General features: G+C 51.3%; 4 protein-coding genes and 2 long non-coding RNA genes across 10 annotated transcripts in view; 1 reads left to right on the top strand and 5 right to left on the bottom strand.

Moving 5' to 3' along the window:
• Window positions 1-6,933: 6,933 nt before the first annotated feature.
• CFAP299 (cilia and flagella associated protein 299) lies at window positions 6,934-53,750 on the bottom strand. Its single transcript, XM_075750678.1, has 3 exons — window positions 53,655-53,750; window positions 51,612-51,733; window positions 6,934-7,036 (listed from the first exon to the last, which is right to left on the bottom strand). The coding sequence occupies exons 1-3, from the start codon at window positions 53,748-53,750 to the stop codon at window positions 6,934-6,936; spliced, it is 321 nt and encodes a 106-aa protein (XP_075606793.1).
• A 5,565-nt stretch (window positions 53,751-59,315) lies between these two features.
• Window positions 59,316-67,200, bottom strand: FGF5 (fibroblast growth factor 5). Its single transcript, XM_075750692.1, has 3 exons — window positions 66,900-67,200; window positions 64,129-64,232; window positions 59,316-59,786 (listed from the first exon to the last, which is right to left on the bottom strand). The coding sequence occupies exons 1-3, from the start codon at window positions 67,186-67,188 to the stop codon at window positions 59,442-59,444; spliced, it is 738 nt and encodes a 245-aa protein (XP_075606807.1). The 5' UTR covers window positions 67,189-67,200; the 3' UTR covers window positions 59,316-59,441.
• A 9,170-nt stretch (window positions 67,201-76,370) lies between these two features.
• On the bottom strand, window positions 76,371-86,822 carry PRDM8 (PR/SET domain 8). 4 transcript variants are annotated; one of them, XM_075750783.1, is made up of 5 exons: window positions 86,803-86,822; window positions 85,665-85,817; window positions 78,693-78,913; window positions 78,170-78,401; window positions 76,371-77,923 (listed from the first exon to the last, which is right to left on the bottom strand). In XM_075750783.1, the coding sequence occupies exons 3-5, from the start codon at window positions 78,909-78,911 to the stop codon at window positions 76,515-76,517; spliced, it is 1,860 nt and encodes a 619-aa protein (XP_075606898.1). In that variant the 5' UTR covers window positions 78,912-78,913; window positions 85,665-85,817; window positions 86,803-86,822; the 3' UTR covers window positions 76,371-76,514. The 4 variants fall into 4 exon arrangements, with proteins under 4 accessions (XP_075606898.1, XP_075606897.1, XP_075606896.1 ...); XM_075750782.1 differs by lacking the exon at window positions 86,803-86,822 and adding an exon at window positions 86,400-86,487; XM_075750781.1 differs by lacking the exons at window positions 85,665-85,817; window positions 86,803-86,822 and adding an exon at window positions 80,502-80,718.
• Window positions 86,823-110,843: 24,021 nt separating this feature from the next.
• Window positions 110,844-141,167, top strand: part of ANTXR2 (ANTXR cell adhesion molecule 2) — a 116,669-nt gene continuing 86,345 nt past the window's right edge. Inside the window, exons 1-7 of one of the 2 annotated variants that reach the window (XM_075750786.1) lie at window positions 110,844-111,527; window positions 112,416-112,487; window positions 116,069-116,140; window positions 124,048-124,129; window positions 125,159-125,266; window positions 125,364-125,432; window positions 126,275-126,355. In XM_075750786.1, the coding sequence (XP_075606901.1) occupies window positions 111,382-111,527; window positions 112,416-112,487; window positions 116,069-116,140; window positions 124,048-124,129; window positions 125,159-125,266; window positions 125,364-125,432; window positions 126,275-126,355 (630 nt within the window). In that variant the 5' untranslated portion in view covers window positions 110,844-111,381. The remainder of the gene's footprint in view (window positions 111,528-112,415; window positions 112,488-116,068; window positions 116,141-124,047; window positions 124,130-125,158; window positions 125,267-125,363; window positions 125,433-126,274; window positions 126,356-141,167) is intronic. The other variant, XM_075750785.1, reaches the window with a different exon arrangement.
• On the bottom strand, window positions 116,134-120,770 carry LOC142601600 (uncharacterized). Its single transcript, XR_012835103.1, has 3 exons — window positions 120,494-120,770; window positions 119,081-119,920; window positions 116,134-116,314 (listed from the first exon to the last, which is right to left on the bottom strand). It is a non-coding gene; the product is annotated as an uncharacterized LOC142601600 (long non-coding RNA).
• Window positions 126,323-141,167, bottom strand: part of LOC142601602 (uncharacterized) — an 18,743-nt gene continuing 3,898 nt past the window's right edge. Inside the window, exons 2-4 of the long non-coding RNA XR_012835105.1 lie at window positions 127,637-127,746; window positions 127,169-127,312; window positions 126,323-126,441 (exon numbers count right to left, since the gene is read on the bottom strand). This is a non-coding gene — a long non-coding RNA (uncharacterized LOC142601602). The remainder of the gene's footprint in view (window positions 126,442-127,168; window positions 127,313-127,636; window positions 127,747-141,167) is intronic.

A 141,167-nucleotide genomic window follows, 5' to 3' on the forward strand; every position in this document is an offset into this window, starting at 1 on the left:
TAAGAAACTCACGCGAGCGTGACACAAAAACCAAAAGAGCGAGCGTACGGAAGTAAAAGGTTAAGGCGCGATCGACCCTTCGGACGCCAATCGTAAAACCGACGCGCGTCTCCGCGGTAAGAATAGGAGGACACGATTGCAACCGACAGAAGCTTTAGGCGAGCGAAATACCGGAATTGCTATTTCAACTTCAGTCGCGTTATTTCTCTACCGGCGAGAAACGAGAATTTTTTAAAAACCCAAACCAACCAAACAAAAAAAACCCTTCACAATGACGCGCCGCAACTCCAAATAAAATAAGAGTAATCAAATCCTCTTCTAAACCTACGCCGCCAAGTAACAGCCCATAAGAATGCCACGTTTTGCATATCTTCCAAATTGTCGCCTAACTCTCGATATCGGATCGCTTTAAATTGAGAATGACGTCCACTTTAAAAAAAAAAAAAGGCAAACCAAAAACCACCCAGAGACGGCAACGCACCTAATGCCATACCCGACAAGACAAAGGAGGATTAAATAAGAACAAACAAGTTTAACGTGGGAACTCAAGCACCCTATTGCTGAACTCTTATGCAAACTCTTTTAAGCGTCAGCAGAAAGTCAATGCAAAACTAATTCATAATTCAGCTCCCAGAGCCTCACCGCACCGCTCGATGGCGGTCGCCCAAGTTAAGCATCGAACAAACCGAACGCCCGGGCCAAAGGAGCGCATGAGGGGTCCCGCCGCCGGCGGGCGACTTAGCCCGTCACCCCGCCCGACGTACCGAACGACCTCGCTTCCGTCTCCGGGAAAATCACGGAGCCCGTCCACTCGGGACACATTTCTGGAGGCGCAAGGGAGAAAAAAAGCGCCCGGAAACGGTCGGCGCGGAATCGCCCCAACGTAGCGGCTCAAAGGCATCGTCGCCAAAGCAAGCGCAGAATAACAGACCTTACCCGCCTTTCCCGTGCTGCTTAAAACGAGGCAAACGTTTCAGGACGACGTGCCGAGAGGCCTCGCGTCCTCCTCCCCCGACATCGTCCGACTTCCTACATCGCTTTTTTGGAACATCCATATAAACTCATCGGCCTTTCCGCGCGGCATACGAATCGTTTCGGTACGAACACGCAAACGGAGTCTCGGTCGGTCCCGAGGGCACGCCCGGTAACTTCACGTTACTACTTCCCTCCGCGCAAGCATTCGCAGGAAGTCCCGGAGAAGAAAAAACCGGAAACGGTCCTTCTAGGAGAAACAAAAAAATTACAGGTTTGCATAACAAAGCACCATTAGCAAAGTCCGGTCGGCACACAAAGTCCCGTCCCGCGCCGGCGCTTACCCGTCCACCGGTTTTTGAGCTTTCCAGAATTTACTCGCAAAAGCGACCTCCGCCGCCGCGGCTCCTACCTCGGGCTCTCCTCCCCGTCGTCCGGCAAACGCCGGCCAGCCATCTCAGACGCGACTCCTGCGGCAGTGCTCGCGGCGGCATGTCTCCTACCCCGCAAGATCCCCCCCGCCCTTACTAGAGTCCTGCCGCCTCTGGCTCGGGCGCGTCTTCCCGCCCGCCCATAAGCCACCGCACCAGAGAAAGCGGGCACAGAGACGCGGACGCGCAAAACAGAGACGTGCACGAGCTACTGAAACAAATTGTTCTAGCACAATTCAAAATCTCCTCCGCTAACCGCATTACGGACAGCTCCAACTACATTTCTCCGCACAAAATTAGGCAAAAGCTATGGGTTAAAATCCTAACCTTGATAAAAACCAAGCACTTGAACACGCTATTTGAGAACAGGCGTTACGCGCAGTACTGCTAAGACTTTAAAAATTCTTTGAAGACAAAGAGGTAAGCTTTCAGAAAGAGCAGCGGTCCCTCGAAGCACACCGAAACGATACGGACAGGTCTGACAGATAGAGACCGAAAAGTAAAAAATGATGCGGATACTAGCTTGGAAACCGCAATACCGGCGAGCATCGAGGCAACTCAGAGCCATCGTGGAGAAGCGTAACACAGAAGGAAACGAGGACCGCTAAAATAATATGGCAAGAGGCAAAACTACAGCAAGTTGCCGAGACCGTCGGCGCGTTTAAAACTTGGCTCACCGTAGCTCTGCCGCTGCCCTTTTCTAAGTAATTGCGCTGACGATGGGAAAACCTAGCTAAATAAAAACCGGTTTGATTTTCGGAGCATCGCCCGTCTTCCAAAACGAGAAACCGTTTTGCGCGCATACGAGCGGAGCCAGAGGCGCTCCTCATCCGAAACGACTTCCGCGCTCAGTGGCCAAATCAAGAGAGGGTGAGACTAAATACACAGAACAAAGCGTCCCCGAGGTGCTTTCCGAGGCTGCGTCAGTCTCGCTGCCAGAACTCGCCTTTAACGCAGCTTTATATCGGCTCGCTTAGGAAACTAAGGCCTGAGTCCTATCCACATATAAGATGTAAAGGGGAGGCAGAAAGCAAGCAGGGAAGAAAAAGAGAGGAAAACAAGAGAGGAAAACAAGAGAGGAAAACAAGAGAGGAAAACAAGAGAGGAAAACAAGAGAGGAAAACAAGAGAGGAAAACAAGAGAGGAAAACAAGAGAGGAAAACAAGAGAGGAAAACAAGAGAGGAAAACAAGAGAGGAAAACAAGAGAGGAAAACAAGAGAGGAAAACAAGAGAGGAAAACAAGAGAGGAAAACAAGAGAGGAAAACAAGAGAGGAAAACAAGAGAGGAAAACAGAGAGGAAAACAGAGAGGAAAACAGAGAGGAAAACAGAGAGGAAAACAGAGAGGAAAACAGAGAGGAAAACAGAGAGGAAAAAAGAGAGGAAAAAGATTCTCTGGCTTAAGAGGCAGGGACCTTATATCTTTCAGCACGTTCCTTCACCAGACCCCAAAGCAAAGGCCATCGAGACTACGCCTCGCTCTGGCAAAAAAGGCCGATAAACGACGATTTACTTCGGATGACGCAGCACCGCCCAACTCCCAGACCCGCACGGTGAGCTTGCGCGCATAAATATTAGGATGAGCTTTTAAGCGTGCCCCGGCACCTACAGCTCGGCAATTTCTATTCCTTGATTAGCGCTCCTCTCCCAACATTTTGGGTTTTTTCTCGTCAGATCTCCGCTTCACGGAACACCCGCGTCGGCGACGCGTCGCAGGCTAACGTAAACTCACGTACGTACTCCGTTAACCGTTTTCGCCGCTCCATCCCCCTCCTCCCTGTGAAAATCGGCGTACGGTTATTACGCCGCAGGGACTACGTATCCTCCCGACGCAGACTTCCCGCCCGGGGAAGCGAGAGTCCTCTGCCCCACGACCGACCGTTACAGACACGCCCAAAAACCCGTCGGCCCGTCCTTCAGTCATGCGTGACCACGGACCTGACCGACACCGGTGCAGACCTCAAGGTAAAAGCGACGCGTTTTTTTACGTGTTCTTTGCAGGTTTCGCACTGCAGCTTCTCCGCAGATTTTTGGGGGAAATGGGTACTTCCATGAGGAATCTCATCAGGTTTTTTTGGCTTCATTTTGCCAGTAAACCGAAAAGAGTATTGAGAACGCTCTATTAACATCGCTCTCTTTCGGTCAACCGCACACACAAGCGTGTACTAAGAGATCGTTACAAGTACAGTAACATAAGTTATCGGGACTATTAATTTATGGAGAATGAAACAAATACATAGCTACACGAGAACTTCAGGAACGATTCTCTCAAGTCGGGCTTTTGCTTTACTCAAAAACTATCGGATATCTGTTTCCTTTTTCATTTTGGAGCGCCAGCGCTCCATCTCGCGCCCGGTTCGCTTCCCACGTGCGACAACCACGCGGCAGCTGACGTTTACCACCATTCGAAGTACGGATGCTACATTTCCATTCAGAAAACGGCCTATAAATACACATTTCCAGGAACTTCCCCTAACGGCGATCACAACGCAGGCGTGCCGGGTCTGCAGATTTCGTTCAACTCTACTCACGCACGCCCAGTTCGTAAACCAACCCAAAAGCCACGTTACACGAGTCCATTAAACGGACGCTCGTAAGTTCAGATCGGGTTTCCCGCGTTCTCCGTTCTACCTCGGCAACGCGGTTTATTAAAGCGAACGCTTTGGAATAGGGCGAGCGCTTCGGACGCATCGGTGCCGACCGAGACGTTTTTGCAGCCTCCCGACAACGAGGGCTCGACTCGGTCGGTCCCCGTACCGCCGAGCGTCACCCTTCAGACTCACGGCGGGGCTGAGGTCTCCCAAAGCCTGCACTCCCACAGGCCAGCAGGTGAAAGAGAGGGAAGACAAAGAGCCATCCCAAAGCGGACCCTGCGCGGCTTCCGGCCGGTGCCGGGCTCTCGGGCTGCCGCCCTCCCGCTGCGCCGTCCCGAACCTCGACCATCTTCCTCAGTCCCAGCGCAAGTGCGGACCGCACCCGGTAAAGCGTTAACTTCGATCTCCGCGTTAACAAAACCGGCCGCGCGGCTGCACCCGTTTGCGCGAGGTTACCGGCGCCCCGAGGCTATCGGAGTACGTCCGAGACAAAGGCCAACTACGCTATGGGGCAAATTCGCGGCGGGCAAGGCAGTCCAGTGAAATAATAGAGAGCGCAATTTCCTCACGTCAATTAGCCTTCGTTGCGGTGGATTTCTTCTCACGACACCGGAGGTCTCTCGCTCAGTTCAATTTGCAGTCCCTGACGTAAAGTCTCATCTATCAGACTTTAACAATTAATTTTTCTACTCCTTTTGAGGCTTAAACTTTTCCGGGTTTTGTCTAACGTCCTCTTATACGCAAACGGCGGCCCCATCTCCCGTGCATTCTCGAGTCCTCAGAAATCGATCTCCTCTTCGGCACGCCGCCGCCTCCTCTCAGACAGCCAGAAGTTACCTGACGGCTACCTACCCGTTCTTCGCCGAAGCAAAGAATATACGCCGCGTATAGTTCGGCTCGAGACCGAAACAAGTCTGAACAACCGGCGTAAAGCAGGGACTCGGGTCAAAAAAAACCAAAAAAGGTGACCGTTCCTTCTAGCGTCGTCTACGGCCTCTCCGTCACGACCCGGGGCGGGAGACAGATCCGCCCAGCACACGGCCAAACAGTAGCGGCAGGCAGAGGCAGAACGCGACGGCGAGGTATCGCCGACAACGTAGTTCCGCCACGCGACCGCGCGGACGACGCACCCGTCCGGGCGCGGGAGCGGGTTTACTACTGCACGGAGATGCGATTAATCGTTCCCGCAAACCAGATCCGAAGGGGGAATCAACAACTCCCATCTCAAGCGCTGCAATTTCTGCTTCTCGTTATCACGCGGACGAATAAAGGATAGTTCAGAAAGATTCTAAAGAAATGCTATAGAAGATGTCCCTGCTCCGTCGCAGGGGCTTTGACTCAATGACCTTCAAAGGTCACCTCCAACCCAAACTGTTCTATGACGTACGATCCTCTAGACTTCGCTCGTATCGTCCAGAATAAAAATAATTCCGTTCCTGTAAATAGATATCTCGATAGGGCAAACTACAAAAACTTCAACCCAAACGTTACTTACGCCTTAAACCGTAGAGAGATAACCCACGGAAATCTGTCAAAGATGCAAGCGCTTCAGACGAAATCTAACCTTGTCTATTCAATCGACGCACAGTACAAATTCAGCATCGTCCAGGAAAAAAGCCGCAAATATTCCCAGCCTACGGTAAGAACAAAGCCACATCCTCGGAAAGAGCTCTCCTAGGCGATCGGCGGGATGGATTTGAAACAAAAAACCCCCAAACCAAACACGTAGGCGTTTACATCCCATGCTCTTCAAAAGGAGAACGCTACAGAGTTTGACGGATGCCAAAAACGAGCAAAGAAGGGTCCGGGACCGACGGGAACGGCATAGCCTCGCTCGCGCCTTAAATCGCGTCCGGCAAAAAACCCTTAGCGTTAAGCCTAATGAACTTCCTAAGCAAGCAGAAGCGGGAAATAAGATCACTCGCTTTGGACTTCCAGAACGCCCGTCGCTGCCTTTGCCATAGCTTTTATTATTTTTCTTTAACCCGAGAGGCAACTTAACAGACCGAAATCGAGGGGCTCCGGCAACCCCACAAAGAAGGTCTGAAACAACACCGTTCGATCTAAAGACAGCAGAAAAACCAAGATGACCGTTCCGGGCTCATTCGCAGTCGTATCGCGAGGTCAAAACGGAAGCAGATGGAACTTCAGTCGCCAAACTCAAACCGTCCCTCCTCGTACAGCGCGCGGGCACAAACTCTTCCTCGTGCAAAACTAAAGCTATTAAAAAGCCAAGGACGTAGGACCACCCACCCTTTAAATTGAAGGGTATTAACATAGCTACATTTACAAGCGGCAAATTTGACTTCAGCAATGCCGTTCCCCCGAGCCCACCTAGGTGAACGCAGGGGGAGCGATACGCAAAGCGGGAGAGATTCCCAAGCGACCTCCGCCGGGATTATCCCGGTCGATCGAAGCGGCGTGCGGACGGCTTCGCTAGCGCGTCCGAGCCGGGAGACGCACGGTCTCATTTGTAACGCTTTTCTACGTTAGGCCCCGCATATCAAGCGCCCCCCCAAAACTCGGCAGGGAAACTCCGACAGTGCTGACCCGAATGAGTTTCAAAGAGAATCTCCCGACAATCGGGCTGCATCTTCCTCTATTTAAAGCACACGTGGGAACGTATCTCGCAAGGCGGGAATCTACGACTCGTTATGAAATAAAAATACAGTTCGCTAGGTGTTTTTCCTCTTGTATCCTTCCGCTCATCGCTTACCTTTCGCAGACTCCCGGGCAACGTTTTTGCATGCTTTGCTTATTTAAGTAAAAAAAAAAAAAAAAAAAAAAAATCAACATCCACAAACTCGCAGGTTTCAAGAAATCTCTCCCGAACCAAATCATCTTTTGCAAATGCTCCACCTGAAGTTTTCCTGTCCAATACCTCGTTTTCCTATTCAGATTCATTTTTAAGCTGTCGTTAAGAAAAGCGTGGTCTCTCAGGTACTCACAGAAACTTTTCCAGCACCACCGGCTTCCGCTCTCTCTGCCAGAGCCCGCGAAAAGTTATTCTTCAGTTCTTTTCCCACGCTTGCTAGCGACCTAGGAAAAAAATGGTACTATTCTTACTATTAATTATCGCCACAGACTTTGGGTTCGCTGTCGGTTTAAGCGTTCCGTAAGTATAAGGAGACGGTCCTCACCTGAGCGTAGGTCATTCGTCTATTGCCTGTTCTGCATTTACAAACCCTTAAAACGCTCTTCAAAATTCATCGCCGCTGCAGACGTACGATACGATACCAGTTCCTCAAAAGGCGTCTTCTACTAACACGCATTTTCAGTTACGCACCCAGAGCCATCTAAGCGCTTATTTTATATCTCCAGAATTACGGCCAAAGTCACGTTCGCATAACACGGCCAAATCTTCACAGTGTGCCGAGATCGACTTAAACCTTCTTCTTCAACCAGCAACTAATCGAATGAACTACTACATGCTTTGACCGCTCGCCGCAGGATGTTCAATATAGTTTCCGTATCCTCGAGGACAAAACATAACAAGAGAAACCAATTTTGCTCCACCTAAGGCAGGGGTGGGGGAGAAGCACAAGAAAGGAAGGATACCGTACGCTATAAATTACTCGTAAGCCGTTCAACACGGGGCCCTAGACCTCAAGCAGTCATTAAAAAGAGAAAACGCGCATCAGATAAACAAAAGCGCTGAATATCGGACAAATCCTTCAACCAAAACGCAATTGCTGAAAACGGTTTCCGCGAGTCTCTTAGCCTAATCTAAAGCTCCCGTCCGTGCGCGGGGGTCATCGCGCTCGCTCCGGTCTACTCGGCCCCAAGCGGGGGCTTCCTAAATCCTGCACTAAAGCGGCTTCGCTGGGAGCTTTTCTCCTTTTTCTCTCGTGTAAAGTAGCGAACGCCGACCGGAAACCGTGCTCTCGGGCGACCCAAGGCAAACGAGCGCCTCCGAGTTCAGCACAGATCTACCTGAAAGGGGAACGAGTATTACATCCCCCCACTTTCTCGACGTAAATATTTCAATAAAAAGCAGTACCCTTTGTCAGTCCAAGTAGACAGAATACAGCATCAATAAAGATCTTTCAATCGAGTACCTAACGTATCGAATTTCAAATAAAACAGCGCCACAAAAACAGAAAATATTTGCCTCCGCAAGTTTTTAACTATAAACGGGCACAGTAACGTCTTTAAACCGACTGAAAAGCCCGCACGGAAGCTTCAAAACTCCCACGTAGAGCTACCAGGTCGACCTCCCGGCGCTTTACCCGCCGTCATCCAGAAGCACGTTAACGCGAAGCCGTGTCGGAAGCGCGTCCGCCGCACCATACAAACAAAGAAATAAAACGCTAATATATGGCTTAAAACGCCTCAATTAACTAGATGCAAGATATAAGAAACGGAGCATCGATTTTTCCTTTTCCTTTCCAGTTAAGAATTCTAGAGCGACAAGTTGAGAGAAAAAGTTACGGATATCTGCAATCCGCCAAGCGGGAAAAGCACAGACATCCTCAGCACGCGGACATAACGGCATACCAGTAAAACAGAGCGGTTATTTCAGATAGCGGGCCGAATCCTGACCCCACGTACAAATAATTCCACGATACATTCACATTTTAGGGCTACAGGAGCAACAGGAGATTTTTCAAGCAGTGCATCAGTTAACAGCCAAAGAAAAAAACAAACAGGAAAAAAAAACCCCAACAACACCCACCCCACCCCCCCCCCAAAAAAAAAAAGGAAAAAAAATTTAAAAAAACGCTCGAGACCTTTTCTGCCGGGAGAACGGACCGAGAAGGAATCGCAAATTGCAAGCTACGACTCGATAGCATCGCCACCGCTACTCGAGGCTCACAACTGCTGCCTAAAACGTTCCAGAAATTTCTGAAAGCTTTGAGACTGCTGCCAAAACAAATGCCATACGCTGCAAGGCTCCAGAGCGGACTTCTAGGCAGGATACCTATCATTACAAGGCAATTCAGAGCAGCTCGAGGTTTTTTGGTTCATCTTTTTGCTTAGATCCGAATTCCAAGGCACAACAGAAAAAGCTTTTGGCACAAAATGACCGAAGAAAATAGTTCCGCGCGCATATTTGAGACGGTAAGTTCTCGGCCAATTACAGCTACTCGGCTATCGCGGAAAAAGTTTCGCCCCGATGGCCAGAGAACGCTTTGCTTAGACTAAAGTAAGGCTTTGTATTTTCTCTTTAGCTGAGCTATCCAATCGCTCCTTCCGGTTAAGTCCGCCACGTTCCCAAGGCATAAAAATCTCGTCACTCGAAAAGCATTCTGAAGTTAGACCGAGTCAGAAACGTCGCGCTAAAGCTTCGTACGACCTACGGACCCGTCCAAGCAAACAAACGAGCGGGCGTCCTACCTGTACGAGAGCCTGCGGGCGTTATCTTTCTCGAGATACAAAAGCCATTGAATTCTCCGTTGATTTTAAGTTTTCAGCGTGAAGAAAGATTTTTTTTTTTTTACTCGCTGGAAAACTGGATTTAAAGGTAAAAAAATAAATATACATTAGCTGAACTGACGAGGTAGGAAGACAAGGCATCACTACGGCCGTATCTGAAGAAATACGGATGAACCGTTTCGGAAAACACGTCCGCACGTATCGAAGATCCGTAGTAGCTAACGGAGGAGCATGGAGAGCGTGAGTATAATAGTTTCAAAAAACTACCGGTGTGCTCTTAAATAAGGGAACGTCTTTATCCCCGGATAATCAACTCCTTAACCTTTGGCACTAGAGTTTATTTAACTCAAGATACTATAATCGTTTCATTAACAGAAGACCCTTGCGTTGTGACTTACGATTATTGAAATGCTTTTAGTCCTAACCGCACGCACGGGGAAGAAGGTGAGCTGCGCTTATGCGGGGGGGGGGAGCGTGGGGGGAAAGCGAACCGCATTTCCAGCTCACACGCACACATAGAGAGACAGACACGTCACACAGCTCGGTAGAGCTTCGTTACCTTCAGCAGAGCTACTCGCTACACAGATGACAACAGTTGTGGGTCTGGCCCAACATCTTAAATAAATAACCACAAAAAAAACGACATTGAACTGAAATTCTATTATTAGGAGTTAACGTGCCGCGACGTGCGCGCTTGCAAGTATAAAATAGTCGGTTTATCACGTTCAATGAAAGGTAGCACAGCACTCGGCTTCCGTACATATCCCCAGAGAAGCTCGCTTGCAATTGGTTAATCCAGGAAAACCTGAAATTTTGCCAAGAAGTAAATCTTGCTCTAATATAATACCTCATACCTCATCCATCTTATTATGGCCATAGTTCTGAATTACTAAATAGTAGTAACGAGCGCTCTGTAATTTAGAAAACCTGCGGCATTTTTTAAAAGGAAAATAAAAGTTGTAAGCTACGGTTTTGCAGCATACGATTCCTGTTTACATTTCTTCGGCCTTCCCGGACCCATTTACGAGAACCATAACGAGGCTAAAAAGTTTAAGCAGAAAACAAACAAGCCAGCATCGCCCGGACGAGAGGCGCCGTTCTGCTTAGGTTAACTCTTAGGTTACCCTTTCCTTCAAAACCTAACCCGATATTAGGAATTGCACAGTTTTATCACGAAATCAGGGAAATTCACGCTCCGGGAGCCGCACGCCACCGTCCGTTCATTCGTTCGCGCAATTTCAACGAGCTTCTCGAAGGGCTGCTTGAAAAGACAAGACAGGTTTTCACCGCGACGGAACTAAAGGAGGCACCGAGGAGACAGTTACGCTCATACAGCCTCGCCGATCGTCGCGAAGCACGAGACGGGTTCTCCCGGCACGACGCAACTCCTGCGGGACATCCGTAGCACGAGGCGTACGCCAACGTCTCCTCGTCGTACCCGGGCAAGACGCGAGGATTTTTAAAAAGACGGGTTTAAGCATCGCAGCCCAAAAAACAGCAGCCGGAAGTAAGATCCGGGGTTAGGAACGACAGCTTCGGCTGAGCCCACGAGAGGACGAGTCGAACGATGGCTTTACGCCTCTCCGTGTTCGTCCGTAAGGGCTAGCTAAAAAAACCAGTTCCGTACGCCAGCTACTCGTAACCGTCCGATCAATTAGCCCTTCAAAGCAGGTTACCGACCCACGCGTCAGAACTCGACGTTGACAAATAAATTAATTACAGGATTACCCATTGAAAACAGACCGGCATCCCGCCCGTTTCTTTCTCAAATGCCTGAACGCTAAGAGTCCTACAACCTGTAACCTCGGAAGCAGGAAACGTCGTCTACCCTGCAAATTCCAGAGATGAGAACGGCGTCCGATTATTTCTTCTCCACGAAAAATAAAGTGAAAACATAGACGTAAGCTCGTCATTTTACAGGGGGTCTGACCTCGAAAGCGTCACGCAAGCTCTCAACATATCTTAGAAACTCTCATTCCCTTTTAAGCGGAAAAACCGTCCGCAAAAATCACCCAAATGAAAGATGTAATTTGAAGGCAACAAAGTCCTTTCTCGCATCTCGCCGGTATCACGGCGTGCGGTTTGTGTTTCCTAAACTACTTTTGAAAATTATATCAAAATCAACTCAATTACTTTGTTTACTTTCATTATGTCATCATTTATGAGAAAAAGATGAAGGATCTTTGAAGCTTCCGAGTAACGCGGTTAACGTTTTCCTTCGTATGGCTTTTGAAATAAGCCTCTTTTATTCGTTTTTGCTAAGCGTTTAAACGTTTTGGTAACGCGTCTATTTTAAAGTAAGTTCACGTTAAAACGAGCAACACCGTAACCGGCGTCGCAAAGTCGTATCCATTAATGCATTTAGTTACGCGAGAGTTAAGGCCGCACAGACGCGCGCCTATTTTATTAATAAAACGTGCGATACGGCCAGAAGCGCGCGACTACAAAGAGCCCACGTTTGAACGGGAGTCGCTACCGTAATTCAAGCGGTGAACCTTGACCCTCGAGCGTGAGTATCGGTTCAGAAAAGGGTTCATCGGGTCATAACTAATTGGAGGGACATTGAATTCTACGTGGAATAACGTTAATTGCGTTCTTTCGAGAAGTACTGTTGCAGATGTTAATATCAGCAAATCGGTGACAGAGGACTCTCAACGTTTTGAGGGAAATTAAATGAAAAATCTGCCAGTTCTAGCACGTACGGTTCGTTTACCACAGAAGCCGACTCAAAATCAGAATTAGAACGAAACCCCCACAAATTCCAGGACGTTCCAAAGTTCAGTTAACTTGCCTAATAAATTACGAGCCAGGTGTACATTTGGATTTTAATATCGCCCCGACGCAGAACGTCAAGGAGCGACAGTATCCGAGTTTACGTTTCTGTAGGCCGTCTCTAGCTTTCACGCTCAGCCCCGTAAGAGCTTACACCGCAGAAAGGACCCGTTCGCGCGCAAACTTCGGTACGAGGGCGTTTGTGCACTTAATCGCCCCTCTCCGCCCCTGTTTGTTTTGGGTTTTTTTTCCTTTAAATCGTGGGAGCTATACCTCGCACGATTAAAAAAAGCATTAAAAGAGTAAGATCTCTTGAACTGTACAGCATCCTTAGATGCGTAATTCAAACTTTACAAATCTAAATAAAAATCCTAAGTAGTAACAATAATAATATTTCCCAATAGCTCCTAATATTTTCATCCTTTCAGATATTTTAAGGTGCCGTAGCGCACGCTTAGAGTACTTAGTTACGCCCAGCACTTCCTAACGCGTGCCTTCTTTTCGGGAGCGTAAACGTTTCACGAACGACATCGATAGCTGTATATGTTTTTTCCCTCGAGATTATTTTTTCAGCGTGCCTGATGTGAAGAGCTTCAGTTGTTTTCAGGAGAGCAGCAAGCAAAACAGACGAAAGCCTTTCCCGGTCGGGGTTTTGCTCACGGAAAACAAACGCACACAGAGAGGGTCCCAGGGAGGGGCAAACGCTATCAGATAATAGCTTTGTACAGCATTCGGATAATTACTATGAGACATACTGCACTTACAGGACTATGAGATGCCCTACAGTAAGCTTCTGAAAGAGAACTTCAGGCCTAAGCCCTTCAATCCTCGCAATTTCACACAAACCGACAAACGCTCGCTCGTCAAAAAGCCGCACCGGAAAAAGAAAAGAGGGAGCGATCGCCGCCGCGAAACACACACGTAGGCGGCCTTCACGTATCTCGAACGGAAAAAAGAGTTTGAAACGCGCCTAGATTACGCAGACCCGGGCGTTCGGTTAGAGAGAGGGCTGCCTCCCCTCCTTACCATTGCTTATGGTCGTCAGAAGCTCCGTCTTCTAATCGAATAAGCAAAAAAAGAGGCGCTCGACCTTAACATAGCCCCCAAACGCCGGACCTGACAATTCGTCATTGCTACCGAGAACCTGTTTTCTTCCCGCCGGTCGCTTCCCCCCCGCAGCACGGGCGCCGACTCCGAACGTCCGGCTGCGTCTTACGATAAGCCGGAGCCTCGCATCAGTGAAGGAGCGGGGCACGGCAGCAAACCCTCCCCGACGAGGAAGAGGGAGTCTGTTTAACACAGGGCGTTCCCCAGCTCCGCAAGAAGGTGCCCGCGTTATCCTTCCTTCCAGTTACACAACCCTCAGGGTCACTCCCCGTGCGGAGTTTTACACGAGGAAGCGCGAAACGGACCGCAGGAGCCAGAAGCGACACGAGGAAATTTTCAATCCAAATCGCAATACGCAGCAAGCCCAGCACGGATCGCCGCGACGTCAACGGGCTCGCCGGCGGCCTCCACGCTAACTTGCAAAACCCTCACCTCATCTAGAGGTGAAAAACGGCTCGCCTCACGCCAGAGCTCCGTCGAGCGCCTCTATCAAATAGATGGCGCCAGTCGTATTGAACCGTGCCGAGCCACAAGCGACGGCTTTGGCACAGCTTCTAGAGATGGTTAAGACCGAGCACGGGATGCCAGACTTGTCCAGGCTTGTCGGTGCCGAATACAGGGCCATTACGATCCAGCAGAAGGGGCCCTGGGGGAGTCCAGCTCGGGGGAGAGCAGGGATTGAGCAAGTTGCTTGTCTCGCACCGATAAGCACTGGAACCTGAACAGGGGCAGGAGATGAGCAATTTGTTCATCTTGACAACATGCGGCGCCTGACGGGTCTGCTCCTTAATCAACTAAGTGACGCCTGGGGTGAGGGGGAGCCTTCGCAGCTCGACGTTCCTTTGGTAAAACTAAACAGACCACCGCTCCTCTGTACTGAACGCCTTTGTTCTCTGCCGCTTCCCCCCCCCCAGCCCCGATCAAGTGCACAACAAGCCTTGTTAAGGGCCGATTGACACACAATACCTGACTTAGTCCCACCTCGCCAAAAGTGTAAATCTGGCATTTAGAATCCTCTTTTCTGAGGACGAGAACTCCAACTATCCGGAGGGGTCGATGGGCCTGGACCTCTCTCCTCCCCAAGCAGGGACGCCTCTGTGGTAAGACTTCCGCCTCCGATTATATCGGATGTTACCCCGGGAAAACTATCGTTAACAAAAGCGCTGAACTATTAACTTGAGCTCAAAATTGTCGCCGTTAGTGCATTTATCAACGGCAGTTCCGAACTTTTATATCTGTCGCTTCGATACATTACCTATTTTTCTTTTCAACTTTGCCAAACTGTTTCAGCGAAAGTCCTTAGCGGGGCTCTGACAGGCAAACGTTGACTCTGATAAGTGGCTACACACATAACCTTTTAGACATAAACCGTTGACCGAGTCTGGGACTAAGACTGGACCTAGCCGCACCTAGGCTCCTCTCCGAGAAGGAGTTTAGAAAGCAAGGGGGTCCTTTCTGAACCTCGTGACTCAACGGGAGGGCCTCCGTCAGCCACATACCATACTCGTACCCTTTCACGCGACACCAAGTCCTGGCAGAACTATATTTACAGTAAAATTGCAGCAATTTTGTTCTGCATCGCATTCCAAAATTTCACATTATGAGATGTTTAAAACAGAAAGACTGAAAACCATGGAGAAACTAATCAGATTTTGATCCCGAGACTACTATCGGAAACCCAGCTCAGGCAAGTATTTAGATCGAAGCGCACGCTAAATTAACTGTTTTCCTAAAGCGAAACCGCAGCGCTAGAAATGCCATAATAGAGCAAATGGCAGCACACAGTTCTGGCGGGGAAGAGCACCATGCAGTTTCTATTTTGCTCGCTTGACCAAAAAGCAGCATCTCTGGACCGGATTCACTCAGCCGGGCTGAACACGCTCAATTCCCCTGCAAGCGCTCGCTCTTCCCTGCTTTTTAACACCACATTTTCTACATAAAACTATTTGGAACAGTCACCTTACAAGAGAAAGCCTTTTTCCAAAAACAAAAAAAACCCACCAAAACAAAACAAAAAACCAGTTCTCCCACAAATAGGTACCGGATCCAAAATCTCTTACGTTTTCAGTACTCGAAACGTTTTCTAACGCGGAGCGGGAGTCCAAAAGCCCCCTAAAACACCCACAACAGAAAAGCACAAAACGAGGCAGAAATCCTCTTCCCCTCCTCTCCGCTCAATATCCTCACTCACTAAGTCGAGAGAACTCGACAGTTCCGAGGGCGAAAAACCAGACATAGGTTTAGCTAGCGTATAGGAATAGCTTTTTCTTCCCATTTTTTGGAAAACACCGTCTAAACAGTAGATGCGCTACGTCGGCCAAATCACCTTAATTTACGCCGTCGCAGTTTTCTCCGAACGACTCCGACAGAAGCGCGCGGCAGGGCTTCCCGGTGCAAACGCCGCGCTTGCCGTTCCTCGGCACGCCGCGCTTATCCGTGCCCGCTAATTCCATTCTTCGTTACCATTTCTAACCAGATGCCTCGCACAGTTGTCACAGCCTTACTAGCGAATAGCTTAGCGACTCTCCCCTGGAAAACGTTTTTAAAACCGTTGTCGTGTTTCACGCTGCGGAGTCCTCGGGTACTAAGGCAGTTTAAGCAAAAACGTTCCCAGCAATATAAGGAAGCTAACGGTACCGTTAACCGTTTCCTTGAACATGTAACCGTAGGATAGGGGGCCGTAGATTGTAACCAAAGTAATAGGTAATGAAGCTAACTAACCATGGCAAGTGGCAAGATGACCGTGTCAAGATACAATGCTGCTATGTTTTTTTGTACAGTCCCTACCCAACCGGACAATAGGCCCGGGAATATCAATCTTATAAAGTAAGGACAGGTGCAGATGTACCTGCACAACAAGGGTACTGCGCATGCCTGCACGAAGGGGGTCATCCAGCGGACACGGGTGCAAGACCACTGACGACCACCAGAGACCCCTGAGGACCACCGACTCAAATCACTGAGCATGCGTGACGGGGAGGAGAATATGGAAATGAATTCTAAGAAATGATTATCATAGGACTGCCTTTTCTGAGAAAAATGATGAATATGTATGTTTTGATCCTACATAACCTGTGTGTTGGCGATCACCTGGCATGCACGTTGGGTGGAGCTATCCCCCGTGCATCCAGCGCTGCAATAAAGAATGCCTGCCTTTTAACACTACATTGGTGTTACGAGGTTTATTCCCGGATTTCGGTGACAAACAACTCTGAGAGATTATCATTTTCAACCGCTTATCACACAAAACCAAAAACCAAACGCAGCCTCTTTGGGAAATCCAGCAACAGCCATCGCTAAAACTACATCGGAAGTACCATTTAGGCTGAGCCCGAATCATTCGTGACCTCGCGGAGTAAAAAGAAAAAGAAATCAAACCGAACCAAAAAAATCCCTATCTCTAATGACAAAACGAGAACAAAGACAGACAAGATGGCATCGACTGGCAAATATTTGCGGTAGCGCACGTCTCAAGTCACAGCACTCCAAACCCAATTTACTTTAGGATTAAACTATAAGCCCCCAAGGAGAATTTTTATCCGAAACTTAGAGAAGAAACGACCGCGGCAGCCTCGAACGCGCCGGAAGGAAACAAACACACACGACAGCGTGCAACCAGGCAAATGGAGGAAAGCTGCTCCGGTCCCTGATTTTACCTAATCTTTGAGCAGCAGGTGAGATTGATCTCTGAATCACGAGGGTTGCTAGGGGGCAAACGTGTTCACCTGTGCCCAGCAGGTGACCAGGGAAGTGCTACAGACTTAAGGAACCCTGTTGTTACCTTCAGAGGATTTTGAACAAGACCCACCCTTTTAATAACAAATCTAGCATCCTACTTAGCACACGTAATAATAAATTACTCCCACATACGGCATCAGTGGCTTACTGCAAGTTCACGTACCACTAAGACAGCCAGGCTCGATTTAAATCGTGGACATTAACCACGTATACTGCATTATTAAGCCACTAAAAGGTCAACTATCCTCGCTAAAAACTTGTCAGGGTTAAAATAAATTCCTTCCCTAGTCTAGTCACCAAGATACAACACTCAGAATCCTATCGATAACAGCTGCATATAACGTGCGTTATCTAAGCATACTATCATCTACCATTTCTATTGAACTGAACTTTTAGTAAACCTCTTTGATCTGTCCCACACAGCAGGGAATTCACGGAAACCGTCCTATTTTTCAGCAGCTCAAGAAGCAGCAAAACTCCAAAGGGCGTTTTCCGCTGTCGCCGTTTACCTTCTCCTCGCCCTTTTCCCAGCGGTCTGACCATCGCACACGGCTACGTCTTACACGTAGTCACGGGGCTAAAAAGTCAAGGCCGACAAGTCCGATAAAGCTGTCATAGAGCAGCTAAAAATAAAAACAGACCCCAGGGGCCATATTCCCCCTCCCCCCCACACACACCGTACACACGCACCCGACTTAAGGCGTAACCACGGGCGGGGGTCGACACGGCCGCGTCCCGCTCGCAGGGGACTCGGGGGGACAGACGGCGACGCGGTAGCCAAGGGCCGTCTGGAACAGTGACCCCGGCATCTCGCTGGTAGGCAAACACGACTCCAAGTCAATCATCTCACTCTCTAAAGAGCAAACACCCCGGAAGCCGTCGAGCTTTCCCGCACCGCGCCGCACGCCGGGCTCTCCCCTTGAGCGGAGACGTCCCTCGACGTCGCTCCTCGAGGCCGAGAGATTCCTCACCGCCACAGATTCTCACTGAGCGACTAATAGCCTGCTAAACTTGGCAATCTTAGCTAAGCGACGTAAAGGATTGACCGCGCGCATAAAATCCTTCAGATGTAAACCGTTGACCGAGTCCGGGACTAGGAGCGGACCCAGCCACGCCTAGACCCCTCTCTCTGTGAAGGAGCTTAGAAATTAAAGGGGTCCTCTCTGAACCCCGTGACTCCACGGGAGGGTCCCCCCAACAGATTTGTCTGACCCCGTGCTCTACGCAGTTAATAATCCAGCGTGCCTCGCCGTCAAATCTCATTAAACCGCTGCCGCATTTACTATCGACCTTCGTAAAATTGCTCTTTTACATCAATAAGCATAGTTTCGCTTCTCTCACCCTACTCCATCCGCGACAGGAAAGGCTGCGAAGCTCCCGTCTTACGTTAGCTACAGACGCAGTCGCGGCTTCTATAAGGAACTAGTCGCGACAACTACCGCCACGTCAATAGTCGGGCTCCAATCGCAGGGATCTGTGAATTCCAGGCCTATTAAAAAAGTGAGTGAAGTAGGGTCCGGTGCATGTAAGTTACGGCGGGGGGGGGGGGGGGGGGGGGGGAACCAAACACAAATACAATAAAGCTTTCGCGCTTGAAACGTCCTGAGAATATCAACATACATATCTTTTCACTGAGGCGTCTCTGAGCAGAAACCTGGAAGAAAATTCTGGGGCAGGAATCTCACAAATTAAGAGCCGAGGGTTACGAGAGACCATCTGACTCGATGAACCGGCTAAAGAGACCAAAACAAGTCGGGGCCGTGGCGGTCACCAAGCAGCCGTCACCCCTCGGTCGCGGTGGCACGCCAAGCTGCAGAACGCTCCCCGGCGCTCCTCTGTCAGGCGGCAGTCGGTCTCCGTCTAAGAAGCCCATCTCGCCTTTGGGCGGCAGGTGGAGGATGACGACGCCGTCTCTCCAGTTCCCCACCGCTAAAAAGGGTCAGGGAATTAGATAACACGAACCATCGGTAACCCCCGAGAGCCGGCAGCGCGGGGCCAAACAATTGCATTCTCGTAGAACTCTATCGCTGCCGTTTCCAAAAGCGAGCGATGCAGTAAAACCTGCGCAAATAGGGGCGGTAGCTTCAAGGACGTCGGCTACTGAAAGTTACAGATAATCGCCTTCACAGAGCAAACATAAAGAACCAAGATACAAAAAAAACGGATCGAACAAGGACCAGCAAAGGCGCGTCCTCAGGAAATACCTCCTCCAAGTTTAACCACCAAGTCGCTGCCTCAGAGGAAGGAGGGCGTGACTACCCGTCTAACACCAGGATCGTCAGCGAGAGGCTAGGTACCGTCAAAAAAACGACGCTTACAAACCAAGCGAGGATAACGTGGCAACCTCACGAGCAATACCGCGGTGAAATCCAGCATCCCTAAAACGGTTTGGGGACTCGGGGCCGGACACGCTAGCGAACCGCCTTTCGTCTCCTCCCATCCCTTCAAAGGCAGGCTGAGAATCGGATCGAGCCTTCACCGCACATCAACCGCTCCGCTCGCGAGCGATCGGCGCCGGGTTATTCACACGCCGCCCTATCTAAGCCAGGCCCGGAGCACGAGTCGGACACGCGTTCACGGACGCGGCCGGCGCAACCAGAGGAGAACCCGTAGTGCTTATTCGCATTAACGACCAAGAATTACACGAGCGGAAGGAAATGACTTTAAATCAGCATCCCGAAAAGAAACAAGGGGCTTAACAAAACTAACGCCCTCGCAGAAAGCAAGCGGCTTTGATCATACCGCACAAAATTTCCGTACAGGCCCAGAGCTTTTGGGGGTTAAAATGTTAAATAAGGAACCCAAGTCCCCACAATAATACATAAAAACTTACCATCCCCTCTCAAAAACGAGGACCGAGGAAGCAAACCTCGTCTTACGGGTAATTCTCTGCCAGACGCTATTCAAGTCCCCAACTTTAAGTTTCACAGAAGCTTTACTCCCTCATTTATAAAGGGAGCCACATTATCGACAAAGTACAAAACACCGATTCGCGTTTTTCACCGCGCCTTACGGAACCAATTTTGTCAGCTCGTTTTCCCAAAAACATAGTGAAAATTTACACTGCGTTTTCAAAGTTGCGCACCGAGACAAAGGAAGGAGCCAAGCTGCTTTGTATTTCAGCCTACCGCAGCTAAAGGAATTCCCGCCCAAGCGACCTTAAATTCAGGGAACTCTATTTATTTGCCGAAGAAGACCATCCAGGAGAAAGCAGCCGATCGTCCAAGCGCGTATAAAACGCGTAGCCACCGGCTGCCCGCACGCCGTAAGATTACGACGGTTTGAAGCGCGACAAAACAATTCGCAATTCCCAAAAGCTGCCTCTACTTCCCCTCCGCCGCTCTCAAGGACCGGATACCGACTCGCGTGGAAATTCTACGACCGAGCGCGTTGCGTAAATCGGCCGAGAACATAAACCTCAGCGGGGGATCTTTCCCGCTATTTTTGCGAGTTAAAGGTTAACAAATAGCGTCGGCATAAAGCACGGGCCGGCCGCTTTGCGACGTCGTTCGCCCGGCTCTTCGGCTCAACGAAATACACGGTTCCAATACGACTTACTCTGCGATTACCGACAGCTAAAAACTTACCACGTAAATATTTTTACTCACACAAAATTTATTAGTATCTCTATCGGAGTATTTGTGCATATATATTTGAGCCTACACGGTGAGAATACAAAATTCCTTTTGAGTACGTGAAATGATTACTGAAAGGTATCTAGTTTTATCACAAATATACGAAACGAATCCCTTCTAGAATCTGTCCAGCTGACAGTCAGTTCCACATTTTGACTAGCAAAGCTCCGAGGCTTCGCGAGGCTTAGTTTCTTCAGTAAGGAAGGACGCCACAGGTGGCCTCGCACCGTTGAACTATCGACTCGGGGATCTTAACGCTCAAGAACCACACGCACGACACGCCGTAGCCCGCTCGACTAAATAAAGGCTAACGCTCGCTAAAGCGCCGCAAATCGAAACCAAGGTTTATAAATTATTTTACCACGAGAACTACGTCACAGAACGCAACAAATGTCTCCAAAGTGCGGATTCCGAGTTTAATAACACCTCCGTTCTTACCCGGAACTACAAACCACCCATCCTTCACCTAGGCGGTTCCACGCTCGGGCCGTCGCTCGTCACCGCAACGCGCGAATACTTCGCGCGTCAGGCTTTTCGTAACCGCAGAAGCTCCGGCGGACCCCACGGTCTCGGACCGCCTCGCTGTCCCGCCGTGTCACAGTTTGAAATTTGATCATACCTAGACACAGGCATACGGCGGCATTCCAGATACTCAGGAGCCTTTAACGGCCGCGCGGCGGCAAGATAGGACGCGATTCTCCCAGAAACTTTAAGGCGTCCGGAGCAGGACCTCGAATCCGCAATCCAGGCGGGGACTACTCCGTTAGCAGGCACGGCTGTGGGAACTTGCTCCATCACAGGACTCTGCCTATCAACCGCCTTCAAAACGGCGGGCAAAAAACCGCCTATTTGCTTCACGGAGCAATCCAAATATTTGTATAAACTAAGAAAAAAAATTAACATTTAACGTGCGTGAATTACGCAAAACCGCTGGAGCCCCGGGAAGTTCCGAGCATCCCTTTGACAGCGAGGAGCTCGCAGGCGAAGCGGCGCTTCGCTTGTCACAAACCGGGAGCGGGCCCGGATTAGCTCGTAAAAAACAAGCTTCTCCGCTGCCTTCACCTTAGAAGCATGTCCTAGAGTTATTATTATTATTACTATTACTATTATTATTACTATTACTACTACGCGATAACTAAGACAACCTATCAACTACAAAAACAACAGAAAACCCTCGCAGAATACCACTGCGGACACACTGGAGTTCTGCCTTCTGTCTACCTGACCGACGTCCTTAGAGAGGCCATTCCAGGCCCAACAAAGAAAAGCGTCGACTAAAAAAAACGGTCCGATCTTAAGAAATAAGTCGTTATTTATTTAAGCTGCAGCGATGATCGCTATATGGGCCGCTAACATTTTTGTACAACTGCTGTAAACCACTTACTCTACGCTCTAACAACCCTCGAGAGCCTTTCCTTCCAACGTACGCTGCAGATCCTCGGCCGCGCGGAGAGGGTCGGATCGTCCTCAGGACCGAGGGGCTCGCCACCAAGCAGTCGGTCCGAGGAGAGCAGAGGACCCAGCAGACCCACGAGCGGTCGGGGAACGCGGTCCTCCAGAGCAGAGCCGCACCGAGACGGTCGGCACGCTCCCCGCGGGCGTGGAGATCGGCAGGAGCGCACCAGGAGATCTCGGGGGCCAGGTTTCTCCGAAGCCACGGCCGCACGCTCACGCTGCGTTCCCTCGAGGGGCCAAATCTGCTAGCTCTCTAGTTAACTCTGCTGCCGCTCCGAGCCCTTTGCCTCCGCTTTCCATATTTCTGCGGGCTCAACGCCTACATTTTTTGGGCAGACCATTTTCAATACTCCCACGTGTACCGTAAACAGAACGGGACAGCTGCAGTATCATTAGCAATTTTCCCATTTTCTTTAAAGTCACCACGATTCCTTTTCATTCAGTTTTTCATGAAAATTAAAGGCGGCTTTAAAAGGAGCTCCAAAACCTAACGTGTCACAACGAGCACGTGGGTGGCGAGGTAGGAAAAATAAAAGGGGGCAAGGAGGGGGCTCAATCGCTTCCCGTGGTGAAAATGTTAAAAATCCATTCCAAAAGAGCCCGGCTCGATACCGGGCGTTTCTCCGGTATCTGATTTACGAACATTGGAAATCAACTCGCACGCGTGCCCCGCTTTCGGTAGTAAGCAGGCGTTAAACAGATGGAACTCGGTTACGGTTCCATCAAATACAGTCGAAGACTCACATTGAGGATGCGGCCAGGTGCCGCAAAAACTAAACCGTTAGCAGAAGAACAGAATTTGCTGTCGTAGCGACAGCACTTTCCAACAAAATAACAGGCTGCGCCAACAAACCGAAGGAATTCAGCTTATCCGCAGATGTATTTCTCTTACTCAAATCATTTGTAACTTTTTACCATCAGACATCCGTTTATTCCAACTAATTTAGGGCAGATACGTCACTAACGGGGTATACAGTAAGTCAGATTTAAGGCTTCTTTAAACGCTTCCGCAAACGCTTTCTCAAAGAGCAGTCAGAAAGAGAACGCAAACTCGGACGGTCCGACGTTCACGCCGACTCCGCGCCGCATCGTACGCCCGTTATCCGGGCGCACGTCGACCGGCGTTACCGTCAGAGTCGGGTATTTCGCGTCTGGCCTTACGATGCAATAAACACCTTGATCTCGGGGGGTTTTATTTCTCGTTCTCGATCAGACACAGTCTCGTCTTTCTGTACGTTGCTCGTATCTTTCCGCATTCGCAGTACCCGGCGCCGACGAAAGCGATCAAATATAACGCGATTCGCGCTCAAAGGGAAGATCGTAGCGATTTCTTATAAGTACAAGCGGAATAAAATCAACTCCCCGGGAAAGGAGCTGGAGAAACTCAAGGTCTTTCCTCGATTATAAACGCTTGACGTGATAAAATGCAATGCGATATTAATAAGAGCGTGGGGAAAAAAAAAAAAAAAAGAAAAAGACGGTAAACCGAACTTTTTCGGCGGCACCAACGTAAGTCCACAGCACAAAAATCACGTCGCCGCAGAGGAAAAAAAAAAAAAAAACCAACCACGCCTACAGGTCGTGAGGGAAAAAAAGCACATTCTTCCGCGTTCCCGCGTAACCACACGCGGGTATCTCGTCAGGTCACCGTTCTCCTCGCCGAGGCGCCCGGGCAGAGGAAAAGCCTGACTTAAGGGCACCCGGCTCGCGGCAAGGGAGGCCCTGCCGGCAGCGTCTTCCGAGCAGAAGCGTCCTCACCCGCCAGAGCCCGACCGTCTAAACGTACCGTACGCAGCGCTTTGTTCGGGTTTTTGACGGGGAGGGAGACGGACGGAGGGTACAGCCGGAGACGAGAATCAAACGCCACGATATGAGGAGTCGTCGTTTAGCGTTACAATGGGCAGATACTACTGTATATAACGGGACTAGCCTTTTACGCCACATCTTGTAAATATTCTATTCTACTACTACTTAAGACTATAAAAACACCTGGACCGAGGGAGCCGAGCTGACCTTCATAAGCGTACGAAACGGCACGGGAATGCGTTATTCGTTACGCAGCCCTACCGAGTACCGGACGAGCGCCGAAGGAGCCCAATAGCCTCCATGCTTCCTCCCTCCGTATAACTGAGCGACGGTCAAGCGTATTTCACCGCGCCGCCAAACGCCTCAAAGATGTACTTCAAAGCCCAGGTACGTGGCTACGGTTGGAACCGCTTAACAAAAAGATGAAGAGGTGACAGAGTTATAAATATCTTCATGCGGAAAAAATACCGGATATTACCAAGCTTATTAAGTCAGCACGGAAGGACCGGCCAAAACCAACGGCTAGCAGCGGAAGCCAAAGCCAACAGAGCTTCAACAGCACAGCGCAACATCTCCCCAAAGCCCCTCGAGTCGCTTCCATTTACCAATTTAGATGCAGAGTCAGTTGTTCTAGCGCAGCGTAGTTAGCTACGTTTTTGAAAAGGTAAATCAACAACGTCCCATCAAAAAACCTCAAATTTTCTTCTACGAAAGACAGGGTTCAAATGCCCCGAGACAGCGGACGACCGATCCTCGGAACGCTCAGAGTGTTTTTCAACGACACAGAAAAGAATTCCTGAACTTATCAGGTAGAAAGCGATGCAACTTCTCCAGGCTTAACGAAAACGTCAGACCGTTGCAGTCACCAGTAGCGAGTTCAGACTGCGTTTGGTGCAACAATAACCGAAACTCTTCGTGAGAGAGACAGCACAGAACAGCATCGATACTGAACGACGAACTACTCGGGCTGACGAAACAATCCAAATTTATGTCGTTCGGCCGTTAAGATACTAGTACCCTCCAGGCTGCGAATCCAACCGAAAAGTTGAAAAAGCGACTCGCGGAATCGCCGAAAAAACAAAACGCATTCCTAACGCGACAACAGGTAAACACGGAAACTCCACGCGTCCAAACATCCCTCGGGTTTACATCTCGTCCATAAATCAGTCCTTCCTATTCCGCTAGAGCGACGTACCACGTGCTCTGCCGAACCGGACAGAAAGAAATCACGTATCAAGTCAAATTATCAAAACAACAAGTTTACGGCCAGGAAGTCTACCTGGTTACTTTGTTGCCGTTTTGCTTACGATTCCAGCTGAAACGTTTCAGGAAAAAAGAAAAAGCTCCCTCAACGTATTTTCAGCAGGACTCTTTTTTCCCGTGCAGAAAGAGCGGCAAAAGGCCCGTATTTCCTTCACGATCGCTTTTGTTTCTTTTACCTAATTATTTCCTCCTAGCAAAAAAAAATGGCAAAAAGTTAAAAAGGCAAAGTAATGCTTCATCGAGTGGTATTTTTCGCTTCTTAAAAGTAACTTTGCACCTTTGAGCGCTAACCAAACGCTCGAAAGCTAAACGAAGACCTTCCCCCCCCACGCACTTGCGGCGCAACAAAGCGGACCGCTGTTAAAAAAGCGTGACTCCTGTGGCAAAGTCACAAAAGAAAAGCAGCCGCCTCGAGTAACCGGAACGGTACATTGCGAAATCCTCACAGGTAGGGCACGGTACTCGAGCGAGGACTTTTCCTGGGCTTACGAGGGTAAAAATTGAAATCCAAACCACCGTAACTTGGAAACGCTGAAAGCCTTGCTGCAAAATTCAAGATGATGTTTACGGAGACAGCTAATTCAGAATCAGAGAGAGATTTATCGCAACCTGAAAGCGGACGATCCAGTCATCTGCTCTTATCAGATTAAGCCACCGGGGTCAGGGAAACACTAGACTCTAACGGTAACACGGCTCGTTAGGCGTTTTCACCTTTCATCTTGCCGCAAGCTATCTCGTCTTCCATCTTATATGCGTCTCACGGACGTATCTCCCAAAACGACGACTCCAGAAGGAGCGCGCTCAGAGGAACCTCCAGGCCCGGCCCTCACGAGGGAGCACGCCGAGAGCGCTCGGTTTCGGAAAGCTCGCGCGCAAGGACGCCGACCGGCACCCCGGGCCCCTAAAGGCCGAGTCGTTAACGTGCGCGAACCAGAGCGCGAAAGCCCGCAAAGCGCGTAGGCGGTCCGAGGCCTCGAGCCCCGAGACGCTCTCTGTAATTACGATAGGCTCATCATCGCGTTGCCTGTTCCTAGATTTAATAGCGGCCCTCGGTCTGGAAGATCACGTTATTTCCCAGGACGGCAAGCCTAGCGCAACGCGTACCTTCGCGGCTATCGTTCCGCCGCTAAAACCGAACTCAGAAAAAGCGCGCGGCACGTCTGAATTTAGCTTTACATACAAATCGTCTCATGCGTTTTGTTATAGCCCGCTTAAAAAAAATGAGCCAAACCCAGTAACGTAAATGCTTTAAACAAGGCGTCAGGTGTCACGGTCACGAAATAAGATGTGTCAGCAGAGAGGAAGCGGGGCTTTTGATCAGAGCCGAAACCTAGCAAAAGCGAACGTTAGAACGCAAATAAAAATTTAGTATTTTTGCATCGCCTTTAAGCTTCTGCGACGGAAAGAGCAAAACCTCCGACTTAGCGAAGCCGTTCGGGGGATCGCACCGCAACGCCGAGCGGCCGTAGTTACACGCGGTATACCGTTATCTATGCAGTTTTGGACGTTTGACACCGCAAGAATTCAAATCCAAGCCACCTGCCTGTAAAGTGCAAGTGCAAACCTCTTGAAATTCAAATATTTAGCCTTTGTCTCCTAACAAATGCAACACAAATGCCGAGGGAATGCGCAACCATCGTTTCGTCTCTTATCGTCGCCGTGAAATCTTCGGATCAACTTGCTTTTCTGATGTCGTCCGATGGCGCGCTCAGTTACTTGTCTCCCGACTCCCCGCCACCACGTAGCTATACGCACGACGCGACGTAACTGAAAACTGAGAAAGGGACGTTCTAGGGATAAGCTGAAACAAAAAATTGTTCACCAGTTCCCTAGAACTAAGCAGCAAAAGGGAAGACTGACCATTATGACCAAGACAGTTGTATATCTGATATTACCAGACAACAGGAGATGAGACCTAAGAGCAAACTGACAAATGCTGACCCTTCACAGACAAGTCAAGGACAGGAGACAAACACGACCTTAGCGAAGGAAAATCCTTCACCTTCACCAACGGTGAAACACGTTGCTGACCGTATGATTTGCACAAGAAAAAACAGAATATACTTCTGATGTCTGTGGCCAGCTCGGACACACACACACACAAAAAAAAAAAACCCACCAACCAACCACACGACACCAAAACAAAACCAACCGCACAGTAATCACAAGTTCGCACGAGCAGCGCTCGCAGACTTGGAATTTCACCAGTTCATTTGTACGACACTGGTCTCTCACAGTTGACAAAGTAAAATGATGCACGTATATATTTCACGGCTATACCATATCTCCTTTGCATTAATACAGATGACCGAGGGCCAGGAGGCAAAAGTGGGACAGGACATTTGCTGGCAAATTTCCGCCTCCAGAAGCTTAGGGCGCGGTACCGGAGCGGCGCGTGCACGTCGGTACCTGTTCTCCCCGTCGGCAGTAAGCGACAAACGCTCCAAATGCGGCAAGGAATTCCCGAATCAGTAACCAGGAGGGTCCTGACTTTTAACCTGGCAGGCAGCTACAACAATCGATACCTTCGACCCGCGGGCACCGGCCGCGCCAGACACGCCAGCCGCGAGCTCCGGATGCCGCATGCCGCAATCCAACAGCACGCGCCGTCGCTCCTGCCCTGAGAGACTGTTACGACAGGCGGAGCCCACAGTCACGGATTGAATGAACTCAACAGACAGTTTAGAGGAATGGTCCATAGACTAAAGGAACAATATCTACCTGCCTGCCTGCCTGTCTATCTGCACGTTCCCGTCTCAAAGACGGGAAGAATGGCGGCAACGAATCGGAAAGCGTAGGATCCGGGCGTGACGTAGACGGTACAGAACACGGGGCAGATAATGTCGCGGTTTTCGGATGGGATAGAGTTAATTTTCACAAGAGGGCGGGAGGGACGCAGCCAGGGCAGGCAACCCAAACTAGCGAAGGGCGTACGCCACGCGGTACGGCATCGCGCTCAGTATACCAAGGGGGCCGGCCGGGGCGGAGTGGCCGCCGCTCAAGTAGCGGCAGGGCGCCGGGTCGGGTGAGCAAATTGCATTGTCTATCACCCGCTTTGTATAGTTTGTCAGAAGTATCGTTGCCGTTATTTCCCTTTCCCTTCGCCGTCCCAGTAAACCGCCCTTATCCCAGCCCACGAGTTTTACCTTTTTCTTCTCATTCTCCTCCCCATCCCACCGGAGGGAAGGGGGGGGGGGAGGGGCACGAGCGAGCTGCCACACGGTACTGAGCTGCCAGCCGGGGCTAAACCGCAACACCTCTAAAACCCCGCCAAAGTTCGAGTACAATCCGCTCAGGCCGCCTCACGGCCGCTTACTGGTTTGCAGCTTACGCTGGTTTTTTTAGTACTTCTGGATGGTGGCTGAAAGCTTTAAAGCTAATGATTTCTAAATGCACGTTGGTCGATTTTTCAAAAGAAAAAAAAAACAAAGCCTGATGTCATCTTTAAAGATGCAAAGGTAGGAACTTTTGTGATAGGCTGAACATTAATATAAGGATTTATGCCACCGAAACCAAGGCAATCGCAAAAGCGAACAATCCCCAGTAATATCAGAAATACAGAGGGGGAAAAAAATAAAACAACGTATATATTTGCACCCACCCACAAAACACGGGACGGACTTCGCATGGCTTAGTCGCTCCGTCTCGCCCGCTCAGCTGCGAGCTCTTCAAAGCAGCTACCGACTCGCGCTACATTTGATTATGGCATCTAGCCCATCTAGCTTAACCGCTTTGTCGCGATAACCGGAGCACCGGTTTTAGAGCCCCCGCTGTAACAAAGCGCTGCGGGTACGCAGTCGCTCAGTACCGCCCTAGGACACCAAAAGCTACAGAAACCACGCTCGGCCCGAATTCACCTAACGCGTCTGATGAAAATTGCCATCGGAAGCAACCGCGACAGGCCAAAGAGCATCGTCTCCGTCCAAGATGCAAAGGCAAGAACGGTTAGTTCCACGCCAGGTAAAACAGCGTTCAGAAAAAGGGTTAATGAAACGAACGAGACACTCGAACAAACAGAAGATACTACATGTTTATGTTTTCTTCGCTTGTTGACTGTACCGTATGGGTTACTCGTACAGTATCGGTTACTTCAAACAGAACAATAAAAACACATCTGAGAAGCATTACAGAGTCCTGGCGCCCCACACAATTATCTCCGCAGCAAAACTCGGGGCTAATGCGTTGCAATATGCTGTTCAAACACCAAACGCTTCCTCTCCTACGAAAGGAGATAATCCAGGAATTTAATTTGTGAACTCCCAGGTGGCCGTCTTCCACATGGCGCGTGCCCGAGGGCGATGAACCCTTTAATACTTTTTGCACCCTCGGGTGAACGTTCCAGACGCGGTCCAAGAGGAGCTCCCCTTCACGCAACCACATCACGCAATAACGAGCGAGAATTCCTCCCGTAGCCAAACTAAGCTTATATTAAGCATTACCTAAATGCGTTATTGTTTCAATATCACAGGTGCATTTACTAGCCTTCCAATTTCTTGCGAGTACGTTTGAAAAAATAAAACGGGTCAATTCTGCAATCCGGTCCTACAAAAAGGATGCTACCGCCAACAGCAAAGCAGCACTTGAAAAACTCGACGGGAACCACTGCTCGGCGCCGGGGAGCAAACCGCTCAGCGGAACAAAATATCTCGATCCGCGTAACCGTACACAGCTGGGACAACGGTTTTGTATTCCCGTCCGGACTTTGTACACCCACGAGAGCTACGTTTAGCGGACGCCACAGGATGCGATTATGCCCTTGGCCGACTGCATTCACCCACAGGCGTACGCCTGGGACGGTTCAGCAGTAGCAAGTTAACTAGTTGCAGCTTCAATTCGCTGCAGACCGGTGCAGACTCACCACCCGTGCAGCAGCTCAACACACGTGTTTCTCAGTAGGAAGGGAAGTAAAAGAAAAAAAAAAAAAATCCTTCTCAGCATTACAAGTCCCCCAGAGCCCTTTGAGACACCACAGCAAGACCCGGCTAGCATTAAGCAGAGAGGCCCACGTGCGAGTTCATCTAAAGACTCATTAAATGGCAAGTTGATGAAGAAATAGTTTGCTTCTCTCGAGAATGAGACAAACCTAGAAATCTGTAAGAGAGAACAGGGGAAAAAAAAAACAAAAAACACACGACCATTCTCTGTGCCTTCGTTGTGCCTGTGGCTTGTCCTTAAGTGGCAACATTTAGAAAAAAATCAGCTGGTCGCCATCTGCGCATAGACCGTAAATACAAACAGACTAGCACAGCCGGCTGCAGCCGCGACAGCAAAGAGCCCGGAACGACCGCAGACGGACGGTCGGCAAGGGCCCAGAGCCCACACAGGCTTCCGCTCGCAGGCCGCCCACCGCCGCCCGCGGCCCTTCCCGGTTTACTCGCGTCAACGGCGCGCGTTCCGCTGACGGTCCGACGTCTACGTTCAAAGCGGGCCGATCGAGGGGCCGTTTCTACCGAAACCACAGCTAGGTTCCGCAACCGTGAGCCGCGCGCTTCGATTCTGATCCTTTCTGCCAGAACGCCTGTACAGATCCAGGCTCCCAAACGTCCGTCTCGCCGCCCGCTCACACGACGCCCCGCAGCAACGGCAAACCAGCGCCACGCAAACATCTTCAGGCTCGTTCGTGGCACCGTATCCGAGAGAGAAGGGCGCACATCGGTTATTAAATGCTTAAACCCCTGCTCTGTCGGCGAGCGAGCGAACGAGCTACGCAGCTCACGGAACAGCTATACATCAAAGTAATTTTCACACGGTTTGCCTCACCTATGAAGCTCGATGCGGCAGTAACACAAAAAACAGGGACTCGGATCACGAAAACCTCAGAGCCAGACAGCCAAGTCAAAAAGAGCAACCTGGGCGTCCTGTCCAAAGACCTCGGAATGCCAAAGGAAAAAGACCCTGGAATAGTACAAATAGTTAAGTAAAAACATCGATTACGGAAAACGAGAGCAAATACGGCCACTCCTTGTTTTACCTAAAGCTCGTTTATTTTTTTTGCGTTCTCACCGTACATCTGGCAGGTAGCCGTGCCTCATCCGTGCCGGAGACACAGAGACTTTTCACCCATGCCTTCCAATTGCCCTCCCCGCGGAGTAAAGGAGCCTGCGGAGCGGCCGGAGCCAAAGCAAGCCGCGCTCCTCGGAGCAACTCCACAAGCGAGGAAGCGCAGCTTCCCTTCTTAGAGGGCCTCAGAGCCTACCGGGTCCAAAAACCCTAACGCGGGCCGCTCCCGCGACGAAGCCGGTACCCCCGCAACGCGCGAAAGCAAGGTGAGCGGGGCACCTCGTCCACCGGAGTCCCCCGTTTCAGTTATCCGTTCCTTCATTTATTTCCCACCGGCACACGCCAGCTTCCACCGAAAATAGTGATTTTGACAGATTAACATAAGCAATCTTACTGCCCAGTAAGGAACAGTGCTCCTCAAAAGTACGCTTTAGAGTCCCGTCCCACCCCAAATAATTGTTATTTAATTTCCATAATTGCCATATTCCGGCATCGGATAGCGTACACACAGCCTTCACCCCAAATCCAGAACGGTTTTGCCCGGTCGCTGCCAAAATAAGACTTGAAGTTATATATTGCATAGGCATAGCTGGACAGCACTTTTCAGCCTCGCTCAGATTTGATTTATGGGCACGAGGCTCAAATGCGTTCCGGTTTCCCTTTTGCATTTAACAAAAAAAATCCCGCTGCTTTCCATTACAAGCTCTCAGATTTAAAGACAAAAAATACGTAGTTATTCTCCAGTAGTTCTCCAGTTTTTTTTCTGAAGACGATGCTTTTCTCAGCTCACATATTACACAAACCTACTCGCAAAATAAATATAAAAACACAGCCGCAAAAAAACCCTGCAGACCCGGGAGTTTTCATCAAGTATTACTGCATTTCTTTCCACAAAATTAACCGGTACCGTCCCGCTATAAGGAAGCATACGCTCAGTCCTCCTCTACTATTTTATATTTTTGCTTTTAACCCACAGACTCAGTTGTAAACCTGAAAAACTTAGCATCTTTTCTATACACGTGAATTTCTTTTACCGTTGAAATATTAACTCATCGCTACAGAAATTCTGCACACGCTTCCCGGTCCTGCGTTCCCCCAAAGACTTCCGCTTTTTAAGGTAAGATATACTAATTTTACACCTCCTGCGTCTCATCTCGTCACAAGATCGATTATCGGGGTATCTTCCACAAGACGTCCTCAAGCGGAGAAAAAGAAGGTATTAGATCTACGTACTTCCACCAAAATTCTTTTTAAACGACAGAAAAGTTGCAGCAAGTTTGCCACTTTTTTAACTTCCCCCTAGATACACGCGGGCACAGAAATGCGGCCTCTTAAATTCTACAGGACTTTTTAAAGGGTATCGAAAACATTACCATAACCTATCCAGAGGCAACGGGTCGACAACACGCTCTCCTTCTACGCGCCACGGTGCAAAAATTACGGGTTTTTTTGCCCTACGCCGGGGAGGCAGGGGGAGACAAATCATTTAGGTTCCCGTTCTATCCTGACGGGACCCAGAAACACGCTTGCAACTTTGTTGCTTTTTAAGGGAACCGCTCCCTCAGGAGTCGATTCTAATCCTGTATTTTCAAACGTCAAGTCCTCGAACCCGACGAGGCAATCCAGTCTCTGAACGCGCCTCTCGTGACAAGTCACGCACATTTATAAAGGCAGAAAGCAAGCTGCAAGCGCTAACGCCTCGTGGATACGTTGTCAATACTTCCCAATTGAAGAAAATTTGTCATCCGGGTCTCACAGACTCCTACGCAATCTCACACGCCGTAGCCTCTACATCGTACATCTGAAACTTTCACAGACTCTTCCGCGAGCTTCTCAACTTAGAAGCTGGGAAACCCTGTCCTTTTCCCCCCCTTAATTCTGGGGAAAAGAAAAAAAAAAAGGGGGGGGCAGGGAGGGAGGGAAGCTGCTGAAGTCTCACACGTCGCCCACAATCCTTTTGCATCCGCAGCGACGCCTTCACAGAGAAACAGCCAGCTTCCTGAGGGACTACTGCCTCCTGCAGTCTTTTTTTGCTACCGCACACGCAAACTATCCCACTACTAAAAGCTTTACCCGTCCAGTTGCCCCATCTCTTCGACCGCTTTCACGCTCCTCGTAACAATAAGCGACACATACTTTGCGCACAACTGCACCGAAGGTTCCCGTTAACTCAAGCGCTTCTGCGCGTACCGGCCTGTAATTCAGCGGCCGGGAGTCTTTACGTGCACCGCTAGGGATTTCTGAGATCATTTTTCGTAACAGCGCAGGACCATTAGGTATCACGCGCTCGATTCGCTGCGCACGATGAAAAAAGAAACCAACCAAAAAAAACCACCAAAACCAAAACAAACAAAAAAAAAACCCCCAAAAAGCCCAAACTATTGCTCGAGAGTTCAGCTCACGGGACCTCCAAGTTTTTCCCACAGCTCCGCGCGCCGCTGCGAGCAAACACCAATTTAATTTTTCCACAATTGTATTCCGTAACGGCATTGTTGCCGTACAGAAGAGACAATCAGCCCAAACCGTCGGCGCGTCTTTTCGGCGTATCTGGAGTAGGTCCGTGACGACTTTGAACCGCGACCTCAAGTTTCCGTAACCGCCCGACAACCTCCACCTCGTCAAGTCTCACGATCCCGGGTTATTTCCGCGGCTTTCTGCGTGCTTTCAGGACTAACACAAATCAGTCGTAGGTCTTTTTTTGCAGATCCCCGTTCCTAGGGACCTTCACGGAAATAGTTTCACACCGCTTGCTTCAAAAGCTACGGGAATAACCAAGTCTGCCGCTTGTTTCAATTCAGTTCTAGAAAGGGCACGTACAGTCTTACGCTTCCTTTTAAAACTAACTCCTCCGCCTCGTAACGCGCATCGACGAGCAAGGGCGACACGTTCGGAGATAAGGCAGTTTAAAACTCTAAGCTTGGAGGTGCACAAGCCATTTCACCAAAAGACAGAGGAAGAAGGAGTTCTCAAAAGCACGCAGCTAAAAAGCTCCCCTCGATATACATCAGTTCGCTGCCCGTGGGATTTTCAAAGCCTTTTTTCGCAAGTCCCACAAAGTTTCTGCCTCATTAGACGTTAGGCTGCTTTTAAATCGTAGGGCTCCCGCAGCGTACAAAGCAAAATTCCAATTTGCCCTCTCAACTCGGATTCAAGATGAACAGAAACCATTCCCCCGGCGTATCGCTCCAGAAGCGAGGAGCGCCACAGAAAGGACGCTTCCACGGCCACCGTGAGTTCGTTAACGTGGCAAAGACCGGAACGAGATCGTTTCGTCCCACTAGAAGGAGGCGGCAGCCCTGAGGAACTCAGGTAATCTAGTTATACGGCTCCCTCTGGCTGGAAGCACTGCCAAAGAAATCGGTCACCATTCCTCGGATACGGCTTTATTACGTCCCGCTCTACGGCACTACAGATTGACGTGCGCATCAGGACGCGCCCCTAGGAACTGTCACACCAATATCCTCGAATGCTCCGACTTTAAGGTAAATAAGGCATTAACCTTCTTGATTTCTCTCTGTAGCGCAATGACAAGACAAATCGCTCGACCGCCCGGTATATTTATAAAATAGAGCGCAACGTTTCAAACAAGCCTCCCGGTTTGACCTGCATTTTTTGTCCAAAGAGAGTAACTTTGCAGCCAGGAATCAAAAACAGACGGGCGGACCGTTGTCAAATCGTACCTGCAATTGACCGAATTTCGGGCGCTTTATCACCAATCAAAAAGTCTGGTGCAAATATCTCATCGAAAGAGCGCAATATCTATTTAACGCCGTTTCTAGACGACTTCAATGTCGTTATTTAAAGTCGTGGCTCAAATAAAAAGCAAAACCAATAAAGCCCATAGATTAAAAGCTCGGGGTTTGGTTCCTCGGGTTGGTTTGGGCTTTTTCTTTTTTTGTTTAAAAATACTCAACTATCTGAAATACGTTTCTGTAACTCAGGTGACTTCAATCTACCCACTTCCCTTGAAAATTAACCAAGTAAGTCTACGTTCTACGAGATAAAGAACAAGATATTACGGAGGCGGGCCACAGACAATCTTTTTCGGGATAGGTTTCAGGCAGAAGATCAGCAAAATTTTAAAACAAAACAAAGAAGTCATTCCAAACGTTGCTTAGAAATAACAGCTGACCAGACCCTTCAATCACGTACACACTAAGCACCGGTATAGTAATCGTCAGCCTAGCGGCGTTCGGCCCGACGTGCTAAGAGGGAACACGAAATACAGTATCGCATAGGTCCAAGCGAGCTCTTCGCTTTTACGGTCGCTCCCGCCCTTACCTTTACCGGGTTTCCCTTCTTATTTCCCGGGCCAAGAGTGCACACGATTGTTGTTCGTTTACTTCCAAACCGCGATCCAATCTTTTCATATACATGTATTACAACAACTCTAAGTTAGCTGCTACAGACAGTGTTTTGGTTTTGCGTGGCAAGGTTTTGGTAGCGGGGGGGCTACAGGGGCGGCTTCTGTGAGAAGCTGCTAGAAGCTTCCCCTGTCTCTGATAGAACCAATGCCAGCCGGCTCCAAGACGGACCCGCCGCTGGCCACGGCCAAGCCAATCAGCGCCTCTGTGATAACATATTTAAGAAAGAGAAAACACAGTTAGAGAGCGCTTTTGCAGCCAGAGAGAGGAGGGAGAAGATGTAAGAACATCTGCAGACACCAAGGTCAGTGCAGAAGGAGGGGCAGGAGGTGCTCCAGGCGCCGGAGCAAGATTCCCCTGCAGCCCGTGGTGAAGACCACGGTGAAGCAGGCTGTCCCCCTGCAGCCCATGGAGGGAGGATGAGGGGGTGTAACGATTCCACCTGCAGCCCGTGGAGGACCCCACGCCGGAGCAGGTGGAGACACCTGAAGGAGGCTGTGGCCCCGTGGGAAGCCCGCGCTGGAGCAAGCTCCTGGCAGGACCTGTGGATCCGTGGAGAGAGGAGCCCACGCCAGAGCAGGTTTGCTGACAGGACTTGTGACCCCGTGGGGGACCCACGCTGGAGCAGTTTGCTCCCGAAGGTCTGCACCCCGTGGAGGAGACTCACGTTGGAGAAGGCCGTGAAGGACTGTCTCCCGTGAGAGGGACCCCACGCTGGAGCGGGGGAACGATGAGTCCTCCCCCTGAGGATGAAGAAGCGGCAGAAACACCGTGTGATGACCTGACCGTAACCCCCACTCCCCGTCCCCCTGTGCCGCTGGGGGGGGCGGAGGTTGAAGCCGGGAGTGAAGTTGAGCCCGGGAAGATGGGAGGGGTGGGGGGAGGTGTTTTTAAGACTTGGTTTTATTTCTCATTCCTCTACTCTGTTTTGCTTAATAATAAATAAGATGAATTCCCTCTCTAAGTTCGGTCTGTTTTGCTCGTGATGATAATTAGAGAATGATCTCTCCCTGTCCTTATCTCGACCCGTAAGTTTTCTTTCATTGTACCTTTTCTCCCCTGTCTAATGAAAGAGGGGAGCGATAGAGCGGCTCTGGTGGGCACCTGGCCCTCAGCCAGCGTCAACCCACCACAGGCAGTTAACCTCCCCTTCGTAGAAAAGACCTAACACCGTTCCGCACGCGCTCTTTAGACCCAACTGCGCCCTGGAGGCTTTAAGGTTAATTTCGACACAGGGTAGCAAAACTAACTCGCTTTACAAACAAAGGTTGTAACTTTTGATTATTGTTATTCTCATCATAGTTACTTTCAATCAACAACCTAAAACTTACTCCTTTGAAGGCCACGTAACACATGGCCCATCACGTTACTCCGCAACATGCAAAATCATCATCCTAACGGCACGACGACTCTCCCAAACGACATCTTTTCACTCCCGTCATTGGTGCGACAACAGCGCGTCATTTCTTCATTTCGGTCAGCGCCCGGACGGCCTATTAAGGAACCTAAATCTATAAAAGCCACCCGGACCTCACACAACACAGCGGATCGCGCCATCCAGCGCATCCACTGACAACTCGCTCCTCCGGCAAGGGCTGAGCGATACGCATGGCAATCGAAGGTATCTTTAACACATCTATCCTTCTCCTTTCCTTTTCCTTTCGGGACTCGAGAAATATTTCGGCCGCCGCCCGCAACTCAGCGTTTTTCAGCGCTGAATTTCACCAGTCAGATCCACGTAGTCTAGTTAAATCCCTCAAAAGTATTTTAACCTTCACAGCAATTAAGACGTGTAAATAACACCGATCCGAGGAAGAGAGACCGAGCCCCCGTGCTGTTTATCTTTTGCCAAGACGAACGATTCTTACGCTCCGGGGTTTTTGTAAGCTGGTTTAACGCATACCGAGACAGTCGCTTACTTGACTAACCCGGGCGAGAATTACTGTCAAAGGCATCCGGAAAGTCTAAGCGCGCTCTGTCGGACCGTTTCTCTTCCTTCCCTCAAAGTAACGCGTTCGAAGAGCGGCAAGAGATGAAGGTAACGCAACTTGTCACAGAACCACAGAACGGTTTGGGTCAGAAGGGACGACCTTACATCGAGGTCTAGCCCCCCGCCACAGGCAGGGACGGCCTCCGCGAGACCAGGTCGCCCAAAGCCCCGTACGACCCGGCCTCAAACCCCGCCGGGACGGGGCATCCACAGCTTCCCCGGAGAACCTGTGCCAGTGTCTCACCACCCCCAAAGTCAAGACTTTCTTCCTAATATCTCATCTACATCTACCCTCTTTCAGCCTAAGGCCGTTCCCCCTCGTCCTGTCACTCCCTGCCCTCGTGAACAGTCCCTCTCCAGCTTTCCCATAGGCCCCTTTCGACTGCCACGAGGTCTCCCCGGAGCCTTCCGTTCTCCAGGCTGAACAACCCCAACTCTCTCAGCCTGTCTTCTTAAGAGAGGCGCTCCAGCCCTCTCGTCATCTTTGCGGCCTCCTCCGGACTCGCTCCAACAGGTCCGGGTCCTTTGCCAAAACCAGGTTACCCTGATCTTCCAAGTGTTTTGTTATTTATTCTGTGACCAATTAAACACGTTCCTATGTTAAACGCTCGCTCTGCTGCAATTCTCTGCCTCTCCCTTAAAGTATTATTTCCAGAAAACACAGCATTTACTCTTCCTCCACGGAGGCGGGATAGCAGCAGCTTCTAACGATGGGTGCCGTAAGCTCAATCGCTTCATTACCGACTACTCTCGGACTCCACGGAATGCACGGATTGGACTTCGCGATGCTGCTGGCTAACATTTGTCGCTCGTTTCCAGCGCCTACCGACTACTACAACTAAAGCTTCCGCTCACCGGCTACACGTGCCCAAATTCGGATGATTCTGCCTGTACTGAAATGGTCCTCAGATAACAGAACAAGCCAATTCTGCAGCCGCTTCAAGCCAGCACGCCGTGAGGGGCTTCGACCGAGTCCGGGGTCCTCTCTAGCTGCTGGTACTACTGACAACTCCCTGGATCCCAAAGCGTTTCCAAATATTCCCCAAGCTTCCGTAACTTCTCCTCGCTTTCGAGCGCATTCCAAAGGTAGGTTATTGCCGGTAGGCGGAGCAGTAGATTTCTCCTTAGCAAAAAGGTCAACTGCAAAGCAGATTTTTTCCGACGCCTGCTGCAGCGTAAAGACACATAAAAGCTTAGGTACTCGTTCCTAAGTCTGAGGTTACCATACAAGTTAACTGTACGTGTAAAAAAACACTCAAAAGCCTTCTCATGGCGTTTCATATGAAGATATGTACTCAGGAAGCTCCTGAAATACTTAATTACAAAGCAAAAACTATGAGCTTGCTGCACTGTCAATATACACGGATAATCTATGTTAACCAACTGCCACAACAATACTCCCGCTGTTTAAAAGGAAATATTTCATTATTAATACCAGCGCGTCGACTCTGAGCTCCCAGACCACCGGGAAAGACAGCCGGCACCGCGCGCGGTCCGTTCATACTGTAATTTTTGGGACTCAAAGCTCGATTTCAGGTCTTTGGGTGAAAAAAGAAGGGGGCGGGGGGGGGAGAGGAGAGAAAAAGGAAGGAAAACAAAAAAGGGAGCTACTCCAGCTAGCTAGTCACCGACTAGTTCCCTCGGGCAAACATTTCCAACGCAGCCATTTCGATCACGGCGGAACAGGAGCAACATCACAGAATCGCAAGCAGTACATGAAATTCACCCGACTTCTCATGGACAGCAGATAGCGTTTAGCGATACGTAGGCAGATTGACACATCTCTCAAGAGGTAGCAATCATAAACGGGAATAGATGGGGTTTCCCGACACCGAAACATTAGATCCACGAGCAGGCTTTCACGTAAGTTAGCCACAACGAGACTATCTCGCCCTGACTTTTGCACAGGACCTTCCTTAGTCATTACGCGTAGCTCACGAGATTATCTACCGCTCACAAAGAAATACCATCAAGAGCTGAGAGAGAGAAGGCAAAACGCTTGAAGATACCTACGCGCAACGGAATTCAGGGCACGCGAACACCGAGCTACAGAAAAGACTTCTCGCCAGCGTCCCTGACTCTGCATGGCGGCGGAAAGCGTGGCGAAGTCCGAGCGTGACGCGTATCTGAAAAAGTTACCTGTAGGAAGACGCTTAGCAAAAAGCCCAAAGATGGACGCCCGCTGCTCCATACCGTACACGGCTGCTATTAACAAACCGCTCTCACCAAATAGCAAAACCAAAAAATTAAATATAAAGAGAGGCCTCCTCTAGGCTAAGTAACACTAGAAGTTTCAGGCTAACGAGTACTTCCTCAGGTTTTGAAAACCTGCTACGCAAGTAAAGTACGTGACAAGTGCTTTTCGAAATCGTACTATCTGAAAACCAGGACTGAGCGGACGTCGCCGTAAAGGTGACAGAAAGCCAGTGTTTGCAGCCGGGTGCCACACCACAGAAAAGCGGGCGAACATCTCTGCCTAAAAGTCAGATCGGTACAGACTCCAGTAAAGAGCGTGTGAACGGGCACACAAATAACATCTATTCGAAAGGAGCCAAAGCAGCTTCTGCGAGGGGAATCCTGCCTTACAAGCCTCAGAGTTCTCTGAGGCGGCGGCAAGCGTGCGCATAAAGACGGTCTGAATGACACGGTCCGAATGACACGGTCCGCCAGGATTTTTCAAAGTTCATCAGCGAAGGCTTCTAAGGAAACAAACTAAGAGCGGAGTACAACGAAAGGCCCTTTCTAGGATAAACGTTGCAAAAATCTATCGTTTACTTCTGTCCTCTAATTTCTATTTTTTAGACCAAGGGACAACAGTAGACCGCCGGCCGGAGGTGTGCTGTTAAACCTAGGGAAAAGGGAAAGAGCAATTAAGAGAAAAAAGCTCGAAGACGATCAGAAGTTATCCACCGTAGCAGCGAGTTTGAAACCCTAACAACGAGCTATAGAACAACCTCACGGAGCTATAGAACAACCCCACGAAACTTTGCGACCGGATAATAAAAGGCCGAAGGACAATCAAAGCAGAAAAATACCAACAGACGTCTATGGTGAGGGGACAAAAAACCATTAGTAAAATCCTACCTTCACAGATGAAACGCTAAGCTCAAACAGACTATTAGCATTCAGCTGAGATCTGTCTGTGACAATACACAGTCTGGTCTGTTGCAACTACTTCCAAGTCAGTTCTGTTTGTTTGGGTTTTTTTGTTTTCATACAACTTTTAGACAGTTATTTCAAAGCCAACCTAACACAAAGAACTCGCCGGTCGCTGCGTGCCACATCCCTAAGAGTCCAAAGAACGTGCAACTTGGCTATTTACAAATTTATTACCCCGACGCAACGGGGCCATTCACGCCTCACCCCTTTCCAGTGACCAAACTGAACTGTAACTGAAAAAAATGTACAATTTTAGCCTGCAAATACCGTGACTAAAAAAATATTACAAACACAAAAGAAATAAGCTAGAAGTGTTTTGCAATGTAAGTTGTCTCGCTACAAGAGAAGCGGAGCGTTAACGCTACAGACAGCTTCCCACCTTTAGGAAAAAAAGCAGCAGGGAACGCGGATTTTCTATAGTGATCTTTTGCGACGTGATTCAGAGAAAAAAGTTTAAAGCGTTTGGAAACGCCACATTTATTCCCTAAATCCCAAAGACTTAAATCCCTCAATTACCTCCTGCCTTCCTCAAAAAGGGCACGCCGAGATCTCGGGCTTTTAACACAACACTAGACAGAAACCGTAACACAATCCTCGCCTGGATTCAAAGAGAAAAACAGCAGCAGCAGCGTCAGGACAATCGAAAGCAACGTTGACTAGGCCAGATGCAGTCGGGGCACGCGAACGCCTAAGGAGGAAGAATCCGGCCGTAATAAACGCCCCGCCGCCGAGACCTCTCCCTCGACTCGCGAGGAAGCCGACGGCCATTATCGCCGTTCAGCACGAGACGATAGGTGCGCTAGCGCCCGAACAGCAGCACACGCCCTGCAAGAGCATTACAGAGGATCTAAGCTTCAAGTTAAGAATCCAGACGCTCGCTGCGGAGAACCTCGTGCACAGCTAAATCGCGGGTACGCAGACAAGGATTACCATTTGCCGTTTAGAAACTAACGTACCGAATTCTGTAACTATTCGGGTATTTCAGAGCACAGAGAACAATACTATGTGAAAACAGGGTGCGTTCGTGGGGCACGGAGCGTCTCGAGCTCCTACAGAGACCAATGCAAATACTCTCCGTCTCGATGTTACCGTATAATTTGGTACGGGCATTTTCGACACGCGAGCCAGTCCAAGCCGACAGTTCGCGCCGTTGCCGCCAACTTTGCGATCCTCTACAGAGACGCGAGCCAGAGAAAAATTTGGCCTCGTCAGCACGTCCCTGACGCACGTATGGTTTGTGGAAACGCACCGGAACGTCTCAGAGCAGAATCGGATCCTACAAGACAAACCAGACAAACACATCGCAAACGTTCCCAAAAGCACGCGTACCTGCGTTACGATAGGTTTTCCGCGTCCAGGAGGCACGTGAAAATACGATGCAATTCCTCTTCCAGTAGACAGCGGTAACCAACAGACCGAGTTCTCAGGCGAGGAAGCGCCGTTCAGCCCGAGCGCTACATCCGTTCCGTAGGAGCCAAGCGACGCCAGTCACCGTAACTTTACGAGGACACGCCTCGAGCGGGTGCCGGCTCGCGAACAAGGGCGACGCAAACGTATCGTCAAGCGTTACGTGTCACAACCTCTCAATGCGAAACGCTGCTGTCCCCGCTATCCCGAAGCGGATACGCGCTCCAAAGAAATTCGGGCCTCGCACGGCCAAGACTGCCAGACATTGAAACATTTAAGCAAGCAGCCCCGGCAGATCTTTAGCTTCCGCACGTGTATTTGCGAAAGCCGCTTTCTTACTGCAACAGAGCTCCCGACAAGACCTTTTTCACAACTTGCCATTCACCGCATCAGAAGCGGCCAGGCAGAAAATTCCGTCTCGCCCTCGGCGCGGGCCTGCGGTTCTCGTTTTACTTTGGCGCAGAGAAATATTTCTGCTCAGAACTACTGCTTTGCAAAAAGACCGCAACCCTCGATATCCCTCAGAGGAAGAAAGCTGCTCGGTTTTTCACTTAATATAAAAACAGATGAATTTCAGCGCTTTGCAGACGCACGTTCGCGCGGCGCATCGGCTGGAAGAAGCTGCAAGAACGCGCAGACGTTCGAGCATCCCCGCCTTAGGCAAAGCTATGCCAAAACGAAACAGATATCGAATTCTTTTTAAACCGCTTCTCTTTTCTAGGTATTTAGCTCGTCTTAGCTAGAGTTTGCACTTTTTTAATACCCATCTTGTCCAAAAGAAATCTGAACCGGCAGATTGCAAAGTGCGGGAATCCACAGGCAAATGCATTTCCCGGACTCCGGTTTCATTTGCCTGAAGATTACTAGCAGAACAACAAACCATCCCTCTAAGAAGGAAATACTTTTCAGCACCTACTTAACCACATGTCATTGATTTATTCCAGATCTTTTCCCCAAACTATCCACAATTTATAAAGGGGAAAAAAAAAAAAGTACAAAAATGAGGACCAATCTATTCTTAAGCAAAGAACGTCGATTATTGCGACACACTTCCAGGCAAAAAAACATTCCCGCTAGCGTAACCAATTCACCGCCTAGAGTGCGAAGATACCCAAACGCACTCGGACCTCTTCCAAAAACATTTACTGTCGTATTACGAACATTAAGGACGTAACATTCGGATATATCAAAAACCGCTCAGGTTTGTGCGCTGCTTGGGGGACATCCGTCACGCACAACGAACCGAATGGTCCCAGATATAAATATGTATCCGTCAAAATTTGCATTAGGTATTTGTTGAGCTACTTAGCTTTTTCAGAAGCCCGTGCCATAGTCCGTATTGTCAAGGCTGGAAATCCTTACTTATTCTTTCCACAGCATCTTTCGGTTTGCTGGAAAGCATCTATGTACACCTATTTCTTCGAAATGTCAGTTGGAAATCACGTGACCTATCCACTCGTTCCTGTAACCGTACCACTTCAAAATAAATTAAAAAAAAACAATGGACCAAATGCCACACCAGGGGGAAAAAAAAAATTTTAAAAAAAATCACGAAAACAAGGGCTTACTGCAATCCCACTCTAAAATTCTCCCCAGTGATAGACAGAAAGACGGAGAAAACTCATTCTTCCAGTCTTCCCGGTTCCGAACTAAACAATTAAAAACAGACAACACGCGGTGCTCGGCTGCAGCCATCGAGGCTTCTCTCCTTCCTTCGGCCTCGCCGCCTGACTTCCGAAGGACCACGGCGCTAAGCGACCCAAAACTTTCGGCATTCGCGCGCTCGGCGTCGGTACGCGCGCCTTAACGCTACATCTTTGGCCGAACATATCTGCGTACGTGTTTTTGTTTCCCCGCCGGGTTTAGGAAATTTCATTTACGGTTCTCCAGGCGTACGACTCGTACGCAAGCCGAAGTCTGTCGAGGGTAACAGAAATTCATCATTTTATTCCTCGTGATGACCCAAACGTCTCCTAGGCCCACCCTCCACAAAGAAAGTTAGCGCTTCATCTGTTCAAAAGGCTTATGCCGAAGACGCCGCTCGGCACGCCGATTTCCTACGGTGTCAGGCACGCGAGGGGAAGCAGAAAGAAACCGGTCACGAAACTGATCTCTACGGTCTCAGAATGCCTCCTAGGTCTTTCTCGTTCGAGCAGGTAGCCATCGCAGATTTGAGGAAAGCCCGGAAAGAACGACCGGAGCCAATTTAAGCGTCTACTTATGCCCGCGGAACCCCCGAGCAGCTTTACGGATGCGTGCCCTATCCCACTCGACCTGAGGCTAACTAAACCAAAATAAGGACAGTCAATAAAGCGTCAGCAATTATTTCTTTCCTTAGAAGAACATACAAGAAAAGGAAAAAGCGCCATTAAGGTCACACGACCGTTTACAGATTTTTGAGTCGCTATCGGCACAAAAGCTAAGACCGGAGGTAGGCGAAAGAATTTTTTTTTTTCCTAAAGAGCGACCGAGTCGCTAAGCACGTAGAAAAACACTAACCGAGAGGCAGGCCTAGTGGCAAGATGTAACAGGAAACGCAAAAGAGTTTTAAGTATCCGGAGGGAAAGAGTCCGGGATCGTCAGCACCTAGGCGCTGATGCTACCATCTAGCACAATCCTAAAACTTGACCAACTAATTCATCTCCTAGCGAGACGCAGTTCTCGAGCCCGCTCCTTTCCACGGCCGGATCGCAGCAGTTTCAAATCACGACAGAAGCGGAAAGAGCTACCGGATCTCCGTATCGTCAGCAGGAGACTGTCAAAGAGTCACTCTTCCGACGAGAGCGGGAGTTGCATTTGTCTCCTTTCTTCAGTAATTTGACAAAGCGCCACGCGACACTGAATCGTTGAGAAAAACACGCCGCTATTTTAACAGCGGAACAAGCAGAAATAATTCAGACAGGGGAGAAACCCGGTCTCAAGCCCGCTATTAGATTTGAGGTCAGGAATGGGTCGTGTCCCCCCTTCCCGCTAAGGTACCGGTTTAAAAAACTCCAAGGGAGGGTGTGGAGAGGGAGGAAAGAAACACAGAAAGAACAGGAAGATGTCCAAAAAAACCTATTTTGCTGGGCCAGAAGGGCTACCGTGAAACATTCTCAAGGCTGCTCCAGTTTGCTCCGTTTACCCAATCTGGAATTACCGAAACGCGCGCAAGCTTCAAAAAATTCAGCTCAGAGAAGCCTTCCGACACCAATATCAATCTAAACATTATCTATGCATTATGAGCTTCTAAAAAGGGGGAAGAAAAGAAAAACTCTAAGGTATCGCTGCCGTGGATTTTTCTCGCACATTCTCCAATTCTTACTCACTCTGGTGGAGCCAAAAAACAGATCGTCAACCGCGCGACTCAAGCCGCCCGGCCGCTAGTCCCCGCAAGCGCTACGAGCGCAGAGGCACGTTGATATGAAATATAATTAACCGTGCTTTTTCCATAACATCGCAGAAAAAAAATTCTATCAGAGCTTAGTAATAGCTCCGGGGGAGATTCGGCAGGGGACAAAACCGGGAGCGGCTCCGCCACATCCGCAGGGACTCGGTTCTTCAAAGCCTCGGAAAAAGTTAGCAGGTCAATTCACCTTTCGGCGGTTCAATCTAGGAACAAGTAGGTTCACTCCGCATTGTTAATGCTACCTAATAAGCCGCAAGCCTTTAAAGCGGCTATCCCTCGACCGAACCTCGCCCGTAAGACAGCGCCCCACCCAGCAAACCGAAAGCATCGCACGCTCCCCACATCCTTCCACCGAGGCAGTTTTTTGATGCGCTCGCTAGTACAGGCTGTACCTTTCCCCCTTCTCTCCTTAGGGAAGGAATAGCCCATGCCAAAGAAGCAATTAATTTTTGAGCTAAAATGGGAAAAACGGGGACTAAAATCACGCCGCTTTCCTCCAAGATCCTTAGGCATATTAAAAGAAAGTCGCTTCTTATACTCCTCCTTCGAGATAAAACAGATTCACCCCTTCCTACACCCTCCCGCTGAAGGAGTATCCACGTAATAACTCAGCCACAACTCGATTCATACCAAAAAGTACTCTCAAAGAAACGTCAAGCCATAGGTTATCATTTAACTGTCGAAAGCCTTCCCCGCAGGCACAGTGGAGTCCGTGAGGCCTGCACTCGGTACGGAACCCGGTGAACACACAAGAACCAGAGAGAAGATTCGAAGGCAGAATCAGACTGCAAGTTCAAATCTTAGATACCGAAAAAAAGGGCCACTTTCGGCAGATTCCCTTTTTTCTTTCCGAACACAAGAAAAGCCTTTAGACCGCACGCACACGCGCGACAAACCCTAAGCAACGATTTTGTTTTATTGCAATTCACGTTATAGACGTACAGTTGCTTTGGGATTCGGCGTTCCCCGCATCTCGTATCACTGCAATACGTTAAAAAGAATTGGCTACCGTTAAGCGTCGAGTCCTGAAATTTAATTCTTTCCATTATATTTCAGTGGGATCACTTACAACACCAAAACTCTAAAGCAATACTTAAAAAAAAAAAAAAAAAGAGCTTCAACATTCCCTCCTTCGCTTTTAACGCGTCGTTTCAGCAGCCCGCTTAAGAGCACGTTGAAGAGAGGACAGCTAAAGACCTACTACTGACCCACGTACCAAAACACCTGTTTTCCATACAGGTTTGTAAAAGGCACACATTTTAATTAGACCCGACGGCTTTTCTAAGAGAAACATACGTACACATAAAGACACGTCCGGCAGACGAAAGCCTTTCTGAGCCAACGCCTCCCGGGTAAAGGATCAGAGAAGGAGGAGGAGGAGCACAAAAGGATCTAGTGCCAAAGAGAAACAGGGTAAAGTTAACCGCGTTCAGTAGGACACCGAGGGAACATCTGAAAACCGACTGCTCCGCAACTGCCGCGAGCCTAGAAACGAGCTCCCTCTTCCGCTTAATTTTCTGCCGCCTCCGATAAGGGGGCGGTCCATACGGTACCTCCCGAATCACGTTACGCAAAAGATAAAAGCCAAGATGGTAACGTCTGACAGTGCCTTAACGCACGCTCCCAGAACGGCTGGCACCCGGGCTTCGTTTCCTCCCCTAACCGATGAAACTTCAATCCAGGTGTTCTACCAGTCAGGAGCAAAGCCCAGCTTCGCCAGCAGCCGCTCGGCTCCCGCCCGCGTTCGCGCAGGAGGAAAATTTCCGGGTTCCCGTCCCTGCTTCGAAGGCCAGCACGGCCGTCTTAAGCCACAAAAAAGCGGCCCCTCCGAGCGATGCCGTACACCCTCCCCTTCTCAGGCACGCCTCGCGACCGAAGGGCTAACCGGTCGCCCTCGTGCTCCTCCCAGGCCAAAAAAAAAAAAACAAAAATCCAATGGTTATTTTACACGTTAAATGGACCGATTTCATAGGACAAAGACCGAGCGCTCCATTCCACAGCGGCTCGGATCCGGACACGATTCTTGCATTTCTGGGCCATGGCCGTAAACATCCCCACACAGGGGCAGCTACGCAGCATTTCTAACGCCTGCCCAAGGTATACAGCCCTGATAGTCTGAATGGAAGTAGCAGCCTTTCCTCCGGAGGAAAGCCTTAACAAGGATGGTTCCAGCTCTTTGGGGTTTTTTTTTCCTCCTTATCATAGCCTACTCATACCACTAAGCAATCAGAGGAGAGTGCAAGGGCCATGATTCTTAAGTAGAGGGAGACCTCTCCTGGTTACGTCCGGTAAGGCACCAGGACCCCGAGGCAGAAAAAGGTAATAAGAGCCCTATCCTAAACACACACACACACACACACCCCGCCACACACCCCCGTTTCCGCCACCGCTCTTGTGACCGCAGCCTTTAGCAATTCCCTGCACAGGGGGCACGGACAACTCACAGGCACGGAAACCGTGCCAGTGACCGGAGCAGTACCAAAGACACCCGTTCAACACGGGCAGCAGTAGAGCAGGAGTTGAAATGGCAGTGATTTACAGGGTTAAGGGTGTTGCTTAGTACTACATCCGGTGGGTAGGGAATACTCGTGTGGCGATCAGAAGCCACTTCAAATCCACAGGAAAGTAGGTCCCCGGTAAGCAGCGGCCACAGTAAGCCCACCGTAAAATACAGGCATAAGCATCGTATAGACGTTCGCTAAGTCCACGCGGCTCGGATCCCGGCTTTGAAATACAGAAGCGGTTTCGAACTGCCGCCGCCTCACATGGTTCGAGCAGAAGATGAGCTTAAAGCATCGTAAGGCGATACCGTATTTCCAGCTGAGACAAGCGATAGCAAGGTGTTTCCTGTCCTGAGGTCAGCCAGGATTTTATTTATTTGGTGCACGCTCAGCTGAAAAAACACAGCCGCTCTTAAACATCAACGTATGCAAGTGACAGGACACTTTTGAGGTACTTGCCTCTGTCGCTCCAGACATCGGAAAGAATAAACGATCTCGCACTCATTTAGAGATGATCTAATACCAAAAAAAAAAAAAAAAACCCTCTTTATTTCGATTTTGCTTCTGTTAAAGAAAATAAAACACAACCCTGGGCTCAAACCCCTTCATTTCAGATCCCAAAGAAACACGCGTACATTAGCGTCGCAAGGAACAGACGGCGCGTTGTGCCTCTATCTGCCTCTCCCCGTCCGCGGTTCGCGTTTCTTTGTTCTTACCGGGAAGCACCCGCGCGACTGTCTGACGGCGCCCCTTTTTTGTAGAAAAGCGCAAAGTATTGTAAAAGAACTAGTCTTACTTCCGTTTACTTTCCCCTATCGATTTTCACTTGACTTCCAATGTGACGCTAAGATCAGAAAAGCTTAAGACGGCTTCACAAAGGGAAGAGAAATGAACGCACAGCCTCCGGCCTGCACAAATCCATTTTCTGCAACACGTACTCAAGTTATTTTTAGCGTTTGTAAAGGAAATCCTACCAAGTCTGCTAAGTACGGGCCTTAACTGATAACGCTATTTAACTAAGCGAGAGGCATTCCGAAGGCGGAGCTAAGGATTCAGAGGAAAATCAAAGGCGTACCAAAGGCGTACACCGTTCCTTATGGCTTAGCGCGTTTGTATCAACGCTGCACGTGGGAAGCGCTCCGGCCGCAGGAACCCCGTGGCTACGGCTATCAGCCAGGTGCGGATATTTCCAAAACATTAACCACAAGTTTGTTTCAAAAAGAGAACGGGACGAGTCACTTTGGGGGCTAACTCCTGTGTTTTGATCCAAGCAACCCCTCTCCCTATGAACCTCCCGAGCCATATATCCCAGCTTTGACTTAAGACATCAGTTTTTCTTCCATTGGGGAGATTGTTACGGTGGGGAAGCAGCCCCGTCGATCCTTTTGCGTGGGACAGCGGCAGTTCATGGCAGCAGGTGGGGGATGGAGAGGAGCACCGGAGCAGAAATTCCAAAGGCACCTGCCTAAGGAGTTTGCTCTCGTACGCAAAAATAATCCAGGCAGTCAGAATTAACAGTGACGGTTTCCAAAACGCGTGCAGCCGAGTCCAACTCGAGGACATTTTTTTCCGCTCAGAGAAAACCACAGATATATTTTTGCCAGCAGACAATTCAGAAGCCGTGACAGCAGCGACTCCTGACGCAGACTTTTGGGGATCACCTGCTCAACAAAACGCGGTTAAAATAGGCCACTTAACCCCGTGAGTCAGGCTTGACACGTCCACCTGCAAACTAATGGGAAACTAAACGAAGAATAACCAAACAAAAAAGGACAGTAGGACAGGATACGCACTTGAGACATCAAGGAGACGGACAACTGCACCGAGAGCTCTGGCTTTAGCTCATTTTCACTCATCTCCGCGCACGGAATCACCGAAAGAGTAATTCATGTAATTAATAGCGATCAGCGGTTTAGAAACCTACCTTACAACAACACTACAAGACCGACCGACCGGCCGTTTGAGTTCAGATCTCGCTCCAGCCACGTCCTCAGCACTATCGCCATCAGCTTCGTCCGGCTGCAGAGCACATCCGGACGTGAACCACAGAACGTTACAAATCTAAACGCGTACGATAAGAACCAACCCTTTTTGTCTTTATGGAAATAATTAAGCCTCTGGTTTTGCAAAATTAATTTCTCCACACAGCGAGACGAACAGTTATTTCTTTAAATAAAAAAAAAAAGAAAGAATAGAATTTCGACACAGGATCGTACGTGAAGTATGACAATAGCTAAAGCACACAGCACGCGTTCTCGGCCCGCAAACGCTACGAAAGGCGTACGATACGTGCTGTTAAAGCACTAAATAATTGCACTATAGCACAAAAAGGGAAAAGTACCACAGGAGAATAAGACTGCTCAGCGGCTCTACTATTCACCAACCACGCTGGCAAAATAAGTATCGTAATAATGTTATTTAGCTTCTTGTAGCAAGGCAAAAAAAAATAAAAAAAGTTCACTATTTACCCCGGGGTGCTTCATTTATTTTTCCCAAGAGGCAAAGGAAAGAAGGAGCCAGAAAAATAAACAAATAAACATTCAAAGGTTTTCAGGCCGGTTAAACAGAGCGGAGAAGGCGCAAAAATAAAACAAGCAGGGAGAACCAGCCGCAAGATACGATAAAACTTTATCGCAACGCACCGAATTCTCGGCGCGACGTCGCGTTTTTGCGGAAAGCAGGCGCTGTAGCTACACGCGCCGCGGCAAGCGCGAGACGGCAGAAGTCCAAACAAAAAAAAAAAGCCTCAAAAAAATTGCACGTGCGCTGCTTGAACATCTTTTGTCCGTGACTTTTGGAAAATAAATCAGCTCTCCTCTCAAAGGCTCTTGGAAATGGCAGTAAAATAGTTCACAGAAAACAGCAGACACCTTGTAACAATATCCAAAGAGACCCTCATCCGGTCTGAGCCATTTAAATCTCTTGCCAAGACCTCGTCATCTTAGACCTTTGCGTTATTTGCTTCAGCTACCCCAGGTAAAGGGACCCCTCCCACAGCAATCGCACTCTCCCTGACCCACGGAAAGGCTCCCAAGGAACCAAAACGAGCTTACCCACTGCTGTTGGCGGGAAAGGAACTCTAGACTACCTTACTCAATAAACTCGGTCCTCAAAGCCTAACCAGTGATCAGCAAAGAAAGGATATTTTCCCTCCTCGTATGCCAACCCTTTTCCATCAGTACGCTCCCCGGGAACATTCCCCGCTCTGGGAACCATTAAACCCAGAAGTCTGCAGCGTTACAAAACCCACATTTCTCGGCTACAGCTTTCAAAGGGTGATCCAGGTATTAAAGCGCATTGTTTTGTAACCAAGCGGCAGTATTTAGGTCTATGTCGCGCATTTACAACCTAAGTAACATCATTGTCTCGCGTCTCTTACGCCGGTATTTGACCCTCGGGAAAGGGTGAGAACAAAGAACAGCGCGATCGCGCACAGCCCCCCGAGTCACGAAGCAGCCCCGACAGCCACGACTCAGCTTTTGGGGATGGGTAGCTGGTGTTACACCACCTGTTTGACCGGGGGGGAGGAAATCAGGGGAGGCTGCAAGGTCGCGGTGCGGACACCGTCCGCGTTTCGCAAAGTTGCGGGGCAGGTGCGTAGCGAGGTGCGCCCGAAGGCACGGAGGGCCTCGGGCGGGCAGGCAGGCACTTACTTCTGGAGGGGCGCCGCCGCCAGCCCGGCCGCCACGGGGGCCTCGAACTCCTCCGCCCGCCGCGGCACGTCCCCGGAGCCGCGGAAGCCCAGCTCCACCAGCTGCCGCCCCACCTCCTCGCTCTGCGGGAAGAAAAAGACGGGCAGGGAGCCCGGCTGGCGCCGGTACACCAGAGACGAGTCCGCCGCCGCCCCCGGGCACCGGCAGCCGCCGCCGCCGCGGGCGGAGGGGGCCACTCGGCGGCGCGACGGTCGTGCGCGCGGCTCCCGCGGGTCCGGGGCCGCCCCGCCGGGGCGGGCGACGAACCTCCGCTCCTAGCCGCGGCTACCCGCCTCTCCGCAGGGGCCCGGTCCCGACGCGCCACGGCCAGCGGAGGTGCTCCCGGCTGCGGGGGCGAGCAGGCAGGGCGGCGCTAGCGGGACCCTCCTAGGCTCAGCGACCGGAGAACGTAACTCAGGAAAAGGGAGGCGGTCTGCCTAACACCTCCCTGACATCAGCTGTGCCGAGCAGCCGGGAGCTGCTCATCAGGTCGGGCTGCCAACACCTGCGGGCTCTGCCTTGCTCCGCTCCGGTCTAACAAAGACTCGAGAGTACGGCCGTGCCAAGTGATGAAGGAGCTCTGAGCGCCAGCTCACCCGAGGCGCTCGGGTACTCGGGGCGGTTAACGCTACCGTAGCCTCCGGCATCCCCACAGCATCCCAGGCAGCAGCAAACAAATCTCCGTAGCTGAAACACTGCAGTTTCGCGCCCACCTTCCTCTGCCTGCACCGCACCTAGGCCCCAGGAAAGGAGGTACACTGCTTTATATACCGCCAGCTGGAAAACAATTCACACTTTTAAACTAACATCTCCGCGGGAGAGTCACACCGACAAGTTGAGCACAGAGGCAGGAGGCGGCAGAGCTAGGGGGGAGGGATTTCCTCCTGCCGCAGCTGGGGCACCTGATAAGCCCCGACAGGCAAAACACCCCACAAAATAAGCCCCGATAGGCAAAGCACCCCCGGCAGACTCCCAGGCCGGCTCTGCCCACGCTACAGGCAGGCTGCCAAACCGAGTCCAGATTTCTTAAAGCCAAACGGCGACAGGCAGCTGCTTTCTGGGAGCAAACCCGTAAGCAATACCTACCGCCTTCTAAGCCCGAGTCAGAAAACCATTTGCTACTTTCCCCAAAGCGTTTCCCACCGAGCAGCGTGCACTATCGGTTTTAGAAGTCAAACTTTCAGCAGTTGGCACCCTCCAAATATCACCGTGACACGAGCCGGTCGACCGGACGCATCCCTCGGAACGATTCAGCCTAAAAATCGTGCTTTATAAGCGAGACCTTCTTCCCAGTTTTGGTTAAGAACCGGGCCAGCGCTAGCTTGAAGCTGCCTTTGCACAGCAAAGCCAGTCCCAGTGGCTTCACCTGATCTCACACCTCTAGACAGATGGAACGTTTGTTACGTTTTGTTTCTCTGGGGGGGATATAAAAAAAACAAACGCTACAAAACAAAAAGCTGCTCACATGAAAGGCTTTCTGGTCCAGACCCGCAGTTTGAAACTTGCTTGTGAGCAGTCCCGTTTCGGCTAGTCCCCCTGCACTTCTCAGGCGTACCAAGTCACAAACGCCACCGGCACGCCCCTTCCCCTGCTTCCCAGCCACCCCGCTGCTGACCTACTTCAGCACAGTTTGGGGGCTTTCTCCGCACCCAAGACCTGCGCCACCTCCTCCGCGTCAAGAAACTTTGCACGGGGAGAAGCAGGACGGTTTATTCCCTGAGGATGCGCGTTTTACTCGCGAGACCCTCGCACTTAACGCACACCAAAAGCTTCACCGGCCCACAACGTACCTGGCCCCCCTCAGGAGCTAAGTATTGACCTCCCGCCGCAACTCAGACCTCTCCCGCCGTGGCCGGTACCTCCCACAGCAAAAGCACGGGAACGACAGAGGGGGCTTCCCCACCGCGGGCGAACCGAGGCAGGGCACGCTACCCCGCCTTCCCTGCCCGAAGGCGGCGGGGACCGGGCGGGGAGCCCCGGGGCGGCCTCCCGTCTCCCACTGACCTTCAGACAGTGCAGGTCCCGCGCCGTCACCCGCGACTCCACGTACTCCTCATAGCTGCGGAACGGCAGCGAGCAGGAAGGAGCAGCCGCCGCCATCCCGCGTCTATGGAAACGGCGGGCGGCGGCGCGAGCGATGGCGCAACAGCTGCGGCGGCAGGAGCCGCCCCGTCCCATCCAATCAGCGCGGGCGGGGCGAGAGCGGCGCGCGGCAGCCCCGTGTCCCGCGGGAGCTGCTTGGTTCTTTGCTTTTAGGTTTCCGGGGGGATTACTGGGGGGGGGGGGGGCGAGGGGGAAGGTTGCGGGGACCGCTCATCGCAGCGGTGCAAACCAGCCACCGTGCTGGGCGCCAGAGCGCGCGGCTGGTCCGCAGCCCCCGGTGCGCCGGTGCAGGCGCCCGCAAGTCTGGGAAAGAGGCGCAAATGCCCAGCAGTGCGCTTGTTCAGATGCAGCCAGCGCACGTGCGAAAGCAAACCCAAGCGGGAAAAACAACTTGGCTTGGGCCCCCGTTTACCCCGCGCCGCGTCAACGCGAGCACCTGCAGGCTCCGCAGGAAAACACCACAGGCTCGGCGCACCGCGCCTCATAGGTTGATTTCGTCAGACATGTGGTCGCCTAACTTCTGGCCGCTGTTCCAGTGCGGGTTTCTTTGGCCATCCCACTTGGGAGAAGCAGAAATGAAGTCATAAGGGGGCTCCGCGGGAAGGCAGGGAACAGCAAAGCGTCTGCAGGCGACTGGCCGACAGCTCCTACGTCCTGCCGCAGTCCGGGAACGTAGGACCTAAGCAAATGTTTCTGGGGATTTGGAAAACGATGTACCTCTGCAGGGGGGGTTGTAGAGGTTAAAAACAAGATGCCATGGGTAGAGGGGGAATGTGAGGGCTTTTTTTCACATCGGAATTTTAACAAACGCAACCACCACGCGGAGCCGGGGCACGGCCAGCAGCTCGGCACGCTCCACCGTGCTCCCTGCAGCCCCTTTCTCAGTTGCACGTGGATTTGCGCCTCCTTTGAAGGCAGCAGTGGTTTGGAAAGGAATTTGGGAATCCCCTTTGTTTCGTTTCCAGCTTTTTCTCCCCGACACCACCGCGTTAGGTCAGAGATGGTAGAAGAGAACGAAAACAAGCCGCAAACCACGCAACGATACACCGTGCCAAGGCCCAACTTCTCAAAATATGCGGGGTTTAAGCCAACGTTTTCCCCACGGGGTGCTAAGTTCCGTTCGCGGTTACTCCGTCACGGGGGGAACTCACCAACAGCGCAGCCCACGGCGGCCACCGGCCCGGCCCGCCTCGGGGAGCTGACGGCAAAACGAGCCGGCCGGCCTAGAATGCTAGCTTTGCAGAGCAAAAAGGAAGGTCGAGCGCTCCCAGGAGACTTCACGTTTGTTCCGACACTTGCTAACGTCGTGCTTTGAGCTGAGCTTCCGGAGGCACCGCGTCTCTCCCCGTGCGGTACTTTGCCGAATCCACATCCGAGACTTTTCATATCTGCGAAGCCTGCAGGAAAAGATGACTCAGAAAGCAAACGGGAGAGAAAAAAAGGGCAAATTTTAGGTATCGGTCCACATTGTGCCATCGCGCCGTTTTCAGCCTTGCCGATGAAGAGCTCGGAGGCGTCGTGCCGGTGCCCTAGGACCGTTAACTTCGTACATCCACGTTATCTTCACGCATCCTGGCTCCCTGTGTGCCACTCGCTGCCGGGCTTATACCAGCCCTGGTCTCAGCCCGCTCCACGATTAAAGCCACCCGAGAGGCCACCGGTCCTTCACTGAAGGTCACCCAGCCGGCTTACCCACGATCCTCCTCTCCCTGCTCGCTTCCCGCAGCCTGACCTCCCCGCGGTCCCCAAACCCAGAGCCCCTTCCCCAAAACGCCCGACTGCCCTCAGCACCCAAAAAAAAAAAGTGTAGGAAATCCCCCCCGCCTTGATTTTCCCAGAAGGTTTTTCCTGTGTGCGTGACAAAACTTAAAGGCAATATGAAGAGATTTTATGTAAAAAAAGTACAAAAATCTGTTTAAGAGTGCAGCGATTAGTGCCGTCGCTATTGAAGCCAAGGTGATAAATACACTTGAATGAAAGAGGAGCGGCTGACGGGATAGCTTACATCAGAGTCGGAGCTGCAAAGCCGGAGCTAGAGCCTTTCTTCTTTTCTGGGGCCGTCGCAGCAATTTTCCCTCGCTGCAGTCACAATACCGAACGTACTCTTGCTCCCATCGCTTCTGCAGAAGCGATGCTCCCACCGGCGTGGAAAACTAAGTGCTGCCAACAAGCAGAAAAGAGGAAGAGAAGGGTTTCGGTCTCACATCTTTTCTCCCAGTAAATCCCTCCCTGCTGAAGGGCAAGGAGGCTCCCCCTTGCCTTGGGAACGGGACCCCAGGAGGCTCTGGGCTTCTGCTGCAGAGTTTGGGCTTCTCATCCCGCTCGGGGAACAGTCGGCCAGCGCAACGTGGCCTCTGCTCCGCTTGCAAAAGCGGCAGCCAGAAAGTTTTAAATGCAATCAACAGCTGTAAATACAGCTAAGCCGATGCCAAAACCACTTCTGAGATGCAAGAAACGTAACACACCGAAAAAGTTGCTTTTATTCCTTGTAAGTCTCTCCAGTCGTCCACAGGCTATTCTTAAATGTAAAAGAGACATTCACCCATTTTTTAATTGCCTTCATTCTCCTCCCGATAGGCAAACCTATTTAATTTCCTCGCAGAATAATGGCCAGAAAGGAACAGGAAGGCTTTGTCAGCTCACGTCACTTAGATTAGCTCGCATCAGGCTCTCTGCCAAAGTTGCTAGCGGGCTGCTGTCCGCCGCGGCACGGACCTCTTCATCGCAATAGCACGACCGCATTTTAATAATTACCTCGATACTACAGGATGGGCCTCCCCCTGCAGCTTCCCGCGCCTGCTGGCACCCCTTAGCTGCGTGCCGACGGGCTGTTCCCGACTACCGGAAAGCCCAAGTAAAACGTCCGAGTTTCAGCAGCAGCCCTCGACGTGCAGCGCGGCAGCACCCACGCCCCTCGGGAAATGGGGCGCGAGGAGGGAAAGCACCTGCAACCCCTCAGTCCGCCCAATCCTCACCCTCCGCAGGTAGGAGACCGGGGGTTTCACCGGCCCCCAGAGGGAGGAGACGGCCAGGCTGCTTCTTCAGCCAAATTTCCTCCGACAGCTCTGAAACACGATAAATCGCAGAATCACAGAATGGTAGGGGTTGGAAGGGACGTCTGGAGATCATTCTAGTTCGACAGCCTGGTTAAAGCAGCATCACGTAAAGCGGGTTGCACGGGGGGGCGCATCCAGGCAGGCTGCGAGCCTCTCAGGAGAAGGAGGAGAGGAACAGTCCGCTTCTCCTCGGTGGGAACAGCGAGGGGCGTCGGGAGAAACACGGTTCAACCAGACCCACAAGCACGAGGTGACGGTGGTGCTCGTCCCCTGCAGGCACAGGGGCCGAAGGAGGACCATATCGGGGCTGAACCTGACCGCCGGCAGCATCCCTCCTTCTTCAGGTGAGTCCCCAGGGCGACGTGCTCGAACCGTAGCCCCCGACACGCTCGTCCCTCCCGGCAACCGCAACAGAACAAGCGGCCCTTCCCGGTAGTTGCTATGGCAAACACGATGCTGCTGTCACAGCTCAGTTCAGGATGGTTTTTTTCCCAGAAACACACGTATCAAAGCATTTTTTCGTCATACAGGCTAGTTATCGACACGAAGTTTCCTTAAAGAAAGATTAAAAAAATACCATTTCCCTCTGAGGGAAAGCAGCGGCAGCAAGGGACCGGCACACGCGCTCCTCTCTTACCTGCCCAGGGAGCTCCAGGCACCCGCCCCGGGCCGAGGCCGAGGATGCCATCCTCCTACACGGCTCCCGGCAAATGTTTTCATTCAATTAGTTCATTTAGGAGGCCCCGGGCTTCGCGGAGCATTAACGTCACCTAATTGCGCCTGACTACCGAACGGCAGATAAGCAGCGTTATTTGAATTTTGTAAATTTGCGGTCAGGCTGTCTCGCCGGAACCGGCCGGGGCACACAACGCGCCCGTGTTCGACTCGCCTTCCCCTGCTGCGACTCGGGCCCAAGCGACCGGCGCAGAGGAGCCGTCGGGAGCTTTGTCTCGGCGCGCGGTACGTCGAGCACGGGACGCAAAGGAAGCGCGTGCACCCGTTGCGCTCCGTTCCACCCTGCCGCCGATACCGCGTCGGCCAAACTCTCTGACAAAAATATGCGTAGCAGCGAATTTAGCAACGCTCATTTTTCTCCTTCGGGGAAAGAAAAGTAAAAAAAACCACAGACAGCAGGCAGGCAAGAGATTACACAACCAGGTCGTAAAACGAAGCACGACTGTATTTTATCCATCATCCCCATCCATCCCCGCGCGTGGGGCGCACGCCCTTGCGCGAAAGCATTTTCCGCCACGCGGAGCAGACGCGTCTCGCCGGTGGCCGCGCAGGAGGACGACAGGGAAAGAACCGCAATTTCAACGCAAGCCACCACGCGTACCGCGATCATATTTGGAGAAAGGTTCGGCAGTGCCACCCGCCCTCGTTATTGCTGCTTGACACCGGCAGGGCTCGGGACGGGAGGGGTTTCGCTAACTCGAGCCCTCCCGGGCTCCTATTAAGGCTTAACCGGTGAGGTTCAACGCTACCGTGTTCCGTACGTACACGGCACAGCTAAACGCGGATGAAAAACTCCGTACGCACAATTACTCCACAGGTAACACCGCAACAGAGAAACAGTTCGACAGTCAGGGCCGTAGGGCAACCTGGGTGGGAAAAGACACGTGCAAAGGTACAAGTAGCTGTAACAGCATTTATTGCCACATCGCCACGCTCGCTATAAAATAACACCTTTTCCCCCCCTCCTCTGTAAGCATATTGTGAACGATAAAATAAATCAGCAGTGCAAACTGTCCAAAGAAACCGGTGGGCACCCAGGGGCCGAAGGCGTCCCCGGGGAACGGGGGCACAGAGGGGGCTCCCCCCGGCCACCCCCCGGGGAAGGGGTCTCGGCCCGGCTCCTTCTCCGCGCGAGCAGGAACGCCACGGAGCCGGGACCGAGGCGCTTCAGAGACAGACATCAAAGCCGTACTTTGACGGACAGGAGGAGACTCGCTCCTCCAGCTGTCCAGGCGAGAATGGGAAACGCCCCCAGGAGCTGGGCTGCAAACAGCCGCCCTGCCTAAGCCTGCAAGCCTTAAGAAAAAAAAATCTATTATTGCCAAAAAAGAGTTTTAAGACCCCTCCCTTGCACCACAGATAAGGCGAATGAATTTTTTTCGGCTTGGTCTTGTCGTTTTCTTACGGGAGGGAGGAGCTGGTTTCTAAGACAAGGGGAAGGGGCAGACCTGGATATACGGCGTCTGAGGTACGGTTGGAAGAAAAAAGTGCAGCCAAAAGGAGACGCAAAAAAAAAAAACCAAAAAGAAAAAAAGCACTGAATAGGTTGGCTCTGAACATCTCTCTCGTATGAAAATGATTGTCAAAAGAATCACTAGTGAAAATAAGGTAAGAAAATACGTTCGCCATAGAGGTACCTTACTGCTTCTTTCAACAACAGAAAATTAACCCGAGGTCCATCAAGTGTTTTCTGTTCACCACAGGAATACTCTTTGGAAGGCCCAAGTTACGTTGTCCCAGCGCACGCCTCCGACGACGTCGTCCGGTTTGCGGGGCGAGGAGACGACCTGGAGCCTAACACGGCGACCCGGAGCCTCCCCGCGTCCGTCCGCAGGTCTCCGGAGGCGGGTCTCCCCGCTGTAGGTCTCTCCTGCGCCGGCATCCCTGCCACGGCACGTTACCCGAAGCGAAACTTCAGCCGGTACTTGACGGGGCCGGGGTTTTTCCGAGGCGGAGATGGGACAACTTGCGGTTTCGGTGGCGACGGGGGCTTCTTTTCGGGGAGGGTGACGGTGAAGGCGAGCTCGGGGGGCTGGGGCTGCCGAAAGCGGGGGAGGAAGTGCGTGGAGACGTGCTGGGGCCGGGCACGGGGACTGCACCCCCGCTTGGCTTTGCCCCGCTTGTTGAGCGCCACATACCACTGGCGGCCCGAGCGCGGGCTGCGGTGGACGGCCGAGGCATAAGTGTTGTAGCTGTTCTCCTGGAAGCGCTCCCGAAACTGGCAGTCCGCCGTGAACCGGGCCTGCGGGAACAGAGCCGGGGGCACCGTTAGCCAAGGGCTGGTTTTACCCGTCCCCTGCCCCGCAACGCTCGCTGGGTTTTTAAGTCTCCCAAAAACAGGTCCAAAGGGGCAAGCAGCGATACAGGTCACCTGGGAAAGGCACTCCGAGGCCGCTGGGCGCCCAGCAATTTGGGAAACCCCCAACGCAGATACTTTCAGTAGCTGCTTGCCACCCGGTTTCGGACTTTCTCGGGAAAAACCAGGCTTGGTCTGCCCCAGCGGCACCCTTACCTCCCGCCCCAGCTCTCCTCCCGCCCTTCCCGTCGGCAGGAGGAAGGACGCAGTTCCGTACCCTCCATGCTGCAGCCCCGCCGAGGACCCTGGGGTTGAGCCCCTGCTCCATTTCCGTTCCCACCCTCGCATCCCTCGCTTGGGCACTGAATCATCGCTTAATAATCTGGAAAGGCAATTTGCATGCAGATTTTCATTGCTTCACTGAACATGGCTTTGACCGTATTGGAATTTTTTCTTTCCTTCTTCTCCATCTTAAATGAACTCGGGGCGTTTTGTCCCTTGATAACCTGAAGAAATTACTTGCAGCCCCAGAAAATCGCCTCATATATAAATGGGGCGGCCGCACCGGCTCCCGGACGGACGGGGGGGAAAGGCTTCCTATTGCCCGAGAGGACAGGCCGAATGCCGCCCGTAAGAGCTCCTTGTTGTTGTCAAGGCGGGGGGGGAGGGGGAAGAGAAAAAAAAGCACGCAGTAATACAATAATAGAGCCGTAACACCCTGGCTATGTACCTGCAGCCCCAGAACACCTGGCTGCGCTCTCCGATGGCCCCTCTGAAATCCTTTGCCACGCTTTAACCTGACCACGGGCACGGTACCTGGTGCCCTGACAGCAGCTTCTCCAGCCACGCTTGGGGCGCCGCAGCCTGACTGCAAAGCAATGCTTCGGCGCTATTGACGTCAAAGGGATGCTGACCTCTCGAGGTCCGAAACCCCCGGCAACGGAGAACCAGACAAAAGCCCCGAGCAGTGCTTTATAACCATGCAGAAGGCCCACCTGGCTGGGATCTTTTTTAACCTCCTAATTTAACCAGAGGATCCTACAATACAAGTGACAAGAGTCCCTGACCTGCAGTGCATTTTTTTTTTTTTTGTCTGCTAGCACTTTGAATTAAGTCTCCTTTTGCTCTTCGCGTGAAACATACATCACCTTGATGACTCATTTTCGCCTTCCCTGTCTTCTATACATCCTCTACGCCGCATCGCCCACGCACAAGTATTCGCCTTCCCGAGGTAAGGCTTTGCCGACCCCTCGTTGCTTTCTGAAGCCTAGAGGCAGGCAGCCGTGCTCAAGCGACATACCGCCGCCCCCGCAACAGCCTTCGCCGATCGAGCGAGGCACCAACGTACACCCGAAAAGGTGCTCGACACAGACGGGACCCTGCCGGGACCCTGAAACAGGCCCTGCCTTTTCCCGTGGAGTTTGGGCAAATGGCAAGAGCAGGCATTTTTGGTGTAGGAGGTGAAGTCTGCAGCCCTGTCCCGGGCATCGAGGCTCGCCACAGCTGAGGATCCGAAACCGAAATCGGCTCTGGCAGGCTTTGCAAGCGCTGCCGTGACTAGGAGGAGATGCTCGTGTCCCAGCTCACGCGTATCCCCGTACAGACGGCTAAGCCCACCGTCGCTTTGCTCATGGGTACGCAGAATAGGCGTTTCCAATCTGGCCCGGCGTTTTGGGGGCGATAGCACCCCACAAAGGAAGGTGGCGGTAAGAGAGCTGCACGCCTCCCCATCTGGAGCATCGCAGGGAAAGTTCCCGCCTAAAGTAGCCATGGGGGAATCGCTTCCTAAGAGTCCGAGTCCCATTCCCTCCAAAGCGGGATTTGGGAAAGTGTGTGGGGGTCCCCATTCCCGGACACAGAGGGACGCCGCGGGCCGCTCCCGCCGGCGGCACGGGGAAAGAGGAGACCCACAGCCAGCACGCACGGAAGGAAGCCCTCGCCCCCGGACGGCAAACCGCCCTGGGAAGCGCACCAGCTGCTGCTTAGCCATCACTCTGACAGGCTTCCCCACGTCCCAGACTCTCAGCTCAGCAACCGCACCGTTTCAGCCAGGGAAAAAGCGTTTTTTCCCGGCATGGGGCGGGCGGCGCAGCCACGGCCCGCCGGCTGACCGTTAGATTTGTTCTGCAGCATTTCCAGAGACAATCGTGAAAAGCAATCCTCAAGTCAATTAAATTTCAAAATCCAATTGAACAGACATTTGCCCCAGCGAGGACCGTGGCGTTGGGTCGACTCAGAACAACTCCTGAGAAAGGAGAATAACCCGAAGGAAATCTCTCCTCTGGGGTTCGTGCCGGCCCCTGCCAAGACCGACACGGAACCCTCTCCTGCCCGTTCCGCTCTAAAAACGTACAAACACAGGACCGAGGATTTAACGACGAGGAAAAAGCCATCTGTGCACGCAACTGATAATTGCTGGGATTACTGTCATTTTCTGAAGCTGGTGCCTCTAAAAATGAACCGCTTGGTAATTTAATTAAGTTGCCAATAAAAAAAATTAAAAAAAAAAAAAAAAAGAAAAAGGAAGGCTGCTGTGAAGTACCAAGCTGGGATAAGGACGGGCCCCGAGAGCCGGTTTCGAAGGAGCCCGAATCCCTGCCGGAATTACTTTAATCTGCAGTTCAGCACAAAGTCACCAGCGTGACTCCCGTATCAAAGCGCTGTGCTGAGTGACGGGCGCGGGACGCGCTTCGTACTGCTAAAAACTCATTAGGCCATGAAATAACTCTATCCTGCCAAGGCAGGAAAGAACAACGGATGCCGGGTTTGCGTTATCGGCGTTATTTAGCCCAGCGATCCTTAGACATTTGGGTCAAGTTTCTACAAATTCGTGGCTTTCATCCGAGCGGGGCATCGCGCGGCCTCACCCCCTGCTCCGACCCGCCTAATTGAGGTCCTTCTCCGGCGCCGCCGTTTGCGTGCCAACAATTAACCGTACACCAACGAGGTTTGATTTAATTTCTGCCTGTGCCAGGGCATATATCAAAGCTCCAGCTCTAATAAGGGGCCCATTGTATGCCATGAGGGAGGGGAGGCTCTGGAAGGTCCAGGGATCATGCTCCGCCCGCTTCCCTCTCCTCTCCGTCCTTTACCTTTCCACCGCTCTCCTCCTGCTCTGCCAATTTCCAGCTCCGGCTCCTTCCCTCGTGTTTTCCTCCGGGCAGCCGTTCACCCTTTCTCCTAGACGCCGTTCCCGCTCCTACTTTGTTTCCTAAAATAAGCAACCACGTGCTCGCCCTTTAAGCATCGTTAGGTTTCAGGAGCAACACTCCGATAAGACTCAAGGGAGAGAGAAGCGAGTTCATAAATCTCACTCGAAGGCAATCTGCAGGCTCGGGCATTCTAAGAACATCCACTTCGTGACCATGAGGTTTGGCTCATACCCGGAGGGCCGGCAGTTGGCTTTTCCCTCTTCCAGGCTATCAGCCCTGAACAGACTCCCTGGGAACTAACTTGGGTCACCCAATATGATGCCTTCAAAATGCCCTTCTCGAGGTGTTGCATTTATACATACCTTTTAAAGGCGATGACTTTCACGTAAGCACAGCAGTTACTGTCGTTTGCTTAAATGATCTCTAGAACTAACGGGAAAAAGTTAGGAAGCAGCATCTTAAAGTTGCAAAAAAAGAAGTGAAATGCACTTATAGGATTCGTTCAATGCAAAAAATCTGAGAAAAGCACAATTAGACCTGCAGAAAGCCACAAGCCTCAGGAAAACAGACCGCAGAAACAAAAGTTGCCGGGATTTTTCCGCTCTAGCTGCCGTGCTCCCACACAGGCTGGACCTCACCCGACCAAAATCCTGCCGCGCGCTCTCACCGGGGGACGTCTGTCCCTCGTGGGCAAACCCAGCCAAAACCGCGGGGCCGCAGCCCCTTCCCCGTGCACGCGTGGCCACAGGCAGGCTCCCGGCGCCACGCGTGCCGCTCTCCGGGAGACATTTGGCTGAAACCGTCTGCGCGATCTGCTGCCGAAGTTGCTAAAAATAAACCGGCAATGCTCAAAGAACAAGTCCTTTTGATGCAAATACCCAACTGCAAAAAAAAAAAAAAAAAAAGAAAAAAATAGGCACTTCTGTCGGTTAAATGCAGTAAGTAGGGATATGGGCTTCGGGGTTTTAGCTCCACCGGTCCGTGCAGTGCCAACGCTACCCAGCGCGGAGCCCTCCTGGCAGCCGAGGGGCTCGCACACCGGGGCCCTGCCCGGGACCATCGCTGCCACGTGCACATGAAGGAGTCACAAGGCCTTTAATAAGCAATACATACTGATAAGCGGGGGGTTTACTTACACTTGCATGGAGTTTTCCTTTTTTTGACATCGCTAAAAATTTGTTGCTGAAAACTCCTCGTATTCCTACAATCCCCTGAGACACAGCAAATATTTCCAAAATACCTAGGATGACAGAAATCCCAAAATAAATCACAGTTCTTTTCACATCAGTGTGACAAAGAAAAAAAAAACAAAAAACCCCCAACAGTCTCATAGATTGCATTTCGTCTCCACACGACCCTGCTCCCCAGCTGCCTGGCTCCACGCAACGCTCCCGCTCCGTCCCTCCGCCCCGCAGAGCGACCTGCGTCGACTCCCGGATGGCTACAGGGAGGCAGGATTGTTTGTTTGTTTGTTTATTTTAAAAAAGCTGCTGTTTAGACGACAATTTCCGACTCGTCTGCGACAGAGCAAGTTCAGCCCTGGGGAAATCCCTCTTAAGGGTGGGAAAAGCCCCCCGGGCCTACATCCAGCCTGCAGCAATCCGCTTTGCCCATCTCCCTCCCGCACGTGCCGGACTCTGGAAACAAAGGTGTCGCACGCACCACTCAGGGCTAGAAGCACCAATAACGGTTTCTTAGGCCCCTCCTCACAGCAGGACTCAAAGAACAGGGCGCTACGCAGCCCAGCCATGAGAACACAGGCCGTTTATCCCCTCAAACGGGTATTTTCCAAGGCGGGGGCGTGCCTGACGTATAACTCACGTTACGGTACAGCTTCAACCTCTGAGCATCGTTCAGCAACAGCACTGACACGTTTTGCTTCCCCACACAGTGCGGTGTCCCCCCGGGCAGAGGAAGGGTGGCAGCAGGGGTCAGGCGCCCCCCCCCCCCCGGACGCCCCTGCCGGCCGGGAGGAGCTGGGGTAAGCGCTACGTCCCCAACACGCCCTTGCCACCCTGGGAAGAAAGCATTGCTACCCTGGGGTGGTCCCAAGGGGGTCTCAGTGGCCCCGAACCCAGAGGAAGGAGCCTGCGAGAGCATCTCACCCAGCCCCAGCGAAGGGCTGCAGGGATTAACGTGCCGAGAGCAAACACGAAGCCGCTGTTAAATCCCGGAGGCCAGGGGATTGGATCGCCGCTTCCCGTGTTTATTTTAAGGAAGAAGCGCAGCTCCTGTAGGCGCCCAGGTCCCGGCACCAAGGGCCTGGGGGGGCACTTCCGGGGGGCCGGTGGGCCGCCCCTCCTCACCCCACGTGCCCCAGCGGTAGCGCCTGCCAAGAGGCACGGGGTCGTGCAAACCCACCGCAACGAGACACGTACCCTCTCCAGCATGCTCCCTGTCTTCAGGGGCACCCCAAAACATACCGGCCTTAGGGAGGGTGGGCCCGCTAGCTGGGAGACATACTCCCAGTTATTGGCTTGCCCTAGTCAATCCCAGTTTCCCAGGAACCAAAGCTGGGGTTTCCCTGCCAAAAGCCAACTTTTTCCCCACGGGGGACGGCTCCTCGGGGCAACACCCCAGCGTGGCCCCTTCCCTCCCCCCCCCCCGCCGCCTGCCACCAGCACGTGCCTCTGGCCAGGCCCGGCTCTGCTCCGGAGTGCAGAGCTGGTGCCGCTGGTGCCTTTTCAGGGAGAAAATATCAGATTAAGCCAGGCCCGGCTCTGCTCCGGAGTGCAGAGCTGGTGCCGCTGGTGCCTTTTCAGGGAGAAAATATCAGATTAAAGAGGAAGGAACTTCACATAATCCAAGTCCCCGTGAGACAGCTGTGGCATCAAAGGTCGCGGCACGTCTTACGGGGGACACCCCCTCTGCCACGCCGCCGGGGGACAGGGTCTGGGCAAGCACGGCGCAGGCAGCCCCTCCAAACGCACGTCTCCCTAAATAGCCCCAGCGTGGATGCCCCATTTTCCCATCCATCCCCTCTGCAGCCCCTAACCCCCTCCTGGCCACGCACCCACAGCGCTCCTCAAAACCTCAAGCACGGTTTCTGGCCTCCCAGCATCCCCGCCCACAAGATGCCCTCCTTCGCGGGGCCACGGGACAGACCGGGGCCTGAATTACTCGGTCCAGGCTTGATGCGGACGTCGCTCCGTGAGCACGACCGACAGCTGAAACCACGTATGCTGCCGGGGTCACCTCAGGCCCAAGCCCTCGGGCTCTTTAAGTGATTTTTCATTCCTGCCTGCCATTTCATTCCCTCTAACAGGATATCGCAGCAACTCCGACCCGAAGGATAAGCCATGAGTTAGCACAGCTTTCTCTCAGGGGAACGTCAGCCTCAGTCCTATTTTTAAACTGAATGTATCCTATCGCTGTGTTGGAAGAATGAGAATGCAGAGGGAAGGATGAAAAAGTTACACGGGGAAAGGACGGAAAAGGGGCACGAGGGAGAGCCCCGGTGCAGCATCCTTCCCCCCCACCCCGGTACCCCAGCAAGGTGCCGTGGCGGGAGAACGAACCTGACGCCTTCACGTGGATCCCCACAGACTGTCTTCCTCAAGGCAGGCAAACCCCACGGGGCAGCACTTCCCAAAGCGAGCAGGGCAGAGCTCGTTCCGCTACCCCGGGCGGCATCCCACCCGAACCCACGGGGCACAGCCCCCACAGCCCCAGCATCCCTGGGCAGGTAACACCCCAAATTCACATTTCCCGAGACTGCCTGGGCTGCAGCTCACCCCAGGTGAAGGCAGCAGGGAGCAAGGGGCTTCATTACCCCAGAGCAAACACTGCCAGGGATGGGGATGCCACAGCCCGGGGCCGCACCGAAGGGAGTGCCCCGCTGCCCCCCGCGTTAGGGCACGGCCAGACGCTCCCTCGGCCCCCCCGACCATCCCCCCCCGGCACTTACTGAGCGGGCTGACGTCGTGGGCGCCGTCCACCCGGCCGTCGGGGTGCAGCTGGAGATGAAAGCCGATGCCCACCCGGCAGTACAGCCGGCCCCGCCGCCGCCCCGGGCGGCTCCGCGGGAAGCGGCTCGGCGCCGCCGCCGCCGCCGCCGCGGAAGAGGAGAGAGAGGAAGGCGCGGGGGCGTTGCGGCCCGCCGGCCCCGGCTGCGCCCCGCCGGGCACCTGCTCCCGCCGGGCGCGGGCGGGTAGAGCGAGGAGAAGGAGGAGAAGGAGGAGGAAGGACGGGCGCATGCTGCCGGCGGGAGGGAGGGCGCCGCTCCGCATCCCGCTTCGGCGCGGAGCCCCGGCGGGGGGAACCGGGACGCCCCTCCCCACCACCGCCACCGCGGTATTTATAAGCGGGCGGCGGCCTCGCACCTGTGCCCGGCCCCGGCAGCGCCGAGCACCCCCCGCACCGCCCCGGCTGCGCCGCCCTCCGCAGCAGATGCTGGGGCTCGGGGGGCGCATAAATCTGGGGAATTAACTTGTCCGCCCCGCCGAGACGGAGGCGCTGGGGCTGCGCCTCGGGTTACCGCCGAGAAATACCTTGTCAGCGACTTCACCCGTGGCCGGGCAACGGGGCCCGGCGGAACCCTTGGGAAGGGGAAGGGATTGGGTTGCAGCCCACCAGGCCGGGGGTGCAGGGGGATGACAGCCAGCAGCTGCACAGCCAGCCCGGCCTCGGCCCCAGGCAAGGGGCGTGGGAGTGGATTTGGGGCTGCAGGCAGCACCCCGAGCGGGAAAGCTGCTTTCCCTCCTGCATGAGGTGACCATGCCATGCTCGGCCCCAGAGAGCAGCCTTTGGGGGCCAGCGGGGGTGTCCCAAAGGGGCTCCCACCATAAATCCCCCTGACAGCATCTCCGGGCGTGCAAGGGAGCGCTGGCCCTTGTCCGTGCACGACATCCCCCGCGGTTCCGGGGCAGGGCCGATGGTGGCCCGGCGGCCTCCCGCTGCCAGCGTGATAATCCTGACACATGCCCGGTGCCCCACCAGCACCGGTGGCCGTCTTGCTTCCCAATCACAAAGACAACTACTGCACAGCACAGAAACACGAGAGGAGACCCTGCAGCGACAGCCCATTTATCGCCCCGGTATGGCACCAAGCATATTCTGGGTTTTTCAGCTCCTGGAGCTGCTCGAGGCTCCCTGCGCATCTCCAGAAGCCACCAGAAAAACCTCACCGCTACAAAAGCCAACATCGGCCAAACTCGCCCCGCTCAGCACCCGGCCCAAACTCTGCACCTACGTGCCCTTACGGCTCTCGCAAATCTGTGTTTTCCCCCTAAACCCTACGCAGAAAACGGTCCGCGGCAGTCACCGGAGGCGGCTCCGGCCGGCGGGCTCAGCCGGGCTGCGCGCCCAGGGATCGAGTTCGGCAGGAAGGAGGCAGAGCGGGTGGCATGCAGGACGGTGACCTTCGCCTTCAGAGGAAGCTGAAGGTCGGGGGCGCAGGGAAAGACACGCACTTAAGGGGCCGTAGCCAGCCTGACTGACACCTGGCACAGTTTGGTGCGAACAGAAATTATCTCACAACATTACTGCAATTTCAAACTATTTATCAGCACATATATATATACACACACACACACATATATATGCACACACATGTTTACGTATAAATGTGTACATATAGACAGCCCTATATATAGATACACGTACCTGAAGGAGGGTCAGGGAGCTCAAAAGCTCTTTTACTTCTTCCAGCTGTAGCGGTGGGCCTGGTAAAAACCTATGACTTCCACTTACCCAGCTCATCTTGTTTATTTAATTACATGAATATGCTGACTCTAAACCCAAATCCACGAGCAAGACAAGGACCTAAGGGGGTTATGAACCTCTCCCGTGATGTTTGCAACGGACCTTATATATCAGCACGGCTGAGGCACATACAGAGGCACAGCCACCTCATTTGAGGAGGATTTCCCTTTCTGCGTCTTGCTGTAAAGGCTGCAGCTGCCAGAGGATCAGCCCCCGGGAAATGTCTGTTCTCCATTCAGGTCGAGGAGACCGTATGGCATTTCGGCCTCTTAAGTTAAGGTGAACGCAGAAACATTTAAAGTCTTCATCGTGAGGGTCACCGGGTGCAACAGCAGCCCAGGAGCGGGAACAAAGCACGTGCCAGTTTCGGGGCAAGATGCCCACCCAAAGCGGCCATGCCCGGGGGTTTGCCAGCAAGCCCCGCCTCCCAGATTTTGACCGTGGTGTCCATCTCGATAGTTTCTACCAGCTTTTCTGGTGCTCCCCTGGCTGCCAAGCATCCCCTGCACGCTTCGGGACCCGTCCCCTGCTCGCCCCCCATCCCGATGAAGAAATCCCCGAAAACCCAAATTCCCATGGGGCAGGGCCATCGGAAAGGCTACCCAAGAAGGTAACACCTATCAGGTGGACTTGCCCCAGCCGGTCCTCTAGACCTGCTGTCAGGGGCAACCCCGCTCCTCCACTGGACCTTCAGGACCCTTCTGGGAAGCACTGTGAGACAGCCAAGCCCTCTTGAGTCTCATCCACTGTACTCCCTGTTTTCCCTGATGGGGGATAGGACACGGTTACCCTGCCTGAGATGGGGGCTCCTGCCCTTCGGCTCGCCTCTGAGGACTCCTGCGCTCCCATCAGGGCCATAGCCCGGCTGGCCTGGTTGGCAGAGAAATGACTCGCACAAGATATTGTCCTTATGACACGTGGCATATTTTCATCTTCACAATGAAACCCTGACAAAGTAAACTCTCAAGTAGTCCTGTGAGCATGAACTATATTGTCTTGGGTTGTTTTCTTTTTCATCTATTCCTTAACCTAACACATTAATTTCAAATAGTCCAAGTGCCCATGTAGAATAACTTGGGGGGGGGGGGGGGGGGGGGGGGGGGGGGGGAAGGCTTAAATCTAAATATATACGTAGGTGTAATAATCAACTTCCTGGAATAATCATTGCAATCCTTACGTACACGCTAGCAGCTTCTGAAGCCTAACGGTATTGTTATGTTACCTAAATTATTCATGGCTTCATTACAGAAAAAACTTCTAGCAAACGGAGAGGATAAGTGTAAAATTTCTCATACGAAGAAGAGAAAGGCCTTTCTGAACCTGTTCGATCTGCTGCGTAACACACGGTCGTGCTTTGCACCGCAGGGACGCTCCCCGCTCCAAACATGAGCCAGGTGCTACTTAATTGTCCCTTAAAAATATGCAAGGTAAACTGTGAGAAGACATAAAACAAGCCGGCAAAGCTCTGTTCAGCAAGCTTGCTTGTGAAACCGTAGCCCTGGCCGTACCCGAGCCGCTGCGCGCTCTGCCAGCCCTATGTTTATAGGAACTACCCCCGGGTCCCACGGGATGTACGAGTATGGGGATGACAGTCCCGAGCCAAGCAGTTCCAAGCTACGGCAGCGCCCTACCAGATGGCCTCGTGGGGAAAGCACGCTGGGCTTTCAACATCACTTGTTTTTTTCACTCACAGGAAGGTTCATTTCACAGTATTAGCAGAGCAATAGCATGCTGGATTCGGCCTCTCGGGGAACTGCAGAACGACCCCGTGCCCCGGCGCTCGTGCCGACACGGGTGCCCCGGGGCCAGCTGCTCCCCAGGGAAGCATAGCCCCCACCACTCCGGGAACCTGCAAAAAAGCCTTTGCAATAAGGGTTTGTGGCCTGAAGGAGGCTCACCTGCATCACGATGGGGGGGGGTGGCTGCGCCCCAGGTCGCTTTGCGAGAACAGGCCCCACCCACCCTCCGGGAGGTGTCCACGCTCCTGGGAGAAGGTGCAAGCCTTGGCCACCCGAACAGCTCTGCGCAGAGCTGGAAGAAGAATATGTTACTAGGAGCACATGCATTAAACCAGTTTAATTTAGTTAAGAGAACCCAGGTGCTGCGGGGAACCCAGGTGCTGCCAGGTGACATGCACCACTTCCCCACGGGCACAAAAGCCGCCTCGCCACCAGAGAACACCAGCCTGGCACGCTGCTGCTCCTGAGAGGCCACGGCTGCAGGCAGCTCCGGGAAAGGGCAAGGCTGAGCCAAGGCCTCAAGAGGTTTCATTTAAGAGAAGTCTAAGCACCGTTTCCCCTGTAGCACCCTGGCCCCGCAGCACGTCCCTATGTGCAGGTCTGCCAGCCCACAGCATTTCTGCAGGCAGGGGATGGCAGCAGGCTTGCAGGATGACGACATACCATACAATGTCATGCTCAGCATATAAGAGCTGGGGGAAGAAGAAGGGGGGGCGGGGGGGGGGAGCGCACATTTGGAGCAGCGGCGTCCAACTTTCCAAGTCGACGTTAACGCGTGATGGAGCCCTGCGTTCCTGGGGATGGCTGAACGCCTGCCTGCCGATGGCAAACGGGGAATCAATTCCTTACTTTGCTTATGTGTGCATGGCTTTTGCTTTAGCTATTAAACCATCTTTATTGGGACCCACGAGTTTTCTCAGTTTTACCCTTCCCATTCTCTCCCCCATCCCTCCTTGCCGGGGGGCAGGGGGTCTACACGACACGACAGTGAGCGAGCGGCTGTGCGGGGCTTAGTTGCCGGCTGGGGTTAACCCGCGACACTGGGTAGATTTTTTTCCCCCCTCCAAATAATTCCTTAACAGCAGGGCCCGGTTTTGGCTCCAGAGTAGAGAACAAGTACCGTATAGCTTGCATTATTTCAAATACAAGTAAACGACTGCGGTCTTGTCTTTGCTATTGACAGCCAAATAACTGATTTTTAAGAGCTGGGTGTGACAATGAAATCTTAATAGCTGCTTGTACAACCTCAACAGCTTGCTCAATTACAGGTGAGCAACACACACCTTGCAAAGAGGAGCCGAGCCCACTCGGGAACAACGGCAGCAAATGGTGTCACCAACTGGGCAGCAGGCTTTCATCCCTTCATCATGCCAGCACACTGCTTTGCTTTTTCATGCCTAGCAGGAAATCCAGCAGAGAGATTTTCTGGGCAACCTCTGCAGGCTGTGATGCAGCGTGCAGGCACCGCACCGAGGGCTCGCCATGAGCGGCCAGAACGCTCTGGGGGAACCGGGAGGGGGCTGACCCCTGCGAAAGCCTCACTTGGACACCTCTGTCCAGACCTAAAGAAAAGATTCTGGGTGAAAGCAGCTCTGTTCAGCCCGCGTCTATGCGGCTACGGAGTTCAGCTGCCCATGTCCAGCTGCACCCGTGCTAACCCACAGCTGAACCTGCTGCCGCGTGGCGCCACAGGCAAAGTTCTCGCTGCCTTCGGTGGGGGCAGGATCAGGCCCCAAGGCAGGCAGCCGGTCTTTGCTTCAGCCCGGGGATTTGCGAACTGTAGGTCTGCTGCCTGTGGCTGCCTTACAGCTGACATGTACACAAAAAAAAAAAAAAACAAACCCCAAACAAAAAAACCTCCAAGTCACAGTTTTGCCCATGTTTATCACTGGCACGTGTTAGAATAAAGGTAATTCGCATCTGCTTCCTAATAGTAACTACCGCTGGTGCAAGCCTGCCCGCTGCACCCCAGTAACAGCATCAGTAACAGCATTTGTTGGATTTTTTTTTTTTTCTTTTTTTTTTTTATTCCCCTCCAGTGTGGCCCGGCCACAGACAGAGCAGCCTTACCTTGAGCGCTTCAGGGAGCAGGCAAAAGGCTCCCCTGGCAGCACGGGGGCCAGGGCAGGCTCAGGCCGAAGGGTGCCCTTGTTCAATCCCAAAGCGCCACGCTCCTCCGAAGGACGTCAAAAATGCGCCTCTCGTGATGGATTTTGGAGGCAGATGCAGCTATGCGCTCCGGCACAGGCTCACAGGGGCAATTTTCCCCCAAAAAAAGGCCAAGCCGTGCATCTGCGCTGCCTTTTCTGGGCTGTGATGCTGGGAGGATCCCATGCGGGGCAGGGGGGTGGGGGGGAAGCCGGCTGGTCCTGCAGCCCAGCCAGCCTCCGCCCTGCCACAGGCAGCAGCCGCTCACGCTCACTGCCGCGCAGCATCAGCCCACAGACAGGGAAAGACCTTTAAAAAAAAAAAAAGAAAAAAAAGGAGACCCCTTCCTTCCTATTTCACACGCTGTAGCACTGGTAATTGGAAAAAGAGTAGCGTTTGGGCAATGGCACGCTGACTCCGAGAAAAGCCAGTGCGGTTCTGGTGAGCGAAGGACCTGCTGCGGCCAAGTTCTGAGCCCCAATGGCAAGTCTCGTCACCCTTGTTCGTATGATACACGACCGTACAGGACTAAGGTCGTTGCCTACCCTTATTATGTGAAGTCCTGTTTGTGCAGATAGCATCAGTTAGGTTTTATTTATCCTTTCCGATCCTGATATCGGATTTTGCCTAAGTTAAGTCTAACGCCTTAGATTAGATTTCCTGCCCACAAGCCCTCTACATTTTTGCCACTCGTGCAGAGGAACAGCGTGAGCTTTGTATACCAGTAATGGCGCAGGGTCACTGCTGTGCCACATGTGCATTGCGTGACAATATTTTTTAAGGGGCTGCCCGTGCAGGCAGGGCCCCCTTAGCCCAGACAGACCCGACGGGCAACGCTCGGGGACTTAGCACCGTGACTGCAAGCAGGGTCAAAATGAAAGGGCGGAAGAGCAGGGTGCTGCAGGGTGCTGCCAGGGCAGAAGAGGAGCCCAGCCCACGGCAGAACCACATGCAGCTGCTTGGCTATGAGAGGTCATAAAGTATTTGGACTTAATTTGAGAGATGCTGTATGTGCCGAGATGCTCGAGACCCCGCCGCTGCGAGCTAGTTCCCGCAATGCTCGCCTATGGGCAAGACCAAGGGGCCAAAGGAGGTGAAGCAGCAGCTCTCCAGCAGCGCTAGGACTCAAAGAGCGACTGCACAAAACCGGGGAGAGCATCATTTGTTCTTCCTTTATACGCCTCCCCGGGCGCTAGGGAGGCGCTGAACCCCGAAAGCAGGCCCAGGGCTGCTGGGGAAGCGGAGCTGCCCCGAGAAAGGGGCCCGGCCCACCGCGCACCCCCGAGGACAAGCCCGGGGAGGCAGCCGAACACGCCCCGCTCTCGCCGCCGCGCTCGGCCCGGCGGCGGCCCCGCTAGATGGCAGTGCCCGCCCGCCTGCACCGCCCACGGCATCCCCGCAGCCCGCGGGGGGCCGCCCGCCCCGCGTCCCCTGTCGGACCACGAGCAAAGTACCTGGTAGGCCAGCGCGGCAAGGAGGAGAAACCCAGACGCCCTCCACAAAGCGGGTAACCTCACCGATGTTACTGCCTTTAAGGAAAAATCCTGGGGAGCAATCAGGTCTCGCCTCCGCAATTAATTGCCTACAGGTGGAGCCACAGGTGGTCGTGACTGCAATGAATGACAGTCAGAGGGTGCCGTTTTAGCACCTTGCGTGGTTTGGGGGTTATTCATACAGGTCCAGTGTCCAGGCAAGTTTTGGCTCTCGAGGGCAACCGTGCTGATGGAGCGAACAGCATCAGAGCTCAGGGGAAGTGATTCCAGCACAACCTACGAGTAGCTGAGGAGAGTAATCAGAACAGAAAATGTACTGTATGGGGGGAAAAACCTCCAGACTCTGACACCACCTTCATACTAGGAACCCACCGGTGGTCTTCTGAAGTACGGGTGGGCCATGCCGGTTATCAGCTTCAGCTCTTCTCAGGAAGAGACGAGGCGGTTCATAGCTGGCAGAGTTTTTAAACATGTCCTACCTGAAGCTCCAGCCCACTTTCCCTGAAGCTGTAAAAGCCTTGCAGCAGGTCCCGGTACTTCATGGAAAATTCCAAAACACACCGGAGCAGACGCTCGCGGTACCCTGAGCCCCATTTGCACAAAGCTGCGGGACTTCCAAGGTCTGACTTGGGCTCCCACCTCGCATACCTCCTGCTTTGGGATATTTTCCCCGGCAGGGACCCAGCGAGCTACACGCAACCTCGTCCCTGCGACACCTGCCGCTTGCCAGAGTTACACCAGCCTGCGTGCGGAAATTGGTTTTCAACACATCGCCAAGCTGCCGCGTCAGCTAGTGCTCTCCCTTGCGCCCACTGCAGGTGGTGCCCATAGGACTAGGCTGTCCCCCCGTGCCCGGGGAGGATCCCCCTTTCCTAATCCCTCCTGTGTGTCCCTGCCTGTGGTCCCATCACCCCAATAACACGCTGGGGCAGACGTGACCCAAGCACTCCCTGCCCCAGGACACCCCGGGCTGGGGGCTCCACTGGGCCCTGTCACCCCAGGCCTTGTGCAACTCTTGGGGCTCTGCCCACAGTCAGGGCCCGGGCTCCCAGCACCCTGTAAGCTGGGAACCGCGCACAGCCCTCGTAAAGATGGGGGGCAATAAAGGCTCCTTGCAGGGGTGGGGTGGGTGTGTGGCACGGAGCAAATGGGAGGCCCGAGAGGAGCTACAAAGGAAAAGGAAAACAAACAAACAAAAAAAAAAAAAAAGAGAAATAGAGGAAAAGAGAGTTAGAGACAGAAAGAGAAAAAAACAGAAAGACAGAAGGGCAACAAAAAAAAAAGAAACAAAAACAGGAGAGGAAGACAAAAGAAAGAGAAAGAAGGAAAGACAGAAAAAAAGAGAAATAAAGGGTCAACAAAATGCGGGTGAAACCAACGATGAACAGATACAGACAGAAGGACGAACGGACGTAAGAGAGGCCGAAGGAAGGAAGGAAGGAGAGAAGGGAGGGAGAGCAGAGAGGAAATGCGGCACGGTCTCCCCTCCTCCGCCCCGGCACGGCAGCCCCGGACCACGCAGCCCAGCCCGGCCCGGCCGGGGGCACCGCTCCCGCCTCGCAGCCGTGGGGCTGCCCTGCTCCCCGACGCCCACCCCCTCGGCATCGATTAACGTCCAGGTGCCTTGAAGAAAATAAAGTCATTTATTGTCAAAGCATCCAACATACCCAGATAAACTATAAAGTTTAATAAATCTTTTCGAGAGGGGGAAGGGAAGAAAAAACCAAAACAAAACAAAACAAAAAAAACCCCAAACCAAAACAAAAAAAAAAAATCCCCAAAAGGAAAGGTAACACGGAACTATCGAGACTCCATTTCACGGGCACCAAGCGACACTCTGTAGTAAAAGGGACGCGGGCGGCGGGGGCCGGGCGGGCGGGAGGCGCCCGGTGCATGCAGGACCCCGGCCCGCCGCCCCCGCCGGCCCCGCCGCGCTCCTCCCCGCCTTTAGCTTTATATCTAAAATAAAAATTTACCCTGACATATAATTATTATTACATCTAAACCATAAGTGCTTAATAATTTAAGTAGAAACGTATGACAAATGCATCAATATGTTGCAATATATGACATTTTAAAAAATGTATTTTTTAAGTAATTTGCTTTTTTTTTCTTTTTTTTTTCCCCCGGTGCTTTTATTCTTTCTCTTTTCTTTTCCTTTTTTCTTTTTTCTTTTCTTCTTTTTTTCTTTTTCTTTTCTTTTCTTTTTTCTTTTCTTTTCTTTTCTTTTTTCTTTTCTTTTCTTTTTTCTTTTCTTTTTTCTTCCCCCCCCCCTTTTTTCTTCTCCTCCTCTTCTCCCTTGCTGCCCTCCCCGCCCCTCCCCGGAAAGTGAAAATGCGTGCATCGAAAGGAAAGGAAAGAAAGCGACGGTCGGCCGCTGCCCTCCGCGGGTGGCCGGGCGAGGGGGGGGGGGTGTCCCCGGGGTGTGAGGGGTCCCCGCTAGTTGTGCGAGGTCATGTGGCGAGAGAGGTGGTGGCGCTCGCGGAAGGACTCGTTGCAGATGGGGCACTTGAGCTTCTCCTCGCGGCGCCGCTTGACGAGGGGCTCCAGCGCGTACTCCTTCTTATGGTGGGAGCGCATGTGGTAGACCAGGTCCGAGGTCATGCGGAAGGAGGCGTTGCACTTGGCGCACCAGTTCTGGGCCGGCAGGCACAGCGAGGTGAACGACGGCGGCAGCAGCGTCAGCGCCGACGGCAGCTGCAGCTGCAGCGGCCCCGCCGCCGCCGCCGCCACCGCCGCCGCCGCCGAGCTCTTGGGCCAGAAGGCGGTGGCGTAAAGGAAGGGGCTCTGCTTGGGCAGTCCCCCGCCGCCGCCCCCCCCTCCGCCACCGCCACCGCCGCCCGCCGCCTCCCCGCCGCCCGGCAGCTTGACGGCCAGCGCTTCGGCGGCGTAGAGGCGGGCGGGGGCGGCGGCGCCGTCGGGGCAGGGCTCGCCCAGCCCTCCCAGCTTCTGGCCCAGCACGAGCGGCGGGACGTGGGGGAAGGAGCGGGCGGGCTGAGAGAAGGCGCTCTTCCGCTCCTCCGCACCGCCGCCGGGGCCGCCGCCGGCCCCCAGCTGGGGCACGGTAGTGAAGGCGCTGCCCCGCGCCGGGCTGCCCCCCTCCAGGCGGGCGGCCAACGGTCCCCCGGGGCCGCCGCGAGGGCACAGCCCCGACTCCCCGCCGCCCGCCCCCGAGGCGGCGGGGGAGGCGCGCTCCTGGCCCTCCTCGGGGCCGCCTCCGTCGGGCTCGGGGCCCCGGGCCGCTTTCTTGACTTCCACGAAGGCGCTGCGCTTGGCCTCCCCCGTCTCCGGGCTGGGCGGCGCGAAGAGGCGGCCACCCTCCTCCAAGCCGCAGTAGGAGCCGGCCGCCCGGTACTGCTGCTGCGGGGCGCACACCGGCTCCTCCTTGGGCGCCGAGGGCAGCCCCGGCCGCTCCGCCGGGAAGCGGCCCCGCGCGGCAGGCCCGGGGCCCCGCTCCTCCTCCTCGGGGTACCGCCGCTTGGATTTCCCGGCCGACGCCTCCGGGCCGCCGTCGGGGAGCGCCGGCCGCCCCGGGGACCCGCCGTGCCCGCCGCGGGAGTTTTCCAGCTCCCGCGCCAGGTTGTGGAAGTCCGTGGAGGGCTTGGTGCTGGCGGCGGCGCTGCCGCCGTCGGCCCCGGGGAAGGGGTGGTGGAGCGGGCCGCCGGGCTTGCAGTACTTGCCGGCCTCCTGCTCCTTGCCGGTGCCGTCCTTGCCGCAGGGAGCCTCGGCGGCGGGGCCGGTGTCGGGGCCGTGCAGCCTCTTGGGGCAGCGGAACCGGAGATGGGCGGCGAAGGGCAGCTCGAACTGGAAGCGCTGGCTGCACTCGGGGCAGGCGAAGGGCGGCGAGCCTGCGGCCAGGCACACGCGGGACGGGACACACGGAGACGGGGGCACCGTCAGCCGGGGCCGGCGACGGCGCTTGCACAGGGGATTAAGGGGAAGGGATGGGGGAGCCGCCTCCCACCCCCCCCCCCGCCCGGTTCAGCCCCGGCGGGGATCCCCGCCCAGCCTCCCGCCCTCCACCCCGCCACGGCGGCCCCTAGTCACCCGAGGCCGTGGGAAGGGGGCGCGGGGCGGCCGCGCGGGGCACCCACCGTTACTGCGGGCGGGGGCCCGGGCGGGGCTGAGCAGCAGCAGTTCCGTGAGCTCCTTGCCGTACCACACCAGCAGCTCCTCGTCCTTGGCGATGCGGCGCAGGGAGCGGTAGAAGAGCTGCCCGCTCTTAATGTAGGCCTCCAGGTTCTGTTCCTCCCGCTCCCGCGCCGACTGCACCAGCCGCAGCCACATCAGCCCTTCGGATGAGCCGTTGGCCGCCGACGTATCCACCTGCAAAGCCCGTTTTAATAAACGGACACGGACCGACGGGATGGGGCCGATAAGCCGGCAGGAGCGGCGGGGGAACGGCTGTGCCCTCGCCGGCGGCGGGGGAAAGCATCCCGGCGGCGGACGGTCCCGCCCGGCCCGGCGGGGCCGTGGCAAGCAGCGGGCGGCCCGCCGAGGCTGCGCTCCGCGGCGGGGATGCGCGCGGACACCGGCCGGCGGGGCGAGCGGCGGCGGCGTGCCGGCTCCCCGGCTGCGGGGCGAGCGGCTTCGCGCCCGCAGATGAGCGGCTCTTACCCGGAATATGTAGGGGACGGTGCGCTTGTCGGTGGACTTGAGGGCGATGAAGGCAATGCTGTCGTAGAGAGACGTGTGGCTCAGAACGCAGGGTCCGAAAATGGCATTTTCCGGAATGTCGCAGGTGGTGTAAACGCTGGTGAAAATGTCAGTCAAGCACTGCTGAACCGTCTTGGCGTCCCCGTCCCATATTCCCCTCTGGACGCCGGCGTCCTCCATGCCTGCGGCGGAGAGAGGGGCGAAGCGGAGACGTTACAGCGCGGCGGGGCCCCGCCGCAGCGCTGCGCGGAGATGCGGCCGCGACCCGCCGGGAAAAACAAAATAAAATAGGAAAATACAATTAACAAAAAAAAAAAAAAAAAAAAAAGAGGCAGGTGAGCACTTTCGTTGGTCTGGAAAAAAATTAAAGAAGGCGAGGAGCTCCGCGAGCGGGAGGCGAGGTGCGGAGAAGCTGTCGCGATGATTTATTTATCAGCGAGCCCGGCTGCGAGCGCGACGGGAGCCGGCTACGGGCAGCAACCGGGCAGGCGCGAGGGGGGAAACCCAGCGGCCGGATCCGGTCACGGGCAGGAGCCGGACAAAAAAGGGGCAGCCGTGCGCGGGCCTCTGCCCGAGGCGGGGAAACGGGCTCTCTGTCCCGCCGCCCCGGGGCCCCTGCAAGAGAGGAGCCGGGCCGGTCTCCGGGCTGTGACAGAGGAGCAGAGCGAATGGGTTTCAAGTGGCTTGTCATTGTCGCCGATTGCATGTCAGCTCACCTCTCGCTCGGCTCGACAAGAGGGAACGTATGTCTGCTCATTACCATAATCCAGCACTTTCCCTCCGAGACTTTAATTAAAAGCAGCAAGCAGAGGTAATTATTTTTACCTCGACACGCTTATTTATAGAGGAGGGTGAGCTCTGGCTCCCGTGTTGTGCGAGAGGACGGATGCAGGCAGAGGCGAGGCGGGCAGGGTGCGGGCAGCGGGACGGCGGCCGCCGATCTACCCGCGCCTCCCGCCGCGGTCCGCGATGCCGAGGCCCGGGAAGGAGCTGCGCGCAGGGCTGCGGGTGCCTTTGCCCTTTCCGACCCGATTAGTGTAAGGCTGCTTTACCCCCACCCCATCTGGCATCGAAAGCATTCATTTTGGGTTCGCTCGAGAATAAATCTGTGTTTCTTTGGGTGCGCCTATTTACACCCGAGGCCGCTCGCACCGGGCACGGCCCCGCCGAGTCACCTTCCCCCCCCCCCCGATTTCGGGAGACAACCGGGGCCCCCGCGCCCCCTGGAACTTCAAACCCACCCCACCCCCCGAACCGGCGGCGTGGGCGGCGGGGGTCCCGGCCCCCCCCCCCCCCCCCGGGAACGAGGGCCGCGGGGAGGGCGCTTTCGCTTCCTCCCCGCCGCCCTCCTCGTTACGGTGCTGCCCGGCTCATCCCTTCCCCGAAGGGATTTTTTCGCCAAACGAAACAAACGGCAGCGAGCGGCCCCCGCCAAACTTTCCACCCGCCCTCGCCGAGCCTCGCACGGCTCCCTACGGCCGCGCATCTCCCCGTCTCCCCGGGTTCCTCCCGGCCCCGCGGCGCTGCCTCCCCCGGCCGCCTTTTGTCCGGGCCTGGCGGCGCCGGGGCCGCTCCCGGAGCCGGAGCCGCCGGGCACCGCATCCCGGGCAGGGCCGCCGCGCCCCGGCCCCCGGCACGGCCATCTCCCGGCATTGTTCCTTCCTCCGGGGCTACCCCGCCGGCGAGGCGGGGCGCAGCTCCCCCCGGCCGGGCGCTGGGCCGGGCGGCGGAGGCGCTGGGGGATGGCGGGGCCCCTCCGCGGGTACTCACCAGGGAGAGTGGGAATATAATCCTCGCCCCGACGAGTGGCACAAAGACGGACTCCTGCCTTCGCTGCCCCCTGCGCTATTGTATCAGTGCCGCTCCATGGCCGGGGAGGCGGCGGGCCGGGGGCCGGAGCGCGGGCGGCGGCAGGGAGCGGGCGGGCGAAGCGGGGAGGCGGCCAGGGAGGCGAGCGGTGCAGATGGACCCGATGCAGTGAGTGACTGGCACACAGACACACACTTTTTGTTTGCTGCACATAATCTGCCCAATGACGCGTGACAGCCCACGTCCCCTCCCTTTAACCCCTTCGGGGTCCGACCGCTCGCTGCCTGCCCGCCCGCCCCTCACCTGGCCCCGCCGCCACCGGGCACCTGCGGGGAGGGGGGGGGAAGGCTGGGGCGGGACGGGGCGCATCCCACCCCGACGCTTTCCCGTGGCAGCGTACGCGTTTGGGGCCGCCGCTCCGACCCAGCCTGGCAGGGGGTGCGGGGCGGGGAGCCGGGGGGGCCCGACGGCCGCTCCGCCCGGCACCGGGATCCCGGCCGCCGCCTTCCCGCTCTGCCCTCTCACCTGCCGAGCAGGGGGGAGCCCTCAGACGCACGAACGAAATCCCTCCTCGCCGGGATAAAGGCTGGCCGGGATGCTCGTGCAGCGGAGGATTAAACGCCCGCCTTGCTCCGCACGCTCGGTCCTTCTGGGCTGTTGGGGGCCGAGGCGAGGAAGGCGCCCGGCGGACAGCGGGGGCGGACGGCTCAGGGGCTTCGCGCCGGAGCCTTCCTCGAGCCGGTGTCCCTGCGCGGTCCGGAACGGACGGCGCCGCCGGCGGGGCGGCCCCGACCGGGCTGCCCCCGCCCGCCGCAGACCTCGCCTTTCCCGGGGCGCGGGGGCAACGCACGGGCTCGCACCCCCGCACACGCGGAGCTCGCGTATTTACGGACACGCACGCAGATCTAGTAAGCAAAAGCATCCGAAGATTGTCTATGCCAAAATAAGGTTTTTACCGCACGGAAAAGTGTTTACCGGTTCCTCCCTTATCGCCGTCATTTCAGATACACAACAGATTAAAAAAAAAAAAAAAAAAAAGAAAGAAATTTAAAGCCCCTAAACTGAACAAAAGAAGAGACAAAGCGTTTTCCAGAGGCGAACGGAGCGTTGTTTGTAATCAGAGAGCGGGCTGATGTTTGGCTTTCAAATTCACTTATCCTCTACATAATTACGATTTTCCTTGCATTAGGATTAAAGGCTGCATATAATATGCTTTCAACATTTATCTTATTAATTCGACAAAACACAGCGTCTCCTAAAACGGAGATTCTCATAACATTAAAAATATGGGAGCCTGTAAAAATTTGGATCTCAATTCCTGCTTCAAAGGGTTGTGGGTTTTTTTCCCCCTTTTTCCTGTTTTTCTTTTTTTTTTTTTTTTTTAAATGCTGCAGCTCTCTCCGTATGATATAAATTGTCCGAAAGACTATCCTTACTAGGGAAGGAAAGAAAAGCTACCCGTTATTTTTATTCGCGAGTATTTTAAGGGACACCACGGTACGTGAACTATCTCGAAATCGCTTCGACATTATCCTAGCTACCGAAATTCCCCGATACTAAAAAGGACCGTAGCGGCATTTATGAGCATTTTTCAGCCTCGGATGCTACCGTAAAAGTGAATCCCAGGCAACAGCGTCGCCTCGGCCCCGCAGAACAACACTTTTATGTACGCGGACTCTTTCCTTTTAAGTTTATGCTTCCAAGTGCCACGACCGGGGAGCGCCCACAGCAAACCCCAACAGACCCCGGCACCGGGCTCTTGCCTGCGGCGCTGGGAAGCCCGCCGTGCAAAGCGGGAGGCATCGAAGTCCGCGGATTTGGAAGGCAGGTGCTCCCCACGGGCTCAGCGAAAAGCCGCACCGGGATTTTTCCGGCGGGGACGGGGGACGAGACAACGGGGAAGGTGCGCCCGGGCCCGATCCCGTTCCAGCCCCGCTGCGGGTCGGGGCGCCAGGCGGGGCGAAGCGGGCCGGGCTCGGCTCTGCCCGGCCCTAACCGCGGAGAGAGCGGCTCCGCCGCCGCCAGCCCCAACCGCAGCCCGGCGAGGCCTCGGGGCGCCCTGCAGGCGCCCTGCCTGCCCTGCAGGGCCCTGCGAACGCTGCCGGCCGCCTCCTGTAAACCACATGCAAAATACCGCGTTCCGTGTAGGCATGTTATGTATGTTTATTCTTCCAGAAAACCTCCTGTGGAGAGCCAAGGGCAACCTGGGCCGAGGAGCTCCGTCCGCCTTCCCACAGAGCGTCCAAGCAGCTAGCCACCCAACGCCACCTCCCCGCTGCTTCCAGCCCCCCAAAAGCGCAGCCCTGGCCCCACAGCACCCGGTGCCTCCGACACCCGCTCCAGGTACCGGCCCGGTACGAAGGTGCCCGCCGACAAACGGCTCCCGGGGAAGGGGAGTCCCTGGGACTGGGCACGAGGCGGGGGGGCTGGACAGGCCAGCCAGAGTCCAACAGACACGTGGGGACCCGCAGCCGTCCAGGCCCCATCGCGCGGCCCGGGCTCTGCCGCTCCCCGGCCGGGACCCCGATGGCACGACAGAGCGGCTGTGGGGGTCAAGGGGCCGGCGGGGTGATGATGCTTGACCACTCATATCCCTTAACTTCTTGGAGGGAAGTGCCAGTTTTCTGCCCGTGATGAGTAACCGTGGGGATGGCCGCAAAGGACAGAGGATCTGTCTCTCCGAGGATGTCAGGGCACCCTCCCGGCTGCGCTGGGAGAACCGTCTCTCTCCTCTTCAGATTTCACCCAAGAGGGTGAGAGGGAAAGGGACGAGGTGAGGCCGCGCAACCTGCGCTCAGAAACACTCCTGCACCTCTTGGGAAACGTTGCCTCAAAGTCGTGACACGCGCCAGGCCTACGGATGTACGGTTACTCCCCTGAGGGGACGCGTACACAGCCAAGATTCCGCTCACAGGTAACTCTACTATAAAGTCACCCGTCAAATAAAACGGCTAATAAAATACACGAGGTCTCAGAAGCACACTAGCCCAGTCACGATCGTTCAGGCGGTGCCGGGGGACCGCTGGGAGGAGGGACGAAGGGACGCCCAAACCTGCCTCGCGCCCGTCTCCGCCCGCTGCCATCTGACGCGAGGCTGCCCTGCAGTCCTCGGGGGGAGCACGCGAGGCGGAACGGAAAAGCGACTCGAAACGTGGAGCCACGAGTTTTCCTGGTGCCTGAAGAAACACTGGCAGAACAGTTCCCTTGCCCCGAGACAAACACGGCAGCTAGGCCTCCATAGCGGAAATAAATCGGGGCCTCCGCTGAATGACAAATCATCCTTTTTGCATTTAACTGTTACCAGTCTTGTGGACGGCGCCTTTCCTCAGGAGGTCCCGTTCCGGGGCGTCAGCAGCATCGCCGCCACGCTGCAGGCGAGCAAACGGCAGCATGGAAAAACGGTATTTCTCCCACCGTTACTCCTTCCAAGCAGGCACAGGGATCCTTCTGGAACTCCTCAGCCCCACAACCAGCCGGACGTTTCGCCACCACCGGGCTCCCGCCAGGGCCGAGGCGCTCCGGCAACGTGCGTCCTATTTCGTTTCCAGCTCAGCTTCCGAGCGAGCCCGCGGTCGCCATCCCTTCCTATTTCTGTCGACCCCTCGGTCACATCTCATCGATGCTTGCAGCGGCGCCTGGGACTCCCACGTCAAGTCACCGCTGTGCTACAAAACTGTAAAGCGCTTTTTGCCAGATGCCAGCTTTGGTTGTGGTTCGCTCCAAAAAAGGAGCAAACACTCCTGCTCCCCCAGGAGCCTCAGGCAGCCACAGTGAGACTCCGTGTCCCTTCCCTACCCAGTTTTGTCACAATTCAGAGATGCCATAAGCACCTCAACTATTTCTTCAGCCCCTGATGGTGCTTGAACTTCCCCTGTACTTCTTTCCGAGCAAATGCAGAACCTAGTTAGAAATATCAATTCGTATATTCACCAAAGGGTCACAGATTTTTTTTTTTTTTTTTTTTTAAATAAGCGACCAGAAAACACACCACTGTAATATAGAGGCCGATATATAGCCCCAAATCACTTCTGACTTTCTATCTCAAAATTATTTTTCCTCAACCACAGCTTTCGGTTTCTCCTCTTTTACTTGACCTGGTACTAGCACTGAGGTTTAAAACCTGGAAAGCTTTCACCTAGCTTTAGCATCCACAAAATGTTTAAGAGCCTGATAGAGGCTATATGGGACAGGAAAAGGAGAGAAATGGAAGCAGGGAACCCCCCCCCCATAGGACTGAAATCCACTTCAGCCTCCTGTACGGCCTCGGGCCTTTCCATCCCTGCGTGCCACCCCCAGCGTCCCACGCTGGGGCTGGAGCCCACCCCGTGGCACGGCCCTCAGTCAGCCTCCACCTTCGCCATGAGACCGTGCAGAAAGCAAGAGTCAATGGCTGACGCGTCGCGGCTGGCGGCGAGGGCCAAGCCTCCGCCGGCACGACCTGGGGACGGTGCGGAGAACCGCTCCCCAGACAGGTATAGTCCCTCGGCCCCTGGCTCGGCGGCTGCCCAGCGTGGGGTGCAGGGGAGCTGGGCAACACCGGGCTCCCTCTCCTTTGGGAGATCCAGGCTCTGCGGCGAGCGGCGGGCAGCCTCACCCGGGCATCTCTCTGGTGGCCGCGCAGCCTCAGCGTTGTCGGGTTTGTGAGGACGTCACTCAGAACTCCCCACCGGGACCCGGGGTGGCTGCTTTCCCGGTTATACGTGGACAAGCCTTGGCAGGAGCTGACCGACCGGCGTGTTCCCGTGAGGCGGATGATCTGCATCCGGGGACCGTCTTTCCCTTCCCCACCGCAGCCTGCGGGGCTGCGGAGGCCTCCGCCGCTCCAGTGAGTGACAGACCTTAAAGTTTGCAGAGGTTTGCTAAACCCGGGCAGAGAGGGGGTGGGGAGAGCAGTGAAAGGACAGACAGACAGAGGGGGAGGGAGAGAAGAAAAAGAGAAAAAATGCAGAGGATTTCAGCTCCAGCACTGCTACAGTGACTTGACGTGGGGTGTGTGAAGGAGCCTGAAACTTAAAAAGATTTATTTTCTCTAGTCATAAATCTCATCCCGTTGTTCCTCTGACCAACCAAGCATGATAAAGTCCTTTTCCATAAAGTATTCAGTATTAAAGCCACAAAGCTCACCCAATCAGTAGCCATCTGCTTCTCCCATAACTGCTCCTCCAGAAGCAGGGAAAAGCGGCCAGAAGAGAAAGGGCACCACTGTTACGGCTCCGGGACAAATGAGGAGGCACTGAATAGCAGTCGAAACCTTTAGTTTGCCTTGTATATCTGTATCTATAGAGACAGAGAAAGAAAGGAAGCATTATATTGATACAACAATTGTAAAACAAAAAAAGGAAGAGGCATCTAAGGGGCAATACAGCAGGCATCAGAGGGCCCCATGTAAAAGGGATGCTAACAGATTTATAGAAACCTTTAATTGGTTTTCAATTGAAAGATAAAGAGACCGAGGAAAAAACCGGGAAGAGCAGCAAAGCGATCTGCATTACACTCGCGGATCGCTGCCTGATCTCATGCCACCAGAGCATTTCTTATTTTCATACGATATACCCAGCACCGACGCCACCCCCACACACACACACCTCCCCCCGTTCCTCCCTGAAAGCATCCCAAGCAGCTCGACTCCGCAACGCTGCGCTGAACTTGACTTTCACCCGGCTAGGGGGGAACAACAACCCCCGCCCTCCCTCGCCGCTAAACGTATCTGAACGACAAATCTCGAAAGGCAGCCGGTGCAGGCGGCAGCCCCGGGACACCGGGTCCAGCCGGCGGCAAGCACTCAGCAAGGGTGGAAGGGGAAGGGCTCAGCCGGAAAGGGGTTTTGGGGATACCTCTCCTCCGGGGCGGGAAACTCACCGCTCCCCCCATCCGCGCTTTTCCCTTGGCTACAGCAATAAAAAGCAACGGTACAGGTTATAGTTACGAGGCGATGAAAGACAGTCCTGAACGAAGCCGCAAAAGCAAGGAGGGGGCCACAGACGGGCAGGTAACTTGACCAGGGCGGGGGAGTGCATAAACCCCGGCCGGGACAGCATCCTCCGGCCCGGGTGGAGCATGCACCCCCCCCCCGCCCCTTTCTACGCCCCTCTCCCGCCTCCTCCCCCGCACGCACCGTCGGATAATTAGCGCGTTAATGACCGAGTTATCTGATGCCGAAAGAGCAAAGTGTTTGGCCGAAAAATCCCCGCCGCATCACGGCGGTGGGCTCGCCCCCCGTCTTGCACGGAGACGTCTCCCCTGGGACCGAGGAGAGCCGCACCGGCACAGGGACCCACGCACAGCCGATGCGGCAGCGGGTTGGGATTAGCGGCCGCCGCTATAATACCGCTGGTCGGGATTACTCCCGGGATTAGGGGGCAGATGTGGCGCGGGGAGGCGGTCCCGTCCCCTGCCCGCTTCGATGACCGCTCCCGCGGCTGACACCGAGCGCTGTGGCTCTGGACGGGGGAAAGGCCCGAGGAGACTGGGGGAGCCCGCTGCCCGCCCCCCCCTCTCCCCACCCCCCGCCGGCTTTCTCCCGCAAGGGTAGCTGCTCCGCAGGGTAAATGCTACCTTCCCTCCGATGGAGGGCAGGAGAGGAAAGAATAAACCGAATATGTTGCCGGCGGCGAGATTTCCGTCCCATGCACCTTCCCTGCAGCAAACCCGGCGCCCGGAGGCGTGGTGTGCGGGGGGAATTACACCTCCCCTACTCGTCGTTTCCCCCCCCCCCGCTCATCACCACCCGCAGCCCTGCCCGGTGCAGACCACCACCCTGGCAGGGCCAGGCACGGGCCCTGAGGACACAGGAGGGACCAGCTGTAGCCTGTGCTGAAAAAATAAGAAAAAAGGGTATTGCAGGGTTTTTTGCTCCCCCCCCCCCCTTTTTTTTAAGGTCCCCTCACATGTGAGGCAAACCAGGACAAATATGATTTTTTGTACCGATAAAAAACACAGGCGAGGAGCATAACAGACCACTGCATCACCTTCCCTCATGCACGTTTTGTTTCTCTCCTGCAAAACTGTGAGCAAAAATTGAATGCTATGTTGAAGGTGCAAGTTACACCCCGTAGGTTCTCCCAAGCACTGTCATGTCCAGCAGCACTGTATTATGTCAAAAATCTGGCACAGCAGCCAGCGGCACATCTGCTAGGTGTGGATGACATTCATTAGCCAAGGTTCTCTGCTAAACTGCCTGCCAGAGTTTCAGCAGTAATGCCCAATGCCAATCACTCGTCTGCTGCCAGCTCAAAGGCAATCCCGCTTCAGGGATGGCTTCTTTCCATGCTGGCAGGAGAAACAGAGGAAACAATGCATTTAGATGTTTGGGACTGAGCGAGGTTGCACATGGGAGCAGCAAGCAGATGTAGCAGAAGAGCAGATGAAGTTGTGAAGTGTCATTTAATAATTGCAGCACACGGGAGATGTACCGCGAGTCGAGGTTTACGAAGGGAAAGCATTAACCCCTTTCCAAACCACAGGGCAGACACAGTGATGGATGCTATCCGAAAGGACAAGTATTGAGACTAATCCAGCAAATCGTGCCCGTTTGTGCCCATAAAGGATACACAACACCTTCAGCACAGGGAGACTACAAGTCAAGAGAGCCTGGAAAGCAACTCAAGCCTGTGAACATGTCAGTGTCACACCTCTCTTGCAATCCATGAGGATGGTTTGAAATTCAACAGTGAAGCTGCCAGGGCAGGCTTTGGGATGCCATTGGAACCAAGTTGTGCAGAGGCTTTCTTCCTTATTTTAGTGTGCCTTTTTTTGGGGGGGGAGATAAACCCAAGCAACGTTGAGGCAGATTTCCTGTGTGTGAGCTCTTCTAAACCCCAGAGAAAGGGGAGGCAGGGCAGGTCTGCAGCACCCACCTCTCAGCTGTCTGGGTGCACCAAGCCCAGAACCGTCCTCCCACCCAGCCGCTTCAGGAACAACCGGCTGCCTGCGCAGGGGAACCAGCTGCACTGTACCTGCTCCATCGTCAACCTGAGTCAGGTTGTCCTTCCTCTCTGGGGATCTACCAGCTGCAATCTGGACAAACCTCCCCGTTAGTGACTTAGTGGGCTCAGTGCTGGTTTTGACATTTTGGTTCACAGCCTAATAATGGCAGCTGCATAACTGGGGCAGCCTGGGCACTCACCGTGCTCTCCTTTGAGTGATGCCGAGGCCAAAGATGGAACCAAGGAGCACCTGCTCAGCACCGCTACTACCATCTTGCTCTGGGAAGAGAGGCTCCATTTCCCTCTGTTCAGGGGTCTTGTAAAGGTCCTTGTTCCTACAAGCAAGTAAAACACCTTGCAATGAGATGGACGTAAAGATGTTCATCTTCCCCTTTTATTACTTACATAAAATTACAACCACCTAGCGACATTTGAACGTGAGCCAGTATTTGATTTTCAGTCAATCCAGGAAGCAACCTCCAGTAGGTGCTCAGCAAAAGCTTCCCTCATCCCTCTGCCTTCCTTCAGCTTCGACTCCTACTTCTATTTCTGTTTACATCCATTCATTTACATAGTGGTTCATAAAATGTGCAAAGTGCTACCTACACACAAGAGCAATACAGTCCTTGCCTCACAGATGAATTGCTGTGACAGCCTCAGTATCTTAAATCTTTCACTACTTTCGTTCAAACCGTGAAAGACCACTGGTAGCTCACACTGCCTTTTCTACTTCTTTCTGTCAATCAAGGCAGTACGGGCTTTTTCCCCCAGCATCGGCCTCTCCGCCACTAACCGCGCCATTAGGTCTCCCCAGGACCACACCCACGTTAGCATGCTGCACCGTGACGGCGCCCATCTGTAACGCCACGCGTGCTCTGCCCAAATCTCATCCGACAAGTCTTCCCGTAGCCGGTGCCTGCGGCTCCCCTCATTTCCCCTGCCCGGCCATCTGCGGTACAGGCTCAGTTGTAAGCCCTCGTCTTGGTAGCCTTCTGCTCCCACATCCCCGGGAAGACCCTCTGCTCAGGGTGTATGTGGGGTGGAGCTTTAGCCACCTTTTTTTTTTTTTCTTTTTTTTTTTTTTGCTTCTGCACTGGGTTTGTTTCTGTTCAGGTTAGTTGGCTGGCCCCAAGCAAATGTCTGCAAATTCTAAGTTATTCCCCCAATCTCCTACTTTTTATGGTTTAAACAGACATGCTGTACAACACCAACATACTTTTGGCTCGGGCTGCGTCAATCCCTTAACGTAGCATCCTCAGGCACGGGAACTGGGTGCTTTTTAAGAGCGGGAACCAAACCGAGCCGTAGAGATGCGCTGCTTCTTCCCCCATCTCCAAATATTATACCTTTACTTAACTAAGCGAGCAATCCCATTTGATCTACTGCGGCGGTGCCTCAAGTTAAGCGTTCGTGAGGCAGCGGTCTCCACGCAGAGGAGTCAGAAGAGAGAGGAAAGGCAGAGCAGAGCACTGCCGAGAGTTGTGGTAGCAGGTATCATCGCCTTGCTCTCTCCTTCCCGCCCCAAGACCAATTTCTTCTTCAGCTGCTCCCGGTGCTCCACAGGACCGGCATCAGGCTCCCCTCAGGGTTTGGCGTTTCCGTTGACAGCAGCTATGTGCACGCAGCAATCATTAGGGCTGTCAAGATGGAGGGGAAAAAATGCATTTTAAAACTGTCATCAAAATAAAAGCCTGGTTCTGTTTTTTAATTTCAGGTGGGACTTGGCAGTCATTGTGTTTGAAACTACATTTCATTTTCAAGGTTTCTCTCACATGACTTAGTAAAACTGTGTTCACTGTCACTATTTTCGGACAACTATGTCAAAGAGAACAGAGTTATCGCTGCTCCTACAATGAGGGCTCCGTGCAAAAAAGCACTCACGCACGTGCGTCCTTCACTCTCAAAGTATTTTAGGCATGTACTTAAATTTAAGCCTAAGTACCTTCTGGAACAGGGAATGTCTCTTAGAACTGGGACATGATTCAAAATCTGTACATCCACAGAGCTCTGTCTCAACTCTTTGCTTTTAAACCCTAAAAAACCTCCTGCCTCAGCTGTGCAAAACCATGTCACACCATCTAATATGTTTCTCGGCACGTGCGCATTCTAATTCACAATACCACCGTTTCTTCACTTTTTTTAGTTTGCTTTTCTTTGCGTGCAATGTATTACGCTTTACTGTATGTACTACTACATACTGCTTGCACAATGTTTTGCAAGATCTAATATTCTTTGTTCAAAACTGCAAAAAAATCTAAATAAAGACTATAGCGTGTAGCATCAGTATAGGCATCAGCTAACGTTTTCTACGGCATATGGTACTTCAGAAGCCATATGTACCACTGTTTAGTGATTCTGGCAAAGAGGCACAGAATGGTGAAATCCAACTGCCAGGATTTCTGAAAACAAATATGTAAATGCTCCAGTGATTTTGTTATTCATAACATACCTCTAACACAGCACATACAATATGCTGTTCATTCTGTAACTAGTATACTACTAAACTATATTTGCTTCAGTTCTCATTTTAAAAGACTTTTTGCTATGTACGACTCCTCCATGCTTTCTATCAAAATCAATTTTAATTGCAATTTAGAAAAGGCATTGCATCTATTGGAAAGGATGCACTTTTTTTGGGGGGGGGAGGGAGGGCGTATTGTGTTTCTACGCAAGGGTCTCACATCAGAACAAAGACAGACATTATTTCGACAGACCGAGAATGCCCATTATAACTAGTGGAATGAAAGCAAGAAAGGAAACCGCATTTAACAAGATCGGTTATGCAGAGTGAAGTCTGTTCAAACAGGAATAATTTCCCAGGGAAAAACCAGTTGGTTGGCCCCACTCACAAATCCTTTAGGAATATACTCTAGGAAACAGTAGCTGCGAAGGAAACGGATGATTTCAGACACATGGTCAAAGGTAGGCGGCAGCTGCCAAACTCTGACCCGGGCTGGAATCCGTCCTGGTAAGCTGGGGCTCCGTGACCGGCCGAGGGACAAAGGAGGTGCTCCAGGGCCACGGGTTTCTCCCCAGAATGGCCGGCAGCACCGACGCCGGCGTCTTTTGTGCGGCAGCCTGAGAAGTCAGAGCACGAGCATTAGGGCAACACAGAGCCGCACGGTATCTCTATCACTTAGGTGAGCATAACTTGCCAAGAGTCCGTCCCAACGCTCGCACGTAGCATTCGTGCCTCAGTAAAGGCACTTCAGACACCACCAGCGAAAGCAGGAGCGCTCCTTCCAGAGCCAGCACGAGCAGGTCAACAGCAATCAACACCCGATTCCCAGTAACTGTCTCCGGCAGCACTACTTGGTGGTGCTCCTCATCTGTACAGAGCCTGTCATTTTCGCCTGAGATTTTGCTACGATGAAGTATTTCAAAATGTTGCTATTTAACATTCAGCTTCACTATTCACAACAAACATTTTAAAATTCCCTGTCACCACGATTGCCTCTGTCTTTCGGTTTATCGGTGTACACGGAGACTGAAATTATGGGAGCGATCAAACGCGTTAGCAAGTTGTTCTGCAGCTCGCTCCTGCCTCGTCTGAAGCAAGGCTATTGCAAATCGCTGTCACAACCAGTGCTCAGTACCCGTCCGGTTCTGGGCAATGCCAGCAAACCAGGCAAACCTCGAGCTGCTTGGGAAATGAGAGGAGGGAAAAAAAAGCAATGCCTCTGAGAAACACTTGCCTTTTCCATCATCGCTATAGTTATGTACATTGTTAAAACCAAAACAACAAAACAACGACTCCCCTGAATACCTTTTCAGCAAAACATTGTCCCTCTACAAGTTCTTGAAAAAATTCTGCCATCTCCAGACACGACAACGTTATCTAAGACACAGGGATGCCTTTCTCCCAGTAGATCAAAGCTTGCTTTCCCTTTTTTTGCCAGTTTTTAACTACAGCATCCCATTTCAGCAAGCACAGCCTCCCTCACTGGGGTCTCATGCCCACCACACTTTCTGCTTAACTTTCTTCTTACACACCTAACAGACCTGCTCATTACCCAAGATCTCCTGTCAAGTCTCCACTCTGTTATCCCCAATTACAAATTGTCTGCATGCCCAAGCAATTCCTTTTCTGTATTTTTTCCCCTGCGATGTTAACCAGGATCCCTCTTTCCTCCTCTGACATTCAAACAAACACTCTGTTATGAAGCTTAAGCTAGAGCTACAAGTGCAGCCAGGTCTTTCACCTCTGAACTCTCACTTTTCTCCTATTCTGTCACAGAAGAAAGCCTTAAAATGAGCCTCGATGTTTTTGTACTTTCGCAGATCCTTAACCCAGAACCCATTTTTGCTATTTTGTTCTAGCCAGCAGGTGATAAAAAAAAAATCACCAGAAGAAATTTTGGCTTTGAGCATAACAAGTGCCTGGATTGGAAAGAGACAATTAGAAAGTGAAAAGTGGCAAAAAGCTTCTAAGCAGCCAAAAATAAAAGAACAAACATACAATCTGGCTATCAAAAAAGCCACATTTTTCCCTTAGTGCAGTAAAAATCAACACTGTAGCAATCACAGACTATTTTGAAAGATAAGAAGTCTATGAGGAGAGGGAAAAACCAACAGTCCAACACAGTCAAAAAGCTAAAGCTACACATAACCCCGAGAAAACCACCCAAATAAGCGCAAGGGGCTACGCTACCATCCGGGGGCATGCCAAGCTGCCGCACGAAAGGAAGTAACAAGCAAAGCCAAGCGGCTCGCACCGTGCCGCCGCCCGCTAAGACGTCACGCTGATCGCCCAGCCACACGGTAAGACAAACTACACAAAGGGAAGGGAGCCAAAAAACCCCACGTTGATTGAACTGGTTCACGTACGCTGGCATTTACGGCAGAGCAAAGGTCAGTCTCGTATTACCTCTCGTGAATCCCTCATGAATGAGCAAGCTGGTGATTTAATGGGCTAAGAACGAAGATTTATCAACATACCACGGGTTGCTGGCCCTAACTCTTAACCCGCTGGCAGAGGATTTTTTATTGGGGGGGGGCTACACATGTAGTAGTTACTCATTGATGTTAAGAGTACATGTGATCTCATCCCACAGAGCTTGCTGCTGCTTATCAGACAACAGACCTTTTTTCCCCCCCTCCCTGTGAACACAAAACTTATCAGAAAGCTTCCTCTCTCGAAACCACCTGAATAGTTGAGGGCACAGAGAGGAGCGTGAGGGCAAAGCTGGAAGGTGTATCATGTAGTTGCCGGTCCATCTGCCCCGTTTGCTTTATCACATATGTGACCTCAATATCAGCAGAAACTCAAACCACCAATGAGGACCATAGCAAGTACTCCCTTTCTCCACAGGCACCGTATTTCTTCAGCCAGGTGAGCACCCCATAGCCTATGCCGAGAGACACCTCCAGAGGGTGATTCAGAGCTCACATCTGGGGTCTTCGTATCACCGCCAGCAAAGCTGGCCTGTTTTTAAGGGAAAAAGAATCCGTACGTGGGATACAAATCCGTCAACGGGCTTGCTCCCTGTACTAAATCACCATCCTCGATTGCACAGCAACAGTGGCTTAAAAGGAGAAGAGCAATCTGAATACATCTGTACTTACAAAACCACATCCTTACATCTCTTGTACCAACATATTTCATTGAGGGCCTCATCTCAACCGTTCCGGTCCCTCCACCCGGAGCATTGCCTCTGGCTGTCCGTACATGAACTACTGCCTTCTCACGTCCCGCCATTATTCCCACGACATTCCCATGAACACTGCTGTATCCAGCATACTTTTGTTTTACAAGATCCAGCTCAATATTGAAACATCCTTAGACCCCTGAGCTTTCACCAGCAGCTAAAAAAAAAGACTGCATCCTCTGTTTACACTTAAGGTTCTTGCAGACTTCACATTTGTTTCCACCTTTTTCTTTTCTTGTTACAAACCAATTTCCCCACCGTGCCGGACGTGGGAGCGCAGGGGGAACTGAATTCACTCCCCCCTTTCCTTCCCGCTATCTCAGGCAAACCACACAGCTGACCTCTGCTTCCTTCTCCCTTTTGTAAAAGGGAGGTGAAACTCTCTTACCTCGCAGAGGCGCTGACAGAACAAGCCTCCCCGCCTGTTCGGGCACTCGCACACCCTTTGGCTGCCTGGGCTGCAGCGGCCACGGCTGCGAGAGCCGTCTAAGGACCGGGAGAGGGATTCCCAATACATGCTCCTGTAGAATGAATGAATAATTTCTCTTCTGCAGCTAGTGCCAGCACTTCCTCTTTGCCAGTTGGCAGAGGGTACCGCTTTCTTCTCGGAGGAACGCTCAACACGCACCTTTCTCCCCACCAAGGGGTGCCACAGAGGCTGGCGCAAGCCCTGCTGAGCAGCCAGGCGCCCTCAGGAGCTGCAGGCTCGGGAAGGAGGACCAATGCAGCAAGACGACCACCATCCCTGCTTCAGGTGCTCCTTTTAGCTAAAGAGGAGCAGCTGGCACATCTCTCTCCCTCACCTGAGAGTTCCCATGGAAACACAGAAGGGCTCTAACAGCAAATTTTGGAACAGGCACATATGTGAAAAACTTCTGATATAATATTTGAGTCCTCAGATGTTCAACCATTTGCACATACTGCACGAATGCCTTATTTGCATAGAATTTGTATTTGTTGGTATTCACATTTGTAGGAGAACGCATACATTAGATTAATGTCATCGCAGTTTACGGAGATCATCTGTGCCACAGTATAAGCTCAAGGCTCTGACGGCATTCGGCACCCCGTGGCACGTTGCAATCCCTTCTGCCCTCCCGGAAGGGCAAGGCAGGGCTACCAAGAGCCAGGACAGCTGGCACGAGGCTCCAGACTGAGCCCCGAGCCTGATCCTGCTGGACTACCCTTTTTATGAGGCTGTGCTAACTCTGAAAAGCACAAAAGGTTAATGATCGTCAGGAGCAACTGTCCAAAATTGCTCAGCCCAGATTTCCAAAGGTGAAGTTAACTGAACTATTTGGATTTGTTCTCTTATATTGGTTTATATGATCTTCTATCACACTCCCTGCCCCCATCTTTAGTGCCTACGTAGGGACTTTCAGCTGTGAAACAGTGCAACTAGCCAGTCCCTTTCTGTCTCACAGCAGCATCCCTCCCTCCGTAAGACGGGAATGGTTATTATTCACTCCCTGGTTTACCACAGCACCTGGGTGCTCTCGTCTGCTAGACAGCTGGAAACCGTCACTAGAGATGCTCTTCTCACAGAAGCATTGCTAGGCTCAGTCAGATATTGTTCGTAAAGCAGATGGAAAACCTCAGAAGAACAGCACTGCAGCAACAGAAAGCTCATTTTCTGCTAGGAAATTTTTGTTATTGGGCAATGTTTTCATCAGGTGACTTCCCAGCAAGACCATGTGCCAGGACAGTCTAACAATCATTTTGTTAACCTACTTCCATTACTGAACCCCTACAGCTTTACTTCGCAAGGCTGGCCAAGAGCCCCAGGTCATTTTACAATGTCTGCATTCCCCAGTTGCATGGCACAGAGAGCACTCGAGAGCAGCGAAGATCAGGGCTCACCCCCCCCGCCCCGTGACAGCCAAAGCACTCCCGGGCTCCGTCACCCAGAAAACCTGCCTACGCCCGACTGCTCCGTCCCTGAGCAGCCACACACATGCCCTCGGAGGCCACCCACCGCCCAAGCAGCAGCAGGCGGCAGAGCTGCCCGGGACACGGGATGCTGCGCTTGCCAGCGTGCAAGGACGCGGTGGGACCAGCCTTCGGAGGATGCGTCAACAGCCCAAGCAAAACCAGATCATTTTAGTGGCCATTAAGGACAAATTGGCACAGGTCAGAGAGCAGGAGAGTTACATTCTTGGTGAAAAGCTGACGTTTTTACTCCGTTTGCTCAGTCACAGGCACCACTGTGCATGGCATTACAGTGGATTGAATGGCTTCACACTGCTTTTGTGACTTCCCTATTGCTGTTTACACCACAATACTGCTCCTCTTCCTTCTCCCTCAAGCTGTGCGTGACATATCCCATTTCAAGATATCCACCTTTCCCCACCCCCAAACCACAGTTGTTATCTGCCGCTCGAGGGAGAGGTGTAGTAACCAACCAAGAGCCAAATCCTGCACAGGCAACGACGCGTTTCTGTGAAATCTGTCTCAATTTTGATGATGCAACCAAAAGGAAGTGGGTCACACAAAGGAAGCGTGTACATCTCCAGATCCGTATCTTTACGCTCATTCCGCTAACTGGCCAAGTAACATCATTTTGGCAGTCATCAAGAGCTCTGCTATTAAGAATGCACGCCACCAACCTGCGCTCAAGCTAAGCGTGCGATCGAGCGGCTCGAACGTCTCCCTTACACGGACACAGCTCTCCCACCTTGCGGCAAAGGTCCCACCCCGGCTCCGTTCAATGCACAAAAGTACTATGTCACCAACAACTTGTTTAAGAGAAAGGCCTTAAATATTGGAAAGGGTAAGAAAAGTCCCTCCAATATTGGAGTGCTTCAGTCCCATTTTCCAAGTGATCTGTGCACTGAGAAAGCTACACAGAAACTTCTGCATCATGATCAAAATCCTTAAATATTTCAGGAAATTTTGTCCCCAAGTCTTTTTGTAACTACATCCTCGTGACAAATAGCTGCCTATTTGTCTTTTTGTCCATTCATACTTCGCACCAACATCTGTCACTACAATCGCGGTCTCTAATGAGCTTCTAAATTATATCACGGCATTCTGCATGGATGAGCTACGTTGAGTAACTGAGTGTTTCATCCTGCAAGATGTGAAACACTTCCTACAAGATGCTGAAAACTCTCAATTCCCACAGCACAAAATGTGAGAAACTACTTCCCCCCGCCCCCCAGATCTTATTCAAGGAAACCTGGGAACATTAACAAAGACAGAGATTCTAGCCTGCCTGCCTGAAAATCTTTACTTAAAGATCGGGGTGGGGGGGTGGGTGTGTTTCTTTTGACACACAGCAGCAAAAACATGTCTCACATTTCTCTTAAGTGGCAGGACAGTGGAAAAAAGCACAAGACAATGCCCCAGAGAAACTGACCGTTGGTTTTCAGTTTATCTCAAGTTAAAAATGAAGGCTAGTTTGGGTGATTTACCTAAGCACTCGGGATGCTGTACTGACTCAGTTCCCCCGTGCTGTCAGGATCCAGCATTACGCTCCACACCTTCACATGCGCACAAGGACTCTTTTTTTCCCCTCATCACCACACAGGGAGACTTTGCTACTAGGGAAACCAGACAAGTTAATATTAACAAGCAAGGTTTGCTGCCTCGGCTATAATGAACTAGTTTCACAGCCACAATGGCACTGCCCTGCAAACGTACGCCTACCCTGGCTGGCAATCTCTAGATACATCGGATCTCTCAGATCCACGTGCCCAGTAACTTGTGAGATAACCCGTAGTAGTACAACAGCAGCCCCACTCAGCTTCCGTACCACAACTGGCTTGGAACGCGCCCATCCAGAGTCACATCCTGCATTACTGTCACTTGCCCTGTCTGGAGAAGGGGGTACCCTGTGCTCAGCCAGTCCCGTCTCAGGCAAACAAGGGCAGAAGAAGGCTGACTTTTTTCACAGAGTGTACAAATAATTTTCCAGGTAGTAGTCAGCAAGGTGACCACTCCCTGCTGATGTCTCAGCCACGTCTTTCACCGCTGCTCATCGAGGTTCCTGTGATGTGGCTCATGACAGTAGAAATCGGTAGGGTCTGATTTATAGGACACGATTTACGGGAGTTATTCCAAACTTCCTGCGGATAAGGACACGCAGAGCTGATAAGCAGCTCCTACAGCACAGAGTATACGTGCTTTCCTTGCAACTCCTGTCTACATCTACCTGCTCTTGCCCCAGGTAATAGCATCTCCCATTTCTTTTGCTCTGCACGCACCAAGTAAGTACCTTTCCAAGTCCACCAAGTCTCTGACTCCCTCCCTCAAGTGCAGCTCATTCCAATGGCTCTCGCCAGTTCAGGAGCACAAAAGCCTCAAAGAGCAAAACCAAGTAAATGCTACCGAGGAGAGGGAGATGGCACAGCACCGGCAGGGAACCGCCAAGGGGCATACGCACCATAGCCGGTCTGTGCTGCAGGGCATCTTTGCTTACGCCTAGGTGAGCTGTCCTCGAGTTGCCCAGGCGAACGCACACTGACTCATCACCGTCTCCGACTCAGGAAATGACTTAGCCGGTGAATTAAAACCCTATCTTATTTGCACATCCGCAGCAGGGACTGAAACACCTCCCACTCTGAACATGCTTCACAACAGGTATCTTTTGCTACGATGGACTTGTAATGAAGAGAAAAAGCTGCTTCCAGGCAGAAACCGAGGAGCACTTCTTAAACTAGCCAGGGTAACTGCAGCAAAGTACAAGAAGCAAAAGCCTCCACCCATGCCGACTGACTACACGCAAGCCTGCTTTCTCTGCTGTCAGAGGGGGAGTTGGGCAGGTGCCCGCTGGAGTCTGCACGGGAAGAGACGCTTGCGCCGAGATGCTGCAGAACCATCGCAGCACGAGTTCTGCGGAAGACACACATCCACACAGGAACCGCACGCAAAAAATCACCGAGGCAACACAGGTATAACAACAAAAGCATCCGTCCCCTACAACCGAGGGGCACATAGCTACCGGTGCTACAGAAAAGCCTAGAGAGATCAGGCCTCATTGGACACTGTTTTCTAAACATCCCTGGAGCAAAGGAATAGCAGAAACCAAGTCACTATTTCACAGATAGAAAGCTGAAAATCAAGCAATTGGATACCTGGTGGGTATCGTGCGGGAAAGAGCCGAGGGTTTCATGTTATCAAGCCTTCCTCTGCAATCACCTTTTGAGCTTTAACCACAAGGTCAGCTGGGCTTTTCCAAAAACACTGGAGAGGCACACCAAGAGGGTCATCCTTGGTACCACGAGCTATTTTTGCTTCTCATTTAGCTTCGATGAACAAAGCTTTTACATTATAATGTTTTTTTCAACCAAGCGACTGCAGGAATTGAACATTAATACTAATACTGCCACATCAGGATGACAGTTTAGCAACCTAGCTCTTTTCTTGTGACTACTACTGTATGGTAACCGTAAATGTTCCCCAAAGCCATTGCTAAGTGTGCTGGTTTTGGCTGGGATAGAGTTTTTTTTCTTCACCATAGCAAGTACAGGGCTACATTTTGCATTTGTGCTGCAAACAGCGTTGCTAACGCAGGGATGTTTTAGTTACTGCAGACCCATGCTTACACAGAGCGGAGGGCTTTTCTAGTTCTCGCTCCAGCAGCGAGTAGGCTGGGGGTGCACGTCCCACCGGGGGCAGGGAGCGAGGGAGCAGCTGCTTGGGGCTTCCTTGCCAGGTGGCTTTAAACCACAACACAAAGTACGTCACCTTCTACATCCTGCTAAGTCAATCCACAGAGGCTGCATTCAGCGCTAGCCTCGGTTAACAGAGTTGTTATTTCCAAGGCACCAAACCCATGAAACTCTGAGAAAGCTGCTTCGTCTGCTGATCTCTGGGCGAAGAGACGCTACGCTTCCTGTTCATGCCAGATAATTCTGTTTACTGCTCTGCCAACACCACTACTTCAGATGCAACCCGGGATCCCAGAAAACACTGCTCCACCTCTGTCTGTCATACCTGCCCGAGTATAGGAAGAAAGAAGGATAATCTCTTCAATTAGGGAAGACAGGAAATTAGCACTGCTCGCTATATAGTACAAGTTTAACTTCCGATCAAGCGTCGAGCAATTGAGGAAAATGGTAATCCAGAACCACCATATTTAAACATCAGTCAGTTAAGATACATCACAACTAACTCACTCCTGTCTCAAGGCCAGTACAATCACACCAACACACAGAAAACTGCTCAGCATCCAGGCTGCCGGGGGAACCACTCACACGAATAAGACAAGTAAAACGAACGTGCTCCCCAGTTACCACCGTGTCTGGGCTGGTAAATAACCTGGCGTGGCAGTGACTCAGCTGGCACACACGCCCACGAGCACTCTTCCTGCCCAGCAGTCTCCGGCAGCAGACTGAACAGGAAGACCGACCGGGGTAGAAACCCCGGGCTACTTTGTAAATTCGGGTTTTCACCAAGCACATCCTCTAGCAGGTTTGACTGGACTCTGCAATTTGGTTGAAACACTTTCAGAAACCTGAATTTACCCAAGGCAGCAAGAGACTGCAACCGAGTTTAAGGTCTGCATGTCCAAAACGCGTCATATCTTTAAGCCAAAAGAGGAAAATCCTCCAGTCAATCAGGTTGCAAAGTACCTCAGACAGACCAGCCTCCCACTCAAAGCATGGTAAACACCGAGTCCGGACCGAAGGTGAGGGCTTTGACTAGTTACACCTTAAAACTCTTCAAGGGCGCAGATCGCACCTCTCTGGCTCACGCTGGCCCGAAGCTCAGCTGGCTTTACGGTGACAAGATCGCCCTATATCCTGCTGCCACTGCCCAGCACCGCGCTGCCCTCCCATCCCAACCTCAGGCACGCAGCCAGCTTATCAGCCAGTCCTCCGAGTAACTCCACACTTCGCAACCGCTCTGGCATGCGGAGTGCACTCTCTCTCCCCTTCCTCCTCATCCTTCTCCTGGAGGGCCCGTATCCGTCCACTGCAACGCTCCCTCCACCTCTCAGGTGCCCACACGGCATCCTGGACCAACAGGGACACGTGGGGGCTCTGCTGCGCCCACACTTTCTGTACTACCAAGATCTGCTTGTAGGCTTCAAGGCGAGCATCCATCTGAGCTGTTTCGTCCCTCCCGAGGACTCTCTAGCAGACATCACCCTGCCCTCCACGCTCAGTGCCGAGAGCTTCACTTTGCAGTGCTTCTTCCTTCCCTTGCTATCAGGGTAGGGGCCATTAAGACCAGAAAGCAGAAGAGGAGCCCTTGCCCAGCTGCCAGGTGTCACAAGCTGCCAACCCGCCCCATGTTGGAGCTTCCATCCACCTCTCACGGCGGCACAACCTCCAGCCATCCCTCCTCCCACGTGCCCTGGCTCCTACCTGCAGGCGGGTCTCCACAAAGCCTCAACAACAGGTCCGGCATCCCCTCGTGCTACGCAGCCCCATCTCCACCTCCTCCGGGTCTTTCCTCCACAGGCCGGATCACAGCCGATGCTGTGCCAGCACTCTGTCTCGCTTGGGGCAGCCAGGGCCCTTTCAGCAGCAGGGAGAGGCAGGTGCCAGCCAGCCACCAAGCCCCCACACCGCCCTGCTACACAGCCCTGATCTTCTGGAAGCAGTTTTTCTAGCTCTCTCTGCTCTGCAAAACTCCAAATTCTCTCCATACTGAGCTCTGCAAGCGTGACTCCTTCTCACCAGCAACAGCATACCCCTCCAGGCGATACCCAGCAAAAAACAAGAGCCTCTCAGGGTTCAGCCTTTATAATCACAGACCCACAATCAGGGAACACCTAACAGCTGCTGTCAGCTGCAGGTGGCCCCAGAAGCAACCCAGAGCAGTAACCGCAACCTATGGAAAACAGAACCCGCGCAAAAAGATAAATCCCACAAAGAGCTGCTGGGGGAGAAAGGGAATAAAAAAATTTAAAAAAAAAAACCCAAACCCAAAAAAACCCCCCAAACGAAAAACCCAAACCCCAAAATGTCACGCAAGAGAAAAGCTGCCGAGAAACCCACGCCAACCCCCCAAAATCCTCTCCGAAACCTATAAAGCACCTATCTAAATAAATAAGATAAATAAATCTTCTAATAGCAAACTGGGAAATGGGGAAACCCCTCAAATTATGGGACAGAAAAAAAAGAGGAAAAAAGGAGAAAGAAAACAAAATCCATATAAACTAGCAAAAACCAGGGAAGACCACCCTCCGAGAAAGACCTGGGAACCATGAAAAGCTGCTGAAAAAAGCACCAGCGACAATGCCACTGAGGAAATCTCCCCTGGTGAAGAAAACACAGTAGAAAATTCCCCCCCCCCCCCCCCCGCCCCAAGTTACAGCTTCTCTAAGTGTTAGTCTCTGCCGAACCCCCGTTTCCCTGCTGAATTGTCCCCCCCCAGCAGATGCCTCCCCTGTCAGTAGCCGCTATAACTTCCAAGAGGTAAAGCAAGCTAAGGAACAGACGCAAATCCCGGTAGGCTTTTGGTCGGGCCGTAAATGAGCGATGTTTGGTCAGCGCACGGGCAAGGTGTTTCGGCACGCTGTATTCCACCACGGAGCTGTAGGTAACCGGCCGCGAGTGTAATGTATCCCTGGCTATATGTCTGGCACAAGCTTACGCTCTGCTGAACCGTATTTTTAAGGGGATGCACGGTCTTCAGCGGCGTACCGGGCTCGCACGGGAATGAATTTCACACTGTACCGTGACTACGATGCCGATGGCAAACGGGAGCTGCGTGTGGTCTGCACGCTGTTTGGCGGTGCCCGAACCCCCCGGTGCAGACGAGGCTCACGGGTTTCAGGCGCTGCCTGCTGCCGTTGCTAAGCACAAATCTCTTCGTGACTGTCGCTCGACTATGACTGCATGCCGGAAGAATGTTGCGCAGATGACTTCATGAAACAAAATTAAGAGTCGTACACGAGAAAGGACATTGCCACAACTCTGGCGTAATTAGGACCCATCATCATCAAACACAGGAAATTGGCACATCTGCTTTTCAGGCTGTTGATCCAACAGAGGCTCGTGCACGCTGTCAGGGGGAGTCCTGCTGCAGCTTGCTGGCCCTGCAAAGCTGTCTTTGCACAAATATTTACATAATTTCCCCCAAACAGCGGCATAAGCAGTTGTTTTATCATTTATCCTCCCAATTGTTCTTTTCTCTTTCTCTCCTAGGCCTAGAAAGACAAAACTGACTTCACAGCGTAAGGTTTTCTAGCTCCTTTCCAGCCCCAAAGAGGTCAGGCTAGGCAGACAAACATTAGTCACTTTTTAAACCAGTATAACCCCAAATAAAACAAAAGTGACATTTCTGTTCAGATGCACCCGAGATGAGGTTTGATCCTTTTCTCCCAAAGTCAATGATAAAACTGTCGCAAACTGGGTGGCTGTAGGATCGTGACCTGTTTCATACTTGCTTATGCCTCTCTCTTTTTTTTTTTTTTTTTTTTTTGTGTTGTCTCCTCCTTCATATACTACTCAGAAATGTGTTGTCCTTTTTATGGGATGCACTGTTCTTCGGGGAGAGTTCCTGCCCACTTCATTCCTCCGTCTCCTCTAGTTGGGCCGTCGTTTCCCAAGAAGACCAAAAAGGGTCACTACAACTCTAGGGTTGTGCTAAAATCCCAGCCTACGTTATCCCTCAGTGCTGCTCTGAGCCAGCAGCGGCTCCCGGGGCAGAGCGGGAGTTCGATGTTCTCTATCGTGGGGTTTTGTTTTTTTTTTTTTTTAATTTGCTCTCCCGGGCCAAGATGGATTTATTTTTATTCTGTGATGCTTTGCAGCAGGACAGCCCATCTTTCCTTCTTTGTTTCCACTCCTTCTGCTCATCTGAGCATAGAGGAAACAAACAGCCCTGCGCCCCGTGAAGGGAATCACCGAGCAGATAATCACGCCGAAAAATAACGGAGCCTTCTCCGCCTTTGCCGAGACCCGGAATGGGTACCGATGATCGTCCCCGGCTCGTCTGGGCAACTACTGGTCCGCTGCGCACATATTAATGACATCACTCCATATGCTCACATTTATAGCTTCTCTCATCCCACCTATTGCTAATATTTAGGTTTCCTAGTTTTTGGAGTGGAGAGGTTTTTTTTTTTTTTCCTTTCTCTCTCCCCGTGTTTTTGTGTGTATTTTCAGTGAGTATTGCAAACTGTTTAATGATGTCGGAAAGGAACGGTTATTCAGGAATTCTGAGCTTGCATGATTCCCAGATTTGTCTAGACAGATACTTTCCATCTGGATGATACATTCGTCACCATGCTAACATGAGAGTTCCTGTGTTACTTAATGCTATCCTTTTTATTTATTCATTTATACACTGATTTACAGAATGAGCACAGACCACGAGGCTACGTCTGCAAAGGGGAAAAAGGATTTGTATCGCTAATCCTCCAGGAGGCAGCTCCTGAATAACTGCTGCATATTGTATAATTCCCGAAGCCACTCTGGTTTCTCTTTCCTTTTGCAAGGCATGAGACTTCCACGTGTTGTTTATATCCTGTGATGGAAGAAGAAAAATATTTCCCCGTGAGCTGCCCTGAGTCAAATTCCATTTTAAGCTGGAACGGCTCGAGGGTTCACATTAGCATCGCCCCTGTCCTTCGGTTCACGCAGCTCAGGGCGTCTCAAAGCGCAGGCCGGTGCCTGCCACCACGTTACCGGCAGCCGTCGCTTCGGAGCAGGCGGGCGCCACGCTGTACTCGCAACAGGCATCGCTGGACCTGTGAAAAGGGCCAGGATGCCTTCGGCTTTCCCGTTCCGCTCTGCTCCGGTAGCACGTGGCAGAGCGACAAATCGGGACCTTAATCAGAAAGTAAGTTTAATTAATCAGAAATGCAGCCGCACACGCACACGAGTTTAATTTTTCCCAGACAAAATTTTGGCAATCGTTGAGCGTCTTGTAGAAAGCGGTCTGTCTCACAGCTGTTGTACAGAGGTATCCCGGACCAGAATTGAATTTAACGAGCAACAAAGACCTGCCGAGCCTTCGTAGTCTATAGACAAGGCAGCCCGCGCGGTCGCCGACTTTGGTTGAGCCCGACGGACCTTTCTCCTCCCGCCGAGGTCACCTCACCAAAGCGATGAAGTATTTCCCGCCACCAAGCACCGTCTTTCTGCCGCAGCATCAACAAGCATCCAAGGGCCAGGCCAGGCTTACAGCCGGGTTACATCGAAGGCGCAGGTCGACTTTTCGCTCCAACTACTTACCACTGAAATACGCTGAGTTGGGTTTGGCAGAAACGCCGTTCGCCGAAGGTCTTCCCGACCAGTCTGGGCCAAAAAGAAGGTGGGAGTGGGTGGATCTTAAGGGACAACATGCGGGGAAATCATCTGCGAGTGTTGAAGAAAAAGAAAGGGGTTGTATAATCCCACATGTGCTGTAAACTGTACCGTTTACTACTTTCTCTGCAGTAAATCTTGGCAGTAAACTTAAGTTCTGCTGCACATCAGCTTTCCACGTGAAAACTTCCTCTTCTATCGCTGGGTTATTTTTCAGCTGTATTTAAGAGCGCTGTTTTAAATGACCTCCGATTTCTCTGCTCTACAATAGCCAACACCTTCCTTTCATTGTTTGTGTTTGTTGCCCGCGGAAGAAAGGGATCCTCGGCAGAAGCACAACTTCTCTTTCTCTGCCTCGTGAAAATGTCATAGCTAAAATACGGCTCCTTAGCGTCAGATGAGAAACCCCAAAACAAATAAACAAAAAAAACCCGGTGCCTGAGTCGGTTTTCTCTGTTCACTCATCCAAGCATGTAAACATAGCATAGTCTCACATCTTCCGATGGATATCTTCATCTGCCGGGTTGGAGCCGGCCACATCCCGAAGCTGAGAAACGCTCTGCAGCTATGAGACGGGCGGGGATACAAAGAACGAAGGTATTTGTTTGAGTAGATCGGTCATCCGAAGCCAGGATGTGCGTGACCTGAGGGTCCTGCAATGGCGGGAGCACGGACTCATCGCTGCGGTCCCTTCCTGCGGTGTGGAGGTCTGCCTGGGTTACATGTCTGTGGGACAAATAGCGCCAGACTCACCTTTCTTTCCCCAGATTGAACCACGGGACCGAAATGAAACAAAACTCTATCATTTCCGAGAGGTAGGAAAAGTCGGAAAGGGATCAGCAGTCATTAGGCACTGCAAGAAGTTTTAGATACGCCCGGGTTTTGGGAGACGCTTCTTTTACAGGGCTTCTCCAAGCACTGTCAGCCTTACACGTACCAAGCGCCCCCGAGGACGGTTTCTCCCCTGTTCCCCCGTTTTCCCCGCTGCCCCGGCCACCAGTGAATACTGTGGCGCAAGGAACCAGCGTAAAGGGGGTCCTCGTGCGAGCGAGCTCCGCTCGAGACCGACGGGACGGCGAGCGAGGGGAAGCCGTTGCTACTCCAGATGTGGAACCGATACCCCGAGCCAGCAGGAGACTCGCCCTGTGTCGGGGAAGAGGTCTGCAGCTGGCCTTGGTCCCTCGATACAGGCAAGAGCATGAGGAGTCATCTCCTTCTGCTGCAACACGATCTTTTTTTTTCCGTGCTGGCAAGCTACTGAGGCCCGATCCAGCTCCTTGGACATACGCAAGTATCTCCACGGTCACCGGAGGGAGCAGCACGAGGGTCCAAGATAAGGAGCATCTTGCAGCATTTCTCCGCTCAGCTGCAGGAGCCTGCTTTTCTGACGGTTTGTATACAAACAGTTGTCAGGGCAGTCACATTTCCCTGTGCTGCGCTTCCTGTGTTGGTGCGCACATTGCGAGAAACGCCCGTCCCGCGGGGGCTAGGCACCGCAGTTCAAGTTTTACTCAGCGCTGCGGCGGTGGAAGGCAAAGAAGCGAGCATCGTCTAATGGGTTCTGAGAACCGGGAAAGGAGCGCCACCCCCCCCCCCCCCGCCCCCCGAACCCTTGTGCGGACAAAGCCAAACACGTGTAAATAGCCACGAGCGACTGCCCGGTACCTCTGTGCCTACCTCCCTCTCATCCAACCACCCCAGCGAAACAGGCGTGATTTATCTGCTACTTCAGCAGAAACCGCAGGCTAAAAGGGGAATTCACACAGTTGGAAACAAGAAAAGAGCAAACCCTGGCTACCACAGATCTCCAACTGGCAGGGGTAGCTCGTTCCAAACGCGGTCGGTCACATGCGCTTGAAGTAAAATTTCCAACAGCTGGATAACATGACACATACTCCCAGGCGAGGCAAGGGCTCCCAGGGCTCGGGACTGACTCGTGCAGCTCCGAAGGCTGAAGCGCAGCTTGTTTTGGAAACCCTCAGAAAGCCTGCTCTGCCGTACCGCACGCCTCCGCAGGGAGAGGTCGAGGTCGGCACTGCACAGCGTTTCTGGGACATAATGGATGATCGGCCTTCGCTTTTGTTAGGTGTCTGGCAGAGCATGGGCTGATCGGTCCTTAATCTTCCGTGTTTTGTGCATCCACAGGGACCGTAAAATACCGCTTACTTACCCTTTAGCCTTGCTAGCTCAAAGACATTAAGAACTTCATGAGCCAGATCTCTGGCCGACATAAATCACTGTCGGTCCACGGACTTTTGTGAAATTTCCAACTTGCAACATACCGAGGCTTGGCTTTGCGTTCACATCGGCAGGGAGAAGGCATTCTGACACGGACGTGTCAGGTCAGAGCACCGTGCCCGCAGGAAACCGTCCAAAGACATCAGGCAATGGGATGAAATGAAAGATCTGCGGCAGGCCGCCTTCGACTACAACTTTCCCAGCTCCTCTTGCAGAGGGAAGAGGCTTAAGATCCTTTATGGAGCAGGCCGTGTGTCCGATTGGCCCACGTCGCCTGCGAGAGCCACACGATCCTTGTTAGGTCATCGTCTCGGTTAAAAAACGATTCTGTCGTGTTGGTGCGGACGAAACTTTCAATCGCTGCTAGACTAAGATGCGCGGATATGGTATAGGTTAGGATTGAATTCTAACTGCATGTAATTTTGCGTATTATTTATTTCACATACTTCATTTTGTAAAGCTCTCTTCAGTCCTCCCATTCAAACTTCTCGACGGAGACACTTCATCTGTTTTATTTGCACCGAGAGCAAAATGAAATGATATAGAAAGGAAAAAAAAATAGATTCTAACGCCAGTACATATTCAACATTAAATTTGGGGCTTAATCTACGATAGATGACTGCACACGGGGAACGCTGACAGCAATCTGCAAACCTCAAGTTGTTCTTTCTGTGAGAAATAGTACTTGTTTAAAGGCTAAGGTTGTTCCAAAATCTGCACCAGGGAAAACAGAAATCATTCGCTTGATCTCACAGCGGTGGGACCGCGTCATGACCCAAATTAACAAAAAAACACTTGATAATTCTGCGTGCAGTCCTGTCGTTCCAACAAGCAATTCAGCACGGGAAACCTGTCTGTTAGAAGTGACAAGGAAAAGATGGATGTTAAACACATCAACTTTGCCAGCTCACCGCTGGCGTGACTGACGCAGGATGCTTCTTGTATTTTATCATGCATGAACAGGAAAGATGTTGACTGAGAGACGGAGGCTCAACGAGGGTAATGAATATCAGCCCCCCCCCCACCCCCGCCAGTGTATTTTCCTCACCTATCAATGATGCTCAAGCTGTCGGGACTCTCCCGAGCACTATGCGAGCCTTTACATCCGCCGTAAAAGAGAGATCCCATGATGGAAGCTTGCAGTAAGCCCTGCTGTCCGAATAGCCACATCACTTCGGTTCTTGCCGGGGGAAATATAAATGATGTGTTTCTCCTTGAAACTTTGCTTTGGTGACCCCCTCTTGAATCAAAGACGCGCTTTGCGTCACCTCCCGGTGCAAAGGACTACCTGCCGTTAAGACATGGCATTGCGGTTCGGTGCCCGGAGGGTTAAACGCGCTGCTGGGAAATTTACGTACTTATCATATAAATCCTGACAGGATCATTGCCCTCCTTCTCACCTGTATTCCCCGTGCATCAGGCCCGCTACCGCACTCCGGGGCCGTGCCCTGCAACGCCGACGCCGGCAGCGTTTCTCGCAGGTAGGTTTCTGAACCCCGTACCTCCGTATAACGCCAGCAGGATGCCTAGCAGCATAAGGAACTCTCATAAAATTAAAAACAACGGAGCGGTGACTGTTGAGAACGAAATGTAAACAAGACGGTCCACCTAAGAAGTGAGATAGTTACTATGAGGGGGGAAAAAAAAAAAAAAAAAAGAGCATCTTGGGAACAAATGGTAGGGTTCCAGGTAATATCCTCTACACAGTCCCATAAAACATTAATTTCATAAAAGGCACAAGGCCATGACAGCTTACTGCCAGTCACAAACTCATACTGGCTCATGAATAATTTATTTGGCAGATGATGGTGGAAACCAGTAATTTCTGGGGGATTTTTGTTCGGGTAAATTGCTCACTCCCCGACCACTTCCATCTCAAGGCAGAACTGTCAGCTTGTGAAGGAAACAAGTTTTTTTTGTCATAAGGCACGGGGCACCTCTGAACTGTGTTTTATCTTTCCACAGTCGGAAAGCCTTATTGTCTCATTGCTCCTGTGATTGATGTTATGCTGGGAGACAGGCTTTTGAGAGCTCTAGCACGTTACTTGGCCAGTAAAATGTAACTCAACACGTTACGAGAGAGAATCCCGAGTCTGGTCCTAATTTGAAGTCTCCTGAGGTCTCTGGTGCTCGAGAGCCCCACGCCTTGAGCTTCCACGCATCGTAGCAGCGAATGCAGTCCACCGTAAATTAAAGCCGCTCTAAGTAGATGCTATTGAAACAAAGCACTGGGCACACAAATGCTGAAAAAAAACCCCAAACCAATGTTATTTCCAGTCCTCTTAATTGCTTGTCACACAGCGCTCGAGGAGAAAACTCCAGAAAGGAAACAAAGACATAGAGGCTAGACATTTATTTTTAACTTACGAGATAATCTTGGTTTATGCAGCTTATCACGTGACTAGCATTTTTCTTCACAGAAAATTCACGCATCTTTTTAGCCCTCAGACAATATTTTAAGGTTATTAAGCATGTTTGAACTTCCTGTGAAAATCTGAAACCACAGATGGAAAAATCCAAAAGATAATATTCTCGCAGCATAAAGCGACGCTTTCTACAGCGCCTCATGTTCACCGTGAAGGATCCAGCTTATGCTGCAAACCAAATGTCTGCTCTATATTTAGTTTCGCAAAGCCTATTGTAAATCAGTACATTTTGGTGGTTACCACGTGCGCAGTCCCAGAGCAACAGTTTGGATCTCTTGTAGCCGGTTTCTAACACGGAGAAAATGGCTAACAGATATGGCTGTAACGTGCATTCTAACAGCTTTCAGCTGGCTGCTGCTCTAGAAAAAAACGCTCAACGTTCAGCACCCCTGGCAAAGAACACTCAGAGTTATTTAAAAAAAAAAAAATTTTAAAAAAGGACCCGAGGAGGTTCCTGATGCCTCGCAGGAGTAGTGGACATGCGTTAGCTTAATGCACAGGTTGAGTATCAAATCCCAGCGAGGAAGCGGGTTAGAGGAAGGTCAAAGGGAAGCTGCCTGCCCTTCCCGAGCACGAAAAGCTTAGAGAGCCACGGGTCTTGTTCTAATTACGCGTTTTCATTGTTAGCGTGGCATCACGTATTCCTAGCATGTCGCAATCAGTTTTGTCAGCTCTTATGGGCTTTTTAAACTTTGCAGAAAACCCAAGTTGAAGCCGGGCAGGCGACGTTCCTGCTCCCCCGGTGACCGTTCCACGGGTGGGCTTCACCCAGCCGCGGGAGCCCCCGCCCCGCGGGGCGGCACGGCGAGCCTTCGCCCCGCAGAAGCCGTCACCTCTCCCCGTTCGGTTCCCAACCGCTGCCCCGCGAAGCGGGGCTGGCCCTGCGGGAGCGGAAAGCACAGAGTCGCACCGAAAGCAGCCGCCTGCGCACCCCACGACGCCGGGAGCCTGCCTTCGCGGAGGGCGGGGGAAAGCTCCCGCCGGGCCCGGCCGCCGGGGACGCGAACCCGGGGTCAGGCGCGGGCCGCCGGCGAGGCCGCCGCCTGTCGGGGAGGTGCCTGCGGCGGAGGCGGCGGGGCGGGGGGGGACGCCGCGGGGTCGCCATTGTCGAAGTTGCGGGTGGCCGCCGAAGCCGAGCGGGTGAGGGAGGCGGGCCGCGCCACACAGGCGCAGAGGAGCGCGCCGAGCCCGCCCGGCCCCGGCCCCCGCCTCAGGCGCCGCCGCTGACGGGCGGGGAGGGCCGGGCCGGGCCGGGCGAGCCGCGGCGGCGGGCGAGGGGCGGCCACTTCAGGACCGCCCGCGCCCGCTGAGCGGCAGGACGGCAGCGCCGGGCCTCGGCGTCCCCTCGCTGCCGCCGCCGCCGCCGCCGCCGCCGCGTCCCGCCGCCCCGAGGCCCCATGGCGGGGCCCGTGCCCCGGGGGCGCCTCGCCCCGCGCGGCCCGGCGCTGCTGCTGCTGCTGCTGCCGCTGCTGCCCGCCGCCGCCCCAGCTCCGGAGAAGCCGTCGTGCCACGGCGCCTTCGACATGTACTTCGTGCTGGACAAGTAAGGGGAGCGCGGGGAAACGGCACCGCCGCCGCTTTGCTCCGGGCGCGGCTTTTGTTCCGGCCGCGCGCGCCCCTCGGAGCGTCGCGGGGTGGAGGGGCCGCGCGCGCCGGGACAGCCGGGCTGTGGGGGCGCGCGCCGGCCGTTACGGGCTAACGGCCGCTCCGGGTAACGGCCGCTCCAGGCTGACGGCCGTTACGGGCTGAGGGCCGCCCGCCGCCGCTGCCGCGGTGCGTGGGGAGCCGGGGGAGCGCCGCGGGCGGGGGTCGGTGTAACGTCCACGTTGAAGCGGGGAGCGCGGGGAGGCGCGCAGAAAGTTTTCGGCTCTCGCTGTGGCCTCGCTGCAGGGTGGCGGGGAGGGTCGGCGCGGGTTTGATTCCCGCTTCCCCCCCGCCCCGCGCCCGTGGAAATTGTGAAGTTCGCGGGACCGAGGATTTTAGCGAAGGGACATTTCCTGACCGAAAGCACAGGGGTGGACATTTTCGAGGCAGCCCGAGCGACCGGCAGCATCTGCCACCCCTCCCCCTCAACAGCTGTTGATTATCATGTTTTTGTGGTGAAGTTTGCACAGAACAGATCACCCTCAGCACGCCCTGCGTTTGCGGGGGGAGCCGGGACTTGGGTTTGGTGGGGAACCGATGCCGCAGGGCCTCACGGCAAGATCGTTTATGTATTTGTGACTACGGGGTGCTGTTTAACGCGTGCATTTTGCCGCGCCTTAGCTGGACAAATCGTGACGAAAATCACGGGGAGCGGGGGTAGCGGCAACTTGAAATAATTAGAGAAGCAAGTAGTCCCATATTGTCTAATTTCTCACTGAAAATGTCACCCTTCCGTGCCCGGCTTCCTTAAATAAGGCCTACTCATGTGCTTTTGTTTTCTTTTCAGATCCGGGAGCGTAGCACAGAACTGGCACGAAATATTTGATTTTGTAAATCAGCTTACGGAACGATTTGTGAGGTGCGTTTTACTCCTTGTGACTTCTATAATATGTTGGAAAAAACCCATGCTTTTGGAAGCTCCGTAGATACGGTGCACAAACACGTTAAGAGTTTGGCTGCTCGTGCCCGTATTGCTGGAAAATATCGGAAACTTCATTTTCCTCATGTTTGGAGCTCACTACAAAGGTGGTAATATGCATCTTTAAGTACTTAATCTCTACAATTACTCTCAGATGTAACTTGATGAAGAGTTAAACTTTTTCTTTTTTTCATACGCCACATGCCTCATTTCTGATGGAGTACTTGTATATTGCTTTTAGAGATCTACATAAAGGGGGCAGTCTGAATACCTGCCTGTATATATGTAAATGTAAGGTGCAGATCAAAAGGAAGGGAGTATCCTTCAAGCTCAAACATTCAGGCAGTTTGTGCCATGTTAACGGTATATTTGTTGTACGTACGTGTACTCAACTTTGTAACTGGCCAGCAGTATTGTCTGCCACAAAAGGCTCTTGTAAATACCGGCTAACTGTACTCCGTACAAACAGCCAGGATTACTGCGATGCAGCATTTTGCTTAAAAAAACCTCCAAAGCCAAACAATAAAACCAAGGAAGCCCCTCAAAGACACAGACATAGGTGTCGTGCTAAGTTTTGCTGAAGAAAATGAAGTGCAGCAGGCAAATATAATCTTGGTTTGCTAATAAAGGGATACAGTTAGGCTTGCATAATGAAATATAGTCTTCATTCATCTTAGAAAAAGCAAATCTTCTACAAACCAAGTCAGTGATAAAAGCTTTTGAAAGTTATCTTGTAAGCTCTTGGGGGGGGGGGGGGGGGGGGGGGAAGAAGCCTGAGGATACCAAAGCAGCACTGACAGGGCGGTGCTCGTTCAGTGTAAATGCTCCAGTTCATCACCTCTTCAGGCCAAATGACACTCCCTTTTGCAACAGTCGTGTAGTGGCCTGGCTGCATTACTTGAAAGCAAGCTATTGAGTTGGCAAGTCACTCCGCTAACCTTTTACGCCAAAGGAGGATCAATTATGGCGCAGAGTCAGACAGTCCAACCTGCGAGCATCTCGCTCGGCCTCTGGGTGCCGAGCGCTCGGCCTTAGGTGGCGCAAACCCTTCGCAGCACGATGGTTGTCGGGCTCGTGTGGGAGCCTCGACAGTACGTTTCCCCCGTGCGTTTCGCTGATGGGGCTGCAGTGCCTCTGAAAGCTGACGAGGCTTTGTCCTGCCTTCAGGCCTCCGTACGCTTTCAGAATAGGGCATGGAGTCATTCGACCTTGCCCGTTCTTAAATTGAAGAGAGCAGTTGTGGGAAGAAGGCAAAGAACCAATGGGTAGCAGTCTCCTCCTGTCCTCACCTCAAAAAATTAATTCACGGCAGCGCAACCGCTCTCTATTTTGACTCGTCCATAACGTGCACGTTTGCAGTAACGGTACCGCATGCTCATTATCACAGTTCTGAAAGGCCTGCGTGTGGCAGGGCTGTCAGGTCTAACGGCTGCATTCATACGGTCCTCCTCCATCGTCATGGCGTCCGAGTGCTCGGAGAGCGGAACAGAATTGGGATGTCTTGTGAAAAGGACAGTTTTGGGGTTGTCCTACAGACAAGTTAACCTCAAACTTAGGATTTAGCTATCACGCACAGAGAGTTGCATCTCCGGGTAGGGAAGTGCCACATTACTTGGACTAGCGGGTGATGTAATTACCAGAAATTGGGATTGCAAGTACTTGTTCTTTGTTTGGCAACTGCTTGCAGCAACTAAGACAACTGATAATCCCACCTCTTAGATTACAATTTAATGTAGAGCATCTCAGATTTTTTGTATTCAGAGCCTTACAGACAGACTGCAACACTGGATCCTAAATCCAGGATCCGTGCAGTTCTGGGCGAAGACTTGCCCAGTAGTTGTGTTTTCACGATGTCAATAACGTTAAGTTGCATCACTAACAAGGGAACTGAAAATGTACGGTCATTCATCTTTACTAGTGTTATGTCTTTGCTAACGTTAACCTGATGAATCAATGCTGATACACGTCATCAGAGTTTAACCCCAACTGGCAACGAAGCCCCACACAGCCGCTCGCTCACTGCCACTTCCCCCCGCGCCCCCCCCCCCCCCCAAGGTGGGATGGGGGAGAGAATCAGATAAGGGTAAAAAGTGAGAAAACTTGTGGGTTGAGATAAAGACAGTTTAATAGGTAAAGCAAAAGCCACGCACATAAGCAAAGCAAACCAAGGAATTGACCTCCGCTTCCCAGCGGCAGGCGTTCAGCCATCCCCAGGAACGCGGGGCTCCATCACGCGTTAACGTCGACTTGGGAAGACGGACGCCACCGCTCTGAACGCGTGCTCCCCCCCCCCCCTTCTTCTTCCCTGGCCCTTATATGCTGAGCATGACATCGTATGGTATGGAATATCCCTTTGGTCAGTTGAGGTCAGTCGTCCGGCGGTGTCCCCTCCCAACGCCTTGTGCGCCCCCAGCCTGCTCGCTGGCAGGGCGACGTCAGGAGCAGAAAAGGCCTTGACTCCGTGTAAGCGCTGCTCAGCAGTAACGAAAAGATCCCTCTGTTACTGGCGCCGTTTTCAGCACAAATCCAAAATGCAGCTCCTTATTAGCTACTACGAAGAAAATTCACTCTATCCCAGCCAAAAACAGCACACACGTATACAGTGAAGTATAAAATTACTGAACATATCGAAACTGTCATGAATAAAAGTTAGAAGCAGGCAGGAGAGGTCTTGTTACAGCTTACCTTAGGAAAGTTACCGTCTTAGGCTTCCAGAGCAGCAGTTCTTGCGCATTTTCCCCCGATACGTATAATTCCTCGCAATCGTGTTGGAAGAGACAGGTGAGCTTCTTAAAAAAAAATACTGAATTCCTTAGTAAAATCAATTCATACGGTATTGCTTTTTATAAGGACGTTTCCCCAGATATTTTATTGGAAGTTGATCCCAAGTGTCACAGCGTGTCTCCGAAACAAACACATAGTCGTTCTGGAAGAGTCTATGGCTGATTCATCTCTAAAGTACTGGTTTTTTTTTTTTTTTTACTTTGATGATTTTATGACCAAAAAGCAGGGTTTGAAATTTACGTTGTGTCAGGATCAACCTTTAAAGAGGGGAAACTGACTTTTGAATGTGTCCAGGTTTAGTACCCCGGAGCAAGAGCGTAGCCCGAGTCTATGCCCCTGACTTTTTTTTTTTTAACACCAGCAACCGTGAAAACATAAAGGGATGTATTGCCTTCCGTATGGTGGTAGATCACAACCTATGGAGTTCGCTTTCAGTTGGGTCACATGAGATCGTAACCTTTAAGCTTAGCACATCTTGATCTGGAGTCTAGTCGGGCAAGAAAGAATACTAATTCTCCTACTTCATTGTCAAAACATCTGGGTAAGGAGTAGATGGGCAGAAATCCTTTAATTCCCCTCTCATTCTGGTTTTGTACTTCAAAAGTATGTTCTTTGGAAGGCGGAGGATGAAGGTGATACTAACGAAGCACGTATAAGTGAATGAAATGCTGTGCATCTGTACATTTCTCTTCATTTGTCTAAAATGTGTTTTTTTTCCTCTTTCCCTCTTTTTAAAGCCCCAAGATGAGATTATCGTTTATCGTATTTTCCACCCAGGCACACGTCATTATGCCATTAACTGGAGACAGGTTAGTGCACTGCTTTTTTAATTCTCCCTTTCCCTCCTCCCCCACCAAGGGCTCTAACTAAATCAGAGGAACGGTAACAGATACCGAACAATAACCGATACCTTTAAGCGGTGGCCAGTCGTGAAGCCTCTGCGCAGACCTGGATTTCATTTTGTGAACGTGTCAATGGAAAGCCTAGTAAAAAAAGGAAGGAGAAGAACGACGGGAAATCAATTCTTGACGTGAACTCTGCGACTGCTTTGCACAACGAGTACCATTTTCATCTCTGTGTGACTGCATCCTCTTTGGCACAGCTAGATAAATGATTCTTGCTGTTAGTTTTGCAAAGCAGCGTCCGTGGATAAGTTTTTGGTATTTTTTCACGTCTAAGTAAGGCATACAATGGTAAATTGGCGTTTCCCGTAATCTCACGTAAGGTAAGTATTTCATTTTGTGTTTTCATAACACGACTTCAAAAAATCAGTTTTAAACAGTGGAGTTGGTGCCGCTTGAAAGGTGGGAGATCTTTCTGGCACCGCGATGACCTATGGATGTGCTTGAACTCTTCCTTTCAGTCGATGTTTTCAAAGGCAATGGAATTCAAGGCTGCTCGCTCTGATTTCTAAGGCAAATAAGGATTAGCGGCTAGGATAGGTCAAGGACAGGTAGGGGGAAAGAGAAGGAGAAAATCAGGTGGAGGAAAGGTTGTTGCAAGATTAACTACTAAAATCACAGGATTCTGTCCTGAAGCTAACCACACTGCACAACTTTCTGGATTTTGAACATGCAGATAAACCATTTAGGAATCACTCTAATGAACTGTGGCAGGGTGGGAGCGAGGTAGTCTTTCCTTTCTGCTCCCTTGAGTAGAGTCAATAAAAAAAACGGGGTCTGCCGTAGTCAGTCACTGTGCTGTGTTTGGGGTTGTTTTTGTTTTTTAAATAACACATAATAGCAAGTATATGACTTAGCCAAGAGACCTGTCATTGACAACAGACAAATGTGTCACGCTACAGAAATGTCTGCTGACATCCTAGAAATAGGATGTCGAAAGATTCAATTCTAAGCCTCTCCTGTTTTAGCATTTAAAAAAAGTGGTCTGACTTGAGAAGGGCCAAGTTCTCTCTTCCCCCCACCCGGACTTGGATACTGGATCTGCTCTCTGTGCAGAGAGACAAGGTTATAAGCCATTTTTCCAGATGGCTTCAGAGAGGTCAGGAGAGGACACTTAAGCCTCCTCTGAGGACTGCTGAAGTCAATGAGATCCTTTCTCTCCATTTCAATAGGCCCTTAATCCCCGGGAGGGGCCTATTCCTTATCAAGCACAGAGAGTCAGCGCCGATAGCATACAGACCGCTTGAAATGCTCGGGCAGAACTCTGGAACCCCGCCAGGGAGCAACACAAGCCTCTTGTTCACTGCATGTCTGTGTCACCCTTTAAGCCATGGAAATAACCGTGTGTTTCTCGGAAGCCTCGTTTAAAGCGCAGGAAGAACCATCCTGAGTTCTAGCGAGTTCGTTTGTGAGAATTTTCTTTAATGCAAGATTGCCGATGCTTTTGTGAGCGTGGTAGGGGAAAGGAAAGCCCTTCCCCTACCCTCACTGTTTAAGAGGGCCTACGGGAAAGCGGGAGAGGGACTGTTAATGAGGGAGTGTAGTGACAGGACGAGGGGGAACGGGTCTAAGCTGAAGGAGTGTCGATTTAGATTAGATGTTAGAAAGAAATTCTTTACTCTTAAGAGTGGTGAGGCACTGGAACAGGTTGCCCAGAGAGTTTGTGGAGGCCCCATCCCCGGAAGCGTTTAAGACCAAGTTGGATGAGTCTTTGGGCAACGTCGTCTAGTGGAGGGTGTCCCTGCCCGCAGCAGGGGGGTTGGAACTAGATGATCTTTAAGGTCCCTTCCAACCCAAACCATTCTACGATGGTTCCATGAACTTAAGGAGAACCAAGGAGGAGACCTTCGTAACTGTGCCCATATGTACATAGGTAAGAATGGATAGATACCGTTGGAACAGCTGTTCTTTTAAATATTAAAGTAGTCGGCAGAGGAAAATGACTTAGAAAGCATAACTCCCGTCGTTCCCAGCAGAAGATGAGGATGCAAAGCACAGTGCAGTTTTGGGGATGGGTGTGTACGTGTGTGCGATTACGGGCTATTATGGCCTAGGGTTTTTTTTAACGTGCATTTTGGACTTGCAGGGATGTTCTTCCCCTTGCCGACTCGCTAATTCGCAGATGTCAGCAAACCACAATTCATTCCCAGCACTTAGTTCAAAGTAGGGAAGGTTTTTTTGTTTTGAAAGCCTGAGGCTTCTAATTGTTTGCACAAAGTTCTTGCTGTTTTTTACTGCATAATAAAGCTGCAGGTATAAAGAAACGCACACGATAGCGCCCAAGCCCCCAGATGACCAAATATTTTGTGACTAGGAACAGTTCTATGTGAATGACTGTGGAAGCCTAAGTCACCGTTAACCGCGGTACAGACAACGCTATAATGAATACACAGAGTAAAAATAACACCCAGATGGCGAAGACTTCTCACAATGGTTATATCCCATTTTCGAGATACACGTTTCCCCTCTGAAGTTTAGCCGGAAACCGTACGCCAAGCGGTAAACAAAGGCTAAGTGGTAAACAAAAGATTTGCGCGTTACATTTGGGGCTCAGTTTTGCTACTAGTGTTGCAAAGCAAGTTGTCCGGAAAAGCGGATACACTTACGAATGTCATCCAGACGGCACAACGTCATCCGTGCTCTCTTTTGGCCAACCGTATGCTGGCCAGCAGAATTTCAGGTTTCTCTAAACCTGCTTCTGCAGCGCTGGACTGACACCTGTGGCCAGGACTAGCTCTGCTGACTCTGCTTAGGTGAAACTCATGTTGGAGCTACAGAAAGATTATATTAATGAAGGTGGAAAAATAGGACGTTTACGTACCCGGTACACGACCAACTATAACGTACCGTGCTTGTCCATAGCGTGGCGGAGCACTGACTCTTCCTTTATTGCGCCGAGACGCATAATCTAGCAAGACATTCATGCAGTTTGAGCCTCTGTGACGTGAGCTAACCCTACGCTTCGGTTCAAGAAGCTTGCTCAACTCGAGCCATCTGCGGAGAGCGTGTTCTGCCGAGCGTATAAAGCACAGCAAAGGGAGCCGCTTGCATGTTTTCCATGCAGGACACCTGAAGTTTGAAGCACAGTAATTACTATAATGATACCGAGCCCTCTGTAGTATTGGAGAGGTGTAGAAAGCAGGAACCTCCTCCAAATTACGCATCTTAGAAGGCCGACGCGCGGGGTTTACTCAAACCGGTGCGACAGCTCTGTTCGTCAGGGATGTAACCGTCCCTCTTTTTGTTAAAGAACACTTCCCTCCCCTCCCCTGCCTTGTTTCACTAACAAGTTTGTGTGTTTTCCTGTTCTTATACTTCCTTGGCAGCAAAACCAAAGTACCCGTTTGGTTTGCGTGTATTTGTTAGAGACGAAGTACGTTGCCTCGCAAGCACGTCGCCTCGTTCCTGACGATAAACGTATGCTCATTGGGAACCACAGTTTCCCTGCCGGTGCTCATACTCTCAGCGCACTGAAAAACGATTCAACGTTCCAGCGCTTCAATAGGTAGAACACAACATGGAAAAGAAATACAAGATTCTGTCCCCCTATCCGGAAGGGCTGAGAACAGCACTAGGTAAAACTGCCCAGGCATTAAAGGAGACGCAGCGTTTTATCCGAGGCTAGCCCTTTGCCCAACCGAACTGGCACGGCCTGAGGCTCGCGTGACCATTTCAGCTGGTTCTAACCTCCTGTCGTGGTTTTACCCCAGCCGGCAGCTGAGTACCACGCAGCCGCTCGTTCACTCCCCCCCATCGGGACGGGAAAGAGAATCAGAAGAGTTAAAGTGAGAAAACTCGTGGGTTGAGATAAAGACAGTTTAATAGGTAAAGCAAAAGCCGCGCGCACAAGCAAAGCAAAACAAGGAATTCATTCACCGCTTCCCATGGGCAGGCAGGTGTTCAGCCATCCCCAGGAAAGCAGGGTTCCATCACGCGTAACGGTTACTTGGGAAGACAAATGCCATTGCTCCGAACGCCGCCGCCCCCCCCCCTCCTCTTCCTCCAAGCTCCTTATAAACTGAGCATGACGTCATATAGTATGGAATATCCCTTTGGTCAGTTTGGGTCACCTGTCCTGTCTGTGTCTCCTCCCAACTTCTTGTCCACCCCCAGCCATCCCGCCGGCAGGGCAGCGCAAGAAGCAGAAAAGGCCTTGGCCTCGTGTAAACACTGCTCAACAATAAGTCCATAGAACAAAAACATCTCTATATTATCAATGCTGTCTCCACCACAAATCCAAAACGTATCCCCACACTGCACCTCCGCAGCACTAATGTAAAAGCAGAAAATTTGCTTCCTAAAAAAACCCCCCAAAAACCACACAAACCCAAAAACCCAGGGATTTGAATTATTTTTAAGATTCAGTCCCCAGGCACGCTTTGTTTTCTAGCACGTATGAGCTTTTCTTTGTACACGTTGAACGTGCATTTACTTCCTTTAAGGCAAACGACCGTCCCTTTCTGTTAAGCGTTCTTACTCTCAAAGGCGGCGTCGCATCTCTGAGACGATAAGGTGGCTCGTGCTTCGTAAGTGGTCTGTAGCTCAAACGGGGATGCGATCTACATCCTGCTGCAGCAGATGGAAGCATTACCTGTCTTCCGCTGCCAGCGAGTGCTGTCTGTGGCCCTGTCTAAGCAAGGAAAGTAAGGCAGCGCCCTAACAACGTCAGTCGTCCGAGCGCTCGGCTGCTGACGACGCTGCTTTTAGCATTATGTCAATTAAACTTACTTAAAGCAAGAGATAATACTAAACAGCGATGAGACCAGTACCCATTGAGTTGCCTAAATAAAAGCTTGCGGCTTGGCGCAATGGAGCTTACGCAGAGAAACCTCTCCTGTACGCCGGTGATAGTTGCCTTGGCGTAATTCATACTCGGAAAGGCGGACGGTTACGTTTACGCCTGGAAGTAAATCTGAAATGCGGCGCACGCTCGGGTAAGGAGAGGTTGTTCCATTTTATTTTACGTTAAATTGATTTCTTTGGTCGTTTGCAAAGCTGGGCTGCTTTGTAATCTCTCTTTACTAAACGGTCCGCTTTCAATGCTGTATTTAGTTCTGCAGCGCTCTGCCTTGGGGAGGCCCTGAAGGCACACGACAAGCTCAGCGTAGACCGTGGCCCACGCGGAGAGCGGTATTTGTAGCTAGGCCCGCGTGCCTCACAGCAAACGAGCGCCGCGTTTGCAGCCGAGCTGTCTTAACGTTAGTGGCGAGGTCCCGCTCTCCGAGGTAGAGCACGGCAGAGTTCCCCAGAGAGGCAAGAGCAGCGGGCGCTGCTGAAGCTGCCGCCAGAACCTCTCCTGACCTCCGCCGCGCTGGGCTTACGTCAGCAGCCCCTGTTCACGGACTAGCTCGCAGAGCAAAACGACGGAGAGCTTGTAGCCATGGTCGTGTTTGTCTAGCTGCCGCCGGAATAATTATCCGAAACGGTTACAAAGCTTAAAGGAGACAACAGACAGGGTAGCTATCAAAAATTAGACGTGCCTTTTCTAAAAAACAGACGTGTGATGCAGCGCATATGCCGCACAAGGAAGAGATATTAAATTTGTCCTTGTTCAGCACAAACACGGGCTGCAAGTTGCTGATTTTGTTTTGCTTTTTCCACCTGCCTCCCTTGTCTGACTTAAATCACCAAGCCCAAGGCCCTTCAGCCTTTATCACCGTTACCGAACTGTACTGCGGTAACGTCCAGACCCCCAGACTGAGGTCATGGCTCTGTTATTGCAGTACAGATGAGTTCTAAAACCAGACCTTCTCTGTGGATTTTTGCAGCTACAAAAAATTAGTACAGAAGCTCAAGAAAAGAGAGTTTTGAGAGCACCGAAGCGAGCAGGAAGGAGGGCTTCAGAGCGCTACAGCTGGTTGACCAAAGAAAGTCCCATTATCAGAACGATTCAGGCAGACGCGAGCTCCTGCGCCCACCCTCCAAACCGGCCGGGCGCGAGTTTTAGCGCAATTGAACTAACCTCTCCTGCCGTCTGCTGGGGCTCATTTGCCGGGTCCTCAAGTCCTGCGCCCGCGTTGCCCTCGTGAGATCCAGACCGGGACTCGCTCGTACCCGGCTGACTCGGAGCACGGGTGGAGCTTGTTCGCATCTGGCTGGGCCTATCTAGTACAGATGTGCCCTGAGGCAAAGGGATGGTGACTGATTAAATGCAGTTAAAAAAGCTCAGGCTCCCAAAGCTTTTCCTGGAACCCCTTGTAGGCAGAGGCCCGGAAACACAAGAGATTTCTGTGTGACCGGGTCGCAAGGCATTTTAGATAAATAAAACCGAACTGATTGTACAGAAGCTATTTTTGCAAAATGAAATCTGTTTCAGAAAACCGGGACTTCAGTTGCTGCTTGTTTCTTGGCAGCAGAACACTAACGCCTGTGATGTGCTGCCACTCATTTCTGGCAAGCACTAAGTATGTGGTTTATAATCTGCGTTCGTACATAATCAGTTTCAAGTTGTTTCTATAGATGCCGAACGTAAAATATTTGGATCAAACAGATTGTATTATCTTACGTAACTTGCTCTCTTCCATATATTCAGTGCCTCATTTCCCTCTCTTTCCCGCGCTCCCCCTCCCCGACTGTATCTGTCCATCCCGTGATTGGAAGCTTGGTACAGCTACGGATTGTACTTTGGAACAGAGCTTCTAAACATAGAGGAAGCCCATCAGTGGAACAAATGACTAGTGGGTGGCATTCGGGCAGAGCGGCATATGCATTCTTTCTCATTTTGTTTGCCCTAAGGAAAGCTTTCACGCATCCTGCGATGTATTTTCCCCTCATCTCCTCACCCCTGCGCGTTTCCTCTTTGTCACCTATATTTGTTATAGCGTTCTATATATTCTGGCCCATATTTTCTCCCTACTTAGCTTTGACTTGTCCTTTCCTAGCACAACTTTCCACGGGCTTCTCTGGAACTTTGCTTGTATGAGAATTAAGAACTTCCAGATTCGATTCTTTCAGTAAAGTCTCTCCGCCTCTTTTTACCCGCTCGTCCTGATTTGCCTGGAAATCATAGCTTTCATGCTACCTCCCAGCTTCCAGTCTTACCATCATAGTAAAGCCAGCGTCTCGCAGTCAAAGATGGATTTATTTAAAGGCCCACGAGAAATCACGGCACGACCTTATCCTCCGGTTAAATCTAAGTGAACTGTGACCCGTCTAAGCGCGACGTCTTGTCAGAGGTCGCACAGAAAGGTAACGACAGCCAAAAGTTTTAAAAACTAACAAACCAACCAACCCCCCAAAAGTATCCTTAACACTAGTCCCTTTCCGTGGCTACGAGAGGTGTCTCGCAAACGCTGCGTTTGCCTATCGATTCTTATTTTTTTAAGAGAGAAAATTTTAATTATTGCACTTCTGTCCTACCCCATTAAATACTTGGATATCGCCACGGAAGGTTTCTCTAGAAATACAACTGCTGCTTTAGGGGATTTCTTTTTGTAATTGCGGCGCGATTGGAAACCAAGTCGATCTCCTTGAGCAACGTAGACCTAATCTAACAGAACTTACACTGGGCTATTTAATGCTGAGGCTTTGCCGCTTCTTTGCGACGCCTGCTCCGTCTGAAACCTTTTACTTCATTCTAGCTCTTTGACTCACTGAGGCATATTGTGTTATTTAGGTCTAAAATATCTGTTACCATAGTGCCGGTTCCGTCGTGAATACGAAATCTGCCTCCGCACGGTGTCTCAGCTAAATGCTCTATTTTACGGATTTTCATTTCCGATCTCCTTTATGACAAATACTATTTTTTCCATGAATAAAGCAACCCCTTTCCCCACTTAAATCACGCTAACAGTCTTCTACCTTTTTGTTTTCAGAGAGAAAATCAAGAAGGGTCTTAAGGATTTGGAGGAGGTAAAACCAGCAGGGGACACATATATACACGAAGGATTAAAGCAGGTAGGTTTTAATCGTCTTCTCGCAATCTAAATAGCCTCTGTTCTCACCCTCTGGATAACAGCAGCAACAACAGCCTGTAACATAAATGGATTGATCGTACGCCTCAGTCTGTTACAGTCAAATCTTTTCGGTTTCCTAAGTGGTCCCAAGATCGCCCAGATACTATGCAAATCCCATGCAGAAGATTAGCCATCGTAGAAAATTGCCATATGGAATTTCTTTGACCCGATCCTTCGTGGCAGAGAGCAGGTCTTTGTCGTGAATTTAACAGCGAACGCAGCATACCAATTACATGGTAAAATGCGAGCTGCGAGCCTTCTAGAGCAGGTGCTTACGGAGAGTTTACCGCACAGACCAGCGTTTTCAGGACAAATGGTCTTAATTTTGGACTACCGTAATTCTCGAGTTCCCAACTGCTTATATTTTCTTGAGATTTACAGCTAAAGTATACTTTGCAACTTTGCTGAAAGACTCGGACTCTGAAGGTGAGGGATGACGGGAGGACCTAAGCTTTCACCGTTACAGATAGAAACTCGCTTTCTTCCTTTATGCCTAGGGAACCAAATCTGTAATTGCAGTCTGCGGGCTGAAGAGCTAGGCAAACGGAACATTGTTGCCGTTCAAAAAAAAAAAAAAAAACTTAGTTTTAACCTGTTATTCTCCTCCTTGGAACCTACTGACGGGCATTTGAAATCTGGGGAAAGGATAGCAAAGGAAACCGTACGGTGCATCTAAAGAGAAGCGAGCTTCACAACTCCGAGAGTATCTGTCCTGAAAGAATCAAGTGTTTCTAAGGGTTGATCAGTTAGTGACCCCAGCACTTTGGAGATGGGCTCACCGGTCACTGGAAAAGACCGATGAAGGATTTCCTTCTCAGTGGCGAGTTACAGGGAGGCAGAGGATTGTCAGGAAAGATGGGTTTGAAAATGAGGCCAAGTGTTATTTCAGATGCTACGTTCACTTCAAAGATGCATCTCGGTTAAAAGTTCAGGTGTAATTTTAAGCCGGATAAATGTTTTTTGTTTTCAGGCCAACGTGCAAATTGCGAAGCAAGGAGCCTCGAGGTTTTCTAGTATCATCATCGCACTGACGGATGGGAAGCTAGATGGTCAGATTCCCTTGTATGCAGAGAAAGAGGTGGGAGCTAGGTGAAAACGCGTGCTATGCTCTGAAGAGTTTGGGTGCTGCCTGTCGAACGAAAACACGCTTACTCCTGTGTTCTATTCTGGGGCAGGCAAAGAAGTCCAGAGAACTGGGAGCTAGAGTTTACTGTGTCGGCGTCCTCGATTTTGTACAAGAACAGGTAAGAACGTTACTATTTTAGAGTACTAGGCAGTACCTTGTCACGGGGTTTTATACCGTTAATGTGAAGTAATATAGAAATTAATTCTACTTACATTAGGCAGCATAAAGTCTTCTCTGGCTCAGGAAGCAGACAGTCAGATGCGTACGTAGACATAAACAGAACGCGCGGGCGTCGCTCTCACTGCCGAGAAGACCCGTCGGAAATACCCTTGCTAACCGGTAGCTGCCAGCAGGACAGGATGCAGGCGAAACCCCTTTCGATAAGATGGCAGACGGATTTAGGCTACAGGTTGTGCGACCGCAGTAGCTATAGACAAGGTTCAAAAAGCGTGCTTCACAGCCTTGGGATAAGAAAAACAAAGAAGGATCCATGTCTTGCGTTGACCGAAAGCTCTTCCAGAGTCGCTCTACGTCCTAACGAAGGCTGTAGCTATTCTCGTGCGGTCTAAGTGACTTAAATGGAGAAGGATACAAAAGACTCTTTACTACAGAAGGCGCGTAGAAAGGCTTTTTAATGGAAGGCAGAGCAAACGGGGAAGGTAATCCTGGAAAGAGTTATGAAATCACTGCCAAGATACAGGCCTTAAAAGGTTTCTTTAGCTTGGTGGTTTGGCACGATGGCTAGCCACTATACCATTTTGTTAGCTACAGCAGGTTGCACTAAGTCCTCCTAGTTAGTAAAGTCATAGTTAGCCGTGAGGGACCTCAAATTTTCCTTCTCTTCGCAGAGTTGATGGGAGCTGTTTTTAGACTTCCGTTTATATTTTAAAGGCAAAAAGCAGCGTGATAAATTTAGTTTACCAAACGATTCACGTGTTCGCATGCGTTTTCTCTCCAAAGCTGGAAAAAATTGCTGACACGAAAGAGCAGGTCTTCCCCGTCACTGGAGGATTCCAAGCACTCAAGGGGATTATCAATTCCGTGAGTATCAAGCAATAGGCTTAACATGCCCTCGAGATTACAGCATACTCTCCGGTCCCATTTACTTTTCCAGGCAGAATTGGTTCCTAAATCAGTAATTGCGATATATTCTCTCCTTAGCTTAGAGATGCAGTTCTGTAAATTAACATTGCCTGCCTCTCCTGCAATTATTCACGCTCAGACCTTGTGCGGAGTTTGAGGACTCTACACTAGTGCACCGAGTTTGAGGGGGATGCTTTGAGGAATGGCTGCTATAGGTTTAGTCTGAAACAAATCGAGACCGTTACTCCAAGAGACTCGAGAACAACGGGTTCAAATCATTAGGATCGAGTGCAATTTAGGAATCGCCCAAATCTTTGGATACAGAGAAGCCTTCTGCATACATACTTTAGCCTAGACTTTTAACAACTTGTTTCTTCAGTAAGCGACAAAGCTTTCAGTTACTTTTATACAGCATGCCACAAGAAACTCCCGTCAGTGAGACGAGGCCATTCAACCGATGACTGATTTGCAAGAGGGGATCAAACCAAGAGGAACATTTTAGTTGCCATCAGTGGGTTGACAGTATTTTAGCCATGCGTCAAGAGGACGCCTTTAGTTGTGGGGACCTAATTTATTTGCCTCATTTTAAACTAAAGGCTGCGTCTTTTACGCAAGCCTAACAGCGCTGCTGCGTGTAGGCAGCACGATGGAAAAAAAGCTTACTGTCAAAAGTCAAAACCAATAATGAAATCCTTCTTCTGAGAGATCCCACTTTAATTCATTTCACTTCCTTTAAAAAAAAAAAATAATTAAAGAAAGGATACTACTCACATACAGGATATTATGCAGTCATGAATTTATCACTTCCTTTGAATAGAGCAGTTTTTGTGGAAGTTAATGTCATAACAAAACAACTGAGTTTGCTGCTGCTTCGTGTTTAAAATAAATGTCATTTCAGAATCTTCCCTGCACATTCTAAAGAGATACAGTCAACCTTTTAATGCTGTGACATTTATTTTCCTCAAAAGGTAGTACGCCCCATGTAGCACTGCTTTTTAAAAATCTCACTCTATGCCACGTTAAAGACTTACAAGAATCGGTCATTCTGCTAGTGCAAAATGACGCGACATCGAAACCGCCAGCGATAGATTTATTTATTACAGCTGAACGTTTAACCCCACTCGATTACGTTCAGTTTCCAAGGATAGCGCATTTCAAAACACGTATGCCAAGACAGAACTAGATAAAGGACTGAAGACATTTGCGTTCAGAGTTTCCCCTCCGACAAGGGTCACTGACCTGCAGATTCGACCTTCCCGAGGAGTCAGGTTTGTCCACTCTTCTTGCTCTCCGAGGAAGCAGCAGGAGTACGATCGCTTTAGATGTCTGAAGAGCTCAGCTTGAGGAATCTGTCATTCAAACACACAGAAGATTGGCAAAACCTGCAGGTTGTCCCGTTACCCTCCAGTCTCAGCCAAGGTACTTTTTGGGCAGTCTGGCTAGTAGCCGTGCCGGTCTGCCTCTTTTATACCTCCCGAGGGCTTTCAAGCACCTTCGCTTCTTTGCGGACAGAGGGAGGGAATCTTTTCTGGTAAGATTTGGCAGATGGTGCTTGCACAAGCCTCAGTTCAGCTTCCTCTGGCACTTGTGAAAAACTCAGGCGTAAAAATCCCAGATTTGTGCATATCGTAGCTGTAGAGCAAGAACAGACATGCTAATGGCAGCACCTTGTTTTAAGATAACAACTTAGCACTGACGGGGACTGTACAGGAAAAGCAAACTTCGGGTACGCTGTTCTGCAGCTTTACTGCGTTGTCTGCCCCTCTGAACGGTGACTGAACTCCTGAATTGCTTCGGGTTTTATTTAACAGACTGTAGCTGGAATAGACATTTCAACGCTTGGCTTACTGCGTATTTCTGTCCGTTAAAAAAACCCTCTTATGTTTTCTCTGTCCAGGCAGTGGCAAAATGTTTTAGCTGATAAAGAAAGGACCATGAGAAGGCCTTTCTGATAGGAAACTTATCAGCTGACTTCAGTCTTACCTGTATCAGTCTCATTTGTTGGGATAAAGGATCAAACAAAAACAGTTAGTGCTAGTGATGTGATAGCTCCTGAGAGCTTTGAGAGGCTTGAATATTGTTTTCTGCTTTCTGAAAAGCACTCAGTCTAACTCGAGTTTCATTTAGATGTCAAGGCCTTCGAAACTCTCCTCTTCTCTAGTAAGCACATAAAACGTATTTGTTGGAAGCGGCGGGAGAATGACACCCTGCCAGCACCCCTGTTTTACCACAGAGCGTGCACGCAAGTATCCATAGATAGGCTTTTTTTTTCTTTTTTTTTTTTTTTTAAATGCACGTGTGGTGGCTGTATTAATGTCATTTTTTAGTATACTGTAGTTATAACTCAGTTTTCTTCGAAGGAGTTTGACCGATTGTGACAATCCATTCTCATTGCATTATAAAATTGATAAGCATATCTAATTGAACATGAAATAGTCACAGTTTTCCTTTTTATTCACGATTATAAATCCATTTCGGTTTGCAAGTTGCTGGAAAATATAGGCCCAAAGAGACACTCTGTCATAAAAGGGAAATCTAATTTCAGAACAGATCAAAGTGAAATAAATACCCGTGTCACAAACACACAGAAGTATTGCTCAAAGTGCAGCGTCAAAGGTACGGTTGTGAAACCCTCCAGCTGGCCATTGTTGAACGCTACTCGTTTAGAAAAAAATACCGTATACAGAAATGGCAGCGACCCAGCAATTACAGCCCTCGAGCAAAACCGCAACACAAAACCGTTCAGTAGGAACGATCGGAGGAGCTGCTCGAAGCCTCTACCGGACTCATCTGTGAAATTTTTTGGCTGCTACATTGTTATACTGGTAGCAAGGTCCAGGAGGGCTGAGCAGTTCATCTTCATTTGTGGATGGCAAAAAGAGTGACGAGCTGTGTCAAAGAGTATCTGTTGGTAACTGCTTCTCCAATGGTTTGAAGTCTAAGCAATCATTCCAATTTATCTTCTTTGGACAGATACTCAAAATACGTTTAATAGCGGCCAGGGATTAGCATTCAACGCAGTTGAGATTAGCATTTAGAGATAACCTAGCTCAGATGTTGAAAAGGTTGCATTGCGTTTTGACCTCCTCCTCGGTTCAGATCAAATCCCAGTGAAGGGAAGAAGGATTTAAGCACCGCCACGCTGTGTTGCGTTTCTGTTGAATAATATCAACTAACAATTCGAAACTCCATACAGACTTCTGCAAAGAGGCAACTGTTTCGTGAAGTTTCCAGCTCTTCTGGCGTTGCTAATAGCTAACTTTACGGAGTAGTAACTCAACAGCATTGTCAGGGTAAATAAATCTCAGCAAAAGTCTAGAGCTTAAAAGAAAAATGCTCAAGGCAAGTTATTATGCTATCAGGAAGAGTTTACTGATGTAGTTTGGCTGCTAATTACACAGAGCACGGCCTCATGAGCAAGCTATCGCAGTGTGAACCTTAAGGGTTTAGGAGAGCACAATTTTTATCACCATGGCACAGTTTAGTACTATACAAGAAAACAAAACGCATTCTTCTTTCCTTTCCTTTCCTATATATATGGATTTAGTTTTTTTTTTTTTTTTTACCCATTTAAAAAAGAACCATTCGAGAACTTACCATTTACATTGTTACACCTGAGTTTGTCATCACCAAAATAGCACCTTCCCACCTGGCCTTGGGGGAGCATTAGTGAGGCTGCACATGGCTTGTTACGAGGGTGCTGAACTATAAGCTAGCAGTGTGTCAGCAAGCTAATTCAAGTGCCTCGCATCTAACCAGATATAGTCCTGAACCGGCGCTTTCATCGGAAGAAACCGTGGAGCCTTTGTGCTTACTAGATAGCTCAGACTCACGGTTTCCCTAAGGGATCCGTTTCTGCAAGGTGACTACGGCCCGTGGGTCTGACAGCCCTGAGAGGGTTGGATAATGTCTCAGGCATCAGGTAAAGTCTCCTTTGTCATGCAAAAACCAGCATTAGACTCCCTGTCAAGGGTGGTGGGGAGCAGAAGACGTTTGTATTCATAAAAGCAGGAAATGCTGCAGTTCTAAACACTGCTATTAACTGTTTGATCACTTGCGAAACGGTGAATGGAGGAATCCTGAGAAGCAATTACATGAAGCAGCTAGGAGCCGAGGTGCTGGTACCACTCGATTCATAGACACGCAGTCTTTAGACAAGACAATATCTTTCCTAAGGCTGACATTTCTGTAACGTTCCCATAACAGTCCGCCGTAAATCAGTACGACGTTTTATTTCCATTTTTTCCTGAATTTTTTTCACGTTTGCCCGCTCTCACGGCACGTTTCCGCGCACGTGGTTTGCACAGCTCAGCAAATCCGAATCGCTTTTATGTGCCACATTTTGAAAAACAAAACCAGAGAAAGATCCCTGCTTCCCCTTTCGCTTAAGCTAACACAAATCCTACTGATTTGTGAAAGTTGTCCGGTTGTCTCTGCAGGCAGAATTGGACAAGGCTTGTGCCTTTAAAAGTTACATTAAAGTAGCTCACTTGAGTAACATTATTGGAGCGTGCGACAGTTCTAAGTAGACTTAAAGGCATTTTTATACTAAAGTGAGTTGGCAGCACTTAATACAGGAAGTTAAAATATATTTGGTACTTAAGAAACCCCACAAAAACTTATCAGATAAGAGTACAGGAACTGATACACGCCGAACTTAAGAGGTAGTCATCAGCTTAAAAAAAAAAAAAAAAAAAAAAGAGTTCAGTCTCGAATTGTTTTATCTTTGTTACAAGATTTCTTAAGACATCTACCTCAGAAGGATTAGAAGTAGAAGGATTGTTAAGCTCTCTTTTTGCTTGCTCAGTTTTCAGGTGCTCAGTTTTGAATTGTTCATTTTACTTGGGAAAACCACCCTTAAACGTACCGGACAAAAAAAATTAATCAAGATCTATAAGCTGAGCAGTTGCATCACCTAGAACATTTTAAATTGAAGCTAAATTGCCTCCAAGGGAAAAACCCTAACCCTTAGCATAAAGTTCTAAGTTTGTCCAAGAAAACTTTCCACTTCGTAGATAAACTCGTAACAAACTAAGAGACTCCTTAAGTCTCGAACGCCAGCGTAGGTACAGAGAGACAGGACCCGGGAGAGCAAGCTACTAACTGCCTGCGGACAGCCCCCCTGCAGCTCTACCTCGACTACTGTGTTCAGCTCTGCAGATCTCACTGCAGGAAACCGGAAGACGGCTAACGGCGTAACTGCGAGGGGAAAGGGACGGTACGACAGCAAGGAACGATTTGGGGAAGAACAGAGGAATACATCAGTAGTTCTTTTCCCAGGCACAGCTTTTTTGTGAAAACGCCTGCGCTGAAACGAGTAGCGCCACTTGCTACGTGGTACCTTACCACGAGATTTCTCGCTATGTACTCAAGTATCCACCTCGTGGTAAAAGGGTAACCTGTGGGAGAGGAGACCTCAGTAGTGTTTGTAGGATAGAAGCTCCAAGGCTGAAGCGGAGTTACTTAGAGCGATCAAACGAGCACACCTAGGAACAGTAAAACTGAACAAAGCGTTAAATGCATCCAGGGTCCTTTAAAAAAACCTCTATTGGTAACATACCCAGTGGCAGACTCTTGCTAAAGCAGTATAAGCAGGTAGCGCTATAAAAATCTTACCGCCCAATTGTAAAAATTCCTTCCGGGAAAACTCTTGTTGATGATGGACGACGGAAGCCTGCTCTGGTTGTAAAGAGCAGTCGGCAAGATCCCTCTAGCACTCAGATTCATTTGAACTACCGTGAAGGCTATCTACTGAATATCCGGGGGGGGGGGTTTCTACGTCAGTTAGGCGGTTCCCGTATCAGTCGCCGTGCGTTTAACGACGCATTCCTACCTTTAAGTTACCTGGCTTGGCGACGGCCAGATCAGCGGGGCCCAAAGGGAACCACGGCATGAAACGTACACGGCGGCGGCACGCTCTACAGCTCTCGATATCTGACCGGTTGCTTCTCATCTTGAACGTGGCGACAGTCATTGTCACTACGGTTGTACCCCACCGCCTCACAGAGAGGTGCCACACAGGCCGTTGACAAGACTGGGTGAAAAGCAGACCTGTACGCCTTCCAGTCTAACAAAAAAAGTCAGCAGGGAGAGCGCTAAGTGACCCACGTTGGACAGCGACTTGGGAGCCAGAGGGGAGAAAAGAACAAAATCTAGCCAGTGGCAGACAGTTACGTTGAAATAGGCAAGAGCTGTTTCACCTGAAGAACAATTTTATCCTTTAGGTTTGTGAAACTTACCGCAGTGACTTTACAAAAAACGCGCTCCAGCCTCTCCGTGAACCTGACGCCTCGTGCGCTAGATACGCTATGGGCAGCGCTGCCTCGGTCTGACTTGGCTTTTGCGCTGGGGTGATAGGGAATTATTAGACTCGTACGAGTCAATCGGCATCACCCACCGTCACCTGCTGTAAGGCGACGAGACAGGTGGGCAGAGTTCCTGTTTACGGAGGGCGGGAAACTTAACAACCGCAACAGTTAGCGCTCCAAGGTTAGACGTTCACTTCACAATGCGCAATGTCTCTAATGCGAACGTTTACTCAGCCTCTTCTGTCTAAACCGCTTGTGTCTCAGCGCCCAAGTCGCAAGCAACTCGGTTACTGAGTAGTAATCAGGGACTACGTTATCTTAAAGTAGTCGATACTTCTGCCCTGAGCCAGCTCGGCTCATTAGAGCTGAAATTCCTCCCTAGTCTACTTTGCTTAGCGTGTGCCGAGTCTGCTCCCCTCTTTTTCCTTCCGTGATGGCCGTCAGCTGCAGATGAGGGAAGGAGGGTCACCCAACTGACTGCCTGTTAGGATTTTTCAAGAGCAAAATCAACTTAAACAGTTCATTATCAATTATACATCAACTTAATTGGATCATTTCCTGTAGGAAGAAAATATGCTCGGTTTATGCGCTGGGAATCCAGGAAGCAAACTATTAAACATTTAAGGAGGTGGGGGGAGGAAAAATGCAACAAGTTATCATTAAAAGAATTATTCTGATTAAATCAGTCATCATCTTTAATCCTCTTGGACGGTCTAACATTCAAGCTGCGCTGGGTGCAAGGTTTAGAACTAACGTTGCGCTATGTTTTCCATGCGATTGAGACCGAGTAGATAGTTTTGGGAATTACTGCATGTAGTTGTTAAAAGGAATCAATGGTCTGGAATAGAATGCTTTCTGCTCTACCCTTCACTGCTGCGCAGCCCTTAATTTGACATTCTCTGACATACTACAAACCATATAATGTTCTCCTGGAGAACAGAGCCCTTGATAAGCCAGCAGCATAACTGACGTGGTTCCAGTTTGTGTGTGCACGCATGTACCTCGTGATGTGGATTTGACTTGTCAGCTATCCCTGCGTGGCTATCGGTTCTGTTACATAAGGGATGCTGTAAAACTTCCTTAAAACGAAGCGCTCGCAAGTCCAAATGAAATCTTGTGTTTCCTTAGCAGTAAGTTTCTTCGAGCCAGATTTTCCTTACTAATTAAAAAATAAATAGATAGCCCAAACAACTTTTTCCCCGGTTATGGAAAGTAACACTTTGTCTTGATTCTTATTTACATTGCTTGAAAAGTAATGGGTTTAGGGTTGTTTTTAGTAATTTGGGGGTAAAGGTTCTGATGCTGTTAAAATACGCACCTCTTATGACCCACAGTTTTGTCATCTACGCTTGGTTCACTCAGTGACTGCAAATGAGGTACCGCTTAGACATTGTATAATTAGAATTTTCTCACTAACCTGACACTGCACCAGGCTTCTCTCTGATGGTTATTTTATGCAATACCATATGTCTCATCGATTTTTTTCATTTAGATAGGGGACAGGATAGCAACCTTCCCCCCGCCCTCTGTCGAAGGCATTGCCCAACAGAGTCGGGAAGTAGGCTGAAATTGGCAGTGAATTGTAGTTAAGAGCACAGATGTTTGGCAGCAGGTAAGAGGTGGATCCCGTTAGTATTAACTGCTCTAAGTTCCTTTCCCATGACTTTGTTGGAGAGAAGCATCAAAATGGCATCTCCTACGAAAGCACGCGTTTCATCCCAAGTTATCACGAATCGATTGTCTGCCGTCTAGCGTGAGGTGCTCCTGTTGCTTCATTGCTTTCCGCACAGATCAGCACGGGGGAGGGGAAAAAAAAAAAAGAAGGGAAACGATAGGGCTTGCTTTAATATACTAGAGACGCTTGATGGGAGACTGACCCATCGGTATAGTATAGCACTTCATTTTGCATATGGATCCCCTTTTTTTAAAGGATCCCCCTTTTTAAATTATTTTTTAAAATACTCTTTTTTTCATTAAGTTCAGATTAGTGTCAGAAGATCCGCGTCATTGTATCTGGAACAACGGAAGGTTTCATTTTGGAAACAAACAATTAACTTCAGGGAGTTTAAACAGTAGCTGCTGTATGGACAATCTGGCCTGTCTAAAGCCTAAGGTGTGCTGTGAAAGTGCTTCTAACTTAAGTAGCCTGAGTATGATTTAAGGTTACTCAAACGTAGTCAGCTAAATCAAGGGCCCTACTTATAGTCATTTTCTCTTGTAACCTACTCTAGGTCTTTATCTTTAAAGCCTAACTCTACCACAGCCTAAGGGGGCGCAACTCCTATTCAGGCGAAAAAAGCAACGACTCGCGAATGAGCGAAACCTGTAACGATACCAGCATACATACAGCCTAAGTTTTTCACCGCCTTGATTGCACACACATTCACTTTTACATACTGTAAGGGTCAGAGAACTCACTATGAGAAAAACCTAACCTGTCGACTCACTCTAGAAGAAAAATAGCACGTGAGTCCATTACAGCAATTAAACACCTCCTGCTTTACTTTCATTTCCTTTTACTGCCTCAGCAAGAGTAGGAACAAAACATTTCAAGTTACGGGGGGGAAAAAAAAAAAAGGAACAAAGCTGCCAGTAGTACTTCTAAATGACTGATAGAAAAATAAAACAACACAGAAACACAGGTTAAGGTCCATCCTAATTCAGCCAGTCAGCACAAATAAAGCAAAATCATTTTAGTAACTAAACACAGCACCTGTATGAAGTCAGTTTTGATAGGTCAGACAAGCTGCTGGACCCACCCAGCTCGTAATAGCTAAACCAAACAATAGCACACCACTGCTTTCATTACACATTCCTCTGAGGAGCTTTACAGCTCCAAGCCGGGAAGAAGCTTAGGAAAATACTAACTTACCAGGGAAGAGACGATATCAGGAGCATCGTTCGACAAGCTCAGGCAGTTCCACGCAACTCTAACCCAGACTTTCTAGAGCCCACTGACGCACACTGCTACGCTCCATCATTCAAGCAGCGTTCTTCCTGCCTACCACTTAAATAGCTGCTCCCCAGCCCCAGTTGTACAGGTGTGTGGCATTCCCTGACCGGGTGTTAGCGGGGGCCAAAAGGTGGAGACAGTCCCTCATCAGGAAACAGCTCACAGAACTCGAGTATCACAGCTGTCAATCAAAAGAGGCTTTGCCTATGTGCACATATCCAACTGAGACTAGTAATGCTAAAGGTCATTTTAAATACTCTCATGTTATCAGGGCCCTCTCAGACACCGTTCTGCGAGTTAGATGTTGCTTCTGCCATCTTCCCTTCCCGTCCCCCTTCTTTCAGTACATTTTATCAAATTAAGTATCTGTGACGTGCAGTTAGAATTACAAGGTTGTAGGTTGCTAACTCGAGCGTGTTTACCGCTCTATCTCGATCGAGGGCAGAACTAAAGGAGACGCTGCTCTTTGCGATGGTGCGGGTTTCACGGTTAACCGAGGCGCGCGCGTGCTTGGCACAGTACGTGAGGAAAAACACGCTCGCTCTCTTTGCGTGTCACGCTATGAACATAGATTCTCCAGTTTTAATTATCTTTGCGGTTTACCACGGTTCCTAGATGTGCTTTCCTCACGGTTGGTTATATTTTGCTCGCTAGGTGTTGCGTTTATGGCATCCCTAGAAAAAAATGCTAACCTCCCTGTTGGAAGGGAGAGAGGAAAGAAAAGCAGGTAGAAATCTCCACAGAAAAAGCCACCGTCTCGAGTTTCCTGTTAGAGTAGCATTTAAGGGTTTTTTGGTTTTTTTTTTTTGGTGCCGTTTCGCCATCTGAATCGCGCAGGGCGCATTTTGCAGCGAGCGTACGCGTGACCGGCTGGCGGCGAATCGATAGGCAGTGCTCCAGGCGCAAGCTCGGAGTGCAACGAGCAGGAGCTAATGCTGCTGTAAATATATTTTTGCACACGGACTGTGGAAGTGACTGCATTGCACTGTCAGCATGTTTTGCAGGTGTCTTGCCATACGTGAGTATAGCAAATAAGATTATTTTTTAAAGTGAACATTTTTTTTCCTCTTTAAAACTTAGTTCTGGAAATAGCAAGTTAGAGGCATTTGTTTTATTATAGTACATACGCTTTTGTTGACAGAACCATATTGCCTTCCCCCGTAAAGAGTCAAACCAGCCCGATTTGGGATCGGCTTCCAGTAAGCACCGATGTAAACAAAGACATGTTTGAAATTGAACCGTAGGGAGTAAAGGCCACCAGTGACTCTGGAAATCCTTAGCGGTCAAATACGATAGGGTGCCGAGTCTGATCAAAACGTGTCAAAGAGCTCTCTTCCTCCAGCAGTTCACGGTGATACTAATCTTTTTACCGGGAAGCAAACACCTTAAACATCCACCTATCATTTTCTAGTTTCAGAACAGTAGACTCAAAAATCGTTATGGCGGTTCAAAACAGAATCCAGCTGTGCCGAGAACCTGCCCCAAATCCCGACCTCAGCGTACAGTTCCGGGGAGGAACGGATGCCACGCGAGTTACGATTTATGGCGCTGACTGCTGCCAAAAACTTTTGAACTGCGTACTGGGGCTAAGCAAAATCGAACGGTGCTGTGAAAGAAATTGACGCTTAGCGTATTCTGTTAATTGTTGATGTACAGTTGGGTTGCTCATGGCTCGTTAATACTGCATTGTTCTCACAAGTTCTTGGAACGTGGAATTCATTGAAGTGCTGGAAGGGAAAGTTGTTGTTTTAGCCTGCATGTAACACTGTACCGCATGGTACAGCTCTGTTCCGCAGTATGTTCTGAGCGTATGGTAGTCAAAATACTTAAAAAGCTGCAGGAGCCGTACTACTTCACTGTTTAAATTCCGAGAACTTTTAAGAGGCAGCAGCAAGGGTGACAAGGGAGTCAAAGCAGAGCTGGGCCCCGTCTGTGACAAAGAGCTACCGGACGACGCAGAAGGCATATTTTCTATGGGAAGAAATGTTCGCCTAAAGCAGGGGCAAGCTCTGTGACAAAGCAAAATTTATAAACAGAGGTGGAGTTTGCAAAGACTGCAAGCGCTGGTGAGCCTTACGTCATCGTGTTATTTGGCTGCCTTTTTGCAAGGTGTTGCAGGGACATCTGCCTTTTCTATGCTAATGTCATTATTTGCATAGGTGTATTGTTTCTGCAGCTTACGTCGAACAAAACACGATTCTGTTTTTCATTTGAGACACCTACAGGTCAGAACCTGAGACATCTCTAATCGAATTAAATGTTTTACTAATGACAAAAGTGGTAAACCGCTTATTTAGGAAGCTGGCTGCGAAGTTATGCCAGCCTTTGGGAACCTTCTAGTAGGAAGGGCACAGAAATCCAGGCCGCCGATAAGGATTGATACGGATTTTAAGTACCGATTAACAATTCGGTTGTTCAGAAAAAAATTTGCTAGGTCGAAAGTGGTCCCAAACTGAAAAGTCGATAGAGCGATGGACTTTCTACAACTGTTTTGAGAGAAATTTACAGGCGTATTTGTTTGTGCCTGAGGAAGATGAAGCTTACATTGAACACAAAACCCTCGGTGGCTTGTAAGCCTCTGAAGTAGCTCGAGAGATGGAGATAGGTGACAACTGGATAAAGCAGGACTTAGAAACTCTGAACGCCAGTTAGCCGGTTCAGGAGCTAAACGGTTCCGGTTCTGACTGCGGCATGCTTCGCTGTTGTTATTGAGCTGACAGAAAGCATTTGACAGTGAGAGTTGAGTATGTAGAGACTCCTCTGAAAGACAGAGCTTCCGAGAGCTGCGTGCACCCCAGATGCTACGGGACCGTTGTGGAAGGAAGCTGAAACTAGTTTTCTGTATGGGACGTCAAAGCCTTCATCCAGCAAGGGACATCTTTAACTGTAAGGCAGGATCTCATCCCGCTGTACCCAACAGAGCATTCACACGCTTGGCGTTACACATGCAGACAAGGAATGCGATAGCTGGCGCACAGACAGAATCGGGCAGTCCAGCAGCTGATTTATGAGCGACCCTTTCAGACAACAAGAGCTCGTCTGGCCAAAGAGAACTGCGGTGTACGTCGGTGAGTTTACATCAAAGGTGAATTTAGCTTTTGAGTGCCCGAGGGATATCTCGGATGCCTTTATTCTGATAACTTACGCTATCAAAAGCCTTCTGAAATGATTAACTTGCATTACTGAGAAATGCTATGGATACTATACAGTATCCATTCACTTAATAGCCATAAGACGTGATTTCACTAAAAGCCGAAGAGGCTCCTCTGCCTTCGGCCGACCCTCAGAGCGTTCACGCCGCTTGTTGCTGGGGTAGCTGTTGTAATGACTGTTCGTAGAAAACTGCGTAACGACGTGGTTTTTTCAGCTTAGGTGCTTAGCTACTGCTGCTGCAACGTGGCAGTGACGTAACAAAGCATGTACGTGGAGGAGCTACAAAAGAGCGTTTCCTCAGCAGTCCGTTGTTTTGTTGTTGAACGAGAGGATGTTTGGGGCTTGAATTTCACGTCCCATTTTCTTTAAGCGCAGGAGACGGACTGCCTTGAAGAGCAGAACTCTACTGCCTTTCTCCAGCAGGCACACATGCTTCCTAACAAGCATTCAAATGGCAAGCTCACAGCTCTGATTTTGATGCAATCCTCTCGACTTTGCTTAGCCTCTGTGTTTCCAGCTGTAACCAGTTCCACATAGCACAGTTCTGTCTCCGACAAGGAGGAACCACTCCGCAGTTTCTCCCCAGTTCTCCTTTTCTGAAGCTGTTGAGACGACGGGGCGCTGGCTGACAGGTTTCAACTCTGTTTTGCACTTTGGTTTATGGGGAACCGTTTCCTTCTGGGACAGCTAGGATTCAGGGAGGTGACTAGAAGGAAAGCCTCTGGAAGCCCTGGAGAAGAGCGCCCCATATTTGGTGTGGAGCTCTGGAAATGAAATGGATGACATCAACTCTCTGAATGTCTCCCTGCATGATGTTAAACTAAAGCAATTTATAGTCTCATTTCAATATATTTTATGTCAGCAGCGTGTTTAACTAGCCTGGCCGAGGATTATCCTGAACTGGGAAAGAGGGAGCATAGTACAGATTTTTGCGGAGTTCATTTCGATCTGGCTGACTTTGCAGCCCAGGTTTCCACAGCGAGATAGTTTAAAGTTAGTTTTAAATTTTTAAAAGGAGAAGGGGAGAAGGGAGGGGAAATTATAAGCACGCTTTGGTTTCTATGTTGCCACTGTTAAATGTGCATCCCTAACACACATACCAGACGGCTCCATTAAAAGCTGTTACGTTTAAGACCAGTCAGATGCCTCCTCTGGGGCTGCAGAAGCACCGGCAAGGATGTCAGATTTCAGCTGTGCGCGAGCCCACCGCTTACCCCTTTCAACTGTATGCTAAAGCACCGACGTCTTGCAAAGAGGAACTTTGACAATTAACGTGCACCTTGGAGAATCCCTTATCAGCTGCTGTTGAAAGAGCATTCTGCAGGGGTGCTAAAAAGGGTGAAAAAGGAAAAGCCCTGATCTAGAGATATGAAGGCATATTAAATAATGAACAGGGATCATAAAGCAAAAAGGGTAAAGATGCCTTCACATCATTCCTCCTAAAGAAAAGCGATGAGCTTTGTACTGGAGTGCACTGTGCTAGCTTGGAAGGAACGGCTTGCACGGAAAGAGAGAGAAAAAAAGATCAAAACAGACAGAAAAGAGCGTGAGGCAAAGCAAGAAAAGAGAGTAAAGAAAGGCCACAACTTTCTGTACATCCTTTTAAGATACAAAAAATACATTCTCCTCTCCCACATACGAAAGAACAAGCGGCGACCGCCGTCTCGGAAAATATTTTCACGTTTTCCTTTGCGAACAGCTAAGTGCTAGTTCACGTATCCTCGTGAGCCAAACCATTCAAGCGGCTTGTGCTTGGTACAGTTAATGGGATTTGACCCTTTGCGAGAATGCTCTGATTTTTACTTAATTAATGGAAAATTCAGTTCTGCATATTGTTTCAAATGCTACTTAGAGGGAGCGTTCAGAAGAACGCAGTACATAAAAAGTTGAGCAGAGAGCTATGTATATACTTTTAGGTTGGTTCCGCCTCATTCCAGTCAATTCTTTACATGGTTTCTATTATTTCGGTTGCTTAAGTTTACTTGATGATTGTTGTTGAAGGGAAGGATGTTGAGGGACAAGGCAGGTTTCTGTACCATTATCTTTTTTTTTTTTTTGAAGCATGGACTATCCGGAAGCTTTTTGAAAGATAACGTGGCCCTACTTCGGACAGTAGGCAAACGGGGACAGGATAGTGCTACGTAGTGGCTATGTAGTGCTGGTCAAAAAAAAAAAAAAAAAAAAAAAATATCAATTTAGCGGGCCTCGATACTGCCAACCGCTAGATCTGTACTTCGTACGAAAGCACGTCTACAGTCTCATTAACTTAAACTGGACTATTCATCTGACTCGGTCTCCTCAGAGAAAAAAAAAAAACCCAAACCTAAACATGTGTTTACAGTGAAGGAATAAAATG

This window comes from Balearica regulorum, chromosome 4 (assembly GCF_011004875.1).
Source record: "Balearica regulorum gibbericeps isolate bBalReg1 chromosome 4, bBalReg1.pri, whole genome shotgun sequence".
NCBI classification, from domain to species: domain Eukaryota; kingdom Metazoa; phylum Chordata; class Aves; order Gruiformes; family Gruidae; genus Balearica; species Balearica regulorum.

Coding starts and splice junctions, on each gene's coding strand:
- FGF5 (XM_075750692.1), bottom strand. CDS start 67,188: ATGCGCCCGTCCTTCCTCCTCCTTCTCCTCCTTCTCCTCGCTCTACCC. Junction 64,233..66,899: donor CCACGACGTCAGCCCGCTCA/GTAAGTGCCGGG, acceptor CTGTCATCCTAG/GTATTTTGGAAATATTTGCT. Junction 59,787..64,128: donor AAGGAAAACTCCATGCAAGT/GTAAGTAAACCC, acceptor CTGTTCCCGCAG/GCCCGGTTCACGGCGGACTG.
- CFAP299 (XM_075750678.1), bottom strand. CDS start 53,750: ATGGCGGCGGCTGCTCCTTCCTGCTCGCTGCCGTTCCGCAGCTATGAG. Junction 51,734..53,654: donor GGGACCTGCACTGTCTGAAG/GTCAGTGGGAGA, acceptor TTCTTCCCGCAG/AGCGAGGAGGTGGGGCGGCA. Junction 7,037..51,611: donor GCGGCGGCGCCCCTCCAGAA/GTAAGTGCCTGC, acceptor TTTTTTTCCTAG/GTCGCTAGCAAGCGTGGGAA.
- PRDM8 (XM_075750783.1), bottom strand. CDS start 78,911: ATGGAGGACGCCGGCGTCCAGAGGGGAATATGGGACGGGGACGCCAAG. Junction 78,402..78,692: donor CCGTCCCCTACATATTCCGG/GTAAGAGCCGCT, acceptor CGGGCTTTGCAG/GTGGATACGTCGGCGGCCAA. Junction 77,924..78,169: donor GGCCCCCGCCCGCAGTAACG/GTGGGTGCCCCG, acceptor GCCTGGCCGCAG/GCTCGCCGCCCTTCGCCTGC.